This window comes from Styela clava, chromosome 2, assembly GCF_964204865.1.
Source record: "Styela clava chromosome 2, kaStyClav1.hap1.2, whole genome shotgun sequence".
Taxonomy (NCBI): Eukaryota; Metazoa; Chordata; class Ascidiacea; order Stolidobranchia; family Styelidae; genus Styela; species Styela clava.
In genome coordinates this window covers 20182000-20302567 of record NC_135251.1, presented here as the reverse complement: position 1 = coordinate 20302567, position 120568 = coordinate 20182000, and the positions used below count along the sequence as shown (strand labels likewise).

Below are 120568 nucleotides of genomic sequence, written 5' to 3'. Positions count from 1 at the left end.
TTCCCATAAGAGCTAATGTTAAAAAAAAAATTTTTACGTCACTTTTTTTTTTGCGCGTAGGATGGATTTTAAATGAATAAGGTCTATTGAAAAACATTGTTAATGTTAGGTATTATATTTTTGCTATCAATTAACTATGTTTTACAATGAATAAAAATAAAAACAGAAGCATATTAAACATCAGCATCGAACTAATAAATTACTTGAATAGTACGAATACATGGAAATATTACTCTGTGGCCCGTCGCATCTTTTGTGTCCAAAATGCGGCCTTTTTACGTGGGAAGTTGAGAACCTCTGATCTAAAGGATTATGCCGAATGATTTGTTTTATTCCGGAGCTATTTATCGGTTGATCACGTTAAAATTTTAGATCCATTATGGTAGTATAAGGGTCCATTCACATCAACGCAATGCGTTGTGTTATATTTCTACGCATACGCAATGCGGTGAACTTGTTCACACTGGGGTCCGTCAACGCATGTCGAGTCAACAGTTCATATTTTGTCGGGAGCAGTAGTACCGGAACTCACCAGGGTTGTCATATTGACTTTTTAACGTCAAATTTGACATTTTTTTCAAGTCTATTCTAGACTTCTAGTGTCTATTGACAAAATCACATAAGATAGGCTACAATATTCAGTGTGCAACAATAACCTATTGCTTAGCTAACATTTGAATTTCTCCGAGCATCGATTCCCGTGTTTGTTATCTTAACCCAGGGGCGAGCATCTGTTTAGCGCAATAGGCCACAAACTACAAGTATAGTGATACCGGGGGCCAGACCATCGAACAACTCATAATTTTTTATGAATAATTTATTCAATGGAAGAGCACGTACAATCAATTTATTCATTGGGTAGGTGATTAATGAGATAATCAACGTTTCTTGCTGGTAGAGATTTGAACTTTGTTAAGCTTTTTCGTATAACAACCTGCAACCATAAAGTAAGATCACCTACCGCTGTCAGAACAAGGTGGTTTTTATACAATGCACATTATGCTGCAACAATTGGGGGGTCGTCACAGTACTGTAGGTGGAATTAAATCACAGTGTGATGTAGTCTTATGGACCTTTTCCCGGCCTTTGACCCCCGGAAAATTCCTCATATACTTAACTATTGAAAAATTTTCGGGGCTTATTTTAAGAGTGGGTTATATGTTTCAAACCATCATTGTGATTCATCGCATACAATAATCTGTTTTTTAAACGTACTGGTAAAGAATTTTAGCCTAATCTATTACCGATATTTCTACACTAATTTTAAGACGACAAAGTCATCATTAAATTATCTGATTGCTGGAACACAACTGGAAACTAACAAATATAGTTCAGAAACCCAAAAACGAGGTAATGTTTACGACCACATCTGAAAATCTGTCTGAGTGAAAAAAGTGTCTGAGTGGATACGAAAATAGTTAGGGCACTTTTTGCATCTTGCTGTCTGGCCAATGTCACGAAGTAAACGAGGAAGTCGATGCTCGGGGAAAGGTCCATAGACTTATAACTGCAGTCAAAAATGCCAATGATGCCGTTACAATTCAGAAAAAGTTTTTAAATTTATATTCTATAATCTATGAAGTATGTAGCGGGCCACGTAAATAGGTACCGCGGGCCGTGCTGTGGCCCGCGGGCCGTATGTTGCACGCCTCTGTCTTAACCATAACCAATCAGATATAAGTCAACAACGACGTAACACTTGCAGCTTCTGCAGCCGCTCAGACAGATATCCAAGCAGGTTTGTAAACATTGTTTTCATAGTTTTGCGTGTTATTTATTAGTTTTAGGTTTTGTTTCCAAACAACAGTTGTATAACTTATCTGTCATCATGCCTTCCGAGGAGCTTCAGTTTAGTTGCATTAATCAAAATTTAGTCTCACGAACGACGTGATTAACTACGCTAAAATTAGCTATTAGTAACCACCTGTAAACGGTACGTGATTATTAGTTGCAGTAATCAAAATTTAATCCCACGAACGATTTGATTAACTACGCTAAAATTAGCTATGAGTAAACCACCTGTAAGCGTTACGTGGTTAGATATTTGTTTAATGAAAATGATGGTTTCAAAATTTGAAAAATAAAAATTTTATTAATAATAAAGTACAGTAGCCTACGCGGTAATGGGAGAATTTTTACGGTATATCGCAAGTTTTAATTAGAAACATGTAGGTATATCACATACTGAAGCGGCATCCTGCATAATATTGAATTGTAAAATATTGCTGTCCGCTTGACATTTCTTTTTATTTGGTTTTTGATTTTTCAAACTTTTTTATATTGATGTCAGCTGGACTGTACTGTGTCGAATGTAGATTCGGGTGCTGCCATTCAATTAATCCATTTTACTTTTGAACCCTTCATCCCACTGAAGTGGAAATCGCCATGATTGCAACCGGAAATACATTTTTTAATGGGAAAATACATTTTTGTGGCTCACTAAATGAACCGATGGCTCTACATTGATCATCGTATTGCAAACTGTGGAAATCCACTATTGTGCCACCTGCCACAGGCTTCAAATCATAGAGCTTTTGTACTTACAGACTTTTTTGTGGGCTTTTTCATGTCTCGATTTGGCTTTTTTTGATCGCTGGGATCTGACAACCCTGGTACTTACTGTGGATCAGCAACTCAATAAGCACTGTGTTAAAGCAGAAAGTGGGTACCGTACGACAAACTGCTATTCAGATGGAAAATTTGAGTTCTTTTGGCTAGTGTATAATGCAGTTGTATATCAATACACTATTATTTTTTCTTTTTTCAAAACAATAAAATTTATACAGATTGAGGAGATATGGATTTAGAACATCTTATAGTTGAGGTCTTCTCTGCAAAAAAGAATGCACCCACCACCGTCTTCTTTTGCTCCTTCTTTTTATATCCTTCCTTCTTCTCAAGCACAACACGAATTCTGTACATTATAGGGGGCCTTAGAACCAGTGGTGGGATTCGGCCGGTTCGCACCGGTTCTATAGAACCGTCTCGCGGAATTTTATAAGATCAGCGAACCGGTTAGCATTACTAAAAAAAAACATATAACAGAACCGGCCAAAAAATATGACTTTTGTGATGGAACCGGCTGACAAAAAATTTGAATCTCACCACTGCTTAGAACTCATTATGAGGCTCTACAAGAAGTGATGAGGCGCTATCAACTTTCTTCGACTTATAACCTGCGAGGTTTCGCGATGTTAACAACCTCACAACTTTGAATAGGATTGATTATTGTAGAGACACAAATGATTCCAGTATTGTAGAATGTAGATGGTTGCTGAAGTTTACGACCAACACAACATGCAATTTAACAACATATTAAATTCTAAAATATGCAAACGATAGCAAAGTTAAATTATGAAATATGAATGAAGCCCTATCATGTAACTCAAGACAAGTAAACAATCCGCTCAATACGGCAAATAAATTAACACTACTTAACGACAAACTCCTAAAAGAAAACAAGAGAGCTACGCCCAAATATATGGACACGTCTGTTCGCAGTACAGTACGGTTTACCGTACCGTCGATCAGCGTAAGGAAAAAATCGTAGCAAAGTACCGTAAGGACTTCGTTACAAACCATCGACGTTCGATGGCACGTGATCAAAAAGAAGAGGAGTGTCGGCTATGCGTCCGCAGAACGTTCGGTGACGTCATAGCAAAAAAAAAATCTCACAGAGCTAGCAGAAATATTTGAAATAAATAAAAGTAATAGCATTCTGGAGAAAAATTTCATCTTCAACCAGTAAAAATTTCGAAGCAATCGGTCCCGTAATGAAAGAGAAAAGCGGTTTTTTAGATTTTCCACTAGATGTCCAAAAAGTGTCAAAGAACAACAACAACAAGACCAACATAATATTGAAACGATCGTTATGTCCACTACGTGTCTAATAAATTGTAAACAGCCGACTGACAATCACCCGAAATAATGAAAAAACAAGAATGAGAGAAAAAGACAAAGACCGATAAAAGATTTTGTTTACGTCGACATGTTATTTCTGTCCACGAACAGATGGTGAAATCGTCATGAAGGAAGTAGTTTATGAACGGTCATTCATCAAAAGTTTAAGGACCGACATCTCTCGAAATAACCCCGGGTCAAATATATACAAAATAAAGTAATGAAACTTTTCAACAAATTCTAATCGTTGATGTTTGCTTAAAGTCATCACCAAATCACAGAACAAAGCACCTGAAGAACAACTCAAATCTCGGTTAAAGCAGCGTCAACGCGAAGAATGTACCACCAGAATTCGTTGCGTTGACGCAGTGCGGCAAAATTATGCGTTAACGCAATAACGCACGCTTACTTAAACAATTAATAAATAACGCAGTGGTTTGAACAGATGTAAATTGGCCCTAAAACATGGATATAATAGCATTTTTATCAAATTCAAATATAAAAGAATATAGACATTCTAAATTTCCATTACACAGACAACTATATTATTCATTTATAAAATATCTACTCTAGCCATCCTACTCAATAGGTTGTTTCATTTTTTTCGAATATCCACTTATGAGTTCTCACATCCCCTATTCTGTCATCTGGAGCCTTCCTGCAATATTTCAATATTATTAATCATCCGTGCGTTTTCACCCCACGTATCTAATATAGTGACGTGATAATCTGAAATGTATTTAAAATTGATGATCATCATGTAATGTAATTATCAATAATTATTATCTGTTAATGTCATTCATTTATATCTGCCGTATTCTCCATCGGCTGTAGCTGAGAACTGCACACAGCAAAATAGTGTTGGAGGGGAACTAAGTTACAAATTTGTGGCTCAGTGCAAATGACACAAAAACGCTTTAAAAAACAAAAGTTGAAATTTGTTTTTGTTCGTATACAATCACCCCTAAATGCGCAAGCCTTTGCACAAAAACTGCATCGTCTGAATAATGACTAGCAAGTCACGGTCACCGTAAGCAATCAATCCATCATTTATTTCGGTACTCGGTATTCCGGTAAGCAAGTCACGATGACTGAGAAATCATGTAAAATCGTGCATCACGGAAGTCACTGCTTGACTGAAGACAGCTATATATATATACTTTACAGAATTTAATTCAGTGATTTGTTAAATTTTCGCTGCGTTGCTGATAGTTTCCGAACAACGAGAGAAAAAACTGTAAAATGCCCTGGAGATATGAGTTACTGGGTGATGAGTTGGTTTCCAAGGGCGGAAGCATTACACCAGATAGTTTGAATCTTTACGGGGAAGACGTTTTGGGACTATACTTCGGTGCACATTGGTGTCCACCATGCAGGCAATTCACTCCCAAGTATGGAATGCTGTTTGTAAATTATCGTGATATATCGGTACTTCTGTTACTGCCAGAATATAGCACAGAACAAATTTATTGACTATCTGACATCCTACGTTCCTATAGTTTCACTATTTTTTGCCATCACGCATTGACTCACAAGCTTCTCCGCTAGCCAGGGCTCGATACTAAATTCCAGATGTTCAGAATGTTATAGATGCCCCTTTTATTATTCAGTCAACATAAAATACTGTAACTAATGCCAGTAATCAGGCCTTATCGCGGTAGACTATCGGAGGAAACTTTAGTTGCTTATTTTTTTTTTAGACTGGCGCAATTCTACAACGATGTGAATGCCGGAGGCAAAAAGTTTGAAGTGGTCTTTGTTAGTCTGGACACAGAGGAGAACTCGTTCAACGGATATTATAACGACATGCCTTGGCATGCAATTCCCTTTAAAAGTGATTTAAGGGTAATGTTTGAATAATCATAGCTGATATCGATAAGCTATTTCAGAAATCCTAATAAACAGTCCAATATCGTAAAACTTCTGTCATATCGCTATATTCTGTAATTAATAAAGTATTTTTAATAAGGCATGCTTTTCAACTTTTTGAATTTCTGGTGAATTATTTTCAGTATAATTTTGTACAATGCGAAGCACTTGAAATTCAGATTTTCAAATTTTACTCACAATGCTTATAACAGATTCGGTTTACAGCACTTTATAATGGTGCTTCGTTTCATTAGTTGCTTCACTATAAATATAAAGCCATATTACCACAACTATTTTCAGGAAAAACTGGCTGGTAAATTCTATGTGAGAGAACTTCCAACTTTGCTTTTACTTGATTCAAGAGGAAATCTGATTACAACTAAATCTGGTGTAAGACAGATGATCTCGATTGATCCAGCTGGTATAATTTTTGAACTTACACCATAAATTGTTTTTTTTTGTAAAGCGAATCAGTATTTTGCTTCTCCAATCTGCCATCGAAATCCTTATTATCTGGAAATATTTGTTAGTCTCTTTTCCATTTTCCACGACTTTTTACAAATTTCATGCATAGTTTCTTGTCAATATTTCCATATTTAATTGTTGTTGCTACCCGTGTTTGCAAACTCAAAAAATGACAGGTCTAACATACGTATACATAGTATATGTATCATTGATTGCTAAATGAAACTTCTGAATTATCTGAGTTTACTTCTGAATCATTTACTGTCAAATCAACCACATTTTGTCTACCTGCCTTTAATTTAATCAGATGGTCTGTACCATTTTTGTGAAGCAGCAGGCATAACCTGGGAGTACTTTACTTGAATTCAAAATATCTGAAATTTTTGAGCATTAAAAGTGAATTGGAAGCTTGTTACAATACTTTTCCGGTTAAATAGAACTAAATGCTTGATTGCAAAAAATAAATATGTTACCACTACCCCATATGTTACCTTTTTATGGACTTACTCTCGGACAAATTTCGAGTGGCAAAGCTGTATGTTGGCATTTTTTAAACTTTGAGTCATTATCAATGTTATCATGTAATCTTATTAAGTTCTCGCATACACAGAAACACAAGTGCTATTCTTCAAGTTTTGTAATTTATCAGCCAACAAGCTTCTCTGCTCCATCTATTTTCAATGTTTTTATTTGGAGAAGGTACATGAGCACGACTGACTTACAGTGAATATATTGCCGATTTGCATAACTGCTCCTATTTCCTCCTAGAATACTTATTCCATTTTCTCGTTTTTTTTTAGGTGAAAAGTTTCCATGGAAGGTATAGCAAGAGGCTCTAATCGTCATTTCAGACATATATTGTTCTTCATTCATATATATAGTACATTGTTATATTTACACACTCATTTGCACTTGCTTAGACTATAATTCAATACCAAATATTTTTTTTACTAATCATACATTGTGTATTCACATACTCAATATTATAAATGTGATTGTTTAGTTTAGTTTTGTCTGTTTGGATTATTTGAAGAGGGTGGTGTTTAGTATCAACAAGGGGAAGTTGGATTATATTCACGTTTAAAAGTTAGCTGTACTTGTATAAATGAGAAAGGTGCAGCGGATAGTTTTAAGCAAAACTTTTTTTGAAAAGGTCAGTGAAGAAGAATACTCGTATGACATGAAAGGATGATATAGATTTTTGTCATTACTTGCACGTGACTGCATGCCATCAAAAAAAACTCTTCCAATCTACCCTTCAATGGTTCATTCTCTAGTGTTCAGCTCCCCAAGAAGTACGCTATAATCAAAGACTGGATATAACTGGTCCAGTCCTTTTTTATTGTCGTGTGCCAGATTTCTGTACATAAGTCTATGCGTAGAGCCATGGTATTTTTCAACTTCATATTTTTTTCATTATTTTCATCTCATCTCACCACAATTATGAAAAATCAATATACAAATTGGAAATTCCACATAAAATCCCTAGCGCTAATAATTATTCAGGTCATCTTGCGCGAAAAAAGTCTCGTCCACATAACTTTTCTCAATGATTTTGTGAGAGTGGCATAGTCCGATATTCCCTGGTGATTCCTATAAAAATATCTGTTTATTAAAAATTGCATAATGTACACTGGAGTCTACATGTTTATGCCTTGGAATGAGGATATAGGACGTAGGTGCCATACAACACTATATATACATCATTAATTTTATAAAAAGGTAACTTCAAGCAAAGCCATGGATCTGCTTGATTGTGAATATATTTCATATTGACCAACTATAATATCACAATACTTTGTTTAAGAATATCTTTTTTCAAGATTTGCCTTGATTTCGTTGTGCTTGTTTCTTAGCTCTATTATTGCTTTCTGTTTCCAATGTACCATACACGGTCCATGTGTTTGTGGAAGAGTCACTGGATGAGGTTCAAAAAATTTTAAAATTAGCAGCAGAAAATGTTTTTTTTGGGCAATTGCATATTCCACAAGGACTCTAATCTCTCAAGCATGAATCTCATGTGATGTCGAATTTTTTTTTGAAAAATAACAAAATAAAAAAGTTTATTCACGTCAATAAAACATTTCATATTTCAATTGTGGAAAGTAAAGCTCATCTTCTATTTATTTCTGAAAGGCAAATAGAGACACGAACAAGTTATAGCACCGGTGTTTTTAAAAAAACAGATCGTTGAATGCAATGAATCAGAATGATGGTTTGAAACAAATAACCCATTACCAACTCGCAATACCACTCCTAAAATAGGACCCGAAAATTTTGCAATGGTAAAGTATAGAGAGAATTTTCCAGGGGTCAAAGGTCCATTGAGAGCAGTTCTGTCTAATACTCTTTTTCTCCGCTTTTTCGACACTTATTGGACATAACGATCGTTTCAATATTATGTTGTTCTTGTTGTTTGACAAGAATAACACACCTAGTGGAAATATTAAAAAAACGCTTTTCTCTTCGAATACTGGACCAATTGCTTTGAAATTTTCAGTGGTTAAAGATAAAAATTTTTCCCCAGAAGGCTATTACTTTTATTCATTTTAAATATTTCTGTTAGCTCTGTGAGATATGTTTTGTTTGCTATGACGTCATTAAACGTTCTGCGGACATCGGACGCCATTTTGTGTCCTACTGTACTGCTTCGCTTGGTGTGAATATATTTGTAGACTGTGATCTGACGTTACGGTAAACCGTACTGTACTGCAAACAGACGTGTCCATATATTTGGGCGTAGCTCTCTTGTTCCTAGTCCTCTCTTATCAGAAAGCGTATTTTACCTATGTATCTCTTATTCAAAAGATTTTACACTTTGTAAGCGAGTTTGTGAGTGTGGTGATGACCTAATTTGTAAAATATGCGCATCATTATCAAGTCAAGGTTCCGCCGATTTAAAAAAAAACACCAGTAATTTGTAGAGCCATCTCAACGCAAAACATTAGAGCAAGTGTGATTGGAGCCAATCTAGAAAAGCATTGGAGCCAATGCAGAAATCTTTGCTTTCTCAACTACAACTTGAGACTGTTGAACTGGAGCTTTTGTGATTCATAAGCTTCCTGTCCTTACAATAAGTGTTCTTTCTTGTCATGCACTCAATTTTCTTTCGCACTGTGGCTCTATACTGATAATTTCTAGTGTTGCTTGTAGCCATCTTTTTAGGCGAGAAAGACTCGGTATCGGCCTAGTTTTAGAAAACTATCGGTATAGGTCCAAATAGGCCTTATCGGTCGGGCCTTAGTATCAAGACCTAACTGGAAATTGTCATTAAATCAAAAATGTTAACAACGACCATTCTACATGGTGATGTAAACACGGTATTAGACGTGGACACAGGGAGCTGATTCGATGTATTTCATGGAATAAAAATTGAATTCATATCGGAGCTACGAGTAAGGACCGTTATCTTTTTATCCGCAAAGGTGATCTTCGGGAGAAGATCACTATAATCATGAAGAAACAAGATTAATCAGGGCTGAAAAATCAGACAAGTTTTTCACAACTGGATTTTTAAGTGTACGGCAAAAAGACTTATAAGTTTGTGATGTCATTGTATAGAGAATCCGAAAAGTCTGCATATTCAGGGGCGGATCATGACCCTTTCTCCCATGTGTCAAAAAAAAATGAAACACATGCGTGTATTATTCATCAAAAATGATCACAACCAACGGTAAAAAAAACTTTTAGAAAAAATTTTACTGTTTCTTCTCAAATTCGTTTTAGACGAATTTTCTCTTTACTTCTTCCATACTAAACCACTAACATTTAAAAAGTTTTCTCCTGATTTTTTTTTAGCTGCGTAGTCTTTGATTAGATTCTCAAAACTAAGCTTATGTAACACATCTGCCTCTATACTTAAAAGAGATGAAGCTATAGTCTGTCTTTTTCATAGTTGTTCTGTAGGGATTTTTAATATACTTCAGCTGGGAAAATGAACGTTCTGCTGAACAAGTTGTGATCATTAATCTTAAAAATACACGAAAGCCAGTATCTACATTTGAGAAAGCACACTCATTGTTATCTTCTACAAGAATTTCATGAAGTTCAGCATGACTGATACTTGATTTTACGTTTTTTGTTTCACTGAATTTATGTAGCACATAGGAATGAAACTGCTGAAGCTCAGCTGGGAAATCACTGTTGAAGTCTTCTGGCAATAAGCCTTTGAAGACACTGCGAATAACTTTCCTTGTCAGCAGATGAAGGAACATTTGGTTGTAGTGGTACATCACTATGAAAAAAAAAAATCTCTGCGATTTCTTTGTATATTTCCTCGCTTTTCTTCATTTCAATTACGAGTTTGCCAACAATTGCGTAAAATGTGGTGATGCAAAGTTTATTTCTGCCACTCAAATATAAATCTGGCGCATCCCCATCATTTGGTACATTATTTCTGTTATGTTTCCCAGTCGTGGCTCCCTTGTAATCCACACCTGGTAGCATTTCCTTTGCAGCTGCTTCATAAATTTATCTCGTCAAATGTGCAGCTGATTTAGTAATGAAGCATATAGATCTGCATATGTTTGTAAGTCTGCACCCTCATATTGCAGAGCTTGACTAACTCTGTGAAAATTTATTCCACAACAACAAGACGAATTCTAGCTCTTGCATTTTATCTGCAATATTATTGTACTTCTTATACTCTCTTCTAGCATCTCCCTTTTGTGACTGGTCTTTCCTTATATATTATAATGCTTCCATAATTTTGAAAAAACGCATTTTTGAAATTACTGCTGTTGCCATTGCATGCGTCCACCATCTAGTATCAGAGAGAGATTTCAGCGCAATTTCATTCAACTTTTAGGAATTTTTCAGGCTGAAAAATCAAAATGTGATAGATCTGGTGTTGAATCAACTGACTAACTAATGACAAATAACATGCAAAACCACGAAAACGAGGCCAAATTTACAACCATGCTTCAATATCTGTCTGAGCGAACCGAGTGTCTAATCATTAATGTTAAGCAATGAGCATATATAGGCTACAATGAGTGGAAACTTGCAAAGATTTGCTCATTATGGCATTGTTCCCTGCATTTTTACGTCGTCCAGCTAAATGGTTCGTTGCATATTAAGAAAACGCGTTGCTCGCTGCCAAAATCCCTTGCTTCAGCCGAGTCGGGTGCGAAATTGGCCGTATTAACTTGACTTGAGGTCTTTAATTCTTCAATACATATTTGATTTTGGGTTTCGAAGTATGGTACGCTGAAAGCATACAACTATGAGCATATGCTTATTGGGAATGCATATCTATTAGACAGAAAACGTATCTACAGAACAGAATATGAACCAGTCGACGAGAGGAGTGCGGTTATTTATGTATTTATTAATTGATATAACATGGGATTTACATATTTATCCAAGCGGAGTAAAAAGCCGAAAAGAAGGCCTAAATATATGGCGAACCACGGCCTCTCTCAATCATAGCTCTGTGCTCCATATGAATCACATGGCTCTGCGAGCTATTCGTTCACTTATTAAAACTACTGATTTTAACTATAAATTACTCTGGGATATCTTGCCATGGAAAACAAAAGCCAGAAATCGGAAGAAAAGCAGGGAATGAAATGTGTGTATTATGTAATGGAGAACCTGAGTTTGTTTCACATATTTTCATGTATTGTAAATTTACAAAAAATATTTATGAAGATTTTGTTTTAGATGTATTAAAATTGATTAGAATACATTTTGTTATCAATATGATTCTTGCATATTATTTAATTTTAACGATCCTTTATATAGTCGTATAGATACTGTTGATTTGGATGCAATTATACTTTTGTAATCAATAGTAATAAATATTTCATGACTGCTATTAACTATGTGAGCTATTTTTTCTGCAATGCAAAATATTTCCTTCGTCTGCTATTTACTATGTGAATTAATTTTTCTGTAATGTAAAGTATTTCCATAACTGCTTTTACTATGTGGGCTGTTTTTGCGGTACTCTCGTAGTATGTGTACCAGGTTAGGTTACGATTCTCCTTATTTTTGTTCTATCAAAAGTTCGGGAATTGTCTGTGTTACACAAGTGAATATCCCCCTACCGATAGAATTTAGTCCATTTACACATCCTGATATAAAGTAGGCAAACAAAATTAGTTACCTTCATATTGGTACACATACTTCTGGAGCACCATTTTTTTTGTAATGTAAAATATTTAATATGTGAACTAATTTTTCTGTAATGCAAAATATTTTCTACAGCTTCTGTATTCTTTATATGTCACTTTTCATTTCATCGATAATACGCATTGTTCATTCCTTGTGGAGTTTTTGGTAAATTTACAGATGGAATAAGACCGACATTCAGCTTTTTCTGTTTCACAAATGTAATACAAAAAGGTACTCTCGAAGTATGTGAACCCAGTTGGTAGACACGGGAACATGTGTACCAGGTTAGGGTCTACTACATACAAACATTCCCAAACTTTTCAAGCCGCAACCCCTTTTTAGAATTTGTGAAGTCTTGCGCCCCACCTCAAAAATAATTAGCTAACAATAATAAGCTACAAATAACAATAGTAAGGGGTAAGTATGTTTTATTGGAAAAACATGTGGAAAATACATGGATGGAACGAAATAAATGACAAGTTTTGATATGCAAATATTTACAAGTTTTGATATGTATAAAATAAGCCAAGTCCAGAAGTCAGTATTTTAAACTAATAGAGAGACAGAGTTTATTTCGTTCGTCTAGCCATGAACATATATAAATTATAATAAAAAAAAAGATGCTCAGGTGTTTGACTGGGAGACAACGTTACAACATTTCGGGTCATTTAACAGGTTCGGTGTTAAATTCTTCAATACCTCTCAAATACCGTATTCACTATATACATTATTCGAAGAATTTTTGATTTGGAAAGTACTAAATAATCATGTTTTGTCCCAAGATCATCATTTATTCATCTGATAAGTTGATATGTATTGCATATCAACTGCATAAAAATGGGTTAGCGAGGATACCTATTATTTGGAAAATTTGTCTACTAAAAATGAATGTAATAGGACATGGATTTTTTATAAGCAAAGATGGGGAAAATTCTATTATTATAGCACTTTAATTATAAACATTTGATAATAGTAATGAAATCATGAGTAGATTTCTTTATACACTATAATTTGAACACATCAAATTATTATACTTGATTATGACTGGCAAGTGATTTGGAGGATAGTAACACACAATAATACATGATCAGGATTTGACCCTTTTCCAGCAGATATATATATATATATATATATGAAATAAAGTGCTCATGTACATATCTATATTCGGCTACAGAGCACGTAACATCACAGAGAATGATAATAGAGAATTCACTGGCGGGTTCAAAGGTCGTTCCACATGAGTAAAGAGGTACGGAAGTAGGAAATGCGATGCCTTTTTAAGCGAGATCTCTAACTCAGCGTGGGCCGTTCGGTGGTACGAAGTCGCGGGTTTGTATCTTTTGTTATCAATAGTGAGATATAAAATTTGAACCACGAGATATATATTATTTACTGTAATACTACGATAATCTAACTTCATCATGAATATGTGATATATTCTTGTATCGTATGTAGGAAAATGGCAATCGATGGATTGAATCTACACTGAATGTATAAGGTATTTATAATATTCTTATATTTAAATAAAACCACTCATTGAATGAACCAATTAAAAAGAATTATTAAACATGTTACCCTGTTGTTTATTATCAATATTGTATTGGTCTCTACGGCTGGTGATCACTGTATTTTACTCTATTTTTATTGGACTGCTACGGTGTTTCCCCTGAAAAAAGGCCTACCCTGAATTTTAAAAATGATTTTAATATATGCCCTCCCTTCAAAATAAGGCCTAGTCAATAACGCGAATTTTTTCTTTACCTAGTCGATAGCAAGAAATCTTTCCCACACGTTTTAAATGATAATCTATGTTTTGCAGTTATTTTGAATAAGCACGTGTTCTAAGTAAATAGATATTGGTTTTCATATTTTGTATATTTGAAAATCTCGTAATTCTCTACTTTGTAATTTTGTTTTTGATAAATGAAAATATAAGACACCCCCCAAAAATAAGCCCTAGTGTTATGTTTAGGAAGAAAATTGAAATAAGACCCTGAATTATTTTCGGGGAAACACGGTATTAAACTTTACCATACTATTTATTCTCATACTTCGATATGATCAATGCTAAATCCGTTATCTGTCTGATATGTGGTAGCCTAATATTATATAATTAGTGCGAAATGAGTGTTGACTAAATAAAAGTTAAAAGCAGCACCGCATTTAGATTGTCAATTTGCACAATCTCTCTAATTAATTTTTTTCACATAGCCTAACCAGACTAGTTTTAGTTCATTACTCAGTAACCTCTATGTTATCTGTTTTCTGCAAATCATCTGTATTTTGGCTACCAACAAGATATATGGAATTGTTGAGTTTCCTTTGGAGGATTTCCATAAAATCGAAGAATTTTCTTTTTCAAAAGCATCCAAACAAGTAAATTTTCTCATGATGCAGCTATAAAATTGGTGGATAACATAAGATTCGACAGCATTTGAATGTTATAAAAACCCTCATGCAAGTCTTTGCCAGGGAGAAAGGAGCTTACCAAGTCATGCTTAAATTCTCTATGCTTACAAGTTACAACTCTCGCCTAAGTTGTTCGCTGGCCATTTTGACATTTTTTTTTACAGCAAAGGCCCTGTTGGAAAAAACCTACCACATTCTACAGCCACTGGATGACAACGTAACATCTGTTGTCTCTGAGACTTCATTTTGCGAACAGATTGGCAGTTATGAAAAGGCATGTCCAAGTACATTGCAGGATACACCCTGAAAATGGGGTCCGTATATTAAATTTGCAGAATCGGCAAAAGCTCTGGACTCCCTCTGTGTAGAAAGGCCCTCCCAATCAACAATCTCATTACTGCAATACCCGGAGGGAAAGCTGAAATATTCAACTCAAGCATGCATGTTACTATTAGAAAAGGCTGGAATTTTACTGGACTACATTCATTTCGCCGAAAAAGTTAAAATTTCACCCAGGTCTTTGATTGTTAGCCTAAAATGTAGGAATTTTGGTATGATTCGTGACACAAAGCGTTTGATCGTGTGCTATATTTTATATCCACTAAGTAGAAAGTCTTGTATGTAATATTTGTGTAATTTTGTTCAAACTCCGTAAAGCAACTGATTGGACAATGAAACAAAACATGTAGCTAAAAATGTAAAAATATACTGCATCAACAACATGCAAAATTTCTGGAATTGTCCAATAGAGTCACTTGGAATAGCCCATATACTTAACTTGCCCAATTTTAGACCTCATTTTGATTATCACCTTGGGGTACATTCTTGATAATGATTGAAAACATCTTGAACGTCCAATTCTCTTTGAATCAACCCAACTATTAGGGATGGGCCGGGATTCGAATCCGATCGAGTCGAATCCCGGCATTTTTTTGACTCGGATTCGATTTCGAGACCACGTCGTTTTTACCGAGTCTATAATCAATTCTGTTTTTACTTATTTACGGCTATGTTTGTAATTTTACCCCTATAAATCTCACTACATACGTTAACTAGTTGAAATTCAAGGTTAGATATGTAACAATATCACTCGTATGCAGTGGCGGCGCGTGGTCATTTTGACAACCGAGGCAAGCTACTGCGGGACCAAGACCCCCATCTACGGGGACAGGATGAGCGCTGTAAGTTCTCCCATCATTTTATGAGTATAAAAACCATTCCATCGGGAACAACCAATCGGCAAAAGCGACAATTTTTAACGATAAGAAAGTGTCTTTAAAACCGGTCCAAGTCAAGGGATTAATAAATATACGAGTAGACATAGTTTATTTTGAAACCTCTTTCAAAAGGAATAGATACAATGACATATTAACAGAAACTTCGGGAAAGCAGACAAAACCTAAAATAAGGTTTAAAACGTTACTATGAAAAAAGGAAAGTTAATGCAAAGATAAGGACATGCGTCGCTCACTCATAGATATATATGCTGCTAGACTTCTACTGCTTGAACATATATGCAACACGCCGCGGTTTCTTGGAAGCAAAATGCTCAATAACGTGCTGATTAAAGTCATGCATCCCAGAAATAACGTCTCTGTGAATGGATAAAACAGCCAAGGAATTTAATCTATCTTGCTTCATTGTGTTTCTGAGATACGTTTTAATACGCTTCAGCGTGCTGAATGTTCGCTCTGCGTCGGCGAAAGAAATAGGCGTCGTCAAAATGATGTCCAGAAATTTTGCAGACGCCGCAAAGGTAGTTACTAGAGTGTGAACCCATAGAGCGCGCAAGTTGATGTAATGTTCAAAAAAGTTTGATTGGTGTATATACATCGCAATTCATTTTCCAATTTACCCACGTTTATCATGGGGTAAAATTTGGAGACAGTAGCCAACAAATGGATGGGAAATTGACGTGCAAATTTTGAAAAATGTTTGGGGTTCATCAAAGAGAACGCGGCAAGGTGTTCAGTGCGCAGACGATCGCCTATTTGATTCACCAGAATGTCACAGCATTCCTTTGCAGACAAAATCAAACGCTGCGTTGTTTGCTCGCGGCGTAAAGAAGCACTCCATGTGTCGTCGTATTTTATTGTTTCCCGGATACGAGATACAGCATCGCAGAAGTCTGAAATACATGACTGCACAGACGCTCCATCCATTAGCCTTGACTGCATGGCGCCGTATAATACATCCACGTGATAGAATATTGTGGAGAAAAAAGCGAGAAAAAATGAAAACTCACCATCTTCTAGCAGACGCTTTAGACCTGCCGCCTCCCTCACAGAGCGTTCGTCCCAAACCGGAGAGCTCTGAATGCCATTGAAACACTCAATGAGCTCAGACCTAATTTCGGACACGCCTTGCACCACGCGTGATTGGAAGTTCCAACGTGTTGGTGCACAAGCTGGGAGACGGCGGCTACATATCTGGCGAAGGAGGTCAGAGCGCTTCGGCGAAACGGAAAAAAATGAAGAAAACCCCGAAACATTTGCAAAAAATATACGGACGAGAGGGGTATCAAGACACATATTTTTAATAACGAGGTTAAATTGGTGTGTATAACAATGTAAAAAATGCGCATGAGGAAAATCTTCTTTTATATAAACTTGAACACCATGTTTCGACCCACTCATGACTGCCGCGCCGTCATAAGTTTGAGCTATCAATTTTGACTTCGCGTTGTAAGGCTGTAACACTTCTTTCAGTACAGCCGATATCCCGCAGGCCGTGCGATCAACGATTGGTACAAAGCTGTGAAATCTCTCGGTAGGTTTACCATCTTTCACAAACCGAAAAATCACAGCCAGTTGGGAAACGCACGTTATGTCAGTTGTCTCGTCAGACTGAATCGAAAGGAACTGGCAATTCTCAATTTCCAGAGCCAAATGTTGTAAATAAATTTTATACATTGAATCGAGCAAATCATTTTGGATATCCTTAGATGTCCCTTTCGAAACAGTTGCATCAAGATGATCTCTCAATACTGTATCTAGGGATGCGGTGTATTCCACCATATCCAAAAATACCCCTCTATTAGAAGAGCCAGCCCGTTCATCGTGCCCACGGAGGGACAGCTCGTGACAACCAATGAACTTCAAAACATCTATCAATCGACCGAGAACGTGGCGGTTTTTCTCGACGTTTTGGTTGTGCCGACGAATAGAAACCGCGCGTCCTTCATCCAACTGTGCTGCAATATTAACATTTCCGAATGTTCGGTATTTTACTGCATTGTCCAGATGCTCCATAGAAGATTGATGATCCCTGGCACGCTCGGAAAGATGTTTAAGATCTCTAAAACCAAATTTACATCAATGTGAGTCACGGGCGGTAGCAAAAAGTAGGCAATAAAAACAAAAAAGTGCATTTTTGTCCTCGCTGTAACACAACCATTCGTGTTTTTTATACCAAGTTTCCGCGCAGAATATACGCCGACGCTTTCCTCCGTCATGGGATTGTTCCAGTGAACAATTTTATGGTTGATAAGGCCCAAGACTTTGTATCTCTAATTTTTGTTCCAGCGGCAGCTGCGAAAACGGAGTGCGAAGTAGTGCATCAACCTTATTCATTATGAGGTCTAAGGCTAAGAAATGCGAAGCCGGAAAGGAGTGAGAAGCTCAAAAGGAATGTGGAAAATCGAAAGCAAATGGACTAAAGGTCTCTAACTGATTCAAATAGCGAAACAAGCGACAAAAACGAAGGCGAGGAAACTATCAACTCTTCAAGAAACCAACGAACGAGAAGGAATGCGTGAATATGTCAACACGTTGTTGTAAGAAACGTCGGCATTGTGTCGTCATAATTTCGGGGCTAGCCCCGATGATTTAGTAAAAGAAACAGAAAACAAACGAGACAAACGCGGCGAGTGGAAGATAAAAGAGAGAATACGATATACAATGAGCAACCGGGGCAAAATCGGCGTCGCCCCGTCGACGTTCGGCGAAGGCTTTGCGAGCGAAAAATGAACCATGTCGGGAGAATATGGCTAGTGTAGACAGTCTGTGCAACCGATATTGAGGTATTTTTCGAATATTTTTTATTATACCGAAAAAACAACCGGGGCATTGCCCCGGTTGGCCCTATTGACGCGCCGCCACTGTCATTGTGGTTGGTTCGCTTGGGGGAAAGTTTGATAGGAAGCCCAAGTTACAGGTTTGTGTTTCAGTGCGAATTGCACGAAAACGCTTAAAAAATAGAATTTATTTTTGTTTGTATATAATCATCCCTAAATGCGCAAGCAGGTACACAGTAACACAAAACCTGCCTCGTCACGATAATGACTAACAAGCCGCTGTCATGATAAATAAGCAAGTCACGATGACTGAGCAATCGTGCAAAATGGTGCATCGCAGAAGTCACTGCGTCACTAAATAAAGCTACGGTACGTACTGATATATGGTACAGAATTTAATTCAGTTGATCTGTTAAATTTACGTTAAGTTGGTTGCTTATAGAATAGTTTCCGAACAACAAGAGAAAGAACTGTAAAATGAGCTGGAAGTGTAACTTACTGGGTGATGAGTTGGTTTCCAAGAGTGGGAATATTAAGTCAGATGATTTGAATCTCAACGGTGAAGATGTTTTGGGACTGTACTTCAGTGCACACTGGTGTCCACCATGCAAACAATTCACCCCCAAGTATGAAATGCTGTTTGTAAATATTGTAATGTACCAGTACGGTACCTGCAGACCTGTGTAGCTTACAAAGATTTTATGGACTGTCTAACATTCTCCAATCTTAGTTTCACCATATTTTGCCATCAGAAATTGACTCACAGGCCTGTCGGCTTGCCAGATATTACAGATGACATTTTATTACTGAATTATTCAGTCAACATGAAATACGATAACTAATACCAATATCAGGCCTAATCGCGAGGAAACTTTATTTGCTTATTTTTTCAGACTGGCGCAATTTTACAACAAAGTAAACGCTCGAGGAGGAAAAAAGTTTGAAGTGATCTTTGTTAGTCTGGATAGAGATGAGAAAACGTTTAAAGGATATTATAACGACATGCCTTGGCATGCGATTCCCTTCAGTAGTGATTTAAGGGTAATGTTTGAATAATCATAGCTTGTATTATGGGATGTTTGGACAATTCAGTATCATAAAATTTCTGTTCATATCAGTATATTCTGTGATGAATAGGGAAGTATTTCCGATAAGGCATGCTTTTCAGCTTTTCGAATTTCTGGTAAAATATTTCCATTATAACTTTGTACAATACGTAGCACCTTAAATTCAGATTTATTCACAGTGCTTATTATTAACAGACTCTGTTTAGACTTCATGATAGTGCTTTTTTCCATTAGTTGCTTCACTATAAATATAAAGTCATATTACCATAATTATTTTTAGAACGAACTGGCTGGAAAATACGGAGTGAAAGGAATTCCAAGTTTGCTTTTATTCGATTCTGAAGGAAACCAGATTAAAACTAAGTCTGGTGCGAGACAGATGGTTCTGACTGACCCAGATGGTATAATTTTTAAACTTGTTTTTGTGCAAAGCGAATCAATTTTTCACTTTTCTAATCTGTCATTGAAATCATTATTATCTATGAATATTTGTTAGTTTTTTTCCATTTTCCAAGCCTGGATTTATGCTGAATGATTTTTTACAAATTTCATGCATAGTTTCTTGTCATTATTCTCATATTTAAATATTGTTGCTGCTCATATTTGCAATCTTTAAAAAATTATTTGGTCTAAAATTGTCATCTTTGAATCAACAGTAGTTCATAGTATATCATTGGTTGCTAAAACTGAGTTTACTTCTGAATCATTTACTGTCAAAACAACTACAGTCTTTAATTTATTTAACCTGATGGTCAGTAACATTTTTGTGATGCATCAGAGTTAACCTGGGATACCTTACTTGAACTCAAAATATCTGGGATTCAAAAGCCTGTCCTAAATGAGAGATTGTGGTTGAAATTGCAATAATTTTGATACTGGCCATGTATTAAACAGAATGGTGGTTTGCAAAATATGAATATGTGGACAAATATAGATTGGCAAAGCTGTATCTTGGCATTTATTTATACTTCCAGTCATCAGCATGTAATCTCATTAAGATCTAACCTACACAGAAACAAAAGTGCTATTCTTAAAGTTTTGTAATTAATCAGCCATCAAGCTTCTCCGGTCCCATGTTTTTATTTGGAGTAGGCACAAGAAAACTACTGACCTACAGCGAAGATATTGGCAATTTCAATAACTGTTTCTATAATACTAATTTCAAATTTTCTCTTTCTCAGGTGAAGGGTTTCCATGGAAAGTATAGCAAGTGGCCCCAATCGTCACTTTAAACATACAATGTTCTTTATACCTATATATAATTAGTACATTTGTCTTGGTTTACACACTCATTAGCACTTGCTTAAAATACTGCACTAACAAATCATTTTGTTCTACTCATCATTAAACGCAATATTAGAAATGTGATTATTCATAGTATTTATGACGAGAAGTTGGATTATATTGGGGTTTGAAAGTTAGTTGTACTTGGATACATAGAAAGGTGCAGTGGATGGTTTTAAGCAAAATTTTTTGAAAAGGTCAGTAAAGAATACTAGTACGACATGCAAAGACGATGATGATGCCGAGTTATTGGTTGTACGTACGCAACTTCACAAAAAAGCCCTCCCAGTCTACCCTTTAATGGTCCATTCATTATCCAGTGATCAGCTCCTCGAAGTACATCAATCAACGACTGGCTATTACCGAACAGTACTTTATTTACTGTTGAGCGCCAGATTCTGTATCTAAGACTACGCATGGAGCCATGGTATTTTTCAACTTGATATTTTTTCTCTGCGCCTTTATTTTCATCTCATCTCACCACAATTATGAAAAATCAATACACAAATTCCACATATAAAATCCCTAGCGCTAATAATTATTTAGGGCATCTTGCGCAAAAAAATCTTGTCCACATAACTTTTCTCGATGATTTTTCCGTTCCGACACTTTGTGAGAGTGGCATAGTCCGATATTCCCTGGCGATTCCTGTAAAAACATCTATGTATTAAAAATTGCATAATGTACTCAAGAGTCTACTCTACATATATTTGCCTTTGAGTTAGGATATAGGCTGTGGATGCCAAGTAACAACACATTCAATCATGAATTTTATGGTGAAGCCAAGCCATGGCTCTGCTTTACTGTGAACATATTATATATTGACCAACTGTAATATCACAAATAGCTTACCTTGTTTAAGAATATCTTCTTTCAAGATTTGCCTTGGTTTTGTTGTGCTTGTTTCTTAGCCCTGTTATTGCTTTCTGTTTCCAATTTACCATACACCGTCCATGTGTTGGTGGAAGAGTCACTGAATATGGTTTGAAAAAATTTTTTAAAGTTTGCAACAGGATATTTTGCCACCAGAACTCCACGATCTCTCAAGCATGAAGCTCATGTGATGTTAGAAATATTTAAAAAAAAAATATATCAATAAAAAATCGTTATTCAGGTAAATGAAACATTCGATTTTTCACTTATTTTTGAAAGACAAATTAAGGCACTGAAAAGATTTATAACACATTGTTTGGAAAATCAAAATTAAATAAGGTAATAAAGGTAGGCAAAGTATGTGCGCCAAAGTCAAACCTACCTTCGTTTGGCGGCTTCGGCTTTAGAACGACCTTTTCGACTACTCGCACCTGAATGCTTGTCGTCTTCTATGTTGTAGTAGTCATATTGGTCGTAATATTCGGCCTCGAAGTTGTTGGTAGCAGTCTTACCGTCACTCATTTTGATTATATCTGAATCAATATTACACAGTCGCTTCAACGTTTGCTATATGATCTCGGCTTGCAGACGTAACTTTTATAAAGGTACGGGCGTATGTTTTTGTTGTCATTCTGCTGCACGCACGAGCGAACCTCGCGATTTCATTGGTTGAAATTAATTCGTGTTTTGCCCGGAGGATGGCGATTGCATCAGAAATTATGCCTGGTTTGCGCAAAACTGGCGTAACGAAGGCGTTGTAACCTCTCTCCGCTTTATGATTAATAATAAATCGGCCCACCCGCTCTCAATAGGTCGAGAGCTCGATGACGCACTGTCTACATTAAGTGCATACGTGGACGAAACGCTGTTGGGATAAATAACAAAAACGTACGTACGTGACTACATAAGAAGTAACATATGATTTCGAATAATAAAGTAGTTGAATAGTCATAACAAAAACATTCTCAATGAAGAAACGGGATTGGTTGTTGAATTAGTTAAACTTTTAGTAATTCTGGAGTGTCGTAATGAAATTCGTCAATGGCTTTCTGTAATTATTTATTTCTCCGTCCTATTTGTTTTTTTGATACAAAGCACATGATTTACCAGAACTTTCTTTTAATCGATCGATGACCAACAAGCATGATCTAATTTTCTAATAGTGGAAAGTTACGCAATACCTTGGCGGTGTGAACCATGTCGAACAATGAATCTGCAGATAGTCACAGGGTGTTAGTGATTTGATGACATATATATCTCACATTCTCCTTTATGGTGTATAATATAAATGAATAATACAGATAGATCTGACTCGTATTTGTTGCATTCGTATTTGGGTGTCGGGGAAAATGTCATAGCATGATGTCTGGTGTCAATGTGATTTCCACTGAGTCCACAAATATGAAAACTATTATTACCAATTCCACTAGCGTCAAATCTCGACAACCCGCTCAAATGAACTTAATTCGTGTTCGCATCCGGAAACACACGAAGAAGTATATTTTTATAGCTTTATTTCGAAAGCAAATCGATTTTAGACAAAAGTTATTGCGTTATATTGATGCCATCGAAAGTGTCGGTGAAATTAATAAGGAAAATAATAAAATGCTGTCTTGCTATCAGGCTTGTTCGAAATTTACAATGGATACATTAAAATTTGGGGTCTGCACAACAGCAGAGAGTGTTTGTCATTTCTGCCATCGTGGCAATTCGCGACTGTATTGATAGCAGGATTTGAAGTGATATTGGTGAGAACTTACGCATGGCAACATGTTGACTCTGCTAATATATTGAAAAGAAAAGATAACAATAATTGTATAAGGTGGTTGTCGACGGAAGTAAAGAAAACAAGTGACGCGTGCAAATTCACGAAACCGATTTGCCTATTATGCATTTTGGATGTGTGATGTAATTTGAAATGGCCTCACTATTTATTTTTTGTTCTGTTGCTGTTGCGTATGTGTGCTGTTTGACATAACTATGAAAGCTTTTAAAGTACGTTTTAGATTCCAATTTCTACCAAATTTCTTAAACCTTACAATTGCAGTTTTTTTAAGAATGTAATAATTTCCTCTGTATACACTATACGTATTATAACTTTTTACAATATGCATCGAAAAGGAGACATATTATTCATTTCAAAGCACACAAAAGTAAATGCTAATAATGAATGCACACGCCACAGGAGAGGAATTTGCAATGACCAATGACGTAATCATTTTTGAAAGATTTGTCCATTATAAAGATGATATTACCTGAGATGTCAGTTACGGGTTAAAATAAATCTTAACCGTTAACCATCTAACATCAGTTAACCGACAGCCCCAACCTTTTCACAATTTTTCAATACCTTACAAATACCAATGTTTATTTAAGGCATAACAAACATTGAATTTTAAGCACATATTGTACTGCAATATCATCATGCAATCTAATAGGCTAGTGTCCGCAAGTTATAAATTTGACTGACGGCCTTAGCGTCAACGGGAATAATGCTCAACGTAAATCAAACGAAGTGCATGGCAGCCGAAATCACCAACCCACCCACGTGGCCGCATTATCTATATGGTTCGTTGTGTAACACTGTGCTCACGTCGGTTCTTTGCGTTAATGACATTTTATATTTCATGTGCGCCGCGTTTGCATTCTTGTCTCCGCTTGAATATTTTATAATTTATCATATTAGAGTTTAGAATCCCTGACTTAGGCTGTACACCCTTCGTATATCCTTTTTCAGTTGTATACACAACTTATGGTCCGGTATACACTTGGGTTTACCATATATATACCCGATTGAAGAGCACTGATCTAGTTCACTGGTTCTTAACGAGTGGGCCATGGCCCACAGTAACATTTTCAGTTAGGCCATAAACATATCAAAAATTGCTGAATCGATTGAAATAACAATGAATGATGATGCAGTTTTGAAAATTGAGTGGTTTTTCATTTTGATTAAAAAAAGTGGAAGTGCTGAAGTGTCTATTTTTGCAGGAAGAAATTTTCCTGTATGAGCCACGTAGTTCTTGGGAATCGAATATGGAGCCAAGAAAAAAAGGCTAGAATCACTGGTCGAGTTACATATTATATTAACCCATTCGTATATTTCCAAGACCTTTGTAAAGGTAATTGCTTCTGGTGTTGTATTCAATCGGCATTTAAAGTTTGATTGTTGAACTCACTTTTGAAATCACCCCCGTGTATTTTGGAACGCAGCAGTGGACTTGGCTCATTTTGTTCTTTGGATTCACGATAATATAAGCTATTTAAGTTTAAGTGATATGTAGGGCTGGGCATTTTTGAATATCTTGTGATTTCAGAATCAATCGAATAATTTTTTCAAATCGAATCGAATCATGAATACTTGGAAATATATGATTTTAAGCGACATTTTTTTTTTATAGTAATTGGTCCTCTCAACAAATGAATCACTGAAGACATAGAATACATCACGCAGATAGATTACTGAGCGTTCACACCCAATAACAAACACGTTTTATCAATAACTCACTGCAGAGAATAGTCATATGTTAGAATTGCGTTGAAAAAATAATTATGACTTCAATGAACAAAAAATGAGGAATTCACCTAGACCAGGGTGGTCCAGGATTGGCAGCTCCCCGGGCCACAAAATTACTTTTGCATTGTTCGCGGGCCACAATAGTGCCAAAAACTTTGCTCGTTTAACTTCGCTAGTTGCCCCAGCAAGCCATAACACTAGTCAATTTAGTGACATTAATGATGCAACAATATGTCAAAAGATTTTTTTAGTTAATTTTATGACGAAACAACACAAAATGCAATTTTTTGATTCGTCTCCTAATGCGATGTGGGCCACAGATAATGAAGTGGCGGGCCACATGTGAACCGCGGGCCTGGGTTTGGACCCCCCTGACCTAGACCATTGGCGGAAAGAAAAAAACAAGATGGTAGCGATTCGAAATTTAGCTTTGAACCGATTTGAATAATTTAATATTCGATTCGATTCGAATATTCGATTCGAAATGCCCAGCCCTAGTGATATGTTTAAAAAAGCTTGGGATAACATATGACAAGCAGTGAAAAACACAAGAAAATTTATATAAAAAAAAATAAACAATTCGAATTTACGCAAACGATCATTTGTTGGAACGTGAAAACATGATGGTAGATGAATTGACAAGGGCTTTGTGGAACTCCCATCCCCATCATTATCCACTCTTTTTTTTAGCGTAAAAGTAAAACGTAACATTTCGATATTGATTGTATCAGTTGTATATATATATACATTTTATTGTGGAGTGGAATGGAGTTTATTTTGAAATTATTAAGTAACTCTAACAGTAGGCTTTTTCAGAGAGAAGTACATTTTACATTTTGTCGAACGTGATTTTGTTGCATATTTTCAAGTCATGGCTGCAATATGTTTTCTCAGAAGTCTTCGGAAAATTCAACTTTTAAAAGCCGCTCGGGTTTCCGATTATCGAACTTAAAAACTTGTGAGCGAACACGTACTACTTCTTTTATCAATACCTTTTCATTTAAAATCTGTACGTTTCAAACCTTACTCTAGGTTTTGCTCGCTTTCCCGATTCTATAATCAGTTACTTTTACTTCTGTTTTTATCTATTTTTTTATCGTCTATTGCTGATTATGGAGCCGAAATAAACTTATACTTATACTATAACTATCTTGTGCAGTTTTGGTACACAGCGAGTCCAATTTAGCTGGATAATTTCCATGAAATCTGTTTCGTTTTTGGAGTTACAAGTCATCATTGAGCTGGGTTGCGCCTACAAACAGGGGTTTGTTCAATAAATTTGCCATCGCAGTATATTATGGCCGGTAGTTGGCGACATTTATTTATAAAATTTGTGACTTATAGAACAAAACTCATCGAATAGATTGTATTTATATCTAGAGCGCAGCCAGTCCAAATTTTTATTAGGGGGTCAACGAATTGATTCATTGTCTTGTTATAGGGCATTATATTCCCTCCATGGGCGTATGTACCGAGGAGATTGCACCCATGGACGGATACCTCGAGTGAATATAAGCAGCTTGTACTGATTTTTGCATTGAACCAGATTCTGATATATCACGATAAATGGTTCCATTACATTTGAACCCGTAATTTGAACCCACGACAATTGCACCTGCATACTATTGCACCTATGAATTTTTTTTATTTTACGGATATTTGAACTCATCCTAACTCATGGATTTTAGCACCCTCATTTGAAACCGCGGATATTCGGGTGTAAATGTATGGGTTCAAGTGTACGGTCACCCGATAAATATAAGGAGTTATTTTTATTTAGAATCGATATTGCCTATCCAATTAATTGCACCCTGGATGAGGTGGAGGCATGGGATTTCAGCCCGGAATGTGTTATCTTTGATGCTTACACAGTTAAAGGCAAGATATATATATTATACGTGGAATAGCTTGGAACACTAGGTTAGAGAGTTTCTATCACAGATACATGATCTGCGATATCACTCCCGAAAAAATGGAACGACACAAAAAGCTTAGTAGTGAGGGTAATTTAACAGCTGTGAACCCCCATATTTCGTTAGTAAAAATCCACTTCAAATTTATATTGAAAACATGAAGAAAATAATCAAGACATCAAGCTGAGTACATTTGGGGCCACCACCCATACAAATTTATTCGTGGCTAGTAATTATCTTTTTTTTTTTATCGTTGGTCCTTTCATGATGACGATGAACAGCGCCCAAATCCAAAGTAATCGATGATTGCAACCGTGTCTTGAATCAACATGATAAAGATGAAAATATACTTTATTGCAGTGGTTTCCTAACTGGGTGTAATTAAACCCATTCAATGGTGCTCAGAAGTATGTCGCACAACCTGAATTCTGACCGGTACACACATACTATGTTTAGGTTGTGCGCCATCTTGGTGCGCGTCCCATTTGAGAATACTTAGAGGATAATTTAGACGTTTACTGCCTTTACAATTTCTTTTGGAATCTTTGTCCCAGCTTTTTCGAAGCACATCCTGACATCCATCTTAAAACTGAATTGGAAAATGGAATAGGGGATAGTATCATGGTAAAAAATCGAATTTCTGACTTCATGACTATAATTAAATTGTAACATCGCTAGGATTCAAGTCTCAAAATCGACCTTGCAAGGAAAGACATTGGAAAGTTTCTTGGTTTGTGTTGATATTCAACGTGACAAATTGCGCGATATTAATTTTATTACATGCAGGGGATTTGCTGGAACCGCTGCATAATGTAAGTACTAGCAATTCGAAGTCCATTTTTCAAAATTTTGTCTGTTAGAAACGATCGGGAGGGGATTTCATGACACCCATTTTAGAAAAAAGAATGTTAGCACGAATATGTTAAGCCAAAGAGCGCCATTTTTAAAAGCCATGAATTTTTTCAAATCTGAAAAGGTATTTTGGTTGATAAATTGTCAAGATTCATTCATTGTCATCAGTGTTCGACGTACAAAATCTACTTTGAGATATCATAAAGAAAAACAGCATCAAATACGCACTTGTTGGATGACATTGAATATACGATTTTGCAATCAAATCGTGAACAATATATTTTGACTGAAAACTTATTCTGAATTTATCATTGTCAAATTTTCATAATCAGCGATCTTGGTACTTCAATTACTTTTCACATTTATTGGGTCTTTACCAATACAGAGTTAGTGATATTCTCTTGAATCAAACGCCACAGGAGAGAAATTTACGACAACGTAATCATTTTTAAAGAAATTGTACTTTATGAAGATGATTTGTACCTGAGATGTCAGTTACCGATTAAAATAAATCGTAACCGTTAACTATCTAAAATCGGTTAACCATTCCCAGCCCTAGCTCAGACAGACACAGATTTTCAGGCGTGCCTTCTCGCGGTTTTGCGTGTTATTGGACACGTTTTCAGTTTTGTTTCCAAAAAATTACTAGTGAATGAAGTATTTTAATTGTCTTCATGTCTTCCGATGAGCTTTAGTTTAAAATCAATGATCAAAAATTAGTTATGGAAAAGCTGCGATAAACTAGGCTAAAATGAGCTAAAATCAGTACCAGTAATCGGCACGTGGTTTCATATTTCAATAAAAATAATGATTTTGAGCATGTAAATCAGTTTGTCAGTTGCTAATCTCCAAAACACTCGCAAAATTTAGCAATAGTAAAGTACGGTAAAGTATAAGGAGCATTTTTCTGGGTCTAGGTCGGGGAAACATCTATTATATATTTTCATTCTATTTACATGAATTTTAATTTACTATCACGGAAGAATTTATCAAACTCAAATTGCGCCATATGTGATAAACTGCCATAATAACAATAGCTGCTATGCCTGTCGCAATTGGAAAACTTCTAATATATAGTCCATATTTCAGATGTATATTTTATGGACAAATATATCACTGAACTTTAATACGCGTTTAGAGTCCGGCCTTTTTCTCGCATATGGGCTTCTATTTGTTTCAAGTATATAACGGTTAAGTATTAACGGTATATACGGGCTCGGCTTTAAGTTTATGATAAACACAACCACAAAGATATATAAATATGTATAATCGTAAATATATACTACTACATTCCCAGTTCAGTGACTACAATTGATTGCTACAACGTCATCATGCGGCGTAGTTACGGTTGAGTTGATTTTACCGGCGGAAGTTCTTGTGACATCTAGTGGATTTACATCTAGCTGTAGGGTGTTAACGTTTGTGTTTCTTTGCTGAGTGAGGAAGTTTGCGAGGAAATTATCGGATTTATTGAAGGAACATGGATTCCGCAGGCCGAAAGGTCGTTGTTTGCGACAACGGAACTGGGGTGAGTTTCATTATTAATAGTTAACATTCCGTGACTTATAGCAATACTAGCTGACTAGCCTATGCCAAGTATGTTTGTTTGCTTGATCACTTTACTGCAGGCCTCAGTTTTGACTGTCTGATGCTGTGATGACCCTCGGATCACCCACTGCCTGACTCATTCAAACATCCATTCATTACCGTATATAGCCTATTACTTATTACCAATTTTTTAACATTCCCCTTCTGTAGGCTACTGTAATAAAACACATGTTATAGCCTACCTCTATAGTATTACAGTACGGCACATTCTATAAATCGATAACATTGTCTCATTTTGGAGAATCCCATTTTGTCGATGAAGAAACACCCCTCCTTTAGGAGACGTCTGGATATTGTTGTCCCTCAATATCGGCAAAAATACAGTAAAATGAAGTTGCGCAAAAAACTACAAAGAAGCGCAATCTAAAGACGTCATAATTGAATTGCTCAGGGGGAAAAAATGATTCGATTCACCAAAAGAAAATATTTGGTTTTCATGTAGTTTCGTACCTAACATACTTCAAGTGGGCGTAGCCTAACAAATTTTCCATGTGTCGATCCTAACCTCCACGTGACTACGCCGTCCAAAAATTACGTCATTACGACATCACAGTGACATAATAGAGCTTGAAACTATTCAAACTGTCATCCAAGACGCGCAGACAAGCACCTGAAATCAAACAGCTATTTCTCTTGTTTTTTTGTCGCAACAATCCCTATATAAGAAAGAGATCGCTGACGTTAGTCATTCATTTATCGTCAGCGCCGATGCAATTTCGTGCTATTGTACGTGTATTTGGCAAGCTCTATGATGTGATTGTGATGTCGTAATAACATAATTTTTGGAGGGCATAGTCAGGTGGGGGTTAGGGTTGACATGTCAAAAAATGTTATGCTACGCCTACTAGAAGTATGTAAGTAGAAGTACGAAACTACACGAGACCCAAAAATTTTCTATCGTGGCATTATAGAATTTTAAGCGAAAATCAACAATTTTGGTCACATGATGGCCACGATTAATTTAGATTATTATCAGGACAAGCATTGCGCTATATGACGCATCCGCCGTCGTGCAAGATGCCCCTAGTTTATGAGACACATGGTGTGTTTGTTAGAGCTCGACCGATATCACTTTTTGGCACCGATACCGATAACGATATATCGGCCAACTAGTGACCGATAACCGATATTGACATACCGATATCTAGAACTCGAACCCGCAGTAAATACAAATAGAAAGAAACATTCAGTTTCAGTCAATCAAAAGTTTATGTTGAAAAATAAAGCAGTCCTACACAGTGCTTGCATCATTAATAAAAGTTTCGCAGCAAATAATAAGAACACACATTAATGCACAAGAGAAAAAAGGCAGTCAGTAAAAAGCTTATAGAAGTCCATTTTGATCCATACAGTAGTAGGTGGGAGTAGGCTTGCACGTAATTTACGGAATTGTTTGGAGTTACGGAAGGGAAGTTACAATTACGTAAAGTCGTAATTATTGGTCGAGCGCTTTCGCGTTTGAAACGTGCTCCTTCCAAGCAGCCAATTCCGTCGATTGTAAAAAATCAAAGTTTAACAAGTAGAAGAAGTTAGAGTTCCGGTATTCGCAGCCGTTTTGAGCCGGCATGACGCGTTGCCACCCCGTTTGAGCGTTTGGTTTCACGGTCAAAACGATATTATTATAAGCGTTGTCACCGTAACGCAATTAGCACCGACAGACTTTTTTGTCTTCACGATTTGGTATCTTTTTTATTCGGCACTGATAATGATAAATAAGAATGTGTGATAGTTGATTGTAATTCCGGAAGGCGTATTTTTCTTTCTCTCCGTGAAACAGACATGAAACGAATTTTACCGCCGCTATAAGCGCTTAAAAGGAGAGGAGGCTAGGCTACTTTCTTTTCCCGACTCAATCACTTTTATAAATACAAATCACAGCGCATTAAAAAACAAAATAGAATTTATTAGCATTAATAAACAACAAGTTACGGGTAAGAATTTATCGCCGGCTAAATAATTATTATTTGATTTAAATTTATCGCAAATGATGTTATAACATTTAGGCCGCGAAATGATTTGATATAAAATGAAGCTTGGTAATCGGAATATCGTCAATAATTCAGCATCAATAATTATTATAAAATGCTAACTAGGTAGCAAAGTCGGATAATGTATAAAAACGGAGCAATAACAAGTCTTCGTCGCGAGGCAAGCGCAGGTATAATCAAATGAGAAAATACGCTTGTCGTTGATTAATAACTTAGAAACCCGAAATTTTTATTCAATACGAAAGTCGATTTTAAAAAAGGCAACTATCGTTTCATAAATATCCGTATACCATTATCGGTAATGATAAAATTGATCGCATAAAATTGGGACGGTTAATTTGCGAACGTGATAAAGGAAAATCAAAGCCAACACAATTAAACAAGATAAAGATCAGAATAAATTTAATTTGAATTCACTCCTTGGTATTTGTCTTTAACATCTGTCGCCGGCGTGTAGTACTGTCGGTAATTTGAAAACCAAACTTCGATGTCCCATTCGGAAAAGAAGTGGATTCGAATGGTTTTTATGATAGGTTTAAACGTGTGAAAAAAATATCGCAATTACGGGGTCATTACGTAATCAATTTTTCCGTAATTGATTTTTGTCGATTACGTGCAAGCCTAGTGGGGACGCAAGATATTCGAAGGCGAGGATTTTGCGCCGCACGAAGAGAGAAATATAGAAGAGAACTCTCTGTTCATTGAAAGGCAAAATGAGAGAAGCGTAAAAAAGGAAAACGCTCGGCCGCAGATATTTCCCGGGGAAAAATACTCATTTTTTAGAACGTGGAAAAGCGACTAACGCTGATATATATCGGCCAGATATATCGGCCGGTTGGGCCGATATGATATATCGGCAAACACGCAATATCGGCCCGATATATCGGTTGGCCGATATATCGGTCGAGCTCTAGTGTTTGTTTTATTGAACCAAATGATGGGACATACTTGGAATTTGATTAGTGTGCCCCACGGTATTATGGTATTTCTGATGTACAGTATTGCCAGATATGTCTGTTCCATTGTCAGATTGTTTATCCATCTTACTGCTGTTATTGAATTTTTATCTGTCATAGTTTTCTGTTGCTTTACACTACGACATACCCTTACCTCTTTAACATTCTCAACAATATTAGATTTTGATAAATATCCTAACTCGGAATCCAGAATACTATGAAAATTTATTTGGAATATTAGTTATTCCTGTTTGTTCACACCACATATATCTGTTCTGTATATTGCAATTTATTATTGTTTAAACTTTATATTACTTGTATTAACAGTTTGTCAAGTGTGGATTTGCAGGCTCAAACTTCCCAGCACATATTTTCCCTGCTTTAGTAGGAAGGCCGATAATTCGTTCAACAACTAAAGTAAATGACATCGAAGTCAAGGTAATTCAGAAGTTCAGTAACTTTGCCTATTTTTTTGTTAATGTGTATAGTTGTTATGACATGAGTATTTTACCACCAATCAATTGATAAATTGTTCAGCTGGAAAATTTCATTGTTATGTTACTATGGATTTATTCTAACATAAACAGTTGCAAGACTTAAATCAGTATTGTTAATTGATATGAGGACCCCCATAAGGTCTGCCACACCAAGATAAATTTGGTTGCTGGTTGTTATGTGAACATTATGTCAGTTATTATGTGAACATTATGTATATACTGCAGGTTACGTTCGAGCTTGTTAGGTTAAATTGATCTTACATCTTATTTATAATATTATTTATTAAATATGCTATTGCAACGGAGTAAATTCATTTAAATACAAACTGATTCTCAAACCTGCAACTGATGGCAAGATATCATAAAGCTTAATTTATTATACTGCTCATTATGTGTTAAATTTAGTTGTTTCATAAATATGAATTTACAATCATTTTAATGTAGAATCATTTAAAATTTACTTATGTTATCATTTCAATTGAGATCTACAATTTTGCATCTAATTTATATGTTCTTCTCAATATATTTTAATCAACTACATAATTTGTAATAATATTGACAGGATTTAATGGTTGGCGATGATGCAAGTTTATTACGTTCCATGTTAGAAGTGAATTATCCAATGGAAAATGGTATTGTTCGGAATTGGGAAGACATGATACATTTGTGGGACTATACTTTTGGTCCAGAAAAACTTGACATTGATCCATCGTAAGTATAATCCTAATTTCACATAAATTTGGTTGTAAAGAGATAATATCAATGTTAAAAAAAATTACTTTGGATTTCATGATTTCATAAAATTCAAATTATTTTTTAGAGTTTTTAGGAGCAAAATTGATAGTTCTTTTTAATTTTGTAATATTGTAATACAACAATCACTTATGCCAGTCTTATAAAGTAATGCATAAACATGTTTATTACCTTCTATTCAAGAAATTGTAAAGTTCTGCTTACGGAACCACCGATGAATCCAAGCAAAAATAGGGAGAAAATTTTAGAGGTTTGTATCAAAGTTTTATACGTAGGTTGTGTCATAATGTTTTGGCTAATTATAATAACGTTAGGGGAGGAAATGACGGGGGTTTCTAAGATCTGAAACAATTTCCTTTTTATATTTAAAATAATACATGCAATGATGAATAGGGAAATTCCGATTGTATGTAGTTTGTAGAATAACAAATATGTCCTTTACAGTTTGATGTTGAGCATAATGGATGAATGGAAATGATATGATTGTTTATTTGATTAATGTCTTACCTGGCTTTACACTTATAATTAATTTTTTTTGTAGGTAATGTTTGAAAAGTATCAATTTCAAGGAGTGTATATCGCAATTCAAGCAGTTCTTACTTTATATGCACAAGGTATTTCTATTTTATTTTCTAGTTTGTTCAATTTTATTTTTACAACGGAGGCTGTATCTTATTTTTAGGAAGGTACCAAAATGAATGTGATGTGAATGTGAATGAATTATATTATTATTTTGAACCCTGATTTTTTGTTCGGGAATAAAATATGAGTTTTCAGTATCATAAACTTCAATTTTGTGGTGACGTTATATTACACAGTTTTGAAATTTAAAACTCGTGAACGTTTTCACTCACCAAATCATTTCTATTTCAAGGTCTTCTAACCGGTATTGTTGTTGACTCTGGGGATGGTGTGACACACATTTGTCCTGTGTATGAAGGATTCGCACTTCCTCATTTAACTAGAAGATTGGATGTGGCTGGAAGGGATATTACTAGATATTTGATCAAGGTAGGCCAAACATGTAATTGCCAACGCTGTTTCCTATCAATAATCTGGTGGAGTGGAGTTAGAGAAGTTTTTTTTAAAAGAATTTTTTTATGAGGGACTTGTCCTCAGTCTCTTTGATTGCCATTGGGTATTTACTTGCTAATGCTATATCTGTTATAAAAAGTTGCAGTTCATGACAAATTCCAGGACTTTTGTTAATTATATCAGAAAACAATATTATCATCCAAATTGATCCAATGATTTCTAATCCTTGAATAATGTTCATCTTTTCAGTTACTTTTACTACGTGGGTATGCATTCAACCATTCAGCGGATTTTGAAACAGTTCGAATGATGAAAGAAAAATTGTGTTATGTTGCGTAAGTCATTTATTTTTGTGTTAACTTATAGCCTACTAGTAGAAATTTGCAACATGTTTTGAAAGTTGTTGAATTTTTTGTATTTGGTCTTGTGATAATTAACCGCTTGCTTCTGTTTCAGAATAAAGTGATCACAAATCAAACTTTTTATTATGAGCTATTTCTTCTATCGTTCTCTCTTATTTTCAGGTATGACATTGAACAAGAACAAAAGCTTGCAACAGAGACCACTGTATTGGTTGAATCATATAAGGTAAGTTATATATTAATATTTAAATGCTAAACTTCTCAAGAGCAAAGAGCATTAACATACTCTTAATGTTAGTTTCCCTCTTAGTTTATGGTTCTTGATTTTAATGTGATGTAGCTCTGATTGAAATGTAATGGATTTGATACTTTAAAAGTGAATCTCAAAATGCCGAATATTCATGGATTCTCCCACATGTACATATGGTATTCTAGGTTTTCTCTGCAGTTTTTTTATACAGTTATATAGATCTTAATACCTGATATTCAAATATAGTTGCTCATATTTCCTTTTCATTTACTCTTTCCCAAATGGTTGTTTCAATATTCTTTAATTAACGCTTTTAAAAAATTTATAGTTAGGGTAATCATTTAAATATTATTTTATTCTATTTATTTCGATTTCAATTCACAGCTGCCTGATGGTCGGATTATCAAAGTTGGTGGTGAACGTTTTGAAGCAGCAGAAGTACTTTTCCAACCCCATCTCATTAATGTAGATGCTGTGGGTGTGGGAGAAATGCTGTACAAAGCTATTCAGGCTGCTGATATTGACACCAGGCATGTAACTTTTTTATTCCAGAATTCCTCTCTTCATGTTATTACAACTTTCAAAACATTTTAATTTGATTTTTTTTTTTCAAAACAAAATCATGATAGGGTGCAATAATGGTGAATTTATTTAAAATAAAAATGGAATTTATCTGAATAAACATTCTTAATTATAGGTCTGAATTCTACAAGCATATTGTCTTGTCTGGTGGAACTACCATGTTTGCAGGCCTACCATCTAGAATGGAGAGAGAAATCAAACAATTGTATTTACAAGGAGTGCTGAAGGGTGATACATCCAAATTATCGGTGAGATTATTTTTTTTAATTATGCTCTACTCACATATGCTTCAATGTTGTTGTTGATTACTGTTACGAAGGTGTTTATTGTTGTTTAGGAAAAATAGTCCCATTTTTCCTAGTCTGGTTTTTATGCCTAACATAAATGTAAAAAAATATCAATTCTAAAATACACATGACAGTGTAATAACCTTGAAAAAATATTTAGTACAACATTGTCAAAATGTTGTGCAAAACAATGTTAATGAAAAGAGTTGTTGATAGCAGACTATCCTTTCATCTTCTTAGAATTGAAAGTAATCATTTTGATGCATGAAAAATAAGCATTGCAATTTCAAAGTACCACCGATCCATCATTGACTATTAATTTGCTAAGTCTAATTAGATTATGCTGCATTGAGCAGTTGTTAATGAATTATCTGAAAATATGGATAAAGATCAGCACAGAAATAATTTTGTAGTTTTTAAAATTTTTCATAGATTCTGAATAAATCAATATCACAGACATATCACAAATATTTTTTAGCACTGAACTGAGATTTGTAAGATAACTTTTTTGTCAAAATTACAAAACAACGCTCTGGTACTTCATAAACTATTGCAATCAATGTACAATTTTTTTATATCACCTTAAGAACAGACTATACGTGCTCCCACACAGTAGACTGTTTGTTTCATGCTTGAAAACTAGATGCCCAAGTTATTCAAACTAATGTAAATAAATTCTATAGTTTTGCTATATTGGTTCAATTTCTTTTTATAATACTATCTGACGGTCTATTATTTAAATACTTTGTAAGTATTACTAAAATGTCAACCCTATGAACTAAAGGTGCATTTATATATGTTTGCATGAACTCTTTAAGTTAAACCATTCCTATGTTCAAATGCCTTGTGCACATTTGCATTATCTATTACCTTTATGTATGCTATGTTGGATGGGTTACTAATCACTGTCCTTATTTTTGTTTTATTTACTTTTCTGTTCTTCTCACTGCAATTATTTTCGTCGCTCTACTACTAGAATCGGGTAAGGCTTCGTTTGGGTTTTTGTGGCTTTGTTTGGTTATGCGGTGTTGTCGTTTGTTGCTTTGCATGAGGCTTTATTGTTCTGTTTGTGATGTAAGTATTTGTAATTATTCAACAACTTTCAATCTTCACTATTACTAACCTTGTTTTCTTATTCATCAACTACACGCGATGGCTCGTTCATATTTTTTGCACAACTAAATAAGTCCTAGGTTTGAAGTAGATAAGTTTATTTTTTAAATTTCACCGATCAGATATCAACGAAAATTCAACTTGTTTTAACGTAACTTCAAAAATGTATTGACCGCTTTAGTTCAAATGTGTATTTTTTTCTATATATCAATCTTGAAGTACGGGTTTTGAATTTTACCCAAAAGCCACTTTGGGAAGTGGGAGCATTGGCTCCTGAAACTGTACTAATTTCATAGTGATATTGCTAAAATTGATGATTATGCTGGCACTGATAGTCAGTTTCAACATAGGTCGATCGATCCCATCATTGCTTCAGATAAAGATCCTGGATCTCATAGATACATGAGAACGAATTTGGAGCAGGTTGTAAAGTTACACCGGGTTTACATTAGCTATTTCATTGCTCATTATTATGCATCACGGAGGCCAATTGTTTGGCCGCTGACTGTAGCCAATTCGTTCTGAAGCCAAGCTAGTTTTTCGTTGTATCTAGATCGGTTACCCATTATCATTTTGAAGTATAGAATACTTTTTTAATAAATAGGTACACTTATAAACACTTCAAAACTATTGAACACGTATAGGGCACAGAATTGTCATTATATTTTATTGCGATTATGTACTTTTAATATGCTTTTTGTTTATCAAAGGGAGGGTGATGGCCTTTTGTAGTATTACCATTTGCAGTGATGAAAATATATTTAAAACCATATAATTACTATATAGTAGTTAATGGTCGTTTTCATTTCTCTCTTTCATTGCTCGACGTCTATCCCCTTGGCCATTAGGACTAAATTTGTTCCAATTGACTTTCTTCAGGGTATAGTGATATGGATTGTTTGAAATCCATCCAGTTGGTCTTTTTTAAGTATTGTTATATATACTTCATTCTTTGTTGGATCACCTTTTTAACGACCGACACTGCGCTATATAATGTATTCGAAGTAAGATTTACTGATTAGAACTTTCTGTTACCAGTATGCTTTCAGGCCATCCAACGTTTGTTTGCTGTAGTTGAGTAGTAGCTGGGAAAGCCAAAAACGGTTCTATTACGGTATATGGAATACATTCTGAAATGTTTGAAACATGGGATATATTCTAAATTTGATCTTGATTTACAGAAGTTAGCCCGAGCCTCCCGTAGTATTTATACCTAAAATGATGGCCTAACCCTAACCTAGTACACATATTACATTCCGATGTTCGCCATCTTGGTTCGCATACTTCGGGAGCCCCGTTTTTTTTTATAGTTGTATTGAGTAAATAAGCCTAGTTAGTCTGAGAATCGGATTTTAATTGTGGAGAATCAAATTCTTCACATGGAAAATTTCTAAATTTTTCCAAAAATCAAGAATTTCTTAAAATAGAATTTAAATATTTTGGAATGTATTCGATTCATTTTGGATATGCCTTGATTGTAGCTTGTGTGTTGTATGTTTTTGACACTAACATTTTACAAACAAGTTTTTGCGAAATGCGGATATTTGCATGTATCATGCATATGTCAGCTTCAACTCAAGACTGAAATGAGATTAATCTTGCAATTAGCTGGGGTATCTTTAGATTCAAAATTTGGTTTTCCATGCGCTAAAATTCATTCACTTAATCATCTTATTAAATATAGAAACACCTCATGGATAGTTGGTATATTATTACAAAATGTTTATATATCACTATCATCGTTATGTATCCTCGATTTATGGAGCTAAATTACAAACAAGAATGGTTTCACATTCACTTATGATTATCGTTCTTACGTTTTCTAGCATGATCTGATGAAAAATCTTCAAAGTTTTCAATTACTAAACTAACATAAGTTTTACGAATATATTAATTATTTGAAATATGTCCATCTGAGAATATTAGTTCCATTTTTGAATGGCAACTTTGAAAGAAAAATATGGAGTTCCCTAATTCTTTTTAATTTATTTGAAACGTTTTTCACAGAAATTCAAAATTCGTATAGAGGATCCACCTCGCAGAAAGCATATGGTATTCTTGGGAGGAGCTGTGTTGGCTGATATTATGAAAGACAAAGATTCATTCTGGATGAGCAGGCAGGAGTATCTAGAAAAGGGGTCACGTGTGTTGGAAAAATTGGGTGTAAAGAAGTGATGTCAACTGATCGTTTTTTAAAGTGAGGGATTTCACTCGCCATGATATTCTTTTATCTCTTTTCGGATGGAAGCCGATTCAGAATCCTATTACTTTACAGAAATATTATGATTTTATTACTAGGCATTGTATCTTAATATTATTCCATTTTCTATGAAATTGTGCAACTATATATATATCGGAAGCAATTCAAGACAGTAATGTAGATTGTTGACCATCTCAGTTGTGATGCAAAACTGGATTATTTGTGATCTACAGATTAAATAATTAAATCTGTTATTAACATCAAGTTTTTTCAATCTATTCTCAAGTGAAATTGGTCATATTATTATTCTCATTGTATGCGATAATCAGCATTTTATGATTTGTTAAACAATTGAAATTATGGAGTTTTTACTGTTTATAATTAAATTTATCCTCGTAAGGTAATCATTGAAATTATTAACCATCATGAAATTTTGGGATTGTGTTATGGTGTTAAAACTTCGAATATTCGGACACTTCATTGTAGAATTTTTTGATGGAAGAAGATTTTTAAAATCTTGTGTGGCACGAAATCTTTGTATCCTCCTCACGTCAATTAATTTTTAGTAATTATGCCTCAAAACTGCCTAATTTATCATGTTTGAGAATGAGATATTATTCTCATATGTTTGTATCCGTTGGCAGTGCTTTCTGATTTGCAGAGTAATATCGGCCTATCTGAATTGATTTTCAGATAGTTAGATGTTACTGATAAACGGCATTGGTTTCAGTGTTTTATAAATGCACAATGTTCAGAAAAACTAGCTTCCTGACATGACAAAAATGTAGCTGCTTTCATTACACCCAGGAGGAAATCTGGAACCTTTCAGTTAATACATTCCCAGACTAAATATGATGGTCAAGTTTACTGGCGTATAGACATTATCCTATATATTTTTAGTAATAATTCCGTAAGGTTTTTTATTGAGTTCTACCAAGAGTTCATCTTTAGTTTCGGAACAGCAGTATAAATTTGTATTCTAACAACTGTTGAGATATAAAATACAACAAAAACTGCTGGTCTTTTCACTTGCATATTTTTGAAATGTGCTTTTCTGGAGATTATTATTGGTAATTATCAATCTCATGAAAAAAACAATTTGGATTCTAGTCTTCAGCCAGTGCTTAGAAGCCCACTAGCAAGGGATTTGTAATTCCTCTCTGTTTTTGTATATTATGCTTATGTTATTATTAGTATTGTTATTATATAACTGGAATATGAATCAATTGAGGAATAAAATGTTGATTATGCGATTCTTGAACATGGCTGTGGTAATGAAGGATTTTAGGTCTTTATTTCAGGCTTCAGATTTCTTAATTACAGAGGACTCTTCTACCATAGCACTCGTTGTTTACTATGAACTTGTGGGTACCAGGTTTTAGACTCTTTCGGCTGTTCTTGCAAGTTCGTTTCGACTCCATAATCAGCATAATAGACTATAAAAAAAATATTTGATGAAAACGAAATATATAAAACTTATTGTAGGATCGGCAAACAAAACCTAAGTAAGGTTTAAAACATACAGATTTTAGATTGAAAGGTGTTGTTAAATAAAGTAGTAGGTGTTCCGTATTCGCTGACCCGGATCACTAAATTCAGAGCTACCTGGAAGGTGAGCATAACTTTGCATAAAGACCACTTGACCGACCACCAAAGACAATGAACTAACACGATAAAATCGGTCGATACCGCAATTTAATATGCGAGCACACTAAGCCAAACAATAAGGGCAACACTTTTTTTTTTAGCTACATGTGGATTTATTGCTCTTACAATAACAGTTATCTGTGAATTTTTTTTCTAAATCTGAATTAAATATTAAAACTTAAAAGATGCTCGATGGCCAGCCATGATTTCCCGCGGCTTCCCTTTCTAGTAAAATACGTCATCAATATAAAAAAGAAAATGTGCTCCTTGTGTCGGTACCGCGTTTTCGTCCTACATGGGTGGAAGCACAGAAGTCATATTAGGGGTGTCAAAATAGGGCTGACGAAATGCGGTCGTTGCGTGTCAAATTGGGGGTGACGAAATAGGGTCGTCGAGTCAAGTTAGGGGTGACGAAATACGGTCGGTGCGTGTCAGATTGGGGGTGACGAAATACAGTCGCTGCGAAGAAATCTTAAAGATTTGATTTCCGCTTGTCAGAATAGTAGCAGCACGTTTTGAACTGGACATATATAATATCATACCAAACATAGCGTATATTCCGGTAATTTTATGAAAAGTATATACATCGCCGGATGAGAACAGAACAGGCCTAAGTCATAATTTTGAGTTTTGAGAAAAACGCAAAAATCAATTCGGAATTTTTTTATTTTTGAATTTCCAGATATTCACACTTAGTAAAGACCTGAGCTCTGGTTATTTTGATGTGGATGAGAATATTATTGTAATCAATATTTTTTGGCACTTCAGCTTCAATTCCTTCCCGCTTTTTACCCTCATAAAGGATTTTGGCCCATTCTGTTCTCAACAACGTCTGAAATTTTTTGTATGGGATGCAAGGTAAAACAAGGTGACTTAGGCCTGAATCCTGAATTTCTCAATAATAAAATTTTTAGCTGGACTTAGGCCCATTAGGCCCATTCTGTTCTTAAATATTTTAGTCCTAAGTCCAGCTCAAACTTTTATTATTGAGAAATTCAGGATTTCAAGACCACCACCTTGTAGAGCATGGCTCAAAACCCCGAAATATTAAAAAAAAAGTCAATTTTCCAAAAATGCGACTTAGGCCCCTTCTGTTCTCATCCGGCAATATATGTATCATAGTTAAAAGTGGTTTTGTAGTTCAACTAAATTTGCTAAATAATTGATCTTTTTACTTTTCAATATAGCCATATTGGACGTATAATACACTTAAAATAAGTATCGGAGAGTATAAAATAGGAAAAAAACATTTAACGTCCCCTCGTGGGTACTTTTGGAAATGTCGAAAAATCGAAGTTTTGGATGGACGATTTCTCGAAGACTTTCAATAAAGTCAGCATTACGATATATTGACAATAAAGAAAATTAAAAAACCCATATAGATTCGATTTCATCATGTCAGAATTGTAGCAGCACGTTTTGAACTGGCCATATATAATACCAAACATGGCGTATATTCCGATAATTTTATGAAATATATATATATATATGTATCATAGTAAAAAGTGGTTTTGTATTTCAACTAAATTTACTAAATAATTTACTAAAAACCTTTGACTTTACTGTATCTTCGTATTTTCATTGTGCTTATAATTTTGTTGGCTGTATTGGAGGTCATTGAGAAATACCTGCCTAAAAACGAGTCATTAGATCAACTGTAATCAATCATTCTCATATTACTTGTTTTACAGTTTATTCATTGCCACTGTTGCTTGTCTATACGAACTACAGGGTTGTCGCTATAAAAGCAGAAAATTTATCAAACATTTAATTTTCACAAAGAATGAATTTAATGAAATTATCAAAGGCATATGCTATATTACATTCATGGATGCTAAAATGTCGTCTGTGCAGAGCAGTATCTTAGTCCAAGAAATTAGTAAGAATGCATTGTATCCTTGATCTCATTCGAGCTTCGAAATTTCTGCTTTTCTAGCTACCACCCTGTATATTTCAAATGTGGCATCCAATGTTATCCAGCAAATCTAGAATTTAATAGACTAATTTAAAAGGTTCCACCAAATAGCACATATCTGTATAATTATCATTTCATATTTACATTAACATTTAAAGGATTCTCCGTAACATTTCGAGTGCAATCTTCTGATTGGACCCATTTCTTTCAAAAACTTTTTCTCATTTCTATTTTGTACATCCTTAGATGCATCAGATGGAACATATATGGGTGGCACTAAGGCAGGGTCGTCTAACCCATGGCCTGCGGGTCACATGTGACCCCCCGAAGGTTTCCGAGTGGCCCGCGCAATATTATTCGAATCCCAATGTTTTTCACATTTTTATGTCCCTTTGTGGGCGTAATTGCTGGAGGGAGATGTTTGAATTTATTTTTATCGTCTGCCATGTATTTCAATCTGATTTCCTGTCTTTTTTCTGCGAAGCTAGGAAGGCAGTTTCCATGACCTCAATATTTGACAGCACTTACTTGTGCGAGCAAGTTTTTTCACAGATGAACAATGTCAAATCCCCCATGAGATCACTAGTTTTGCTAATGAAAAATTCGCTCTGCATCGCAACCTCCTCCATCGCACCGAATATTAGCAAACCTATTAGATAAAAGCGGTGTCATACTTGACATTGAAATATATATGTGTAGTAAAAACTTTTGACTTTACTGTATCTTCGTATTTTCATTGTGCTAATAATTTTGGTTTGTGGGTTTTGTTTGATTTTCATTAATCTGCAGTCGGCGTAGTAAAAACTAGAGCATAGCCACTTAACATCTTCTGAATAGCGTTTCATCTCTTGAAGACATTCTCATAGAATTCGGTTCCTAACTAAAAGAATGAAAAACCAGTGTAAATTACATTCTAACATGGGTATTCTTCCTGATATTTTACATGATGCTTGTAGACCTTATTCATACGAAAACATTTAAGCTCAATTTTGATATGATTGCTTTTTTATACCTACTTTGTTGCTCCGAACTTTAACACTCGAACAACTTGACTATTGCAATGACGTTTTGATGCCCCTATATAGACGTTACTTTGAGTCATTTACCATTTACATGTTTTAAGTAACCAATGCCATGCACTCACATGAAAAATTTCTCCTTTTTTATTTAGTCATCAATCAAAAATGTCAAATTCGTTAATACCATAATCGATCAAGCGAGTAATTTGTCTGAATTTATATCTAGGCATATTTAATTAATGCTTATACCATCCCAAACGCTTGCCAACTAAATTATTCTTCTATTGAAAGTTATTGATGGTCTCGGACAAACCTACAATATCACATCTAAAGTCCTTGACTTTCACGTTATAAATATTGAGTGGTACTGGTAATTCAATTTGTTGGGAGCACGTATTCGGAGCTTTTCAGTTTGTGAAAATCAGGGGGTGGCAACATTTAGCTGATTGTGGGCCAAAAATCGAATCTGCAACGCGGACAGAAATGATTTTCCTCAGAGAAACCTTTTCCATTTGGTCTTGATAAAATGTTGCTACTCGACATATCGTCTTAATTATATTTTAACATACGAACTAACTAACTAGGGGTGTGTGGCGTATCTAGGGTGTGGCAAGAATGACTCGTGCCATAGCCCCTGTTGGGCAGGGACGCATAAAGAGCGGAAAGTTTTAATTCGTAAAATGTTTTAATAGAATAATGTCGAATTGGAAATAACTGAAACTCGTATTTCTACACAAATAATAACGCACATATATCTCATTTAAGTAACAGTCATTATAAATTGTCAACTAACTATCAAGGGAGGCGCATTTTAAACTTTGCCATGGGCGCCATAGATTCGCCCTTGCTAGGGGTAGAAAAGTTACATTTTTTTCTATTGAATATTTTAAACGAATACGGAATAGTTCTAATCTACAATCGACCAGGACGTGGCGGGTCGATAATAGATCCAGAAATTAAAAGTAACTCATAGCATATCGTGGGGTATCTGTGGATGCTTGCATAGGGTCTTGTTCGAAGCGACAAGTATTGAATAAGCATCATAGGAAAGAAAAATCGTCTGATTTTGTTATGATCGCTTTATGTTTGGTCAGCGTGATTTTTCCTGCTGTCCACACCATAACGTCGGTAGAATATCTTTCTGTCAATTACTTTTTTTCCCAATAATGTAGCAAATTAAAAATTGTCTAGAGACTCTAGAATCCAATTTATCTAGATTATTATATGGCTGTAGTGGTAAAAGGTTAACGCGACAAACAGCATGTTCCATCATTTTTTTGTTGTTTCGCTATTTTCTTACGTCACCTAGACATGTGATTTCTAATAACGAATGAAAAAGCATCTTCATTTTGCGGTCTTCTCCACCTTCTTTGTTTCTTTATTATAATCAAACTTTTTTCTTGCCACGTCAAAATTTGTCTGCGCTCAGGCGGTCTTTTCAAATTCGACGCCGTCAGGTGAGCACTGATTTCATGTTTGTGAATTTTTAGGTTTAATGGTTTATGTGCATACTTGTGTCGCTAATTTTTTCATAATCCAATGCTTGTATCTTTGGCCATTTTTCATAGCTGTACTAATGCAGTTAAACTAAGCTTTGGCCTACAATTATTGATTCAAATGTCTACAAAGTGGAATTGAGATTACAAGATCTGAAATTGGTGAGATAATCTAATGGTTCGGCTAATCTAACGACAATGGTTATTAGAGATCATTTCATTCTTTCAGTTAGTTAGCCCATAGCGTAATACTAAATGATTTCTAGTGTGTAATTATTGAATCAAAGACGACGGCGTAAACAAATGGAGGCGATCGAGAACAATGAAATGTTCAAGTTAGAACAAGTAAGAAACCTAAAACCGTATTCAAATTTACGCTTTTGATATATTCCATATTATGTACGAATTGCCCTATTGCTTTGATCTTGTGTTAGCTTTTATTCAACCTATATAGCGCATCTTGGTCATGTTACATATTTCAGATCGTGTTTATGCAAACTGACTGAACGTAAACAAGCTGCGAATGTTGACATCGGAAACTGCTTGAGTGGAACATAAACTACGGTTAAACAAATATTCGTTAAATTATGGATTACAGTTAGGCCATAATATAGCACTAGATTGATATCGAGTTGAGAGTATACTTGGGTTGAATCAAAGACCCCTGGGAAGATATGTCTGTGCAATGATGTTTGGACCATTTCATGAATAAGATCTACATCATTGATGAATTAAAAACTCAACAGATGCGGGTTGTGTTGGGATGTTCCGGATATAGTACAGGTGATATTATTTGCTTAAAATTAATATATTTTAAAATTATTTCAACGGTCACTTCTTTTGTTGTTTATATCCAAACCTTTTTTTGTCATGTCAAGATTTTACGTGGGCCCAAGTAGCGTTCATTTTCCATACCTTGCACAGTTATACTAATGCAGTTAAACCGAGGTTTAAGCTACAATTGTTGATTCTGTAACGTAGAAAGTTGTGTTATTGCTATGAATGGTCTTCTATCTGCGTACTTATCCCGTCGTCTACTTACGACTTTAGTTATATATTAGACTTCTAGAATCTGGACTCCGATATAAAGCAATATATTAATCAGAAGGTATGCGTGTTCTATTTGAAATCCTTGAATGGGATAGTTGCGGGTTGCCCCCTATATTTCCTACCTTTCCCCCCTTTTTTCTTTTTTCTGTCTGTGCTATTTTGGGTTAAGTTGGGTTATGTAAAAACTTTTTGAGATTTTTCCGATTTGTGGATAAATTCTCTATCTTTATTTATTACATTTTCGGGAAGGTTTATTTTTAACCAATCAGAAACTAGTTCGTTTCGATCTTGATAGGAGAAATTTTGGTTGAGCAATATTAATATTATTTCCGGTTTATAGCATCGGCGCAGTAATTAAGGTCAAATGAATTGGAAATATATAGCAAAATAGATTGGAATAGCGTAGATTTCGTGGGTATGTCGATGATCTCATTGTTTTAGGAACATGGGATCACTGTTTTATGCAAGTGGAAAAATACCTGTGTTCCTTAAAAGGTGTAAGTCAACAATCAAAAATTAATTATGCATATTCGATAAATTTTGCAAAGTAACAATTGAAAATTTGTTACTATTCAATTGTCTGCAAAGTGGGACTGTCGAGGTGTTGAGAAAGAAAGATACATGGACTAATGGCTAAAGATTAACTAAATAATAATACAGTTAGGCTATAATATAGCACTAAAGCGATGATTGTTGCCAAATTCCTGACTCGAAGACTCACGGAAGTTTAGTTGAAGAGAGGCGATCAAGGATTAATAAGGTAACTGTTAATTTATTTACATTTATAAGTGCACAACCGCATGGCAATATAGTATACATTCTTGGTCAAACCGAGTGTTAGGATTCCGTCAGTGTCATTGTATTGTCTTCTTATATTACCCTTAACATGAATATGATTACATATAGAGGTTTTATACTACTGGGCTCTTGCGCTGAGAAACGTATATTTGTTGTAAGTGCATTCAGATTTACATTTTGAATAGTCTTTCAATTATTCGTCGTTTCGGCTGTTTGACAAATTCATTTATTCTAACGGCAATTAATAAATGATTTGGCTTCATTTACAGCTTTCACGTTTCTTCACAGGCAATTTATAGGATTTTACAGTTATTTGTTTACTAGTGCAGTTAGACTAATATTAGGCCTAAAATTATTGATCTGGGGTGGAATTGGATCACAAATTCTGGAATTGTTGGCATCGGGATCTGGCTGGAGGAAATGCGGTTGAATGAACATTTATCCAGTTAAGTATGAAGTATTAGATTGATATTGATGACTGCGCATCTGCAGTCCGGGTTAAAGTCGTTTCATTCTTTGTAACTTTCGTATTTTGTAAAACCAATACCCTTTGTAAGATTTCCGTCCACCATTGCGAGTTTTTTTGTTAAATAATGAAGGCAATAAGCAAGATAAAAATCTGTCTTACGCAATAAGTAATTCACCCTTTGTATGAAGTATGCAAGGTCCTTTTTTTTGTCTCGTGTTGCAATTAAAATTGCGAAGTTTTCCACTACTGGACTACCCTTCCAATTTTCTTTTGCACGTGCAGACAAAAGTTGATAGGAGACGAATCTTCGGCATAGCTGGACATGGTAGCTACAAGTGAGTTTTTATCAACACAGTCATTAAATATAGCCCAATGTGACGAATGATAGAGACGAGGTAATTACTTGTTATTGGTTTCAATATTATTGGACACGAACTGTACATATCGTTATGCTATTATGTTGTTTTTTTGTTCATGTCCATTTCCTTGTTAGTATCTTCTTTTTGTTTATATTTCAGAAATTTGACATCTGTGATTAAATTTCTTCAAACGAAAAAGGAAACGTTTTCATTTGGGAAGCAAGAGGAATGACTTTCCGATACGTCTTATATATAAAAAGTATGCAAGTAATTATATTTTTTTGCAATTTAAATCATGATTTATTTTTAAAACAAACTACAAAAATTTTTTTTTTAATAATACCTAACGGGCATAATCAGAATCCAATGTTTTTGTTACCGAAATCGTAGTGTGCAATTAGTCACTAATGTATTTAATGGAAGCTGAAAACTGTTTATGAAATTTATGTAGTATTTCCGCTGCGTCTGAGACAAAAACAAATGTGAATTAAACAATTTAACTAAAGAAAATTTAATATAACCTTCCAAAATTTTCGCCGTTTTCTACAGTGGTTTTATTTTGCTTCAGAAATTGTCAATCAGTGCTTAAAAGTATCCAATGTAAGTGAAAAACATGTGGAGCAAGGTACGGCTTTCCGGCGTGTCTCAAGCATAAGCATGGTAGGTTAACTTTTTATCATAGACTCTTTTAAATTTATTTCCCTCAACGTTCCGAAACGAGGAGAATTTTGCTCAGTATTTGCTGATATACAGCTACTAATATTCTGTATATCTTTGTTATTAATATTACTATAATGAATATTTATAACACACCTAAATTGTACAAAAGTGTGAGTGCGCATGATCCATCCAGGGACGGTCGCTGCGCTACTCGCGAGGGGAAATGTAAGGAAGAGAGTTGAGTATAAACAAGCGGATGTTCCATTATGAGTTTGATGGAAGCACCAGGATCGTTGCGCCGGACGAATGGCGGAAATTCGTCCGGCGCGTAGCCCCCAGCCACTTTAGTTCATTAAGTAGTTTAAATAACACATCATAAACTGATAATTCTTCATGGATGTCGATTTCTACCAATTGCAGGGTCCGTGTTCACTCAACCGTGACGAAAATTTTTTGTCGTGATCTTCACTTCAATTTCCTTGTATAGGCCAAACATAAAAAAGGGTTTTCAGTGTATGACTCGAATTTTCAATTTTCTAGACTTATTAAAAATGAGAGCTTGAAATGCTTAAACGCTGTCAAACTGGCTTGTCAGACATTTCAAGTTCTTTTGAATCTCGGACGTACCTTAATAAAAGTCACAATGGAAATAACCTGTAACTATTACTCACTCACGACCTTAAAACGCCACTAGCACGAAACGAAAAGACCAGTCCACTGTCACGAATTACACATCAATAACGATAACTCATTTTGCACATAAAACCACTTCTATTTTATATATAAGTAATGCGAATACAAATTTGTTTAAGTTGTATTATGCTGGCATACGTAGATTTGTCACAAATCACGGAGAAAATAAAATTTTTAAATGAGAAATAAAGCATATAGTACATTTTTTAAGAACTAGAACTAGATTGTTCATTGGTTCGTGCTCTTTTAGGAGGCATATTATGGCCCTCAGACACCACAAGGTCTCCGCTTTCAAACCGTGTCAATTTCCCACCAAGTACTTTGAGCTCGCTTATGTGCAATTTGAAACTGCTTGTCAGCGTGTCCGACCCACTTTTTCCTGGCCTAAACCAACCCAATACACGGAATCTTTTGTGTAGTCGCAATGCATTCTTTGAAAAACGCAACATTTCAACATAATTTAATTTACTTGGAGTCACCTTCAGGAATGAATGATCGAAAACGGCAAGAGCGATCGTTCTGCTACTGTAAGGCTCCCATTCAACGTCAAGTGCCAGAATGTCAATCTCAATTCTTACAACACTCATTTTCTAGTCTACGGTACTGCCTGGACATTCGATTCCGTAACGTCCGTCACAATACTTGTGATCGCAGCTTTCCACAAAATTGGCGTGTACCACTCTTATGTGGTCCACTTCAAAACAGAATGATTGCATTGTGGTCGTTTCCAGTAACCCTTCTGGCAGTTTCATAAGATTTGGGACCCGAGGAGCTGTTGCAGGTAGGATAGGATGTATTGTCTTAATGACGGGCAGACCTCGCCATTCGCTCCGACATGTTGGATCGATCACAGTATCATGTTGTCCCATTTGGAGCCTGTTTTCCAATCGCAGAACAATACCCTCCATCTTAGCTTCTACCATTAAGACTGACATTCTTGTGCCAAATCTGATGTACATCATTCGGTAGTAATTTACCGTTATGTTATTATGATTCGATCTTTTGCCAAGATTCTTCGTTTGAACATTGGTTGTCATTGCAGCACTATTTGGTTTCTTTGTATGAAGAAGTTCTCCTATCATTTTGAAGCTTTCTTCCATAACCGCTTGGCAATTTTCAATATCCTCAATCATTTTTTTTTCATAATTGTTTGCAACTAGACGCTGCAAGTGCTCAAAGTCCTTAAAGTCCAACTCTCTAATTAGTACAGACATAGTTAGCTAAGTTGTTTAGGTTTTCTACGAAAATCTATAGAAATTGTATAATTGAAAAAACGACTTTGAAAACAGAGATGAGCACGGCAAAATTGAGTGCAATCAGCAATAATATCCAGATCAATACTCAAGAGATGTATGTATTTGCTGTTTACCATTTCACCTTGTTGATCATGGTGTTGTATCTCTTCACCTGCATTATATATTTCCATGCTTCTGCTGTCGGTTAGCTTTTGCAGTCAAGTTGAAATTTTACAGAATTTTAGTTATCGTATCGCTTATCGTATCGCCTTACACGTTCTTGCGATCAGATTAAGCCAATATATAGCAAACACGTGCTTACATGAGATCGTGATAAGAGTTTAGCAGAATTTTGATTAGATTATTATAAAATCTTTTCATTTAAAAAAACGCGTTAAATAAATAGAGATGGGCGACCGTTAATTCATTGAAACATTGCTTTATATTAATGGAGATTCGGTTAAATGTAATTGACTTTTAAATAATAGACTGTGTTTGTGTGTCGTATTTTATTGTTTTGGTGTATACTAGATTTTAAAACGACATCACAAATCAGGCAAAGAACAAGTCGAAAAAAAAATAAAAAAATTCCAAAATAGGCGAATGGTAGTTTTAACGATAAAGGTTGGAACGCTGCTCTAACAGTACTCTTACTCTTTGCAAGTGGCCGTGTTTCATAAATTGAGTTTAATTCACACTGAAATTAGTTGCTATCATTTATTCCGAGCCGAAACATTCTATCTGTACCGGCATAGGCATCTATGTAGTAAAGTGAAATAAAAATGAATGCAAAATAACATTGGCGGAGGTCATTTCGCTTTTGCTGAAATCATAAAGGCGTTTTTAATTGGGCTCGAATATTTCGGATTCGATAGTTTTTTAACTTGTTATATCATGCATGTATCATTATATCATGCAGGTTATGTCCTGATTACGAGGAAAAGCGAATAAGGTGAAAGCGAATCTCACGAATCGAGAGTTTGTTGAAGTAAGTGTAGATATTTTTGTCTTTCCATATTTATCACAGTGGAGAGGAAATCCGTAAGACGGCTTGATTACGTGGACACCACGGCTTCTCGTCCGGTGATCAGTATTAGTTCTGGATGCATGCACTTAATGGCGGAGGTATGACGAACAGTTGTACGTAAATCACCTCCAGGAGTCCAAGAGGGAAACCAGGAGACCAACAATCCCCTTCCACATAATTTAACCCCACATGATTCAAACCTATACCAGAGCATTTAAACATTTCGATGACTTACTCGTTATCATGTTGAAACCCTGCTGGAGACGCGCGCGTGCTTCAGTTTGAGGTCCACAATCATCAAATACTTCCTCTCTTTGCCTATTTCTCCTTGTTATGCGTAAACAACTCTGATTTTAGTTTTCTTCAAGTTTACCAGATAGTTGCGCACAACTCGCTTTTTAGCGTTCAAGGTTTAAGTAGTTGTGTACTTTAATACCACGTACAATAGCGCTAAATAAGTAAATTTTAAAGTAAGTACTATCCACATATAGAAGTTTCCTTCTCTAAAACAATAAAATAATGAAAAATATTTATAGTGCCAATCAGTTACCAGCACGTTCTTAGTCAAATGCGTTCTTAATTTTGAGTATTATCGTTTGTGAGTCTCGTGGCGAAACATTTCAACATAATTTAATTTACTTGGAGTCACCTTCAGGAATGAATGATCGAAAACGGCAAGAGCGATCGTTCTGCTACTGTAAGGCTCCCATTCAACGTCAAGTCCCGGAATGTCAATCCTAATTCTTAAAACACTCATTTTCTTGTCTACGGTACTGCCTGGACATTCAATTCCGTAACGTCCGTCACAATACCTGTGATCGCAGCTTTCCACAAAATTGGCTTGTACCACTCTTATGTGGTCCACTTCAAAACAGAATGATTGCATTGTGGTCGTTTCCAGTAACCCTTCTGGCAGTTTCATAAGATTTGGGACCCGAGGAGCTTTTGCAGGTAGGATAGGATGTATTGTCTTAATGAAGGGCAGACCTCGCCATTCGCTCCGACATGTTGGATCGATCACAGTAACATGTTGTCCCATTTGGAGCCTGTTTTCCAATCGCAGAACAATACCCTCCATCTTAGCTTCTACCATTAAGACTGACATTCTTGTGCCAAATCTGATGTACATCATTCGGTAGTAATTTACCGTTATGTTACCATGATTCGATCTTTTGCCAAGATTCTTCGTTTGAACATTGGTTGTCATTGCAGCTCTATTTGGTTTCTTTGTATAAAGAAGTTGTCCTATCATTTTGAAGCCTTCCTCCATAACCACTTGGCAATTTTCAATATCCTCAATCAATTTTTTTTCCTAAATGTTTGCAACTAGACGCTGCAAGTGCTCAAAGTCATTAACCTCCAACTCTCTAATCAGTACAGACATAGTTAGCTAAGTTGTTTAAGTTTTCTACGAAAATCTATAGAAATAATTGTGTAATTTGAAAAAACGACTTTGAAAACAGAGATGAGCACGGCAAAATTGAGTGCAATCAGCAATAATATCCAGATCAATACTCAAGAGATGCATGTATTTCTGTTTACCATTTCACCTTGTTGATCATGGTGTTGTTTCTCTTCGCCTACATTATATATTTCCATGCTTCTGCTGTCGGTTAGCTTTTGCAGATCAAGTTGAAATTTTACAGAATTTTAGTTATCGTATCGCCTTACACGTTCTTGCGATCAGATTAAGCCAATATATTGCAAACACGTGCTTACATGAGATCGTGACAAGAGTTTAGCAGAATTTTGATTAGATTATTATAAAATCTTTTCATTAAATAGAGATGAATAAGGCGACCGTTAATTCATTGAAACATTGCTTTATATTAATGGAGATTCGGTTAAATGTAATTGACTATTAAATAATAGACTGTTTGTGTGTCGTATTTTATGGTTTTGGTGTATACTAGATTTTAAAACGACATCACAAATCAGGCAAAGAACAAGTCGAAAATAAAAAAAAAGTTCCAAAATAGGCGAATGGTAGTTTTAACGATAAAGGTTGGAACAATGCTCTAAAAGTACTCTTACTCTTTGCAAGTGGCCGTGTTTCATAAATTGAGTTTAATTCACACTGAAATTAGTTGCTATCATTTATTCCGAGCCGAAACATCCCATCTGTACCGGCATAGGCATCTATGTGTTAAAGTGAAATAAAAATGAATGCAAAATAACATTGGCGGAGGTCATTTCGCTTTTGCTGAAATCATAAAGACGTTTTTAATAGGGCTGGAATATTTCGGATTCGATAGTTTTTTTTTCTTGTTATATCATGCATGTATCATTATATCATGCAGGTTATGTCCTGATTACGAGGAAAAGCGAATAAGGTGAAAGCGAATCTCACGAATCGAGAGTTTGTTGAAGTAAGTGTAGATATTTTTGTCTTTCCATATTTATCACAGTGGAGAGGAAATCCGTAAGACGGCTTGATTACGTGGACACCACGGCTTCTCGTCCGGTGATCAGTATTAGTTCTGGATGCATGCACTTAATGGCGGAGGTATGACGAACAGTTGTACGTAAATCACCTCCAGGAGTCCAAGAGGGAAACCAGGAGACCAACAATCCCCTTCCACATAATTTAACCCCACATGATTCAAACCTATACCAGAGCATTTAAACATTTCGATGACTTACTCGTTATCATGTTGAAACCCTGCTGGAGACGCGCGCGTGCTTCAGTTTGAGGTCCACAATCATCAAATACTTCCTCTCTTTGCCTATTTCTCCTTGTTATGCGTAAACAACTCTGATTTTAGTTTTCTTCAGGTTTACCAGATAGTTGCGCACAACTCGCTCTTTAGCGTTCAAGGTTTAAGTAGTTGTGTACTTTAATACCACGTACAATAGCGCTAAATAAGTAAATTTTAAAGTAAGTACTATCCACATATAGAAGTTTCCTTCTCTAAAACAATAAAATAATGAAAAATATTTATAGTGCCAATCAGTTACCAGCACGTTCTTAGTCAAATGCGGTCTTCATTTTGAGTATTTTCCATTTCAGTCCTATTTTTCCTAATTTTGTAAACTTGCTACAAGTGGCAGAATGTATTAAATGTAGAAATGTGCAATGTTTACATTAAAGCTCTTAGCTAGTTTGTAACCGACAAACATGGTCTACCTCCGTAGTAAGAGCATAATAACTCTTATTACACAAATCCTAAAGCTCGGAAATGCCCGCGGTGACAGATTTTACCACAAAATAAATTACTTGATGATAGCGTGTATGAAACTAAAATATATACGATTGTCAAAATAAGTTCTTTGCCAGCGCTGCTTTCTTTCGCTACTCATTTGGTTTTTCTTGGTGGGTTGAATCGAATTTTCGGCGTTAAAATTCCTTGATTGCTAATTTACCCTGTTCACCCACAGAGGCTAATTTTATCCTATAGAATAGAGAGTATAGACTGAAAACCCCAGTTTTTATTTCATAACTAATTCACAAGATGGATTAGAGAAATTGAATTACAAATCAATAGTTACTGATTACCCAAGCATATAATATTCCTCAAACGAAACTCTATAGCAGTGGCTCTCAAACATTTTAAGCGCCCCTTTTTAGAATTTGTCAAGTTTTGCGCCCCACCTCAAAAATAACTTGCTAACAAGCTACAAACAACGGATAGTTAAACGAAAGTATGCTTTATTTAAAAATACATGTCAAAATACGTAAAAAGAAAGTAAATATCCAAAATAAAGAAATGTAAATATCCAAAATAGGACGGGCAAGATCAATAATGTAATAATTGGTGAGCTAATATTCCAGTTGCGCAAACGCACTTCTTTGCCTCATTTATTGATGCTTTTTCCACAATACACCACGGAAATACCTATAGTTACTGTTGCTATTTGCGGCATTAGGTACACAAACTTGCAGAAGAATTTACTCAAGTTGCCGGTCTGGAGTCTGAAATCGTTGGACCTGAAGTGGTCATCAGACCGTTTTGTTATTATGTTATTGTTATTATTGGGAATCTTTTTCTTGTTTCTGTGATAAATCGCCTTTCTCTAAACTAAAACAATCAAAATTAAAAATTGCGCACCCTGTGGCGTAGTCTACTGTGACAGATTGCATACTCGACTACTTCGTTTTGGTTTTCGTGTCCATATATTTGAGCATCGCTATCGTGATGTATCAAGTTGAAAGCTTAGTTTCAAATGTTATGAATTTTCGAGTTGAATTGTGCATGACAGTGTTTAAATTTATAGGATCTGTTTTTCCTCGGTGTGAAATGTACTGCATAATCGTCCTGTGCTACGTTGAATCTGTTTTAATATCTCAGCTGCGTTCTGGTTGGAAAGATCATAAGACAGTCCACAACCGGACACGTACGTTGAATGAACATTAGAATGAATTGTGGTACCATCTTGATTATACAAACAAGTGTATTTTAATTTTTTATATAACCATCTTTCCACCAGAGTTTGCCGGATATCAAAGCTTGCCCCAGTAGTGGCGTATTTGCGTGAAATGGCGCCTATGGAAATGTTCAAAATGCGCCCTCTTGATCGATCGTTCACTGAAATTTTTAACTACGGGTTGTTGCTTTGGGATACTTTTATACGTTATTTAGGTAGTTTTTATCAAAATGAGGTTTCGCCCATTTACGCCCTCATCCAAATGGCGCCCATGGCAGGAGCAGTAGCCCCCTTGCTAGATGTATGCCACTGAGCCCAGGTATAACCCAGAAATTCACAATTCTTCGTTTCGTGTCTGATCATGGCAGAAAAGCTTGGTATCTCGATGTTGCTCGCTTTTAAACAATCCGTCCCTGCATTTCCATTATCTCAACTTTATCCACCTCTTCTCGTACTTTTTTCCCGAAGACTAGATGTAGATTTTTGTTCATGGTCTTGCTGAAGAATAATAAAATTATTGAAGCAATATCCGTTCTCCATACTTATTGGCTGTCGGGGACCGAGTTTGGTTAGACTGATAAGAAATGGGAGTTGGGGCATAGGTGTAAGAAGTGTCTCAAAGCGTCATTTAGACTGGTTTCTGCGGATTTTGCACTAGGACGTCGACAGGTTATGACGTCACACTGGCTAGCCGCGATTTTATTGGGCTCCCTGGCGCCGGATCCGGGCGGAAACGATGCAATTTATTTTATTTTTGGCCGATCATAGGCCGTAGATAAATTGAGTATAATTGATGAAATTTATACATGACCATGCTTGATCATACATCTGGATCTGGATGAAAATTTCAAAAATTTATATTTTTTTAGGTTCTGGCCGTTAGATTTCCTTCATATTCTCTCATTTTGGGGGTTACTGTGGTCCACAGCTCGAATTTCTCCTTTGTTATATAGATCTTTGAGCCGCCCTTTCAATAGATAGAACTTGTAAAAAAAAAAAGATTATAAAGTCCTTTAAGATGAATGATAGATATTAGAACTTAGATCTTGGCTCTCGCGTTCCTTCTTGGCCTAGTTGGTAATGGCGGTTGATATGCTTTAGTTTGTTCATGGTGACCAAAGTTTGAATCCTGCGAACTTACTGTCCCGTATCAATTTCGTGTCGTCATTAATTGGATTACGCAGATATATAAAGCATGAAGGAAGCTCCGACTTGCAAGAAGATAGAAATCCCAAAATAAACGAAAATGAAGAAAATCGAAGGGTCAACCCTTGGAAAATGAAGATTTTAGAAATTTATAGTCAAATCATGCATGATTGTGAATAAATTTTGGAAAGTATACTCGACTTATCTATGGTCAATCGTCTGCCACAGAAAAAAATGAATCGCGTCGTTTCGGCCCGGATCCAGCGCCGGCCTGCCCCAAAATACCGCTGCTCGCTCGGGTGAGACGTCATAACCTAGTGACGTCATACGCATGTCGCATACGCCCTTTTCTACATTCCGATGATTGCTAGTTTATCACGGACAACTATTCGAAACCTGACAAACCAATCTCAGACTCGGAGCAAGCATGGAAATATTTTCTCATCGGTTATATTTATTTATTAATATCCATTAACAAAAAGGGATAAAACTTCCTAAATTATGTTAATTAAAATACCAAAAATTGCAAAGATTCTAGGCATAGAACGACAAAATTTGTGACAAAGTACAGAAACCTTACCAACTTACAAGATACCGTATTCGAATAAATGTCGTTTATATCTATGATAGCAGTCTACGAGCTGATAGTTATATGATGGCAGCCCTCACATGTACACATCAAGAAATCTGTGTCCCTAACCCAATCAATACCTATCATGACCCACGATTTGGGGTGGCTAAGCAAGCGCTGACCTCCTCCAAAACCCGGATACAAAACTGATTAAAATAAAGTGGAAAATACGATTGGTACAATTCTAAAACTACAGTCTTATCTATATCAAGAAAAACTGCTATTCTACATCTGCTTCATGTGAGATTAATCATCTTTTACTTCCGTCCAGTACGCACCTGAAATAAATAAAACTAATTTAACAGCGTTGGAAGAAATATTTCACAAACCGCCATGAACTTAATTAAAATATAATTTCTGGACTAAAATTGCTATCGCCAATTCCATAATCTGCAATTAAAATTACAAGCAAAACACCCATATGCTTGGGATTGAATTTAAAAAGCATCACTTGGGATTTGATAACAGCGAAAAATTTACAGCATTTGATTGCAATTGATTCCATAACCTTAATGCAGTGGTCGGCAACCTTTTGTCGCTCGTGGGACAAAATTAAAGGTTGCAAGTTATTCAAATACCATTTGAATTCCATTTGCGTGCCGGATTATATTACTCCGCGGGCCGTAGGTTGTCGATCCCTGCCTTAAAGGGATGTAATGGAGATAGACATAGACAGGAACTTGCCAAACTTTTTGTTGATGATGATGAATGATTGTTGTTGTGAAAATAAAGAACGTAGATTTATTTGGGATGTGACTGAGAAGATTGTCTGATTAAACCACATTCCATGGAAACTTTATCAAGACAACTGTTTATTTGTTGTTTGTCGATTTGTGTTTTGTTATAAGCCCAGTCTTGACTAAACATGTTCTAGGAGTCATAATGGGGCATTAGTGACGTTTACGGGGCTCCATTCCTTTGGGTAATTATACGATCATATGCGACGTCTGTTGACATTATGTACACTCTACAGAACTTCACTTCATGTTTGTAATTAAGTAGGTACACACAATACAGACCTGACACTTGAACGCAACAATATTTTTTGCTTTTCTCATAACTATTGAAACAATACAGGGTGTCCATTACAATTTCAATTTTGTTATAAAGTCAGTTCTTAATATATCTTAACCAGGTTTGTTGTTTGTTAATCAGTAATTGTTTAAGTATTTTATACATCTGTGAGGGCAAAATCTATAAATGGCATTGATAAATTCCCTCTGCAATTTAAAAAAAGTCCAGTATGATTTGTGGACACCCTATATGTCCTTTAACCCAACATCATTTAATATCTTGTTGATCCTTAGTCACTTTTTATTGAAAATATTCTTTCCGGACGCGAAAAATGACATCCACTTGGAATTTCTCTGGCAGTCTTTACCCCTTGTGTCACTATGCACATACGTCACAGACATGCATATCGCCAAGTATCTCAGTGGTAAAATCAGTATGATATCTCAACCATACCGCGCAGTTCACTGTTTGGTAATTATCAAACCACGAATCAGGTCGAGATCATCCGAGCTTCGATTCGAGTCTGAGTCCGACATCATGTTATCACGTAGTTAAAGACATTCTCATGGAATTCGTTTCCTAACTAAAAGAATGAAAAACCAGTGTAAATTACATTCTAACTTGGGTATTCTTTCTGATATTTTACATGATGCTTGTAGACCTTATTCATACGCTTCGAACTTTAATACTTGAACAACTTGACTATTGCAGTGACGTTTCAATGCCCCTATATAGACGTTACTTTGAGTCATTCACCATTTACATATTTCAAGTAACCAATGCCATACACTCACATGAAACCCTTCTCTTATTATTATAGTAATCAATCAAAAATGTCAAATTTGTTAATATCATAATTGATCAAGCAAGTAATTTGTCTGAATTTTTATCTAGGTATATTTAATTAATGCTTATATCATCCCAAACGCTTGTCAGCTAAATTATTCTTCCATTGGAAGTTATTGATGGTTTCGGACAAACCTACAACATCACATCCTAGATGTCTTTTCACATCTAAAGCTAATGTCTTTCACGTTATAAATATTGAGTGGTACTGTTAACTGATCTCGATGTCCACATGATCGTATTGATACCAGTTGCTATACGGTCTATACCGAGAATTTGTTGCTTACAATTATATTTTGTCGTGTTATTGTTTTCTGTTTGACAAAACAAATGAACTCTCTACTTAAAATATGAGAAATCTGTTACTATTTCGAGATGTTCAAGACTTAAAGAGCAAAACGTAATAATATATCAAACATACCTATACATTCAAAATTTTATTCAAATTAATAATCAAAAAAAATTGATAAAAACTTTAAGAATTATTTACAATGTCTAGTTAAATTCAATTAGCTGATTTTGATTTAAATAAAATTTGTCATACGACTCGATCCATATGCATAGAGAGATTTCGTTAATTTTAGTCTCTCTATGCAGAGTGATCCCAGTCGTACGTCAAATTTAAATTAAATCACAATCACTTTGCACGATGACAAAAAACACATTTTTTCATGTCATTTCTGTGCATAATTAAGTAACATAAAAGGTTAGATATAGAAAAAAAATTGTTTGACACTATTTGAGGACATGAAAATTTATTATTATTTTAAAATTATTTATATGTTTATTGTAGCAATTGAGCCTCTGTTTAATACTATCAACCTAAATACAGATGTGATGGTATACGTACCGGCACCCTACTGCCAGATTTGCGGTAATTTGACACGCTCAGTCATATTTTGCCATCTACATTCTGACATGTCTCGACCGTATTTCGTCACCTCTAATCTGACACCTCCCCCTACCGCATTTCGTCACCCCTAACCTGACACCACGCAACGACCGTATTTCGTCAAACCCAATCTGTCACGCACCGACCGTATTTCGCCACCCCTAACTTGACTCGACGACCCTATTTCGTCACGCCCATTTTGACACACAACGACCGCATTTCGTTACCCATATACTTGCTTTAAATGTATTAGACGTCCAATATTGCTGTATTATCTATCTAAAAAGTAAAAAGATAATGTAAATTAAGTTCAAATACAAAACCACTTTTAATTATTTTTCAAAAAAATAACCTGAATATACGCTATGTTTGGTATTATATAGGTCCAGTTCAAAACGTGATGCTACTATTCTGACATGCGGAAATCAAATCATTAAGGTTTCTTCGCAGCGACCGTATTTCGTCACCGCTAACGATGGTTGCGTGCTGGTGGTCAGTGGTCGCTCGAAGTCCGTAATGATTACTTTTCATTTATTTTTACAATACACGGCCAGTTCAGTCCCTACGCATCCCGTCCTAAATAAGGGTGTTGCACTCCATTCATCTCCCATGTGAACGAGTTGGTTCACAACACGTAATACGTCGTTCGCTGTAGTATTTGTGCTTCTTCCGTATGCCCAAATTCCTCTATTTTGGCCTTCAATACTTTCTTCGAGGCAACTCGCAAAAATTATTACATTATCATAATCAGTGAAGATGTATAAAAGATTTTTAGATAACGTTTTTGCTATCTTTTTTGCAACTTCTCCGATCTGACGTGAACGGCCAGACACATCAGTTCCAAATTCCAATGTCCATTTGTAATCGGCTTCTGAGCCAATCCAATAATATCCACTATTCCGATTCAATATATATCGGACAGTAATGACGTCGTAGGTTTTTTCACTTAAATGATAGTCGATTTCTTTTAACACTCCGCCCAGCTCGGTTTGTTGTATTTCCTTCATCCCATAGCAATTGCTGCTTAATTCATCTACCGTGACGTTAGCATTTAGAATCTCATACCACTCGCCACTGAGTCGTTGCCAGTCCACCAACATTTTTTTCTCTGGAAGTCGACATTGCAACTGACTACTAACAAGAGACACAGAAATTGAGATCAGCAGGGTAATATATACTGACTTCATTTTGAAAGCTGTTGTAAAGCCTCGTTTCGAAAGCTATCACCGTCGTACATTAAGCCTAACGTGCAATTTTGTTTGCACATGTGTTGATGAAAAATTGATCAATACCGGATTCCACTCAAGAAGGAGAGATGTCATATTGATTTATTATTTATCCGTAATATATGACATAAATAAATACCATAGTTATAATTATAGGAGGCCATAACCATATATATAATATGTATTCTTATTCTTCAACATCGTAAATTAAAATTTCATGCACTGTGTGCACTTCCGTCTAGAAATAATTTTTTAAAATCCACTACGTATAGATTGATATTGAATCCTGTTCCGGCACATGCCGAGATTATATCTTTCCCCATTTCCCAAACAAATACATGTTCTGATAAAAGACGTACACGTTTATATAAATTGTATTAGCTGAATAGGAATTGGACAGGAGTGTAAGTCAATCTTCGATTTTATCAACATTCAAATTTAGTCCACAAAGGTCCATTCGTATAAGATGCATTTAAATTAATGTGTTATTCAAATTAACAAGAGAAAAAATGTTTTAAATATTTCACACATCCATGTAGTTGTTACCATCTAACGCCGGACACCCTGACATGTATAAAGGTACTTCAGCCCACTCATTTCCCATCTTTTCGATGACGGTCGTTATTTTGATCAAATCTGTTGCAGATGGACTTGGTGTTCTAGTCAACACCCATAGGAAATGTTTTCCTGAAATTGAAAACAAATTTTTTTACAAAGAAAAGTTCATTTACACTAAACTTTATTTCGAATAATATTATTAATTTCAAAGTGCGTAAACGATCACTTGATTTATCGTTTTGAGATATTATAAAATGAAGAAGGCAGGATACAATAATTGTTACCTTTAAATCCGCATTGTGGTACAATGATGTAAGATTTATAATCTGAGTAATAACTTTGTGGAAATTTATAGTAGATATTTGCTGTAAAAAAAGAAAAGGGAGGTTTTTGAAAAATAAGTTTGAAATTTTTGAAATTACAAATAACATGAATAACTGAGCAATAAGCTTTTAAGGATAGGAGAAACGAGCTATGATGGGACAGCAAACGTCTCTATTTCCCATGGGACACACACCAAAAATGGGACAATTTCATATAGGATTATGTTTTATGCGTCAACAAAATTAACATTATGTCCTTTCCGGCGCGATTTTGACATGATGGTAAGGTAACGTGGTAACACCATAGTTCGTATATATACTATAGACAATCAGAGAGTCAGAATCGTCATTCGCCATCGGGCCGAAGAAAGGGGGTTTATTGAACTTTTTATAGACCTCTGTACATCAGATTCGCATGTTACATAAAAATTGAGGAAATGGTGTAGTAATTACCCCGATTAATTGAATTATTATGAACAGTCGATGAGTAGGACATTGGTAATTTGCTGAATAAGCAGAGTGAGTCAGAAATAGAACAAGAGTGCCTGAATGATACTGATTGTCATAGTTAGACAATACTTCTGAATTTGAAAGTTAACAAATTCAATGGATTTTGTTGTTTTGCAGGCACTAAACCTAAATTTTCATAAATTTAATAGTTTTTATAGAACTGTATTCCAATGGTAATCCCATAGGATGGGATGGGAAAGTAATATTGTCCCATGGACAAGCCTGATAATTTGTCTATGTGAAGAATAATACCTTCCAGGGGAAGACAAATAGGAATAACTTATTCTGTTTCAAAAAAAACTAAACTAGCAATCTGCCAACAATGATGTATATCAGACTGTATTTTCCCTCGTAGATATTTAAAGTCCACAACACAATATGATTTGAATATATCTATGCTCTACCGTCAGAATCCATGCTTTTATCTTCCAGATGATGCTGTTTCCTAGCATTTTTCATATCATAAATGAATGACTGGTCTTAATAAAACGAATAATGATTTTTTAGATTAGTAACGAATCCTTGTTATCGGGAGTTTAATTTTTCACATTTGAGAAAATCCAAATGAGAATAAAAACTGAACGATAAAAGTAACGAATATAAGGCGCTTTCTGTAAAAAGAAGCTGCTACTGGGTAAAAATTCGATTTACACAGTCAATTTATTATACGATCACTTTCACGAAGCGCAATTTATGAAAACAAACATCTTACCTTCATCACGATACCGGATGTATCGATTCAGTCCCTCACGATGAAATTTAAACTCAACAGTATGTTGTTTTGCATTTCTGTTTGTTTCCAACAAAAAGTAAAACAATTTACGCGGCAATTATTTTACCTCTTAAATATTATTTGATAATAAATAATCTTTTTAGACCATTTTTGAAACATTAGCAACATCCACTCACCCCACGTCCACAACGAAGTCGTATACCCCGCCAAAATCCGTTTTTCGAAAATTCTTTGCGCCAAAACACGATACTGCTTCATCAAGAATGTCGCCAACGTTTAGTATTTGATACCAATTATCCTTCGGAACCTTTAGAGAAAACGAAAGAAAATATTTTGTAGTCTATTTACAAGACATTGGCTTGGCGCCTTATCGTCGGAAATCCCACAATAGTTGCAAATAAATACCAATTTCTACATAGCTCCTATAAGTTGTACTATTCTTTTACATTCAACTTTCTTCGGCAAACTTTAAGGCTTTGCGAATCTTATTCGAATTGTATGTGTCATCATATGATATGCCATCATTTTATTACATTGTTTCATGAAACTCATTACATAAAAAAAAAACAATACACATTTTATAATAGTGCGTTTTTCATCTTACATTTGAGGTGATTGTTATGTTGTAAAAATTTGTAATTTAGTTAGACACTGGTTTTCATGTGTGTTTTTCACTGAGTTCTTTTTATACGTTTGCTCATAGAAAAGTCCCAACAAAAGAATTGCAATTCACTATAATTGCACGGTAATATATATATATATATGTATTGTAGATTCATATTTTTGAAAGAGATGTCAGTAGATAGCGATTGGCACGAGGCTCAAATTTCTATACGAAGAGGAGAGTTGGAATTGGAAATTTCCAATTGGAAAGTCTGGAGAAAAATATACAGCGTATAAATTTTGTTGACGAGTATAAATCTCTACACCAGCTGTATAGACTCTTGGGTACATTATTCTCTTTATAAATATATATCATCATCACCGTCATCTATAATATCACCATCATTCTTGTCACCGGCATTTTAAGCTCATTTTCTATATGTTTATATTATATATAAATCTTACCTTCTCCCAATCGAAATCCTTTTCTGATTGTGGAAGTTTACATGAAGCCGTTTTGGCCAAAGAAGCTTCTGTAGTGACAATCATCGAGTATACATAAAATATGACAAACAGCATTATGTGAATAAATGTCTGACTGCGCGAATCAAAATTAAATAAATACGTCTCACAACTGAATGATCATGCTTGCCAGTAGTAGTCCCTCAGTTTACTCTAACCTGCTATCAGTTCGGGCTTTGTAAAATGGAATTGATAAGACGAGAAGGAAACTGTTGTACCTAAGCACGTATAGAAACGTCTGCTCGCATTGGAGACTTTAAACAACGGTTAAGATGACTGCAGTAAAAACGCATTACTGAGTGGAAGTTTATTGTGTTTAGACTTAGTGTCTAACTTAACGATTACACTCGGCTATAGTTGCAGTCAAAAGTCGGCTAATTTGATTACCAACATTTTTATATCTATGATGACCAACATCGCTACATACGTGAGGGGGATAATCATTTTCTGTATTATAATTTTTAATCATGTACACTTCAATGAAATCAGAATCACTCTAGCTAAATATTTATAGTTTATGTTTTTCAAAATCTTGTATTTTGTATTAAATAGTTCTCAGCATTTTTGACACATTTATGCATATTTTACACATAATTTTATCCTTTGTTTATTTATAAACACATCCGATATCAATAGTCATGTACATTCGTGTCGAATGCGAATATTTAGAATAAAAGCATATTGGCTAGTTGGCCACTTAAGTTAGCTCTGATAAATAAATGAATTATATTTGAAATTTCTGTCCTAACAAATTATACTTATACTGGCTTGCTTCATGATAATGTGTTTTCTAGATGGACGGTTTGCTTACTTCAAAGTCCCAAAACGGAAGAAGACATGAAATTGATTCTGAGGAACGTTACAATACAAAATACCTAGAAATATTGTGCAAATAAAATCTATGTTCACGGGCAAGAATACTCACCCACATAAAGTGGTCACTCGTTCATCTCACCTATTTACTCTGAATATTTGAAGATTGACAAGCTATGGTTAATACTGATACTTAAAATTTCTACGTCAAAAATATTTTTTTAAATCCCTACTCAGATTATTTTGTGTTGACTGGATGTATACGTTACACAGTGAGGAAGTCTGAAGCAAAGGATTTGAGGAGATCAATATTTGAAATGTGAAACTTCATTCATCAATCTTATACGTGTAAGAATAAATAACTGCTTGGAAGAAACATGAGAACATTATGAGATTTTTGTTAGTTTGGAGGTAGGGTAAGCTTGTACGATATAGTACATATATATATGTGTGTTTTAGATTGTAAACTAGCACAGATTATCGTATTAAATATGTACATTTCGTGATATGTATACATTAGTGTGAAATGATTAGCGCAAGGTGATCACTTTGCACTCATGCATAAGGCAAATAGAATGCGTTTTCTGAGGTATTTAATTATAAACTTTAGGCTATTGCAGAATAATAATATTTGATTAGTTGTTACTTATCGATCTTTAGATCGGTAAGTATGTTGATAGGTATTTGTCTGTTTGTCTGTTAGATGCACGCAATATCTCACGAAGGCGTGGTTGAATCTGCTCCAAATTTTGCATGTGCATTCATCATATCTCGGACCAGAAGCCTATTGATTTTGGATGATTATTGGATTGGAATTATGCGGTATAATTAGCGAGTTAATAATTAATTAGTGATGAGACACGCGGTGTCACTATAGAGTCATGGATCGAAACCGCAGTTTCGATCGATAAGTCTTCGGTCTCCGACCGATATTCTCGTTTATATATTGTAACTTGATTTGACTTTTCTCTAAATAATATTGGGTTCCAGACACTCGCTAATGTTTGGTATGCCTATTTACGTAATTAATTTATGTTGATTTTTAGTATTCCTTCTCCTTCAGTGAAATTTGAGTGTAAATTAAAGTGTATACAAAACTGCACTCACGATACTTGTACAATGTTTGCATTCAGCATCAGATAAAGTAAGCTTTTCATATTTATCCGAGAAGTAAAAGTCTTGATCAATTACCGTTGCTTGTCTAGGCCTGGAATGAAAGCTGATAGGTATCAAAAAACAGGTTGCCTCATTTTCGAAAACTATGCATATCTCATAGCTCTGAAAAACAAGATCTGGTTTGCTGATCATCATGACATTTCAAGAACGGGTTCGCCGAGCACGCACGAACCCTTTGAATCCTACCATTGACCGTACCCACCATTGATTGTGTCATTGATTGTGACCCTGGGAAGCCAGGGGATATTATAAGCTTCTTGTTCATAATTTATAATTGTCCACATCGGTCCACAATCTAAATAATCTACGCAGGGTAACAGGGCGTTGCCAAGCGTATTTATTGCGCTTGGGAAGATGCCTCAAGATACCTATTTATATCATAACGACTTATAGGTTTTTCTAGTTAAATTATATATATTAATAGGTGAATTACAATGATAAATATTTCGATATTTCTTCTGCTTACTTTGTCTATTATTGAGGTGAGAACAAAACAATGTAGATTACCCGAACCTGTGAATGACTTCGATTGGGACAAGGTAATGTTTCTAAAGCGCTATAAATACACAAAAAAATTATATATATTTTAAATTGATGCTTTTTTTCAGATATCAGGGGTTTGGTATCAAATTTTGAATGCTGGCGACGTTTTAGACCGCGTTGTCCCCTGCTTTATAGCGAGTGAATTTGAATCAACAAAATCTGGTGGAAAATTCCGTTTTTTCGCGATACGAGAAAAGTAAGATATTTGCATGTTTTTTTTTTCAAAATTACTATTTCAAACATCGACACATGATATGTATTTATAATTGCTTAATGGCTCTTGGTAAGGTTATAAAAGATAAATCTACCTAAAAAAAATAGTGAATTAAACATAAATATAACCGTGTTTATCGTGAAATCTTATACATTTTAGTGAGAGTACAAAATATTATGAAATGCCATTTCACTACTTTCATCGTGGATTAAATACATATTTTCGAAATCGAACCGAAGGTGAGTTTAATTTACTTTGGTGTATACTAAAGCACACAAACAACGGCGGAGTTTGAACGAAAACGAACCTTAATCGCTCAACAAGAGAAAAATGCTTAAATATATGAACACGAAGGCAAAAACGAAATATTTTACTCACAATTTTCCCTAACACTATATCCTGGACGAAGCTGAAACTGTGGACCACCGTGACGTACTCGGACTTTGCTAGCTTTACCAGGCCCTGTGACAATGATGATTCATGTGTCTTGTGCAAGCGTGAATTAAAATGGCGAAAGATTCCACTAACAACTGTAGTATTAAATTATTAACAGTACTTCACCTTTTACAATATGCATCGGATACCTATACAGTGCACCGTTATCGAGAAACTTCCGACTTTCACGTCGCAAGACTTTGCAGAATCAAAACGCAAAACAGCGTCACGATTGGCATATTAATTGCCGTATTCCCACGAAAAAAACATATTACAGTGAATTTTGGATGAAATATCAGATCTCATAAGATTCATATAACATTTTGGAATAAATGAGAGTAATAGCCTTCCGGCGACAGCAACAATTGATTACTAAAAATTTCAATGCAGTTGGTCCAGTAGTTAAAGAGAAAATCGATTTTTTTTCCAATAATTAGAAGAAAAATTCTGACAACATATTAACAAAACGATCCAAAGGTCCAATTTGTGTTCAATAATTCGGTGACGGCGTTGTGACATTTGCACTCACGTACATTTTTATCCATGTAAATTTCCAGATACGTCCATTTGTATCCATTTGCATACACCCACGGGTGCAGTCTATATGCAGGTCCTAAAATCTATGGGTTGAAATGTATGGATGCAAAGGTCCGTGGATGCAAAGTTAGTGGGTGCAAAAATCCATGGGTGAAAATGTCTTTGGTGCAAATATCCGTGGGTGCAAGTGTCCATGAATGCAATCTGTAACTTGGTGCTAAAATCTGCAAGAGCATATGTACGTACGAGTGCAATTGTACATGAGAAGGGAACCAATAATGTACCAATTGTTGTTCATAACGTTTCTTCTTAGTAATCTCGTTTGTATTGAATCTAACAAAGTGTTGCTTTTTCAAAGTCATATCAACCAGTCATATTTCATTCGATTCAGACAAGGTTTTCTTGCGTGAAATGGACATAGACTTGGAAAATCACCACTTACAAAACTCTCAAGAAGCCAAGAAAGGTCGGTACCGTAAATATACTGTAATGCAGGGGTCGGCAACCTTTTGGCACTCGCGGGCCAAAATTGAAGGCTGCAATTACTGGCGGGCCGGACATATTTTGGCGATGACGCACAACCTGAACTCAAAGCTGGTACACATACTATGTTGAAGATTGTGCGCCACGTTTACTTCAGGAGCAGCCATATTTTTTAAGAAAGTTATAAACCGAATGGGTTGTTTATTAATCACATTTTTACACAGATCAGAAATTGAAATTTTAGATTGTAAATAGCGAGCTCTGTGGCGACTCGTGAACTCAAGTCGCCGTACAGGCAAACAAATTAGAAAGGATATTTAATGTGACACTTGTTGTTGCATTACGCTTGATAGCTTTTCGACGTCAGGTGACACACTGGATGAAGCCAATATCAGAACATTTTCTAAATGGGCATCACTAATACTAGTTCTCCGCCTGTTCTTTGTAATGTTCATTTTTGAAAATAATTGTTCGCACGCATATGTGCTTCCAAACATCGATGTGAATTTTTTCGCATGGTTTATCAAATTCGGATAGATATTTCCCTCGAGAAGATACTTTTTATAAAAATCAACCAGTGACACATCTCTCGAATAAAAAATGGATTTAATTTCCTCATTGCATTGCATCTCAAGAAGCTCCATTTGAATATTTTCTGCAACTGTTTCTACGTTGACATCAAACGGAGTACTAAACAGCCTGAATTCGTTTTCAAGAGAACGAAAGTCAGCAAAGCGGGAGGGAAAATCGCTTCGTAACTCCCGTATTACAGAAACAAACTCAAAGTTGCTTGTGGGGTTTCTTTCTTTAAGTGTGTTGAAGTGAGCGTAATTTGCTTTTTCCAGTTGGCTCTCCCAGAGGCATAACTTCCTTTCGAATGCGAGTATATGTCTCCACATCTGATGTACGAGATGATTTTTCCCCTGGAGCTGCAAATTCAGTTTGTTTAGATGGGACGTTAAATCAACTAGAAATGCCAGTTCAGAGAGCCATTTTGGATCGCGAAATTCAGGAAAATTCTTATTTTTGCTTTCAAGGAATGACGCTATTTCATTCCTCAGTATATACACTCTCTCTAGCATTGTACCCCGACTAAGCCAGCAAACGTCGCAGAAGTAAAGTAAATCGCCGTATTCGTTTTCTGCATCTGAAAGCAACTGACGAAACTGGCGATGGTTCAAGCCTTGAGATAACACAATGTTGACAGCTTTCACTACTGTATCCATGACACCCTTCAAACTCAAAGCTTTGGCGCACAGGGCTTCTTGGTGAATCAGACAGTGTATTTTGACGATGTCGTTGTCAATTCCGAGGTCACTCATGTGTTTTTGAAGTAGAGATGAGACGCCTCGATTCTTACCTGTCATTGCCGGGGCTCCATCGGTGGTTATTGATACCATCTTTGATAGATCAAGGTCCATGTCTCCAATGCATAGCAGCAATGCGCTCAGAATGTCAGCACCTGTTGTAGTTCCCTTCATGGGAACTAGTTGGACAAACTCCTCAACAACGTCAAAAGCTTCATTTACTCCATAGGTTCTCAAAGTGCTCCGTACGGAGCCCCAGGGCTCCGCGAGAGAAACCTAGGGGCTCCGTGAGCTATCCGATTACTTTTTAAAATAATGACTAGTTTTGTAACTGTTCAAAGAAACAATAACAGCTTTGATAAAATTTGACAACATTATAGCCTCGAAATATGGCAAAGAGGCGGAATCGAAAAATGACATTATTTATAAGCTGGAGCGCAGCCAGGATTCTCAAGAGGTGGGGATTTGAATCGGAAATTTCCGCGCAACATTCTTTGCGATTATAAAAAACGGATAACAAGATTTCTGTTGCGTAAAATATTCAATGTATGGCCGATGCGAGCATTTAAAGTGTCTCGTCGTAATAATTCAATTGTACTCATAGTTACTCAAGTTTCATTCGAGATTACTATTAGGATTACTAAAATGAAGGAATACTATTCTAAAATAACATAAAATACGTGATAAACTGCCACCTATGAATAAATTGGAGTCGTATTTTTGCGATCTTGGAATTTGTCAAACTTGATTTGTTCTTTTGCACTCGAGATTATTATTAAGCAAGATATCGCCGTTAAAAAAATCACAAGATCTGGGCAAAATACGACTTCCGAAAATGTCAAAAGGGAAAAGATTCGACCCCTAGTTTATTAATATGTTTGTCAAGTGTCAAATTTGCAGCTTTAGTAAGAGTATATATAATTTATCTTTGAAATTTTGATTTATTTATGACTTGCATTAACCCCATTAAAAAAAGGTTTAGCCTTTAAATTAAGTTAAGTACTTTTAACTTACTCAGGAATATTTATCGGAAAGCTACAATTTTAACATTTCTTTTGGGGCTCCGCGAATAATGGTCAACCTTTTCAGGGGCTCCGCAACACCTAAAGTTTGAGAACCCCTGAATTTTACTCCACGCACGAAAACTGAAAGCTGAGCGGTGTCTGCCGCATCTGTACTCTCGTCAATTGCAATTGAGAAGAATTGTAAGTTATTTATGATATCCCTTTGACGACGCTTCACATCCCTTGACATTTCTTCTATTCGCCGAGTCACGGTTCTAGCAGAAAGGCTGATATTTGAGAATAACTTTTCCTTATCAGGACATACAATACCAACGACGGTCATCAAGCATTCTTTCACAAATTCACCATCTACAAAGGGCTTCATGTGTTCTGCAATTAATTTAGCCACCTCGTAACTAGCAACAATATTTTGTTCGGTTTCGTTGTGTTGTTTGTGGAAGAAAGAACTTTGCTTTTCTAAACTGTCTTTTAACTGTTTAATCTTGTCCTTCCTCCTTTGGCTATCTAGTTCTGAAAATTTGGGATGCTTTGTCACATAGTGGCGTCTAATGTTACATTCCTTATTGACAGCTATAGATGCGTAGCAAATCAAGCAGGTAGGTTTGCCCAAGTGTTCTACAAAGAAATACTTTGTCGTCCACGTGCTATTGAACCCTCTTCCCTCGGCATCAACTTTCCTGCGCTTTGTTGCCATTCGCCTAATTATAAGTATATTGCTGGCTCAATAAACCTGTTCACTAAATTACTAGGTTATATTAAAATTTAGTCCACTTCACAATAAATTCTGTTACATAAACAAAACAGCTATGCTCAAATATCCTCTTCTAAGCGAGATATTTTATCACCAATTCCCCAAGAATCATATGAGGCAACTTACCGGTATCGGGATATTGTCACAGCTTTTCCAGGTCCTGTGACAATGATCTATTCTTCATAATTCAGTTTTAATGTGAATTGAAATACCAAGTGATCTGAGTCACCTCTATATTTCCAGATCAAGTACCACAGCCTACCATTACCCATAAAATCATTTCCATAAATCATCTGCGTTAACTTACCATTCCGATTACGGTACAAGGACTGTCATGCTTTTCCAGGCCCCGTGGCGATTACACATTCATTTTATTAAATTTTAACATGAATTTGAAATGCGAACTGATCCGAGTCATTTCTGTATCACCAGTTCAGGCCCCACAGTCTAACGTTCCCCATAAAAACTTTCGCCCACTTTCGCTAATCACGAGATACACTGACGTTCGCTGAGCACGGAATCGGCAGATAACGAGATACACCGACGTTCGCTGAGCACGAAATCGGCAGATACGCGTTCGCGGAAACGCCACAAGGCGGCAAATTTTGGAGACGAGTCGTAGCACACAAAAAACGAATCCCATAGAGCTCACAGAAATAATTGAAATGAATAAAATACCGTTTAATTAATGAAGACCACATAATAACAAAACGATCCATAGCTCCGTGTCTAATAATCTGCTCCTCGAGGGTAGATTATTAAATTAAATGGTGAAAATTCACCTTTTTGCAAAATTCACAAATTCGTCGTTTTGTCTCTAAATTTTGGTGAAGCGTCGCGGGCCGGATTGCGTTACTTCGCGGGCCGGATCCGGCCCGCGGGCCGTAGGTTGCCGACCCCTGCTGTAATGAATAAAGCAATTAAACTAACAGTAAATATAGATACGTTCCATTTTATTTATGTGTTTTCAAAAAAAAATTAAATTACCTATTTTAAAAATTAATTAATTGATTCAATAGTCTTGCTGCACATTAACACAAATATATTTTGGTAACGTTTCGTCTGATCTCGGTCAGGTCAGACTTCCTCAGAAATACATAGTTGAAGTATGTATATCTGTGTTAGTGTGCAGTAAGACTATTGAATCACTTAGGATAGTTATCTCCACTTCTGCTACAGTAACCTTGCATTATATGCATATACGGATTCACCGACGTGAAAGCATAGAAGACGGTAGTTAGTCTTGTAGAAACCCAGTGGATAAAAATTAATTAATTTGATTTTTATTGGAACGTCCTTATAGTTGGAATTATTCCAGCATATTTGGTTGATCTTGCCTAATTTATTTCGATGTAATTCCGAAGACTTTTTAATGCAATTCCTGCCAACATTTCCCATTTAGATTAATTTGTACCTCCAACTAAAAGTATTGCCCGCTTGATGTGTAAGGCAAACAAACATCTTTTTCCGTTGTTTACATCGACAATAATTATTTTAGTTTGATTTTTACAGAAGTTGATTCTCATTACGAACACCCGGAAAGATACTACTCTGATTACAGTTCTTTCATTATTATACCACTATGTGGAGAAGTAGGTGAGGGACTCATTTTATTGGTGACATTGAAATTGTAAGAGCATTCATATCATAGAATCCCATATTAAACTCTTTTTAATAGAATTCCCATGTATCACGATTACTCAGAAATTAAAACAAACGGTTTCCGTAAAAATTATAGTCACACTATCGCATTGGTGATTCTGTTATAAAGCTGGACATTTGTCTTTATATTTCCATTTTCTTTGCAATTAATTTGTTTTTGATGTTCTTTTATTCTTCATTGACAGATGACCATTACATATTTATATTTTCACCTGATCCACATCCCTCGGCTGAAACCATTCTGAAGATAACGAATTTCATAAAAGAAATGGGCGAACAGTGGGCGGGTGTTTCTTTGTATCTGTCCGGATGCACTCGCATGAAAAAATTTCCAAGTCTGTACTAGATATGGAACTTAGTTCTTAATTTGAGAGATGCGATATTTATACACGAGTGTTTTAATATTACATGACGATATTTCAAATTATAGAGTTAATATATATATCAGACTTTTAAAATTATTCACATATAGGCAGGCGCCCGTTAGCTTCTAAACACCGAGGTACCCCTGAAACATCTGTGTGCATGGTATAATATATCATATTTCTTACATATTGCAAGTGATTGTGTAACGTGGTTTAGGTTTTTATAATGAGTGTTGCAAAATGCATTACTTTGGATTTCGGAATATACGTGTACAGTTGAATACCCTCACTGTTTGAGATTATCTTACTTTCCCAACAGCTGTAATATTAGGTGAAATGTGATACGCCAGCTGACAATATGAGCTATACATAAAGCACATATATGTTCTACATATATAGTCGCCTTCAAGTATGATTTTATATCCTGGCAAATTTGTTCTTATATAAATGACAGAAACATGTCGAGAGTTTTCTAAGTATACTTTCAACTGTCTGCCGTTCTGTCGTTTTTCACTTAAAAGCAGCATCCTGTTCGAAAGTACTCTTGACGTTTCACAAATAAAAACTTTTCCTTGATAAGAGGCGGGGCCTGATAAAATTGCGAAATAATGTGCGTCAGTCCGAAGAGCTTTAAAACAACTTTGTGCTCTAATCTAGATAGCATATAACCATCGCGTGGCCCCAAAATCAATACATTGTGTGTCAACTTGCCATCGTTTTCATGCGACTCGATGCGAGTCATATATTACTTAAAGTCGAACAATATGTCGTCACGCTAATAACCGAATTGCGTAAGTCATTTTTGGCGGTTTTGAGTGTTTCATAAAATAGGTAATTATGTAATGCTGCGCACCTGTCTGTTAACTCAGATTTTATTTTAAGAATTCCGAAACCCATTAAAATAGAGATTTTGTATGATATGCAAATTTGTTCAATTGTTTCGTCATAATGAATTATCATCTTCGCTACCGCAGGACTATTGTGACGTCACAAAGGCAAAATAACCTCGGCGAAGGATTTTTGCATCTTGAATTCTAGCTTACCGCTTATAAATTTCAATTTATACTACAGTATAGGAAGGCGTGAACTTGTGATATTCACTGTCTGAGTCCAATTCACCTTGGTTGGCTTTTATATAAGGTAGATTGCTGTTTTATTCTTTATATTTAACTTTAGTCTGTGAATGTGCAGAGCGTGTTATATTGATGAAATATCTATTTTAAACAAAAAAAATAATGTAATTGAAACAGATTAGCTATTTTGGGATTAGACATCGTATATACTAAAAATTACTTTCGTTTTTGGATTGTTCGGTTTTCAGGACTGGTACATATAGTCAAGTTGCAAAATTGCGTATGTCCCCGAGTCATAGACACATTTCTGCCTAAGTCACAGTGCGCCATTATGACGTCACATGACTGCGTCATACAAATTAACTTAAATCCAGCTACGATCAAAAAATTGAATTATGGCAAATTATTGACTCTTAATGGCATAGCAATATCATTAGGAAGTTTTTTACGTTTTTCTCAATATGCTAAAAATGACTTACGCAATTCGGTTAGTAGCGTGACGATGTTATGTATTTCAACAACGGACTTGGATCCCGTGCAATTCAAAGATTATAATTTTTGTTCAGCCATCATTTTCATCATAAAATCATCGGGTTGGTCATACTTCGGAGTAGTCTTTTCTGGGTCATAACCAAAAAGTTTCATTTCATTATAAATTTTCAATTGTTCTTCGACTTCTTTCGGGAGATTCCCAATCCATTTTGTTAGTCCATCCAAGTTCAAAGGTTTGAATAATTCTTCACTCGCATCTGGTTCTAATCTAAAATATTATTTTCATTGTAATATTTGATAAATAACAAACCCATTGTGTATAGTTTACCCTCATTGGAATAAACATTAAATAACTTTAACCAAATAAAAGCATAAGCTTATAACTGATCTATTGCAGCATTGCGCTGGGTTTGCCAGACGTAACTAGGAATAAAATTACTGAATTAAAAATGGTTATGAATGAAGATGATTGGTCAAATTAGCACAATAAAAATGAAGTATTACTTATTTTTAAAGAGTATTTTTTGAATTTTTTACCTTAATATTAAAGACTTATTGATATGTCTTTCGTGGTGCAAAACTTCGTCGTTCCAGGGAATTCCAAGAAATTTGAATATTCGTTTTGTTTGCATAACTGGTTTTAATACCAATTGTTCGTATTTAACTATCAAACAAATTTCTTTTCCTAAATCCGCGCATTCATCGTAGAAATATAAATTATTGTCATTCCATTTTTTTAAAGTCGTCCTGAAAATTAAGACGAGTAAAGTCAGCAAGAAAATAATGAAGACAAAGTGATAATTATTTTCTAAATTTGCGTTGTTGAGATCATCAATTGAAGCTTTCCTTTTGTTTATAAGGAACATAAACATTTTTTACTGCGTGTTTTCAATGTGTTTTGAAAGTCGCAAATATGATCCTGCTGATATGCCTAATAGTTAACTTAAACGTATTGCTCATTTGCAAAATCTTCAGACGGCATATCATTGTTTTCGGCACAACAAGAATAAGGTACAAAAAACACGGTTTTGTCAGATGTAGAGAGATCATTGAGAATGGGACGCACTTTAACTATAGTTTTTGTTCTAGAATTTAGGTTGTAGATTGTGATGAAGGTAAAGCGTATGATTTTATCAAACAGAGAACTACAGATAGTACGTTTTATATTTCGTTCGTGTCAGACCAAAATATTTTAGTACGCCTAAGTGGTTGTTCGTTGTAGCATGGTCTTGTTATTAATTGGTCTTACATACATACCAATAGTGTGTTACGTTATTTGAATTCATTTGTGACATTTCAGAGTGAACGACTGCTCTTGGATCTCTGACCATATGAATAAATTTGGCATTTGGAAACAACCTGTGAACATACCTAAAACGAAATAATGTGTATTACATACATGCACTTCGACAAGTATATTTCTAGTTTAACATGAAGATTATACTTACTTAGCCCAGGATAACATAAATGTGCTTTTATAGCAACATAGTTTAGAATTTGGACAAAAGCTAAGAATTATTTCCAACATAAATTGGGCCATTGCTTCATCCAACGCTTCTGGGTAGACTCCAGCGTTTACTAAAAAAAACTTTTGTTGAAGTCTGAAAAAATAAAACGCTAGTATAAAGAAATGGTTGATTAAACAAGCATGTAGGCGCCCAGTATGGATCTCCGCCGATGCTTGAGACTCGCGTTATTTCAGGTTTCTAACCGGCTATTGAACCGCGTCAGTTGTACAGTTCATTTTAGAGCTGTGCGTCTCGTAGATATCTTTGCAAAATAGACATGCGGTAACTAATAATTATGTCCACTGAAATTTCTAGTTCATAAACTATCGGCGTATCTGAAAGAGTATTTTCTTTTGCGTTTTGGGTAGCATTCTTGGAATTTCAATTTTGACTTGGTTGACGAGTTTTGTTCGATGTTGCCATGGAAACGAAATTCAATCCGGACGTTCTATGAAACGCTTGTTACTAGGGTGACAGGATAACCCACATGGGGAGTTTCATCCCGATCGGTCCAGCCGTTTAGACACTACAGCTTAACACACAGACAGAACGACTAAGAATGATAGTCCCCTAGATCGGTGATTCAATAAATGGATAGATAGAACTAAAGACAAATAAACTTTCACCTTGTCCACCTTGGCATCGCGCCTAGCATATATTCCATCAGCCATGTTTCGCACCTACAATGTATATCTTGATGGGAATCCAGTATTGCCCTTGTCAAACTTGCGCCGCTGTGATTACTTCCTCCGATAAACACCAAATTAATATTTTTTTTGTCTTGTAACTGGAAAACATATTAAGATCTTTATGAAACACCAATACATGAAATTCAACTACTTGGGAAAACATTGACAAGTTTCGTTTTTGGGAAGCTGTTGTTGTATTGTGTTAATCGCAATCGGTAGAAGGAAACTAACAAATGGATTTAGTTACAGAATTCTAGAGTATCATAACAAATGGATTACTGAATAATCTTAGTAATGGCCATATGAAAGAATTTAACTAGTAATTAAAGCTATAAGTATGTATAATAATTAGGGCATGATTGTGCCCAAATGGGGATATTACGAATGTACGAGAAAGCATATGAGTGATAATTAGGTACATTTTTACGCGCCTGCACGGTGTGACTTTCTATCAGGAGTATAACTGAAATTCAATCAGAGTAAGGACTATCAACAATCATTTTTGAATCGTGACATAACCCTGTTATACATTATTATAACATGTGCCGATGGAACAATTGGGTTATAAGCTGCTTTATTGAGGCAGGTGTCCAATGTCATAATATAACTGTAAAAATATGTTCAATCCAATGATTCATTACTTAAATGGTTTCGATGCTAATTACGCTGGGTAACATATCTGTGAGATTGACCCAACAAGTAGAATATTTAGCATTGACACAAAAATAGAACAATAAAAACATAAAACAGCTGATACGACAATCAGATTGACAGAGGTAATACAGTAACCTAAGAGGCCTAAAGTGAAGTATATATAGAATTTGAGATAACCCTACAATACCGCTGCATTTGACGACACTTTCACGATGCTTATTGCTTACCGTTTTGTTTATATCTAAATAAGGTTCCCTTTTATTCATCGTTTGACACAAATAATGAAACATCACAGAGAAACACATACATGTACAGATTAGATACAACTGTTTTGGGCTGCTCTTTAACATTTCCAACTTTCGGCACATCACAGTTCTGGCCTGAAATGATCACTGTGAAACGTATCAATAATTGAAAACATTGATAAGTATTGTTTTTATTATTTGTCTTTCTAATTAGCTGAAAAAACGAAATTGTCACAAAATTATATTCCGTCGATGGTCTGTAGAGAATTTAGCTAGATAGCCCGGAAATAAAGGTATTATAGATAGGTGAACTGCATTACGAATTGCACTAACGTTTCGGAATTTATCGATACATTACTATTAGCTTCTTTGAATAAAGTATAAATTGTATTATAATGTGGATTGAAAACGTATTTTGCTATGTTAATCCAAATACATTAGGCATAATTACAACATCTTTAACAACAATAATTAGTACGAATGCTAATCACTGTTTGTTGTTATTGCTGGATATCTGACTTCCGACAAGGACCACGGTTTCGATTCATAAAATTCACAGTTTCTCAACAAATTTATTCACAAAAAGCACATATATATTATGTTTGAACCTATTGATCACTTCATAAAAATAACAACTTTGTATAACATATTTGACCCTCGGAGAAAATGAGTTTTTCCATGTACATTTCAAACCTCGAATTTTAGTATCCAAATAAAACCCATAAACCTGAGCTAAATGAATACTGAAGGCAATTTTGCCTATCTGGTAAAATAATAGCTATTTTAAAAATTATTTGCCAACTAACTGATAACTGCCTACTGAGTTTTTATGTAACGGATATAATTTGGCGTGAGCACTCGGAATATTGATTCATACAATATATACCGATGCCGCGCCAAGTACCTCTTCATGTGAAACATTATATAGTAATACTGCCTATGTTCATTTTAGCGTAGGTCTTTTTATGAAACAGGAGAACTATGCTCAAATATATGGATATGGAGAAAAAACAAGAATTATTTTTACGAACAATTCATTCATATCCTGATTAAGGCTGGAACTGTGGAACAGCTGCCGCAACCCGCAATGTTCCTGCTTCCCTGGTCCTGTGACGATGATGATTATGTTATATCATGCATGTATCATTATATCATGTAGGTTATATCCTGATTACGAGGAAAAGCGAATAAGGTGAAAGCGAATCTCACGAATCGAGAGTTTGTTGAAGTAAGTGTAGATATTTTTGTCTTTCCATATTTATCACAGTGGAGAGGAAATCCGTAAGACGGCTTGATTACGTGGACACCACGGATTCTCGTCCGGTGATCAGTTCATATCGCTTATCGGGATTAGTTAGCTATAGTTATTATTAGTTCCTAACGGGCATAATCAGAATCCGATGTTTTTGTTACCGAAATCGTAATGTACATTTAGTCCTTAATTAATGTATTTAATGGAAGCTGAAAACTGTTTATGAAATTTATGTAGTATTTCCGCTGCGTCTGAGATAAAAACAAATGCGAATTAAACAATTTAATTAAAGAATAATAACCTTCCAAAATTTTCGGCGCTTTTTACAGTGGTTTTATTTTGCTTCAGAAATTGTCAATCAGTGCTTAAAAGCATCCAATGTAAGTGAAAAACATGTGGAGCAAGGTACGGCTTTCCGGCGTGTCTCAAGCATAAGCAAGGTAGGTTAACTTTTTATCATAGACTCTTTTAAATTTATTTCCCTCAACGTTCCGAAACGAGGAGAATTTTGCTCAGTATTTGCTGATATACAGCTACTAATATTCTGTATATCTTTGTTATTAATATTACTATAATGGATAATTATACCACACTTAAATTGTACAAAAGTGTGAGTGCGCATGATCCATCCTGGGACGGTCGCTGCGATACCCGCGAGGGGAAATGTAAGGAAGAGATTGAGTATAAACAAGCGGATGTTTTATTATGAGTTTGATGGAAGCACCAGGGTCGTTGCGCCGGTTGAATGGCGGAAATTCGTCCGGCGCGTAGCCCCCAGCCACTTTAGTTCATTAAGTAGTTTAAATAACACATCATAAACTGATAATTCTTCATGGATGTCGATTTCTACCAATTGCAGGGTCCGTGTTCACTCAACCGTGACGAAAATTTTTTGTCGTGATCTTCACTTCAATGGACCTTTCCCCGAGCATCGACTTCTTTGTTTACTTCGTGACATTAGCCAATTAGCAAGATGCAAAAAGTGACGTAATAATGCTCCCTTTTCGCATCCGCTCAGACACTTTTCTCACTCAGACAGATTTTCAAGCGTGGTCGTAAACATTACCTCGTTTTCGCGTTTTTGAACTCTATTCGTTAGTTTTCAGTTGTGTTTCGGAAACCTAAATATAAATCAGATAATTCAATGATTACTCTGTCTTCCTAGGAGTTTTAATTTAATTGCAGTAATAAAAAATTAGTGTAGAAATAGCTGTGATAAACTAGGCTAAAATTCTTTACCGGTACTTTCAAAAAACAGATTGTTGTATGCGATGATTCATAATGATGGTTTAAAACACATACCCCATTTTACAGACGCCAACTCGCAAAAGCACTCTTAAAATAGCGCCGAAAATTTTGCAATGGTAAAGTATAGAAAGAATTTTTCGGAGGTCAAAGGTCGGGGAAAGGTCCATTACTTTGTATAGGCCAAACATAAAATACGTTTTCAGTGTATGACTCGAATTTTCAATTTTTTAGACTTATTAAAAATGAGAGCTTGAAATGCTTAAACGCTGTCAAACTGGCTTGTCAGACATTTCAAGTTATTTTGAATCTTGGACGTACCTTAATAAAAGTCACAATGGAACTATTACTCACTCACGACCTTAAAACGCCACTAGCACGAAACGAAAAGACCAGTCCACTGTCACAAATTACACATCAATAACGATAACTCATTTTGCACATAAAACCACTTCTATTTTATATATAAGTAATGTGAATACAAATTTGTACAAGTTGTATTATGCTGGCATACATAGATTTGTCACAAATCACAGGGAGAAATAAAATTTTTAAATGAGAAATAAAGCATATAGTACATTTTTTAAGAACTAGAACTAGATTGTTCATTGGTTCGTGCTCTTTTAGGAGGCATATTATGGCCCTCCGACACCACAAGGTCTCCGCTTTCAAACCGTGTCAATTTCCCACCAAGTACTTTGAGCTCGCTTATGTGCAATTTGAAACTGCTTGTCAGCGTGTCCGACCCACTTTTTCCTGGCCTAAACCAACCCAATACACGGAATCTTTTGTGCAGTCGCAATGCATTCTTTGAAAAACGCAACATTTCAACATAATTTAATTTACTTGGAGTCACCTTCAGGAATGAATGATCGAAAACGGCAAGAGCGATCGTTCTGCTACTGTGCTCCCATTCAACGTCAAGTACCGGAATGTCAATCCCAATTCTTACAACATTAATTTTCTTGTCTACGGTACTGCCTGGACATTCAATTCCGTAACGTCCGTCACAATACCTGTGATCGCAGCTTTCCACAAAATTGGCGTGTACCACTCTTATGGGGTTCACTTCAAAACAGAATGATTGCATTGTGGTCGTTTCCAGTAACCCTTCTGGCAGTTTCATAAGATTTGGGACCCGAGGAGCTGTTGCAGGTAGGATAGGATGTATTGTCTTAATGACGGGCAGACCTCGCCATTCGCTCCGACATGTTGGATCGATCACAGTAACATGTTGTCCAATTTGGAGCCTGTTTTCCAATCGCAGAACAATAGCCTCCATCCTAGCTTCCACCATTAAGACTGACATTCTTGTGCCAAATCTGATGTGCATCATTCGGTAGTAATTTACCGTTATGTTACCATGATTCGATCTTTTGCCAAGATTCTTCGTTTGAACATTGGTTGTCATTGCAGCTCTATTTGGTTTCTTTGTATGAAGAAGTTCTCCTATCATTTTGAAGCCTTCTTCCATAACCACTTGGCAATTTTCTATATCCTCAATCAATTTTTCTTCATAATTGTTTGCAACTAGACGCTGCAAGTGCTCAAAGTAATTAACGTCCGACTCTCTAATTAGTACAGACATATTTAGCTAAGTTGTTTAGGTTTTCTACGAAAATCTATAGAAATAATTGTATAATTTAAAAAACGACTTTGAAAACAGAGATGAGCGCGGCAAAATTGAGTGCAATCGGCAATAATATCCAGATCAATACTCAAGAGATGTATGTATTTGCTGTTTACCATTCCACCTTGTTGATCATGGTGTTGTATCTCTTCGCCTACATTATATATTTCCATGCTTCTGCTGTCGGTTAGCTTTTGCAGATCAAGTTGAAATTTTACAGAATTTTAGTTATCGTATCGCCTTACACGTTCTTGCGATCAGATTAAGCCAATATATTGCAAACACGTGCTTACATGAGATCGTGACAAGAGTTTAGCAGAATTTTGATTAGATTATTATAAAATCTTTTCATTTCAAAAAACGCGTTAATTAAATAGAGATGAATAAGGCGACCGTTAATTCATTGAAACATTTAATGGAGATTCGGTTGAATGTAATTGACTTTTAAATAATAGACTGTGTTTGTCTGTCGTATTTTATTGTTTTGGTGTATACTAGATTTTAAAACGACATCACAAATCAGGCAAAGAACAAGTCGAAAATAAACAAGTTCCAAAATAGGCGAATGGTAGTTTTAACGATAAAGGTTGGAACAATGCTCTAAAAGTACTCTTACTCTTTGCAAGTGGCCGTGTTTCATAAATTGAGTTTAATTCACACTGAAATCAGTTGCTATCATTTATTCCGAGCCGGAACATTCTATCTGTACCGGCATAGGCATCTATGTGTTAAAGTGAAATAAAAATGAATGCAAAATAACATTGGCGGAGGTCATTTCGCTTTTGCTGAAATCATAAAGCCCTTTTTTAATTGGGCTGGAATATTTTCGGATTCGATAGTTTTTTAACTTGTTATATCATGCATGTATCATTATATCATGCAGGTTATGTCCTGATTACGAGGAAAAGCGAATAAGGTGAAAGCGAATCTCACGAATCGAGAGTTTGTTGAAGTAAGTGTAGATATTTTTGTCTTTCCATATTTATCACAGTGGAGAGGAAATCCGTAAGACGGCTTGATTACGTGGACACCACGGCTTCTCGTCCGGTAATCAGTTCATATCGCTTATCGGGATTAGTTAGCTATAGTTATTATTAGTTCCTAACGGGCATAATCAGAATCCGATGTTTTTGTTACCGAAATCGTAGTGTACATTTAGTCCTTAATTAATGTATTTAATGGAAGCTGAAAACTGTTTATGAAATTTATGTAGTATTTCCACTGCGTCTGAGATAAAAACAAATGCGAATTAAACAATTTAATTAAAGAAAATTTAATATAACCTTCCAAAATTTTCGGCGCTTTTTACAGTGGTTTTATTTTGCTTCAGAAATTGTCAATCAGTGCTTAAAAGCATCCAATGTAAGTGAAAAACATGTGGAGCAAGGTACGGCTTTCCGGCGTGTCTCAAGCATAAGCAAGGTAGGTTAACTTTTTATCATAGACTCTTTTAAATTTATTTCCCTCAACGTTCCGAAACGAGGAGAATTTTGCTCAGTATTTGCTGATATACAGCTACTAATATTCTGTATATCTTTGTTATTAATATTACTATAATGGATAATTATACCACACTTAAATTGTACAAAAGTGTGAGTGCGCATGATCCATCCTGGGACGGTCGCTGCGATACCCGCGAGGGGAAATGTAAGGAAGAGATTGAGTATAAACAAGCGGATGTTTTATTATGAGTTTGATGGAAGCACCAGGGTCGTTGCGCCGGTTGAATGGCGGAAATTCGTCCGGCGCGTAGCCCCCAGCCACTTTAGTTCATTAAGTAGTTTAAATAACACATCATAAACTGATAATTCTTCATGGATGTCGATTTCTACCAATTGCAGGGTCCGTGTTCACTCAACCGTGACGAAAATTTTTTGTCGTGATCTTCACTTCAATGGACCTTTCCCCGAGCATCGACTTCTTTGTTTACTTCGTGACATTAGCCAATTAGCAAGATGCAAAAAGTGACGTAATAATGCTCCCTTTTCGCATCCGCTCAGACACTTTTCTCACTCAGACAGATTTTCAAGCGTGGTCGTAAACATTACCTCGTTTTCGCGTTTTTGAACTCTATTCGTTAGTTTTCAGTTGTGTTTCGGAAACCTAAATATAAATCAGATAATTCAATGATTACTCTGTCTTCCTAGGAGTTTTAATTTAATTGCAGTAATAAAAAATTAGTGTAGAAATAGCTGTGATAAACTAGGCTAAAATTCTTTACCGGTACTTTCAAAAAACAGATTGTTGTATGCGATGATTCATAATGATGGTTTAAAACACATACCCCATTTTACAGACGCCAACTCGCAAAAGCACTCTTAAAATAGCGCCGAAAATTTTGCAATGGTAAAGTATAGAAAGAATTTTTCGGGGGTCAAAGGTCGGGGAAAGGTCCATTACTTTGTATAGGCCAAACATAAAATACGTTTTCAGTGTATGACTCGAATTTTCAATTTTTTAGACTTATTAAAAATGAGAGCTTGAAATGCTTAAACGCTGTCAAACTGGCTTGTCAGACATTTCAAGTTATTTTGAATCTTGGACGTACCTTAATAAAAGTCACAATGGAACTATTACTCACTCACGACCTTAAAACGCCACTAGCACGAAACGAAAAGACCAGTCCACTGTCACAAATTACACATCAATAACGATAACTCATTTTGCACATAAAACCACTTCTATTTTATATATAAGTAATGTGAATACAAATTTGTACAAGTTGTATTATGCTGGCATACATAGATTTGTCACAAATCACAGGGAGAAATAAAATTTTTAAATGAGAAATAAAGCATATAGTACATTTTTTAAGAACTAGAACTAGATTGTTCATTGGTTCGTGCTCTTTTAGGAGGCATATTATGGCCCTCCGACACCACAAGGTCTCCGCTTTCAAACCGTGTCAATTTCCCACCAAGTACTTTGAGCTCGCTTATGTGCAATTTGAAACTGCTTGTCAGCGTGTCCGACCCACTTTTTCCTGGCCTAAACCAACCCAATACACGGAATCTTTTGTGTAGTCGCAATGCATTCTTTGAAAAACGCAACATTTCAACATAATTTAATTTACTTGGAGTCACCTTCAGGAATGAATGATCGAAAACGGCAAGAGCGATCGTTCTGCTACTGTGCTCCCATTCAACGTCAAGTACCGGAATGTCAATCCTAATTCTTAAAACACTCATTTTCTTGTCTACGGTACTGCCTGGACATTCAATTCCGTAACGTCCGTCACAATACCTGTGATCGCAGCTTTCCACAAAATTGGCGTGTACCACTCTTATGTGGTCCACTTCAAAACAGAATGATTGCATTGTGGTCGTTTCCAGTAACCCTTCTGGCAGTTTCATAAGATTTGGGACCCGAGGAGCTGTTGCAGGTAGGATAGGATGTATTGTCTTAATGAAGGGCAGACCTCGCCATTCGCTCCGACATGTTGGATCGATCACAGTAACATGCAGAACAATAGCCTCCATCTTAGCTTCTACCATTAAGACTGACATTCTTGTGCCAAATCTGATGTACATCATTCGGTAGTAATTTACCGTTATGTTACCATGATTCGATCTTTTGCCAAGATTCTTCGTTTGAACATTGGTTGTCATTGTAGCTCTATTTGGTTTCTTTGTATAAAGAAGTTGTCCTATCATTTTGAAGCCTTCTTCCATAACCACTTGGCAATTTTCAATATCCTTAATCAATTTTTCTTCATAATTGTTTGCAACTAGACGCTGCAAGTGCTCAAAGTCATTAACGTCCAACTCTCTAATTAGTACAGACATAGTTAGCTAAGTTGTTTAGGTTTTCTACGAAAATCTATAGAAATAATTGTATAATTTAAAAAACGACTTTGAAAACAGAGATGAGCACGGCAAAATTGATTGCAATCAGCAATAATATCCAGATCAATACTCAAGAGATGTATGTATTTGCTGTTTACCATTTCACCTTGTTGATCATTGTGTTATTTCTCTTCGCCTACATTATATATTTCCATGCTTCTGCTGTCGGTTAGCTTTTGCAGATCAAGTTGAAATTTTACAGAATTTTAGTTATCGTATCGCCTTACACGTTCTTGCGATCAGATTAAGCCAATATATTGCAAACGGTTCCATTACATTTGAACCCACGTACATTTGAACCCATGACAATTGCACCTGTATGCTATTGCACCTATGGAATTTTTTTGTTTCACGGATAGTTAAACCCATACTAACCCTAACCCATGGGTTATAGCACCCGCATATAGATTGAACCCGTGGATATATGCATGGGTTCAAATGTACATGGGTTCAAATGTACGGTCACCATTGCAAACACGTGCTTACATGAGATCGTGACAAGAGTTTAGCAGAATTTTGATTAGATTATTATAAAATCTTTTCATTTCAACAAACGCGTTAATTAAATAGAGATGAATAAGGCGATCGTTAATTCATTGAAACATTGCTTTATATTAATGGAGATTCGGTTAAATGTAATTGACTTTTAAATAATAGACTGTTTGTGTGTCGTATTTTATTGTTTTGGTGTATACTAGATTTTAAAACGACATCACAAATCAGGCAAAGAACAAGTCGAAAATAGAAAAAAAGTTCCAAAATAGGCGAATGGTAGTTTTAACGATAAAGGTTGGAACAATGCTCTAAAAGTACTCTTACTCTTTGCAAGTGGCCGTGTTTCAATAAATTGAGTTTGATTCACACTGAAATTAGTTGCTATCATTTATTCCGAGCCGAAACATTCTATCTGTACCGGCATAGGCATCTATGTGTTAAAGTGAAATAAAAATGAATGCAAAATAACATTGGCGGAGGTCATTTCGCTTTTGCTGAAATCATAAAGACGTTTTTAATTGGGCTGGAATATTTCGGATTCGATAGTTTTTTTTTCTTGTTATATCATGCATGTATCATTATATCATGCAGGTTATGTCCTGATTACGAGGAAAAGCGAATAAGGTGAAAGCGAATCTCACGAATCGAGAGTTTGTTGAAGTAAGTGTAGATAGTTTTGTCTTTCCATATTTATCACAGTGGAGAGGAAATCCGTAAGACGGCTTGATTACGTGGACGGTGATCAGTGTTAGTTCTGGATGCATGCACTTAATGGCGGAGGTATGACGAACAGTTGTACGTAAATCACCTCCAGGAGTCCAAGAGGGAAACCAGGAGACCAACAATCCCCTTCCACATAATTTAACCCCACATGATTCAAACCTATACCAGAGCATTTAAACATTTCGATGACTTACTCGTTATCATGTTGAAAACCTTGCTGGAGACGCGCGCGTGCTTCAGTTTGAGGTCCACAATCATCAAATACTTCCTCTCCTTGTTATGCGTAAACAACTCTGGTTTTAGTTTTCTTCAGGTTTACCAGATAGTTGCGCAAACTCGCTCTTTAGCGTTCAAGGTTTAAGTAGTTGTGTGCTTTAATACCACGTACAATAGCGCTAAATAAGTAAATTTTAAAGTAAGTACTATCCACATATAGAAGTTTCCTTCTCTAAAACAATAAAATAATGAAAAATATTTATAGTGCCAATCAGTTACCAGCACGTTCTTAGTCAAATGCGTTCTTCATTTTGAGTATTATCGTTTGTGAGTCTCGTGACGAAATTCGGTTAGTGGTCCATATTATTGTGTAGATTTGAATTTATATGCTTTATTTCAAGGGCTGTAAAACTTTATTTTCTATTTCAGTCCTATTTTTTCCTAATTTTGTAAACTTGCTACAAATGACAGAATGTATTAAATGTAGAAATGTGCAATGTTTACCGGTACATTAAGGCTCTTAGCTAGTTTGTAACAAACATGGTCTACCTCCGTAGTGAGAGCATAATAACTCTTATTACACAAATCCTAAAGCTCGGAAATGCCCGCGGTGACAGATTTTACCACCAAATAAATTACTTGATGATAGCGTGTATGAAACTAAAATATATACGATTGTCAAAATAAGTTCTTTGCCAGCGCTGCTTTCTTTCGCTACTCGGTGGGTTGAATCGAATTTTCGACGTTAAAATTCCTTGATTGCTAATTTACCCTGTTCACCCATAGAGGCTAATTTTATCCTATAGAGACTAGAGAGTATAGACTGAGAACCTCAGTTTTTATTTCATAACTAATTCACAAGATGGATTAGAGAAATTAAATTACAAATCAATAGTTACTCATTACCCAAGCATATAATATTCCTCAAACGAAACTCAAATGTTTGAATTTTTAGAATCTGTTTTTCATAGGTGGTGTGAAATGTAATCCATAATCGCCCCGTGCTACGTTGAATCTGTTTTAATATTTCAGCTGCGTTCTGGTTGGAAAGATCAAAAGACAGTCCACAACCGGACACGTATGTTGAATGAACATTGGAATGATTTGTCGTACCATCTTGATTATATAAACAAGTGTATTTTAATTTTTTATATAACCATCTTTCTACCAGATTTTACCGGATATCAAAGCTTGCCCCAGTAGTGGCGTATCTGCGTGAAATGGCGCCTATGGAAATGTCCAAAATGCGCCCTCTTGATCGTTCTTTCTCTACACTGAAATTTTTAACTACGGGTTGTTGCTTTGGGGTACTTTTATACGTTATTTAGGTAGTTTTTATCAAAAATGAGGTTTTGCACATTTACGCCCTCATCCAAATGGTGCCCATGGAAGGGGCAGTAGCCCTCTTGCTATATGTATGCCACTGAGCCCAGGTATCACCCAGAAATTCACAATTCTTCATTTCGTGTTTGATCATGGCAGAAAAGCTTGGTATCCCAATGTTGCTCGCTTTTAAACAATCCGTCCCTGCATTTCCATTATTATCTCAACTTTGTCCACCTCTTCTCGTACTTTTTTTCCGAAGACTAGATGTAGATTTTTGTTCATTCTCTTGCTTGAAGAATAATAAAATTATTGAAGCAAAATCTGTTCTCCCTGCTCATTGGTTGTCGGGGACTGGGTTTTGTTAAAGGCTGATAAGAATTGGGAGTTGGGGCATAGGTGTAAGAAGTGTCTCAAAACGTCATTTAGACTGGTTTCTGCGGATTTTACACTATGACGTCACAAGGTTTTGTGACGTCACACTGGCTAGCCGCGATTTTATTTGGCGCTCTGGCGCCGGATCCGGGCTGAAACGATGCATTTTTCAATCTTTGGCCGATCATAGGCCATAGATACATCGAGTATGATTGCGGAAATTTATACATGGCCATGCTTGATCATACATGATCCGGATGAAAATTCAAAAGTTTCTATTTTTTGCGGTTCTCACCCTTAGATTTCCTTCATATTTTCTTTTTTTGGGGGTTTCTGTAGTCCACAGCTCGAATTTCTCCTTCGTCACGTTAGTCACCGTTAACAAATTTATGGTCTATCCACCGCCTTAACCAACTAGGCCAATTAAGAACTTAGAAACAAAGGTTTAAGGTCTAATATTTATGTTTAATCTCGAAATACTTGTAAAAAAAAATTATAAAGTCATTTAAGATGAAGGATGGATATTAGAACTCAGATCTCGGCCCTCACGTTCCTCCTTGGCCTAGTTGGTAAAGGCGGTTGATATGCTTTAGTTTGCTCATGGTGACCAAAGTTTGAATCACGCGAACTTACTGTCCCGTATCAATTTCGTGTCGTCATTAATTGGATTACGCAGATATATAAACCATGAAGGAAGCTCCGACTTACAAAACGATAATGAAGAAAATCGAAGGGTCAACCATTGGAAAATGAAGATTTTTAAAATGTATAGTCCGATTATGCAGGATTGTGGATAAATTTCGGAAAGTATACTCGATTTATCTACGGCCAATGGTCGGCCACAGATAAAAATAAATCGCGTCGTTTCGGCCCGGATCCAGAGCCGGCCTGCCCCAAAATACCGCTGCTCGTTAGGGTGAGACGTCATAACCTAGTGACGTCATACGCATGTTGCACACGCCCTTTTCTACATTCCGATGATTGCTAGTTTATCACGGACAACTATTCGAAACCTGACAAACCAATCTCAGACTCGGAGCAGAGCAAGCATGGAAATATTTTCTCATCGGTTATATTTATTTATTAATATCCATTAACAAAAAGGGATAAAACTTCCTAAATTATGTTAATTAAAATACCAAAAATTGCAAAGATTCTAGGCATAGAACGACAAAATTTGTGACAAAGTACAGAAACCTTACCAACTTACAAGATACCGTATTCGAATAAATGTCGTTTATATCTATGATAGCAGTCTACGAGCTGATAGTTATATGATGGCAGCCCTCACATGTACACATCAGGAAATCTGTGTCCCTAACCCAATCAATACCTATCATGACCCACGATTTGGGGTGGCTAAGCAAGCGTTGACCTCCTCCAAAACCCGGATACAAAACTGATTAAAATAAAGTGGAAAATACGATTGGTACAATTCTAAAACTACAGTCTTATCTATATCAAGAAAAACTGCTATTCTACATCTGCTTCATGTGAGATTAATCATCTTTTACTTCCGTCCAGTACGCACCTGAAATAAATAAAACTAATTTAACAGCGTTGGAAGAAATATTTCACAAACCGCCATGACCTTAATTAAAATATAATTTCTGGACTAAAATTGCTATCACCAATTCCATAATCTGCAATTAAAATTACAAGTAAAACACCCATATGCTTGGGATTGAATTTAAAAAGCATCACTTGGGATTTGATAACAGCGAAAAATTTACAGCATTTGATTGCAATTGATTCCATAACCTTAATGCAGTGGTCGGCAACCTTTTGTCGCTCGTGGGACAAAATTAAAGGTTGCAAGTTATTCAAATACCATTTGAATTCCATTTGCGTGCCGGATTATATTACTCCGCGGGCCGTAGGTTGTCGACCCCTGCCTTAAAGGGATGTAATGGAGATAGACATAGACAGGAACTTGCCAAACTTTTTGTTGATGATGATGAATGATTGTTGTTTATTTGTGAAAATAAAGATCGTAGATTTATTTGGGATGTGACTGAGAAGATTGTCTGATTAAACCACATTCCATGGAAACTTTATCAAGACAACTGTTTATTTGTTGTTTGTCGATTTGTGTTTTGTTATAAGCCCAGTCTTGACTAAACATGTTCTAGGAGTCATAATGGGGCATTAGTGACGTTTACGGGGCTCCATTCCTTTGGGTAATTATACGATCATATGCGACGTCTGTTGAAATTATGTACACTCTACAGAACTTCACTTCATGTTTGTAATTAAGTAGGTACACACAATACAGACCTGACACTTAAACGCAACAGTATTTTTTGTTTTTCTCATAACTATTGAAACAATACAGGGTGTCCATTACAATTTCAATTTTGTTATAAAGTCAGTTCTTAATATATCTTAACCAGGTTTGTTGTTTGTTAATCAGTAATTGTTTAAGTATTTTATACATCTGTGAGGGCAAAATCTATAAATGGCATTGATAAATTCCCTCTGCAATTTAAAAAAAGTCCAGTATGATTTGTGGACACCCTATATGTCCTTTAACCCAACATCATTTAATATCTTGTTGATCCTTAGTCACTTTTTATTGAAATTATTCTTTCCGGACGCGAAAAATGACATCCACTTGGAATTTCTCTGGCAGTCTTTACCCCTTGTGTCACTATGCACATACGTCACAGACATGCATATCGCCAAGTATCTCAGTGGTAAAATCAGTATGATATCTCAACCATACCGCGCAGTTCACTGTTTGGTAATTATCAAATCACGAATCAAGTCGAGATCATCCGAGCTTCGATTCGAGTCTGAGTCCGACATCATGTTGTTAAAGACATTCTCATAGAATTCGTTTCCTAACTAAAAGAATGAAAAACCAGTGTAAATTACATTCTAACTTGGGTATTCTTTCTGATATTTTACATGATGCTTGTAGACCTTATTCATACGCTTCGAACTTTAATACTCGAACAACTTGACTATTGCAGTGACGTTTCAATGCCCCTATATAGACGTTACTTTGAGTCATTCACTATTTACATATTTCAAGTAACCAATGCCATACACTCACATGAAACCCTTCTCTTATTATTATAGTAATCAATCAAAAATGTCAAATTCGTTAATATCATAATTGATCGAGCAAGTAATTTGTCTGAATTTTTATCTAGGTATATTTAATTAATGCTTATATCATCCCAAACGCTTGTCAGCTAAATTATTCTTCCATTGAAAGTTATTGATGGTTTCGGACAAACCTACAACATCACATCCTAGATGTCTTTTCACATCTAAAGCTAATGTCTTTCACGTTATAAATATTGAGTGGTACTGTTAACTGATCTCGATGTCCACATGATCGTATTGATACCAGTTGCTATACGGTCTATACCGAGAATTTGTTGCTTACAATTATATTTTGTCGTGTTATTGTTTTCTGTTTGACAAAACAAATGAACTCTCTACTTAAAATATGAGAAATCTGTTACTATTTCGAGATGTTCAAGACTTAAAGAGCAAAACGTAATAATATATCAAACATACCTATACATTCAAAATTTTATTCAAATTAATAATCAAAAAAAATTGATAAAAACTTTAAGAATTATTTACAATGTCTAGTTAAATTCAATTAGCTGATTTTGATTTAAATAAAATTTGTCATACGACTCGATCCATATGCATAGAGAGATTTCGTTAATTTTAGTCTCTCTATGCAGAGTGATCCCAGTCGTACGTCAAATTTAAATTAAATCACAATCACTTTGCACGATGACAAAAAACACATTTTTTCATGTCATTTCAATGCATAATTAAGTAACATAAAAGGTTAGATATAGAAAAAAAAATTGTTTGACACTATTTGAGGACATGAAAATTTATTATTATTTTAAAATTATTTATATGTTTATTACATATAAATACAGAAATACATAAATACCTAAATACAGATGTGATGGTATACGTACCGGCACCCTACTGCCAGATTTGCGGTAATTTGACACGCTCAGTCATATTTTGCCATCTACATTCTGACACGTCTCGACCGTATTTCGTCACCTCTAATCTGACACCTCCCCCTACCGCATTTCGTCACCCCTAACCTGACACCACGCAACGACCGTATTTCGTCAAACCCAATCTGTCACGCACCGACCGTATTTCGCCACCCCTAACTTGACTCGACGACCCTATTTCGTCACGCCCATTTTGACACACAACGACCGCATTTCGTCACCCATATACTTGCTTCAAATGTATTAGACGTCCAATATTGCTGTATTATCTATCTAAAAAGTAAAAAGATAATGTAAATTAAGTTCAAATACAAAACCACTTTTAAATATTTTTCCAAAAAATAACCTGAATATACGCTATGTTTGGTATTATATAGGTCCAGTTCAAAACGTGATGCTACTATTCTGACATGCGGAAATCAAATCATTAAGGTTTTATCGCCGCGACCGTATTTCGTCACCGCTAACGATGGTTGCGTGCTGGTGGTCAGTGGTCGCTCGAAGTCCGTAATGATTACTTTTCATTTATTTTTGCAATACACGGCCAGTTCAGTCCCTACGCATCCCGTCCTAAATAAGGGTGTTGCACTCCATTCATCTCCCATGTGAACGAGTTGGTTCACAACATGTAAGACGTCGTTCGCTGTAGTATTTGTGCTTCTTCCGTATGCCCAAATTCCTCTATTTTGTCCTTCAATACTTTCTTCGAGGCAACTCGCAAAAATTATTACATTATCATAATCAGTGAAGATGTATAAAAGATTTTTAGATAACGTTTTTGCTATCTTTTTTGCAACTTCTCCGATCTGACGTGAACGGCCAGACACATCAGTTCCAAATTCCAATGTCCATTTGTAATCGGCTTCTGAGCCAATCCAATAATATCCACTATTCCGATTCAATATATATCGAACAGTAATGACGTCGTAGGTTTTTTCACTTAAATGATAGTCGATTTCTTTTAACACTCCGCCCAGCTCGGTTTGTTGTATTTCCTTCATCCCATAGCAATTGCTGCTTAATTCATCTACCGTGACGTTAGCATTTAGAATCTCATACCACTCGCCACTGAGTCGTTGCCAGTCCACCAACATTTTTTTCTCTGGAAGTCGACATTGCAACTGACTACTAACAAGAGACACAGAAATTGAGATCAGCAGGGTAATATATACTGACTTCATTTTGAAAGCTGTTGTAAAGCCTCGTTTCGAAAGCTATCACCGTCGTACATTAAGCCTAACGTGCAATTTTGTTTGCACATGTGTTGATGAAAAATTGATCAATACCGGATTCCACTCAAGAAGGAGAGATGTCATATTGATTTATAATTTATCCGTAATATATGACATAAATTCATATCATTTCATCGTGCTGGTTGTCCTGGTTGATGGAAATTATGCAACAATAAGCAATGTGAATTCGACAGCACAAACTTCGATTAATGAAATAGATAACCTTAATGCCACAGACCATAGTTATAATTATGGGAGGCCATAACCATATATATATTATGTATTCTTATTCTTTAACATCGTAAATTAAAATTTCATGCACTGTGTGCACTTCCGTCTAGAAATAATTTTTTAAAATCCACTACGTATTGATTTGAATCCTGTTCCGGCACATGCCGAGATTATATCTTTCCCCATTTCCCAAACAAATACATGTTCTGATAAAAGACGTACACGTTATATAAATTGTATTAGCTGAATAGGAATTGGACAGGAGTGTAAATTAATCTTCGATTTTATCAACATTCAAATTTAGTCCACAAATGTCCATTCGTATAAGATGCATTTAAATTAATGTGTTATTTAAATTAACAAGAGAAAAAATGTTTCAAATATTTCACACATCCATGTAGTTGTTACCATCTAACGCCGGACACCCTGACATGTATAAAGGTACTTCAGCCCACTCATTTCCCATCTTTTCGATGACGTTCGTTATTTTGATCAAATCTGTTGCAGATGGACTTGGTGTTCTAGTCAACACCCACAGGAAATGTTTTCCTGAAATTGAAAACAAATTCGGCAAAAAGTTCATTTACACTAAACTTTATTTCGAATAATATTATTAATTTCAAAGTGCGTAAACGATCACTTGATTTATCGTTTTGAGATATTATAAAATGAAGAAGGCAGGATACAATAATTGTTACCTTTAAATCCGCATTGTGGTACAATGATGTAAGATTTATAATCTGAGTAATAACTTTGTGGAAATTTATAGTAGATATTTGCTGTAAATAAAGAAAAGCAAGGTTTTTCAAAAATAAGTTTGAAATTTTTGAAATTACAAATAACATGAATAACTGAGCAATAAGCTTTGAATGATAGGAGAAACGAGCTATGATGGGACAGCAAACGTCTCTATTTCTCATGGGACACACACGACAAATGGGACAATTTCATATAGGATTATGTTTTATGCGTCAACAAAATTAACATTATGTCCTTTCCGGCGCGATTTTGACATGATGGTAAGGTAACGTGGGAACACCATAGTTCGTATATATACTATAGACAATCAGAGAGTCAGAAACGTCATTCGCGATCGGGCCGAAGAAAGGGGGTTTATTGAACTTTTTATAGAGCTCTGTACATCAGATTTGCATGTTACATAAAAATTGAGGAAATGGTGCAGTAATTACCCCGATTAATTGAATTATTATAAACAGTCGATGAGTAGGACATTGGTAATTTGCTGAATAAGCAGAGTGAGTCAGAAATAGAATGATACTGATTGTCATAGTTAGACAATACTTCTGAATTTGAAAGTTAACAAATTCAATGGATTCTGTTGTTTTGCAGGCACTAAACCTAAATTTTCATGAATTTATTAATTTTTATCAAACTGTATTCCAATGGTAATCCCATAGGATGGGATGGGACAGTAATAATGTCCCATGAACAAGCCTGATAATTTGTCTATGTGAACAATAATATCTTCCAGGGGAAGACAAATAGGAATAACTTATTCTGCTTCAAAAAAACTAAACTAGCAATCTGCCAACAATGATATATATCAGATTGTATTTTCCTTCGTATATATATGAATATGATTTGAATATTTTTATGCTCTACCGTCAGAATCCATGCTTTTATCTTCCAGATGATGCTGTTTCCTAGCATTTGTCATATCATAAATAAATGACTGGTCTAAATGAAACGAATAATGATTTTTTAGACGTAGTAACGAATCCTTGTTATCGGATGTTTAATTTTTCACACTTGTGGATATCCAAATGAGAATAAAAACTGAACGACGAAAGTAACGAATTGAAGGCGCTTTCTGTAAAAAGAAGCTGTTACTGGGTAAAAAAATCGATTTACACAGTCAATTTGTTATACGATCACTTTCACGAAGCGCAATTTATGAAAACAAACATCTTACCTTCATCACGATACCGGATATATCGATTCAGTCCCTCACGGTGGAATTTAAACTCAACAGTATGTTGTTTTGCATCTCTGTTTGTTTCCAACAAAAAGTAAAACAATTTACGCAGCAATTATTTTACCTCTTAAATATTATTTGATAATAAATAATCTTTTTAGACCATTTTTGAAACATTAGCAACATCCACTCACCCCACGTCCACAACGAAGTCGTATATCCCGCCAAAATCCGTTTTTCGAAAATTCTTTGCGACAAAACACGATACTGCTTCATCAAGAATGTCGCCAACGTTTAGTATTTGATACCAATTATCTTTCGGAACCTTCAGAGAAAACGAAAGAAAATATTTTGTAGTCTGTATACAAGACATTGGCTTGGCGCCTTATCGTCGGAAATCCCACAATAGCTGCAAATAAATACCAAATTCTACATGGCTCCTATAAGTTGTACTATTCTTTTACATTCAACTTTCTTCGGCAAACTTTAAGGTTTTGCGAATCTTTATCGAATTGTATGTGCCATCATATGATATGCCATCATTTTATTACATTGTTACATGAAACTCATTACATAAAAAAAAACAATACACATTTTATAAAGTGCGTTTTTCATCTTACATTTGAGGTGATTGTTTTGTTGTAAAAAATTGTAATTTAGTTAGACTCAGTGGGCCAGAGCACTGGTTTTCGTGCGTGTTTTTCACTGTGTTCTTTTTATACGTTTGCTCATAGAAAAGTCCCAACAAAAGAATTGCATTTCACTATAATTGCACGGTAATATATACAAATATATATATGTATTGTAGATTCATATTTTTGAAAGAGATGCCAGTAGATAGCGATTGACACGAGGCTCAAATTTCTATACGAAGAGGAGAGTTGGAATTGGAAATTTCCAATTGGAAAATCTGGAGAAAAATATACAGCGTATAAATTTTGTTGACGAGAATAAATCTCTACACTAGCTGTATAGACTCTTGGGTACATTATTCTCCCTATAAATATATATCATCATCAGTTCATCACCATCATCTATATCACCATAATTCTTGTCACCGGCATTTTAAGCTCATTTTTTATATGTTTATATTATATACAACACATATGTTTATATTATATCCAAATCTTACCTTCTCCCAATCGAAATCCTTTTCTGATTGTGGAAGTTTACATAAAGCCGTTTTGGCCAAAGAAGCTTCTGTAGTGACAATCATCGAGTATACATAAAATATGACAAACAGCATTATGTGAATAAATGTCTGACTGCGCGAATCAAAATTAAATAAATACGTCTCACAACTGAATGATCATGCTTGCCAGTAGTAGTCCCTCAGTTTACGCTAACCTGCTATCAGTTCGGGCTTTGTAAAATGGAATTGATAAGACGAGAAGGAAACTGTTGTACCTAAGCACGTATAGTAACGTCTGCTTGCATTGGAGACGTTAAAACAACGGTTAAGATGACTGCAGTAAAAACGCATTACTGAGTGGAAGTTTATTGTGTTTAGACTTAGTGTCTAACTTAACGATTACACTCGGCTATAGTTGCAGTCAAAAGTCGGCTAATTTGATTACCAACATTTTTATATCTATGATGACCAACATCGCTACATACGTGAGGGGGATAATCGTTTTCTGTATTATAATTTTCAATCATGTACACTTCAATGAAATCAGAATCACTCTAGCTAAATATTTATAGTTTATGTTTTTCAAAATCTTGTATTTTGTATTAAATAGTTCTCAGCATTTTTGACACATTTATGCATATTTTACACATAATTTTATCCTTTGTTTATTTATAAACACATCCGATATCAATAGTCATGTACATTCGTCTCGAATGCGAATATTTAGAATAAAAGCATATTGGCTAGTTGGCCACTTAAGTTAGCTCTGATAAATAAATGAATTATATTTGAAATTTCTGTCCTAACAAATTATACTTATACTGGCTTGCTTCATGATAATGTGTTTTCTAGATGGACGGTTTGCTTACTTCAAAGTCCCAAAACGGAAGAAGACATGAAATTGATTCTGAGGAACGTTACAATACAAAATACCTAGAAATATTGTGCAAATAAAATCTATGTTCACGAGCAAGAATACTCACCCACATAAAGTGGTCACTCGTTCATCTCACCTATTTACTCTGAATATTTGAAGATTGACAAGCTATGGTTAATACTGATACTTAAAATTTCTACGTCAAAAATATTTTTTTAAATCCCTACTCAGATTATTTTGTGTTGACTGGATGTATACGTTACACAGTGAGGAAGTCTGAAGCAAAGGATTTGAGGAGATCAATATTTGAAATGTGAAACTTCATTCATCAATCTTATACGTGTAAGAATAAATAACTGCTTGGAAGAAATATGAGAACATTATGAGATTTTTGTTAGTTTGAAGGTAGGGCAAGCTTGTACGATATAGTACATATATATATATGTGTGTTTTAGATTGTAAACTAGCCCAGATTATCATGTTTATTGAATATGTATATTTCGTGATATGTATACATTAGTGTAAAATGATTAGCGAAAGGTGATCACTTTGCGCTCATGCATAAGGCAAATAGAATGCGTTTTCTGAGGTATTTAATTACAACGTTTAGGCTATTGCAGAACAATAATATTTGATTAGTTGTTACTTATCGATCTTTAGATCGGTAAGTATGTTGATAGGTGTATGTCTGTTTGTCTGTCTGTTTGTCTGTTAGATGCACGCAATATCTCATGAAGGCGTGGTTGAATCTTCTCCAAATTTTGCATGTGCATTCATCATATCTCGGACCAGAAGCCTATTGATTTTGGATGATTATTGGATTGGAATTATTCCGTATAATTAGCGAGTTATTAATTAATTAGTGATGAGACACGCGGTGTCACTATAGAGTCATGGATCGAAACCGCAGTTTCGATCGATAAGTCTTCGGCCTCCGACCGATATTCTCGTTTATATATTGTAACTTGATTTGACTTTTCTTCAAAAAGTATTGGGTTCCAGACACTCGCTTATGTTGGTAGGCCTATTTACGTAATTGATTTATGTTGATTTTTAGTATTCCTTCTCCTTCAGTGAAATTTGAGTGTAAATTAAAGTGTATACAAAACTGCACTCACGATACTTGTACAATGTTTGCATTCAGCATCAGATAAAGTAAGTTTTTCATATTTATCCGAGAAGTGAAAGTCTTGATCAATTACCGTTGCTTGTGTAGGCCTGGAATGAAAGCTGATAGGTTTCAAAAAACAGGTTGCCTCATTTTCGAAAACTATGTATATCTCATAGTTCTGAAAAACAAGATCTGATCTTCTCTGATCATCACGACATTTCAAGAACGGGTTTGCCGAGCACCGGGGAATATTATAAGCTTCTTGTTCATAATTTATAATTATCCATATCGGTCCACAATCTTAATAATCTACGCAGGGTAACAGGGCGTTGTCAAGCGTATTTATTGCGCTTGGGAAGATGCCTCAACAATCATTGTCATCATTTTCCCTTTGTGTATCAATAGATCGTACCCTCACGCAGGTTAAAAACTTTTGCTTCTAGTTACTTATGTTATGTTAAGGAACAGGTTTCTGTGCTAACACCCTGTTATCATTACCTATTTCTATCATAACGACTTATAGGTTTTTCTAGTTAAATTATATATATTAATAGGTGAATTACAATGATAAATATTTCAATATTTCTTCTGCTTACTTTGACTATTATTGGGGTGAAAACAAAACAATGTAGATTACCCGAACCTGTGAATGACTTCGATTGGGACAAGGTAATGTTTCTAAAGCGCTATAAATACACAAAAAAATTATATATATTTTAAATTGATGCTTTTTTTCAGATATCAGGGGTTTGGTATCAAATTTTGAATGCTGGCGACGTTTTAGACCGCGTTGTCTCCTGCTTTATAGCGAGTGAATTTGAATCAACAAAATCTGGTGGAAAATTCCGTTTTTTCGCGATACGAGAAAAGTAAGATATTTGCATGTTTTTTTTTTCAAAATTACTATTTTAAACATTGACACATGATATGTATTTATAATTGCTTAATGGCTCTTGGTAAGGTTATAAAAGTTAAATCTACCTCAAAATAGTGAATTAAACATAAATATAACCGTGTTTATCGTGAAATCTTATACATTTTAGTGAGAGTACAAAATATTATGAAATGCCATTTCACTACTTTCATCGTGGATTAAATATATATTTCCGTAATCGAACCGAAGGTGAGTTTAATTTACTTTGGTGTATACTAAAAGCACAGTTTGAACGGAAACGAACCTCAATCGCTTAACAAGAGAAAAATTCTTAAATATATGGACACGAAAACAAAAACGAAATATTTTACTCACAATTTCCCCTAACACCATATCCTGGACGAAGCTGAAATTGTCGACCATCGTGACGTACTCGTCCGGTAACCGTACTTTGCTAGCTTTACCAGGCTCTGTGACAATGCTGATTCATTCATGCGTCTTGTGCAAGCGTCAATTAAAATGCCGAAAGATTCCACTAACAACTGTAGTATTAAATTATTTACAGTACTTTACCTTTTACAATGTGCATCAGATACCTACAGTGCACCGATATCGAGAAACTTCTGACTTTCACGTCGCAAGATTTTGCAAAATCAAAACGCAAGACAGCCGTCACGATTGGCGGATTAATAGCCGTATTCCCACGAATAAAACATATTACAGGGAATTTTGGATGAAATATCAGATCTCATAAGATTCATATAACATTTTGGAATAAATGAGAGTAATAGCCTTCCGGCGACAGCAACAATTGATTACTAAAAATTTCAATGCAGTTGGTCCAGTAGTTAAAGAGAAAATCGATTTTTTTCCAATAATTAGAAGAAAAATTCTGACAACATATTAACAAAACGATCCAAAGGTCCAATTTGTGTTCAATAATTCGGTGACGGCGTTGTGACATTTGCACTCACGTACATTTTTATCCATGTAAATTTCCAGATACGTCCATTTGTACCCATGTGCATACACCCACGGGTGCAGTCTATATGCAGGTCCTAAAATCTATGGGTTGAAATGTATGGATGCAAAGGTCCGTGGTTGCAAAGTTAGTGGGTGCGAAAATCCATGGGTGAAAATGTCTATAGGTGCAAATATCCGTGGGTGCAAATGTCTATGAATGCAATCTGTAACTTGGTGCTAAAATCTGCAAGAGCATATGTACGTACGAGTGCAATTGTACATGAGTGCAAATGTCCGTGGGTGCAAATGTATACAGGTGTAAATATCTTGGGTGCCATTTACGGGTGCAAAGATTATGGAACCAATAATGTACCAATTGTTGTTCATAACGTTTCTTCTTAGTAATCTCGTTTGTATTGAATCTAACAAAGTGTTGCTTTTTCAAAGTCATATCAACCAGTCATATTTCATTCGATTCAGACAAGGTTTTCTTGCGTGAAATGGACATAGACTTGGAAAATCACCACTTACAAAACTCTCAAGAAGCCAAGAAAGGTCGGTACCGTAAATATACTGTAATGTGTAATGAATAGAGCAATTAAACTAACAGTAAATATAGATAGGTTCCATTTTATTGATGTGTTTTCAAAAAAAATTAAATTACCTATTTTAAAAATTAATTAATTGATTCAATAGTCTTGCTGCACATTAACACAAATATATTTTGGTAACGTTTCGTCTGATCTCGGTCAGGTCAGACTTCCTCAGAAATACATAGTTGAAGTATGTATATCTGTGTTAGTGTGCAGTAAGACTATTGAATCACTTAGGATAGTTATCTTCACTTCTGCTACAGTAACCTTGCATTATATGCATATACGGATCCACCAACGTGAAAGCATAGAAGACGGTAGTTAGTCTTGTAAAAATCCAATTGATAAAAATTAACTAATTTGATTTTTATTGGAACGTCCTTATACTTGGAATTATTTCAGCATATTCGGTTGATCTTGCCTAATTTATTTCGATGTAATTCCGAAGACTTTTTAATGCAATTTCTGCCAACATTTCCCATTCGGATTGATTTGTACCTCCAACTAAAAGTATTGCCCGCTTGATGTGTAAGGCAAACAAACATCTTTTTCCGTTGTTTACATCGACAATAATTATTTTAGTTTGATTTTTACAGAAGTTGATTCTCATTACGAACACCCGGAAAGATACTACTCTGATTACAGTTCTTTCATTATTATACCACTATGTGGAGAAGAAGGTGAGGGACTCATTTTATTGGTGACATTGAAATTGTAAGAGAATTCAAATCATAGAATCCCATTTTAAACTCTTTTTAATAGAATTCCCATGTATCACGATTACTCAGAAATTAAAACAAACGGTTTCCGTAAAAATTATAGCCACACTATCGCATTGGTGATTCTGTTATAAAGCTGGACATTTGTCTTTATATTTCCATTTTCTTTTCAATTAATTTAATTAATTTGTTTTTGATGTTCTTTTATTCTTCATTGACAGATGACCATTACATATTTATATTTTCCCATGATCCACATCCCTCGGCTGAAACCATTCTGAAGATAACGAATTTCATAAAAGAAATGGGCGAACAGTGGGCGGGTGTTTCTTTGTATCTGTCCGGCTGCACTCGCATGAAAAAATTTCCAAGTCTGTACTAGATATGGAATTTAGTTCTTAATTTGAGAGATGCGATATTTATACAGGAGTATTTTTATATTACATGACGATATTTCAATTTATAGAGTTAATATATATATCAGATTTTTAAAATTATTCACATATAGGCGCCCGTTAGTTTCTAAACACCGAGGTACCCGGAAACATCTGTGTGCATGGTATAATATATCATATTTCTTACATATTGCAAGTGATTGTGTAACGTGGTTTAGATTATTATAATGAGTGTTGCAAAATGCATTACTTTGGATTTCAGAATATACGTGTACAGTTGAATACCCTCACTGTTTGAGATTATCCTACTTTACCAACAGCTGTAATATTAGGTGAAAAGTGATACGCCAGCTGACAATATGAGCTATACATAAAGCACATATATGTTTTTAGTCACTTTCAAGTATGATTTTATAGCCTGGCAAATTTGTTCCTATATAAATGACAGAAACATGTCGAGAGTTTTCTAAGTATACTTTCAACTGTCTGCCGTTCTGTCGTTTTTCACTTAAAAGCAGCATCCTGTTCGAAAGTACTCTTGACGTTTCACAAATAAGAACTTTTCCTTGATAAGAGGCGGGGCCTGATAAAATTGCGAAATAATGTGCGTCAGTCCGAAGAGCTTTAAAACAATTTTGTGCTCTAATCTAGATAGCATATAACCATTGGGTGGCCCCCAAATCAATACATTGTGTGTCAACTTGCCATCGTTTTCATGCGACTCGATGCGAGTCTTATATTACTTAAAGTCGAACAATATGTCGTCACGCTAATAACCGAATTGCGTAAGTCATTTTTGGCGGCTTTGAGTGTTTCATAAAATAGGTATTTATGTAATGCTGCGCACCTGTCTGTTAACTTATTTTAACCCATAAAAATAGAGTATTTGTATGATATGCAAATTTGTTCAATTGTTTCGTCATAATGAATTATCATCATCGCTACCGCAGGACTATTGTGACGTCACAAAGGCAAAATAACCTCGGCGAAGGATATTTGCATCTTAAATTCTAGCTTACCGCTTATAAATTTCAATTTATACTACAGTATAGGAAGGCGTGAACTTGTGATATTCACTGTCTGAGTCCAGTTCACCTTGGTTGGCTTTTATATAAGGTAGATTGCTGTTTTATTCTTTAAATTTAACTTTAGTCTGTGAATGTGCAGAGCGTGTTGTATTGATGAAATATCTATTTCTAAACAAAAAAAATAATGTAATTGAAACAGATTAGCTATTTTGGGATTAGACATCGTATATACTAAGAATTACATTCGTTTTTGGATTGTTTGGTTTTCAGGACTGGTACATATAGTCAAGTTGCAAAATTGCGTATGTCCCCGAGTCATAGACACATTTCTGCCTAAGTCACAGTGCGCCATTATGACGTCACATGATGCGTCATACAAATTAACTTAAATCCAGCTACGATCAAAAAATTGAATTATGGCAAATTATTGACTCTTAATGGCATAGCAATATCATTAGGAAGTTTTTTACGTTTTTCTCAAAACTGCTAAAAATGACTTACGCAATTCGGTTAGTAGCGTGACGATGTTATGTATTTCAACAACGGACTTTGATCCCGTGCAATTCAAAGATTATAATTTTTGTTCAGCCATCATTTTCATCATAAAATCATCGGGTTGGTCATACTTCGGAGTAGTCTTTTCTGGGTCATAACCAAAAAGTTTCATTTCATTATAAATTTTCAATTGTTCTTCGACTTCTTTCGGGAGATTCCCAACCCATTTTGTTAGTCCATCCAAGTTCAAAGGTTTGAATAATTCTTCACTCGCATCTGGTTCTAATCTAAAATATTATTTTCATTGTAATATTTGATAAATAACAAACCCATTGTGTATAGTTTACCCTCATTGGAATAAATATCAAATAACTCTAGGAACAACTAGGAATAAAATTACTGAATTAAAAATGGTTATGAATGAAGATGATTGGTCAAATCAGCACAATAAAAATGAAGTATTACTTATTTTTAAAGAGTATTTTTTGAATTTTTTACCTTAATATTGAAGACTTATTGATATGTCTTTCGTGATGCAAAACTTCGTCGTTCCAGGGAATTCCAAGAAATTTGAAAATTTGTTTTGTTTGCATAACTGGTTTTAATACCAATTGTTCATATTTAACTATCAAACAAATTTCTTTTCCTAAATCCGCGCATTCATCGTAGAAATATAAATTATTGTCATTCCATTTTTTTAAAGTCGTCCTAAAAATTAAGACGAGTAAAGTCAGCAAGTAAATAATGAAGACAAAATAATAATTATTTCTAAATTTGCGTCGTTGAGATCATCAATTGAAGCTTTTCTTTTGTATATGAGGAATATAAATATTTTTTACTGCGTGTTTTCAATGTGTTTTGAAAGTCACAAGTATTTACTATGATCCTGCTGATATGCCTAATAGTTAACCTAAACGTAGCGCATTTACAAACTCTTCAGACGGCATATCATTGTTTTCAGCACAACAAGAAAAAGGTATAAAAACACGGATTTTGTCTGACGTAGAGAGATCATTGAGAATGGGACATATCTCAACTATCGTTTTTGTCCTAGAATTTATATTGTGGAGTCTGATGAAGGTGAAACGTATGATTTTATCAAACAGAGAACTACAGATAGTACTTTTAAATTTCGTTTGTGTCAGACCATAATATCTTAGTACGCCTAAGTGCTGTACTTGTTCGAAAAGTTTTCGTTGTAGCATAGTCTTGTAGTTAATTGATCTTACATACATACCAATAGTGTGTTACGTTGTTTGAATTCCTTTGTGACATTTCAGAATGAACAGTTGCTCTTGGATCTCTGACCATATAAATAAATTTGGCATTTGGAAACAACTTGTGAACATACCTAAAACGGAATAATGTGTATTTCATACATACACTTCGACAAGTATATTTCTAGTTGAACATGAAGATTATACTTACTTAGCCCAGGATAATATAAATGTGCTTTTGTAGCAACATAGTTTAGAATTTGGGCAAAAGCTAAGAATTATTTCCAACATAAATTGGGCCATTGCTTCATCCAACGCTTCTGGGTAGACTCCAGCGTTCACTAAGAAAAACTTTTGTTCAAATCTAAAAAAAAAATGTTATTATAAACAAATGCTTGATTAAACAAGCTGGTAGGCGCCCAGTGTGGATCTCCGCCGATGCTTGAGGCTCACGTTATTTCAGGTTTCTAACCGGCAATTGAACCGCGTCAATTGTACAGTTCATTTTAGAGCTGTGCGTCTCGTCGATATCTTTGCAAAATAGACATGCGGTAACTAATAATTATGTTCATAATAAGAGTATTCTCTTCTGTGTTTTGGGTAGCATTTTTGGAATTTCAATTTCGACTTGGTTGACTAGTTTTTTCGATGTTGTCATGGAAACGAAATTCAATCCGGACATTCTATGAAACGCTCGTTACTAGGGTGACAGGATAACCCACATGGGGAATTTCATCCCGATCGGTCCTGCCGTTTAGACACTGCAGCTCAACACACAGACAGAACGACTGAGAATGATAGTCTTGTAGATCGGTGATCTAATAAATGGATAGATAGAACTAAAGACAAATAAACTTTCACCTTGTCCACCTTGACATTGCGCTTAGCATATATTCCATCAGCCATGTTTCGCACCTACAATGTATATCTTGATGGGAATCCAGTATTGCCCTTGTCAAACTTGCGCCGCTGTGATTACTTCCTCCGATAAACACCAAATTAATATTTTTTTTGTCTTGTAACTGGAAAACATATTAAGATCTTTATGAAACACCAATACATGAAATTCAATTACTTGGGAAAACATTGACAAGTTTCGTTTTTGGGAAGCTATTGTTGTATTGTGTTAATCGCAATCGGTAGAAGGAAACTAACAAATGGATTTAGTTACAGAATTCTAGAGTATCATAACAAATGGATTACTGAATAATCTTAGTAATGGCCATATGAAAGAATTTAACTAGTAATTAAAGCTATAAGTATGTATAATAATTAGGGCATGATTGTGCCCAAATGGGGATATTACGAATGTACGAGAAAGCATATGAGTGATAATTAGGTACATTTTTACGTGCCTGCACGGTGTGACATTCTATCAGGAGTATAACTGAAATTCAATCAGAGTAAGGACTATCAACAATCATTTTTGAATCGTGACATAACCCTGTTATACATTATTATAACATGTGCCGATGGAACAATTGGGTTATAAGCTGCTTTATTGAGGCAGGTGTCCAAGGTCATAATATAACTGTAAAAATATGTTCACTACAATGATTCATTACTTAAATGGTTTCGATGCTAATTACGCTGGGTAACATATCTGTGAGATTGACCCAACAAGTAGGATATTTAGCATTGGCACAAAAATAGAACAATAAATACATAAAACAGCTGATACGACAATCAGATTGACAGAGGTAATACAGTAACCTAAGAGGCCAAAAGTGAAGTATATGTAGAATTTGAGATAACCCTACAATACCGCTGCATTTGACGACACTTTTCACGATGCTTATTGCTTACCGTTTTGTTTATATCTAAATAAGGTTCCCTTTTATTCATCGTTTGACACAAATAATGAAACATCACAGAGAAACACATACATGTACAGATTAGATACAACTGTTTTGGGCTGCTCTTTAACATTTCCAACTTTCGGCACATCACAGTTCTGGCCTGAAAACATTGATAAGTATTGTTTTTATTATTTGTCTTTCTAATTAGCTGAAAAAACGAAGTCGTGACAAAATTATATTCCGTCGATGGTCTGTAGAGAATTTAGCTAGATAGCCCGGAAATAAAGGTATTATAGATAGGTGAACTGCATTACGAATTGCACTAACGTTTCGGAATTTATCGATACATTACTATTAGCTTCTTCAAATGAGGTATAATTATATTGTAATTTGAATTAAAAAAGTATTTTGCTATGTTAATCCAATCACAAGAAAAATATTTACAACATCCCTAACAATATTGATTAGTAAGAATGCTAAACACTGTTTGTTGTTATTGCTGGATATCTGATTTCCGACAAGGACCACGGTTTCGATTCATAAAATTCACAGTTTCTCAACAAATTTAATCACAAAAAGCACATATCGTCACGCTAATAACCGAATTGCGTAAGTCATTTTTAGCAGTTTTGAGAAAAACGTAAAAAACTTCCTAATGATATTGTTACGCCATTGAGAGTCAATAATTTGCCCTGGTTCAATTTTTTGATCGTAGCCGGATTTAAGTTAATTTGTATGACGCAGTTAAGTGACGTCATGATGGCGCACTGTGACTTAGGCAGAAATATGTCTATGACTTGGGGACATACGCAGTTTTGCAACTTTACTATATGCACCAGTCCTGAAAACTAAACATTCCAAAAACGAATGTCATTTTCAGTATCTACAATGTCTAATTCCCGAAATAGCTAATAAGTTTCAATTACATTATTTTTTATGTTTGTAAAAATATATATTTCAATAATATAACACGTTCTGCACACCCACCGAAATACGACTAAGATTAAATATAAAGAATAAAACAGCAATGCACCCTATATAAAAGCCAACCAAGGAGAATTGGACTCGGACAGTGCACGCCTTCCTATACAGTAGTATAAATTCAAATTAATACGCGCTAAGCTAGAATCCGAGATGCAAAAACAAGAAAATACTTCGCCGAGGTTATTTTGCCTTTGTGACGTCACAATAGTCCTGCAGTAACCATGATAATTGATTATGACGAAACAATTGCACAAATGTGCATGTCATACTAAATCTCCATTTTTATGGGTTTTGGAATTCTTAAAATAAAATCTGAGTTAACAGACAGGTGCGCAGTATTACATAAATATCTATTTTATAAAAAACTCAAAATCGCCAAAAATGACTTTTGTTATTTGGTTATTAGCGTGACGATATTATGTTTGAACCTATGGATCACTTCATAAAAATAACAACTTTGTATAACATATTTGACCCTCGGAGAAAATGAGTTTTTTCATGTACATTTCAGACCTCGAATTTTAGTATCCAAATAAAACCCATAAACCTGAGCTAAATAAATACTGAAGGCAATTTTGCCTGTCTGGTAAAATATTAGCTATTTTAAAATTTATTTGCCAACTAACTGATAACCGCCTACTGAGTTTTTATGTAACGGATATAATTTGGCGTGAGCACTCGGAATATTGATTCATACAATATATACCGATGCCGCGCCAAGTACCTCTTCATGTGAAACATTATATAGTAATACTGCCTACGTTCATTTTAGCGTATGTCTTTTTATGAAACAGGAGAACTATGCTCAAATATATGGATATGAAAAAAAAAACAAGAATTTTTTTTACGAACAATTCATTCCAAAATCATATCCTGATTAAAGCTGGAACTGTGGAACAGCTGCCGCAACCCGCACTGTACCTGCTTTCCTGGTCCTGTGACGATGATGATTCATGCTTCCAGTCTAAACATGGATCAAAATACCAAAGATTTCAAGTCACAAATGGAGTATCAAATCGTTTACAGTAAAACTTCCGATTTCGCCAAGCACCCGATCGCTGGGATGATATTGCGAACCACCACACGAAGCGCTAGTTTTTATTTCGATGACGTCATTACACAAAACTTCAATGTGAAAAACGAATCCCAGAGAGCCCACAGAAAGTTTTGAAATAAATAAAAGTAATTTTGATAATTTTGTGAAAGTTTATTGGAACTCAAGAAACGTTGCAGGATCACATTCGTTTTGGGCTAATATTTGTAGATGGGTTGTTGCTGCCATATTGCATATCTCCTGAACAAAACTTTGAACAACTAAGAATCTACCCATACGTAACTATACGTTTCAAAATATCCAAGTGACTGCTGAACACAAATCTGCATCGCCAACGTAGTTGCATTAAACTCCCATATCATGAACAGATCAGACTGACCTAGAGTTCCTTTTTCTGTGCGTCTATGTGTTTTATGCACTAGTGGCTGTTCTGCACACTGTTCACACTATTTTTTCTTTTTGCCATGAACAAAGATTCCTGTTGGTAACTGGTATCATGTGCTGAAGATCAAAATGGCTATGATAAGAAGTTGTGTCATGTTTCGTGGAGAGCAACTCGTAGCGTTTATTTATAACGAATAAATAAAGCAAGCACGCAAATTATTTAGGTTAACTGAAAAGTCTGTTAGAGTAGATCCCGCGAGAGACATGTTAGCGCGACCAGCTTCACTATCAGAATGTCCTTCAAGAATGTCCGCAACGTGCTCGACAATGACGTCATAGCTCTCGATCAACATATAGCGGTAATTCACCAACACAACACAACTTCCGACAGAATGGCTTTTGTGGTGAGAGAGAATTTTTTTTGTCTTGCTCTTATATCACACATGCCTCAGTCAACAACCTGAGTAAGCAATGATTTTAATCACTCCAGAGAGGATTTTCTTTTTTGTTCCACAGAGCGTCAAATAGTTGAATTTGTTTCATCAAAGCGCGGCGGTGTGGCTCAACGGGTTAAGCGTTAGGAATACGCTCGCCACCGCACCTCTAATTACTCTGCGTGGGTTCGCAGGTTCGATTCCCATGCAGGGATGGTTATGTGCGAGAGGATTGCTGGACTCCTCGCCGTCGTTGGGTGGTTCACGTAACCGCTGGTCGGTTACGGCTTCCTCCACCACCAAGTCCATGCTTCCGAAAACAAACAATACAGTATAACTAACTAATCCCATACCCGACTTGGAATAGTAACCGGACGAGAGGCCGTGGTTCGCCATATAGATAAGCCGTCTTATCGGCTTTCCTCTCCCCCGGGATAAATATGTAAATCCTATCCTATCCTTCAAATTTATAATTATATATATGAACGATATAAGTCTTTTTGTCTCCGTTTGTGAATGAACACAAGGGTGGACAGAAATATACTGATGAGTGGGCAACAAATCTGTTGCAGATCACTAAGTTACCAAATAATTTATTGATAGGGTTACCATATTTTTGTGATCACAAAAAGGAACACCTCCAAGGACCCTAGCTGTTTTCAACTTTGAATTTACCGATTTTACATTGGGGGCCTACATTTAAAGCCATCACGGCTGTCTTCATTGTCATCGAGAGTTCATGCGCTGTCTGTCTAAATATCTGATTTAGTTTGAAAAATAGAACGGAAACAAAACCACGCATTCACCTTCAGTAAAGTAAGTAGGCTACCGGTACGCCACACAGCAACGACAGTATCGAGAACATGTTAATTGGTAATGATCGTGTATTACGCTGACTGGCTTAACGCCAAAGTGGGACTTTTGACTGACCGGTCTGGACGCCGGGACAAGACGTTGAAAAGTGGGACTGTCCGCCTAAAAGGGGGCGTATGGTAAGGTTATCTATTGTTAGGGTTACCATATTTTTGTGACTTCAAATCGGGACGCCTCGAAAGACAACGACCCCTTAGCTGTGATTTTATAACTTCACATTTTCCGATTTTACTACATACCTCGTAGGCCTACATTCCTACATTTAAAGCTGTCTCGGCTGTCTTTATTGACCATATTGTTATCGAAATTTCATGTGCATATTCTCTGTCCAAATATCGGGTTCAGTTCGAAAAATAGGAAGGAATTGACGTTAACGATACCGGTACAAATAATTCGAATTTAGACTAATTAGTATTGGTTTTACATGCGATACGTCTGCCATGAATGGGAATCAGCGGGAAACGAACGCATTCACCTTCAGTAAGTAGGCTAGCGCTGCGCTACACAGAAACAACAGAAACGAAAACATGTTTGTATATTATGCTGGAAAAGCGGGACTTTTGGCTGACTTATCGGGACGGCGGGACAAAACGCTGAGAAAGCGGGACTGTCCCGCCTAAAGCGGGACGTATGGTAAGCCTATCTATTGTACTAAACTCCTTAGATCTGAACTTGAGAAAAGGTTGCCGAATATTTTAGCATGTTCCGATCGCATTTTATCTGACAATTATCTGACAAGAGAAGAATAATAAATAACACAATCAAATGGATCAAAACTTTTTGTTGTACCACATCTAGTTAGGATTCTTGATATCTGGCGATTGAACCTCAGCTAATAACTTGTGTTTCGATTGTTTAAATTAGCAGGCCTACTCGGATTTTCTGTTGGCACGGACAAACGTCTTTCTCTTTTTCATTACTCTTACAAGAACGAAGGATGTTCTTTGAATTGAGTATTCAGAACAACAAACATGGTTTAATTTACATAAAAACCTTCTGAATTAGCCATAAAAGGTTTATCCTTACAGTAGGATTGCCCAATTCCGTTGCATTTCGTGGTGAAAATTGTAAATTGCACCAAGCCATGAGAAGAAATTTTTCATTATATTACGTCATTACTAAAATTATGGCGTTAATTTAAGTTAGTATTATATTTAAATTATACTGGTCAATATGCAATAAATTTTGTTACAAGTGAAGTTAACAAATAATAAACACCAATTGTAAAATTATTTCCATATATTTCTGAACAATTATTCTTAAAAAAAAATTGACAACATGAATATAACAATATAAAACAATATTTTAATTATGTTATATTTCTAACTAAAGATAGTTATTTTATATAATTTACATGTATAGGTTTCAACATATTGGATTACATATTTGAATTTCTCATCAAACTGACATAGAGAAATGACAAGGGCCGTGATTAATATTGTGCAGCCCATTGTAACAACATTAACTTGTGATGTTATTGTGCTTTTCTTTCTCAATCTGTAAAGTTATGTATTTTGTTATCATTAGTTCATTACTGACAACGAAGTGAAATGAAAAGAAAGACAAGTGCGAAGTAAAGAATTAACATAATTATTATCATGCGCGAGTGATGATAGAACACGTAGTCTACAACCAATTTATTACTTAGTTCTCAGCTTTCAATGTCTTCCCTTTTATCATGATATGTGAAATAATTTGCTCATTTATTAGAAATAAATTTTTAAAATTTATTTTAAATGAAAAGAAGGAAAGATAAGGAAATTAATCAGAGAATCGAGATTTGAAAGTTACACTAATGGTAACGAGGAAAAAGATAAGATAAGGAATAACTATAACCTTTTCTTTAACAAACTCATCCGGTTCTCCGTAGTTAGGAGTCCTGTCTTTTGGATTATATCCTAAAACATTTAACATCGGTGCAATTTTCAACATATCTTTTTCAACATCTTCTGGAATGTTACCAAACCATTGCGTGAGTCCATCCAAATACAGAGGTTTTGATACCTGATCGGTGGATGCCTCGGCTCTGTCGAAATAAAATAAGATAGAGTATTTTTTTTACTTTTTCATCGTTTCAAATTAATATAGACCAAAAGTACTCTTAGCTCATTGTTATTTGTTACTAATAAAAAGTTGATTGCCCTGTTAAACAATACACCCAGTCACGCTCAATAAGCATTATGATTAATTTCACAGATAAATACTCAATATTGTTTTCTAATTTTACTTGCTTTGAGAAATCACTTTGATTTGTATATTTTTCATGGTGCAGAACTGCGATACTCCAAGGTATTTCCAAAAACTTAAACAAGTTCTTTGTAGTTGAAACCGGTTGCAATACTAATTGTTCGTAATATACCAACTGACATATCTTCTCTCCAAGTTTTATACATTGTTTATGCATTCTTTCTATATTTTTGTTCCACGTCGACAACGTTCCTCTAGAACCAAATATGCGAAAGATCGGTATAACATGGATAGTTAATGTGGTATCGCAGGAAAAATAAACTAGACTTACAATTATCTTTGAAATTTTAATAAATTCTCAAAATAGACTATTTGATTTGGAGTTGTATGTACAATTGGAATTTCTGGATCGCAATCAAGTTTTCACGGAAGTTAGAAATCATATCAATATTGAAGTACACCTTTATATCACATTCATCCAGAAGCAGTTTTAATTCTGTTATTATTACACTCTAACTGATTTGATATCAGCACAATCATATCAATTTCACATACCTATAACTCTCAATATCATATGTATATAATTCCAATTTCCTTGATATGATAGAATGGGCCATTGCTCTGCCATCTCGTATCATTAAAACAAATTTTGCGTTCGGAAACAAAAAGTGTAGATATCTAGAATTGTTAGAGAAGTCTATAAATAAATAAAATATAACAATGCGAATGTAATAAGAGCATATTGGTTATGCATATCACTATACTTCGGATTACTCTAATTTAAACGATAACAGTTACCCAAATATATATGCCTAATCATTCATTTTATAAAATGAAAAAGAGCTTCTGTTGAAAAAATAATAACCTCATTTAGTTTCGATCTTGCTTTGATATTTTTTTTTTCATAATTTAACCGTTATAAGATACAATCTCACTTTGAAAACAACATTTGTAGAGGGTCCTTGTTGCAATAATGAGTAGCTGGTGGCGCATGACGAATTATTATTTCCAGAATAAATTGTGCAACAGCATTATCAGTAACTTCAGGATATAGTTTCGTCTTGGAAATGTGTGAAACTATCATTGGATCCCTGTGGTAAAAGAGATATTTCACCATTAAAGTTGTATTCTTCCCACATCCTTCCGTAATAGCTTTGATTTTACCCAAACTGAATTTGTTGTTCCTTGCCAATCAAAATTATATCAATGTTTGAACACGATGTCGACATGTGGATTGTTTTCTCATTAACTACTGGACCAATTACTTAGAAATTGTCGGTTGTTAAAGATATTTGTTGTCGCTAGAAGGCTATTACTTCCTGTGCGCTGTGTGGCTCATTTTTCTATTTAACGCTTTGTGTGGTGACGTCAACAAAATGAAAAAAAATACTTGTTTAAATAATATTCACACGTTTTCAGTGGTTTATTTTGCTTAATTACTATTACTCATAAACAACTATTTACTTTGCCATTGCCTCTCTCACCCCCAGTACGTTGAGTATTACTACAGTCTCAGGGCCGCATCTAATATCAGCATGGGCATCAAGCATTGTCCTTAGCAACGTTGTGCCACTGCGATGCATTCCTCCAATGAATATTATTTCCATTTGCCTTCGATTTCGAGACTGGAAGAAAAGGATTATTGAAATCGCCGACTCTTAATTTCATGGTTGTACTCGTATATTGATGACTATCTATTTCAGTTCCTCTATCTCACTGAAATCGCAACCTCTCAAAGATCTTGATAAAAAGTGCGATTGGGTATACCGTTAAATACTCGCAACCTTCAGAACTGACAAACAATTAAACGAGAATATCGGTCAGAGACCGAAGACTTATCGATCGAAAGTTAGGGGATCCCAAAACAGCGCTCTTACTCCATAGTGACACCTTGTGTCCCATCACTAATTAAAAAATAACTCGCTAATTATACGACATAATTTGCCAAAATCAATAGGCTTCTGGCCCGAGATAAGATGAATGCACATGCAAAATCTGGAGCAGATTCAATCTCGCTTTCGTGAGATATCGCGTGCATCTAACAGACATACAGACAAGTACCTATCAACATACTTACCGATTAAAATCGATAAGTAAAAAAAGGTTTTGTTCCTTTTTCATATACTGATTTTTTTATTATTCCCTTATTTTATTGAATAATTCATCAACGAAAGATTGTTGCTTATTAACGATAAATATGACATATGCTTGACTGTAATAAAGAAATGAAATTCCTAATAAAAATAGTTGGATAAAATGCGCGAACGACATACGGTTTCTGGTGAGAGGGTGAAGCATTTGGTAGATTAAAACCGAATGAGATTTTGCCCAGACACGTTTTTTTAAGTAATTTCATTCCGTTCTTGATAAATTTTATTGGAAGAAAAATTAAAGAATTTCAACGTAGGCAGACAGCTATCATTGCTGGTGAGGAAACAAGATCCGTTACAAACATTAACGAGAAAAACAGAGTTACTACTAATTTAGTATACTTACATCAACACTTGAATATAATGTCCATTGATCGGTCTTAGAATTATAATCCATTATTTGCAACAGAAGAAAAGGAAACACAAATGAACAAAAACAAATTAGTAGTAAACTACCAGTTGGTATATTACGCATCTCAATGAATTACAGATGTTGGAAAATTGTATCTTACCGATTTTGAAAAACTTACAACTATGGAGCGAAATCGAAAATTACTGAAAAGAGAAAAATTTTCATAGTTTAAGTAGTTCAAACTATTCGACGGATTCGAAACTAAATCCAGCATGGTTTATCCACGTTACGAAGATACCTGATTGAATACAACTCGTATATTATCTGAATACTATATGAACGAATGTGAGTACCAAACAGGGAATAGAATCAGTTGTGGTTATATTATATTTTGTTGTGGAGAAAAAGGCATTCCTCCCAAAATTATGTATTGAAAAACATTGTAATGAAACGAAACCCTCTCAACTACTATTAATTGTGGCTAAAATCTTTTTATTAATATTTTCAATAATGATATGCATGCACATTTTTATTTTAGCTTAATTGCAGATAGCCACTAACTTGGTTTATATCATATTTTTCAGCATTTTAAAATCAGTAATGGTTTTTGAATATTCAAAGTTTTAATATGGTGTATCAAATTCAAAGGTACCTATTGGTTTTTATCTTCGTAGTAATTATGTAGTAAGTTGGAAAATCGGAATCTGGATCGATATCTAAAATTTTATTTTGTAAGAGACTGCCGTCATATGCGAAAACGTAAATAAAATATCAGTCTTACTGGAAAAGAGTTCAAAATTTAGTAGATTCAAATCAATTTGCGAAATTCCTATTGTAAGATGATTTACAACGTTCTGACAATGCGCCAACAATGATAATGGCACGATTCCGAGGCACTCAAATATCATATAATTAATGAATGTCGTGATGAGAATGTGGAAGCGCAGAGAATGTGAGGGCAAAGCAATGTACGCTCTAGCGAACAAATGGTTTAAAAAATCTCCGCATCCCATCGTAATCTTAGTCGGTTCAAAGTTTTATCCAAGGATACAAAGTATAGATTGCTAACAAACCAACCGAAATATCGAGCACCGAAACAATATCTTTTCACTGAATTTTCTTTGCATTCGTTATCCATAGGGGAGTCTCATAAAGCGTTTAATTGTGATAAGCTTAAGCAATTCTGAGGGAAAATATTCTACAAATGTCAATGCATATTTAATACTCTATGCATCACCAGAAATACAAAAATGTGGAAGGTGCGAATAACGGAAAACTGTTGCCGATAGTCACATTTTCGCGTAGATATCAGTGGGAGTGGACTTGAGAAACTTTTCGGTTTGAGTTGGTTAGCTAGTTGTCAATAATGAACGGAAACACGGAATGAACGGATTATTGATATTGCCAAGCGACCGCACGCATTCATATATATATATATATATATATTATATTTCTTGGAATAGAAAGTTTGGAGAATTTTGAGCGAGTAGAGAAAACGTACCTATCTCAGTCCAATATTTCTTCAAGGTTTCTGCCGCTCGAAGCTATTTTTCCTTTTCTTACAAAATAACGGCATTTTTGAATCTGCGCTTTCCTCTAGCTAGCGTCATCACATTGACTCTACTAGCACTTTAGTAAAGGGCATTCATACATGAGAACCATAAGCTAGAATAGGCAAAGAATTTTAGGTCGATTACACCGGCATGGTTTCTGAGTATGTTCAAAGTTATTTCAATTACAACAAAACTCCTAACTTTTGCATTACTGTGACGAATACATGTAAAACATAAATACATGCGTCGTTCTCGAATCCCTGGCTGCTGATCTTTGATTTCTCATCCTGAAGATTGCCTCAAATATCGTACTGAGTACCATTTGATGGCTGAACAAACAAACATCGATTTTTTCCTTGTACATTAAGTGAAGGTGCTCTTAACAGAGTATAAATATTGGGAATTAACCCAATTCGCGCGATTCCGTTCCTTGAATATGGTGTTAGTCAGCGAACTCGTTCTCGTTTGTTTTAGATTTAGGAGACTGCAGCACATTGCGATTGGGTAACATGTTCCGCAGCTGACGCCTAAGGTTATATTTGGCGTTTCGAAAGTTATATAAGGCGTGGCATGTTAATGCAGCCTACGCAGTGACATACATACATTTATCGAAATGAGGGAACGTGTTGTTGGTGAGTTAGATACAAAAATGAACCTGTTTCTAAAATTTTGAATTTCACCTCTGTCTGCAACCCTCACTTTTTCCATAGAGAATCAGCCTCGATTTAAACATTTTTTGGAACCCAAGAGTAATAATCAAGTTATGTTATATATTTTCATTATGTATTGCATGAAAATATTGTTCAGATATAACTGAATGTATAATAGTAATAATGAACGTTTCCTTATTTTTATAATTCCAACTGTTTTATCCAAATAAAGTTTGCGGCACACCTGCGGTGTACATTACCGAACAGGCAAACGTCTAAAACACAAAACAAAATACAAGGACGGGTTCGTGCGACACACTGATTGCCGCCATTGATTGCAGACTCGTTAATTTTTGAATTCAATAGCGACAAGGAGAGAGTTAATTTCCTATATATATACTCGGTTAAGAGCAACGAACAGATTCCACTTAATGTATATACAATAGAAAATCGATATATATCTGTATGTTCAGTCGTCAAATGATACCATATGATATTTGGGGCAATTTTCAGGATGAGGAATCAAAGATGTAATACTTATCAGCAGACACGTATTTGAGAACGACGCATGTAATTATGTTGAACATTCTTCTTGTTTTTGTCACAGTAATGCCAA

General features: G+C 35.3%; 11 protein-coding genes and 3 long non-coding RNA genes across 23 annotated transcripts; 7 read left to right on the top strand and 7 right to left on the bottom strand.

Annotated features, from left to right (window-relative positions):
* The first annotated feature begins 5089 nt into the window (after window positions 1-5089).
* On the top strand, window positions 5090-7241 carry LOC120336089 (nucleoredoxin-like). The gene is made up of 4 exons (XM_039403692.2): window positions 5090-5291; window positions 5601-5745; window positions 6070-6190; window positions 7035-7241. The coding sequence occupies exons 1-4, from the start codon at window positions 5143-5145 to the stop codon at window positions 7058-7060; spliced, it is 441 nt and encodes a 146-aa protein (XP_039259626.1). The 5' UTR covers window positions 5090-5142; the 3' UTR covers window positions 7061-7241.
* Window positions 7242-18765: 11524 nt separating this feature from the next.
* Window positions 18766-21210, top strand: LOC120336088 (tryparedoxin-like). Of its 2 annotated transcripts, XM_078109717.1 has the most exons (5): window positions 18766-18781; window positions 19218-19401; window positions 19669-19816; window positions 20123-20243; window positions 21024-21210. In XM_078109717.1, exons 2-5 carry the CDS (start codon window positions 19253-19255, stop codon window positions 21047-21049), a joined length of 444 nt encoding a protein of 147 aa, XP_077965843.1. In that variant the 5' UTR covers window positions 18766-18781; window positions 19218-19252; the 3' UTR covers window positions 21050-21210. The 2 variants fall into 2 exon arrangements, with proteins under 2 accessions (XP_077965843.1, XP_039259625.2); XM_039403691.2 differs by lacking the exon at window positions 18766-18781 and having other exon boundaries at window positions 19095-19401.
* A 339-nt stretch (window positions 21211-21549) lies between these two features.
* On the bottom strand, window positions 21550-22608 carry LOC120336090 (uncharacterized). The gene is made up of 3 exons (XR_005568745.2): window positions 22382-22608; window positions 21979-22099; window positions 21550-21774 (listed from the first exon to the last, which is right to left on the bottom strand). It is a non-coding gene; the product is annotated as an uncharacterized LOC120336090 (long non-coding RNA).
* Window positions 22609-29649: 7041 nt separating this feature from the next.
* On the top strand, window positions 29650-41173 carry LOC120335647 (actin-related protein 2). The gene is made up of 11 exons (XM_039403207.2): window positions 29650-29809; window positions 33161-33271; window positions 33893-34041; window positions 34267-34333; window positions 34625-34697; window positions 34958-35094; window positions 35368-35453; window positions 35643-35706; window positions 36115-36260; window positions 36428-36560; window positions 39720-41173. Exons 1-11 carry the CDS (start codon window positions 29762-29764, stop codon window positions 39885-39887), a joined length of 1182 nt encoding a protein of 393 aa, XP_039259141.1. The 5' UTR covers window positions 29650-29761; the 3' UTR covers window positions 39888-41173.
* Window positions 41174-45948: 4775 nt separating this feature from the next.
* Window positions 45949-48924, top strand: LOC144419846 (uncharacterized). 3 transcript variants are annotated; one of them, XR_013474313.1, is made up of 4 exons: window positions 45949-46151; window positions 46472-48282; window positions 48589-48641; window positions 48825-48924. It is a non-coding gene; the product is annotated as an uncharacterized LOC144419846 (long non-coding RNA). The 3 variants fall into 3 exon arrangements; XR_013474312.1 differs by having other exon boundaries at window positions 46472-48287; XR_013474311.1 differs by lacking the exon at window positions 48825-48924 and having other exon boundaries at window positions 48589-48780.
* Window positions 48925-61701: 12777 nt separating this feature from the next.
* LOC144432039 (uncharacterized) lies at window positions 61702-62361 on the bottom strand. The gene has a single exon (XM_078120052.1). It carries the CDS (start codon window positions 62359-62361, stop codon window positions 61702-61704), a length of 660 nt encoding a protein of 219 aa, XP_077976178.1.
* Window positions 62362-62638: 277 nt separating this feature from the next.
* On the bottom strand, window positions 62639-65795 carry LOC120335948 (uncharacterized). 2 transcript variants are annotated; one of them, XM_078110220.1, is made up of 6 exons: window positions 65593-65795; window positions 64701-64831; window positions 64504-64580; window positions 64196-64270; window positions 63243-63323; window positions 62639-63087 (listed from the first exon to the last, which is right to left on the bottom strand). In XM_078110220.1, exons 1-6 carry the CDS (start codon window positions 65704-65706, stop codon window positions 62924-62926), a joined length of 642 nt encoding a protein of 213 aa, XP_077966346.1. In that variant the 5' UTR covers window positions 65707-65795; the 3' UTR covers window positions 62639-62923. The 2 variants fall into 2 exon arrangements, with proteins under 2 accessions (XP_077966346.1, XP_077966347.1); XM_078110221.1 differs by lacking the exon at window positions 64196-64270.
* Window positions 65796-68040: 2245 nt separating this feature from the next.
* Window positions 68041-74963, top strand: LOC120335397 (uncharacterized). Its single transcript, XM_078109800.1, has 6 exons — window positions 68041-68177; window positions 68247-68377; window positions 68555-68634; window positions 69759-69833; window positions 74446-74529; window positions 74781-74963. Exons 1-6 carry the CDS (start codon window positions 68073-68075, stop codon window positions 74939-74941), a joined length of 636 nt encoding a protein of 211 aa, XP_077965926.1. The 5' UTR covers window positions 68041-68072; the 3' UTR covers window positions 74942-74963.
* A 1619-nt stretch (window positions 74964-76582) lies between these two features.
* LOC144418976 (protein-tyrosine sulfotransferase 1-like) lies at window positions 76583-112016 on the bottom strand. 2 transcript variants are annotated; one of them, XM_078109799.1, is made up of 7 exons: window positions 111168-112016; window positions 79604-79768; window positions 78660-78820; window positions 77974-78126; window positions 77783-77896; window positions 77063-77272; window positions 76583-76793 (listed from the first exon to the last, which is right to left on the bottom strand). In XM_078109799.1, exons 2-7 carry the CDS (start codon window positions 79742-79744, stop codon window positions 76583-76585), a joined length of 990 nt encoding a protein of 329 aa, XP_077965925.1. In that variant the 5' UTR covers window positions 79745-79768; window positions 111168-112016. The 2 variants fall into 2 exon arrangements, with proteins under 2 accessions (XP_077965925.1, XP_077965924.1); XM_078109798.1 differs by lacking the exon at window positions 111168-112016 and having other exon boundaries at window positions 79604-79906.
* LOC144419811 (uncharacterized) lies at window positions 80599-90671 on the top strand. Its single transcript, XR_013474280.1, has 6 exons — window positions 80599-80849; window positions 81222-81313; window positions 84632-84700; window positions 85079-85170; window positions 88680-88748; window positions 90060-90671. It is a non-coding gene; the product is annotated as an uncharacterized LOC144419811 (long non-coding RNA).
* LOC144420004 (uncharacterized) lies at window positions 96366-99513 on the bottom strand. Its single transcript, XM_078110301.1, has 6 exons — window positions 99261-99513; window positions 98323-98453; window positions 98126-98202; window positions 97816-97890; window positions 96891-96971; window positions 96366-96741 (listed from the first exon to the last, which is right to left on the bottom strand). Exons 1-6 carry the CDS (start codon window positions 99372-99374, stop codon window positions 96578-96580), a joined length of 642 nt encoding a protein of 213 aa, XP_077966427.1. The 5' UTR covers window positions 99375-99513; the 3' UTR covers window positions 96366-96577.
* LOC120335396 (uncharacterized) lies at window positions 101770-105745 on the top strand. Its single transcript, XM_078109750.1, has 6 exons — window positions 101770-101917; window positions 101987-102117; window positions 102292-102371; window positions 103566-103640; window positions 104275-104358; window positions 104619-105745. The coding sequence occupies exons 1-6, from the start codon at window positions 101813-101815 to the stop codon at window positions 104777-104779; spliced, it is 636 nt and encodes a 211-aa protein (XP_077965876.1). The 5' UTR covers window positions 101770-101812; the 3' UTR covers window positions 104780-105745.
* LOC120335896 (protein-tyrosine sulfotransferase-like) lies at window positions 105768-109521 on the bottom strand. Of its 2 annotated transcripts, XR_013473350.1 has the most exons (7): window positions 109339-109521; window positions 108394-108554; window positions 107744-107896; window positions 107553-107666; window positions 106814-107023; window positions 106322-106602; window positions 105768-105988 (listed from the first exon to the last, which is right to left on the bottom strand). XR_013473350.1 is itself a non-coding variant. In XM_039403517.2 (6 exons), the coding sequence occupies exons 1-6, from the start codon at window positions 109477-109479 to the stop codon at window positions 106392-106394; spliced, it is 990 nt and encodes a 329-aa protein (XP_039259451.2). In that variant the 5' UTR covers window positions 109480-109520; the 3' UTR covers window positions 106094-106391. The 2 variants fall into 2 exon arrangements, 1 of the variants encoding a protein (XP_039259451.2); XM_039403517.2 differs by lacking the exon at window positions 105768-105988 and having other exon boundaries at window positions 106094-106602; window positions 109339-109520.
* A 1801-nt stretch (window positions 112017-113817) lies between the features above and the next one.
* Window positions 113818-117942, bottom strand: LOC120335894 (protein-tyrosine sulfotransferase-like). 4 transcript variants are annotated; one of them, XR_013474337.1, is made up of 7 exons: window positions 117744-117942; window positions 116712-116872; window positions 116183-116338; window positions 115803-115925; window positions 115288-115501; window positions 114897-115086; window positions 113818-114557 (listed from the first exon to the last, which is right to left on the bottom strand). XR_013474337.1 is itself a non-coding variant. In XM_039403515.2 (7 exons), exons 1-7 carry the CDS (start codon window positions 117870-117872, stop codon window positions 114522-114524), a joined length of 1005 nt encoding a protein of 334 aa, XP_039259449.2. In that variant the 5' UTR covers window positions 117873-117942; the 3' UTR covers window positions 113818-114521. The 4 variants fall into 4 exon arrangements, 3 of the variants coding, with proteins under 3 accessions (XP_039259449.2, XP_077966133.1, XP_077966134.1); XM_039403515.2 differs by having other exon boundaries at window positions 115292-115501; XM_078110007.1 differs by having other exon boundaries at window positions 113818-115086; window positions 115292-115501.
* Window positions 117943-120568: the final 2626 nt, after the last annotated feature.

Excerpts from the sequence above, each read along its gene's own strand:
- LOC120336089 (XM_039403692.2), top strand. The coding sequence starts at position 5,143 with ATGCCCTGGAGATATGAGTTACTGGGTGATGAGTTGGTTTCCAAGGGC. Across the intron at positions 5,292-5,600 it reads TGCAGGCAATTCACTCCCAA|ACTGGCGCAATTCTACAACG; the intron begins GTATGGAATGCT and ends TTTTTTTTTTAG. Across the intron at positions 6,191-7,034 it reads GATCTCGATTGATCCAGCTG|GTGAAAAGTTTCCATGGAAG; the intron begins GTATAATTTTTG and ends GTTTTTTTTTAG.
- LOC120336088 (XM_078109717.1), top strand. The coding sequence starts at position 19,253 with ATGAGCTGGAAGTGTAACTTACTGGGTGATGAGTTGGTTTCCAAGAGT. Across the intron at positions 19,402-19,668 it reads TGCAAACAATTCACCCCCAA|ACTGGCGCAATTTTACAACA; the intron begins GTATGAAATGCT and ends TTATTTTTTCAG. Across the intron at positions 20,244-21,023 it reads GGTTCTGACTGACCCAGATG|GTGAAGGGTTTCCATGGAAA; the intron begins GTATAATTTTTA and ends TCTCTTTCTCAG.
- LOC120335647 (XM_039403207.2), top strand. The coding sequence starts at position 29,762 with ATGGATTCCGCAGGCCGAAAGGTCGTTGTTTGCGACAACGGAACTGGG. Across the intron at positions 35,095-35,367 it reads TTACTAGATATTTGATCAAG|TTACTTTTACTACGTGGGTA; the intron begins GTAGGCCAAACA and ends TCATCTTTTCAG. Across the intron at positions 36,261-36,427 it reads GCTGCTGATATTGACACCAG|GTCTGAATTCTACAAGCATA; the intron begins GCATGTAACTTT and ends TCTTAATTATAG.
- LOC144432039 (XM_078120052.1), bottom strand. The coding sequence starts at position 62,361 with ATGAAGTCAGTATATATTACCCTGCTGATCTCAATTTCTGTGTCTCTT.
- LOC120335948 (XM_078110220.1), bottom strand. The coding sequence starts at position 65,706 with ATGCTGTTTGTCATATTTTATGTATACTCGATGATTGTCACTACAGAA. Across the intron at positions 64,581-64,700 it reads GACTTCGTTGTGGACGTGGG|AAATGCAAAACAACATACTG; the intron begins GTGAGTGGATGT and ends GGAAACAAACAG. Across the intron at positions 64,271-64,503 it reads CATCCGGTATCGTGATGAAG|ACCAGTCATTCATTTATGAT; the intron begins GTAAGATGTTTG and ends CGTTTTATTAAG.
- LOC120335397 (XM_078109800.1), top strand. The coding sequence starts at position 68,073 with ATGATAAATATTTCGATATTTCTTCTGCTTACTTTGTCTATTATTGAG. Across the intron at positions 68,178-68,246 it reads ATGACTTCGATTGGGACAAG|ATATCAGGGGTTTGGTATCA; the intron begins GTAATGTTTCTA and ends GCTTTTTTTCAG. Across the intron at positions 68,378-68,554 it reads TTTTTCGCGATACGAGAAAA|TGAGAGTACAAAATATTATG; the intron begins GTAAGATATTTG and ends TATACATTTTAG.
- LOC144418976 (XM_078109799.1), bottom strand. The coding sequence starts at position 79,744 with ATGTGCCGAAAGTTGGAAATGTTAAAGAGCAGCCCAAAACAGTTGTAT. Across the intron at positions 77,897-77,973 it reads TTTATGTTATCCTGGGCTAA|GTATGTTCACAGGTTGTTTC; the intron begins GTAAGTATAATC and ends ATTTCGTTTTAG. Across the intron at positions 76,794-77,062 it reads AATAAGTCTTTAATATTAAG|ATTAGAACCAGATGCGAGTG; the intron begins GTAAAAAATTCA and ends ATAATATTTTAG.
- LOC144420004 (XM_078110301.1), bottom strand. The coding sequence starts at position 99,374 with ATGCTGTTTGTCATATTTTATGTATACTCGATGATTGTCACTACAGAA. Across the intron at positions 96,972-97,815 it reads TAAAAGCATGGATTCTGACG|CAAATATCTACTATAAATTT; the intron begins GTAGAGCATAAA and ends CTTTATTTACAG. Across the intron at positions 96,742-96,890 it reads ACCACAATGCGGATTTAAAG|GAAAACATTTCCTGTGGGTG; the intron begins GTAACAATTATT and ends TTTCAATTTCAG.
- LOC120335396 (XM_078109750.1), top strand. The coding sequence starts at position 101,813 with ATGATAAATATTTCAATATTTCTTCTGCTTACTTTGACTATTATTGGG. Across the intron at positions 102,118-102,291 it reads TTTTTCGCGATACGAGAAAA|TGAGAGTACAAAATATTATG; the intron begins GTAAGATATTTG and ends TATACATTTTAG. Across the intron at positions 103,641-104,274 it reads CTCTCAAGAAGCCAAGAAAG|AAGTTGATTCTCATTACGAA; the intron begins GTCGGTACCGTA and ends TGATTTTTACAG.
- LOC120335896 (XM_039403517.2), bottom strand. The coding sequence starts at position 109,479 with ATGTGCCGAAAGTTGGAAATGTTAAAGAGCAGCCCAAAACAGTTGTAT. Across the intron at positions 108,555-109,338 it reads ATTTAGATATAAACAAAACG|TTACAAGACAAAAAAAATAT; the intron begins GTAAGCAATAAG and ends TATGTTTTCCAG. Across the intron at positions 106,603-106,813 it reads AATAAGTCTTCAATATTAAG|ATTAGAACCAGATGCGAGTG; the intron begins GTAAAAAATTCA and ends ATAATATTTTAG.
- LOC120335894 (XM_078110007.1), bottom strand. The coding sequence starts at position 117,872 with ATGCGTAATATACCAACTGGTAGTTTACTACTAATTTGTTTTTGTTCA. Across the intron at positions 115,502-115,802 it reads TATGATATTGAGAGTTATAG|AGGAACGTTGTCGACGTGGA; the intron begins GTATGTGAAATT and ends ATTTGGTTCTAG. Across the intron at positions 115,087-115,291 it reads AATCAAAGTGATTTCTCAAA|AGCCGAGGCATCCACCGATC; the intron begins GCAAGTAAAATT and ends TTATTTCGACAG.